The 142,470-nt window shown below is 50.2% G+C and overlaps 2 protein-coding genes and 1 long non-coding RNA gene across 7 annotated transcripts; 2 read left to right on the top strand and 1 right to left on the bottom strand.

Annotated features, from left to right (window-relative positions):
• The first annotated feature begins 36,108 nt into the window (after nt 1-36,108).
• LOC141572081 (uncharacterized) lies at nt 36,109-47,480 on the top strand. Its single transcript, XR_012497191.2, has 3 exons — nt 36,109-36,677; nt 41,518-41,734; nt 45,903-47,480. It is a non-coding gene; the product is annotated as an uncharacterized LOC141572081 (long non-coding RNA).
• An 11,614-nt stretch (nt 47,481-59,094) lies between these two features.
• CITED4 (Cbp/p300 interacting transactivator with ED-rich tail 4) lies at nt 59,095-60,528 on the top strand. 2 transcript variants are annotated; one of them, XM_019737091.3, is made up of 2 exons: nt 59,095-59,251; nt 59,415-60,528. In XM_019737091.3, exon 2 carries the CDS (start codon nt 59,432-59,434, stop codon nt 59,981-59,983), a length of 552 nt encoding a protein of 183 aa, XP_019592650.2. In that variant the 5' UTR covers nt 59,095-59,251; nt 59,415-59,431; the 3' UTR covers nt 59,984-60,528. The 2 variants fall into 2 exon arrangements, with proteins under 2 accessions (XP_019592650.2, XP_019592651.2); XM_019737092.3 differs by having other exon boundaries at nt 59,127-59,251; nt 59,412-60,528.
• A 17,614-nt stretch (nt 60,529-78,142) lies between these two features.
• On the bottom strand, nt 78,143-132,436 carry KCNQ4 (potassium voltage-gated channel subfamily Q member 4). Of its 4 annotated transcripts, none has more exons than XM_074334501.2 (14): nt 131,803-132,436; nt 101,962-102,052; nt 101,323-101,449; nt 100,918-101,093; nt 100,169-100,294; nt 99,685-99,795; nt 99,422-99,517; nt 96,482-96,570; nt 94,567-94,728; nt 87,538-87,758; nt 85,684-85,783; nt 83,294-83,425; nt 80,914-81,043; nt 78,143-80,269 (listed from the first exon to the last, which is right to left on the bottom strand). In XM_074334501.2, the coding sequence occupies exons 1-14, from the start codon at nt 132,114-132,116 to the stop codon at nt 80,057-80,059; spliced, it is 2,088 nt and encodes a 695-aa protein (XP_074190602.1). In that variant the 5' UTR covers nt 132,117-132,436; the 3' UTR covers nt 78,143-80,056. The 4 variants fall into 4 exon arrangements, with proteins under 4 accessions (XP_074190602.1, XP_074190605.1, XP_074190604.1 ...); XM_074334504.2 differs by lacking the exon at nt 94,567-94,728 and adding an exon at nt 94,161-94,205; XM_074334503.2 differs by lacking the exon at nt 94,567-94,728 and adding an exon at nt 92,110-92,166.
• Nucleotides 132,437-142,470: the final 10,034 nt, after the last annotated feature.

Raw genomic sequence — 142,470 nt, 5'->3', positions numbered from 1 at the left:
AAAGTAATATGTGCTCATTGAAAACATTTTAAGTGACAGAGAAATAAAATGTGAATTTCAACATTTTCCTCAATCTAAATCACTGTCAACACTTTGGTGTGTAAATTTCCAACATATGTAATTACATGTAATCATATATATATATATATATATATATATATATATATATATATATATGTGCATTTTATATACAAATAATATGGAGAAAGTGAAAAAGAGATCATTTTAAAAGTATAAAGATATACATATTTAAATATATATCTTATCTATATGATAATACTATTAGGTTGGCGCAAAAGTAATTGCAGTTTTTGCAATTATTATTTTATATTAGTTTCAGGTACACAAAACAATGTAATAAACATTTATCATTTATATCCCTCACACAGTGTCAACCCCCCTACCCCCATCCACTGTCTCTCTGACATCGCACACAGCCATTACATTTCTACTGTCTCTATTCCTAACGCTGTACTCCACTTCTTGTAACTATATATACATATATATATAAAATTGTAGTTGACGTTCATTATTGTTCAGCTTCAGCTTCAGGTATACAGTGCAGTGATCAGGCATCTACATCATCCCTGAGGTGGTCTCCCTAACGAGACAAGTGTCCATCGAATACCCTACAAAATCCTTACAACATTATTGATTACATTGCCCAAATTGCCTTTCGTATCCCCATAGCAATCCTGTGGTTACCGACTGTGCTTTCTAATCCCCTGACCTCCCCCCTCATTCCCACTCTCCTTCCCATCTAGGAACCCTCAGTTTTTCCTCTATGTCTCTGAGACTGTTTCTGATTAGTTCATTCATTTATTCTTTTCTTTAGAGTCCACATATAAGTGAGATCATATGGTATTTGTCTTTCTCTGATTTATTTCACTTAACATAATGTTCTCTAGGTCCATCCATGTTGTTGCAAATGGTAAGATTACTTTCTTCTTTATGGCTGCATAATACTCCATTGTATAAACGTACCACAGTTTCTTAATCTAGTCATCTACCGGTGGGCATTTCGATTGTATCCATGTCTTGGCTATTGTGTATAGTGGTTTTTGCAATTATTTTTAAACTTTTAAACCGCAATTACTTTTGCACCGACCTAATAGAGATAATACCATGTTTCCCCGAAAATAAGACATAGCCGCTAGGTCTTATTTTCGCGAAAACACAGTATATATGCTATTCAACTTGCTTATATTTTTTTCACAATAGAAGACTAAGTGTGGGCATCTTTCCACGTTGGCATGTGTGGCTAGCTCTTTCTCATTCTTTATCCACTCTATAGTATGCGCATACCTTGAATTCCTCCATCGTCTGCTGATACACATGTATTTCCAGTCTTTTGTTATTACCAACAATATTGCAAAGAACTTACTGTATATGTATCTTTGCTCACTCTTGCCAGTGTTTCTATAAAATAAATTCTCAAAGGCAGAATGCACTGGATCAAAGGACACATAAGTATAAAATCTTGACAGAAACTGGTGAACTTCTCTCCGAAACTGATGGACCGATTTGCACTTTCTCAGCAGTGACGAGAGGACCCGTGGACACTCTGCCCCAACACCTTTTAATATTTGCCAATCTGATACATGAGAAATAGTATCACCTTGTATTCATTTGGATTGATTTTCCTGTGGAGTCGAGCATCTCTTCATGTGTTTACTGGCCATTTGAATGCCATCTTCTGTAAAATGCATTTTCCCAGGTTATTTGTCTGTTTTTCTCACTCATCTTTTTCTTACTTATTCCTATTGTACTTTTTTAAAAAGTTGATTTGTACAAGTTCTTTGCATATCAGTTTCTTAGCCCTCATTTGTCATATGGAGAGGAAATCAATATTTTCTTTAGTTTAGTTTGTCATTTGCTTTGTGTGTATGAGATTTTTTTCCCTCCATAGAAGTTTAAAAATAGTTATGTAGTCAGATCTGTTCATCTTTTCCTTGATAACTTCTGGGATTTGTGTTGTGTTTTAGAAAGATTTTCTCCGCTCCATTAAGAAAACAAACATTCTCTGATATTTTAATAGTTTTGTTTTTTTTCATCTATAAATATTTAGTCCATCTGGAATTTATATTAGTGTACAGTATGCAGTGAGTTAGGGGCACAGCTAGATTTTTTTTCCAGATGGCCCATAAATTGTTTTAATATGCATTTTCCCCTCACATACGTGAAATGCCACCCTTATCTATATCAAATTTCCTTATGTGTTTAGGTCTATTTGTGAATTTCATTTTACTCCATTTATCTCTCTATCAGTTTCTAAGCCAGTTACACACTTTAATTATTGTATTTTAACACACTCATAACTTTTGCAAACCTTTCTCTCTGTAAGACTACCACATCTGTTGGTAAGCTGCACACATTTCTCTGGCTGTGTTACGTGTCTTTAGAATAAGGTCAAGCTGTCTCCTTGAGGTGACTCTGCATCTTTCTGACCACATCCATTTATTTATTCAACAAATACTCACTGAGCACCTGCTCTGTGCAAGGGAACATGGTGGAAATAGGAGAGACAGAGGGAAAACAGATATGGGCCCTGCCTCAGGGACTGATTTTGGCAATTAACCCCCAAGGTCAGTACCATTTCCATGATTTTTGAGTTCCAGGGTACTTTACTGTCAGCCCAGGGACACTCCTGGAAGCCACGCCCGGACCTGGTTGCTTTCGGATGCCCCTGAACCACGGCTCAGCCAAGGCCAGTGGTAACAGAGCCAAAAGAAGTTGGATTTTAAATAAGCCTGGCTTCCTCTCCAACATTGTTGAGAGACCCTTATCCGTGTTATTCTTTTCCAATCAGATAAGAAAGAGCCAAAGCAGATGGGGTCATTGGGAACTATGGTGTACCATGAGCTTTCGGAAATGGATTTTTTTTTTCTTTTTTAGAAGAGAGAGGAAGAAAGAAACTGAGAAGACTAACTTATCTAGAAATTATCTTTGAATCCTGGCAGTGGAGAAGGCAGCATGGGGTCAGTCTAGTTGTGTGACCTAAAGCATGTCATTTAACATCTCTGGGCTCCATCTCAGGAACACTCAGGGTCAACAAATAGACACCAAGATCTCTACTCATATTCGGTTTTATCTGATCCCCAGAACACTTTCGTTCAATAGCATCATTACTCCCAGTCTACACACAGAAACCCAAGATTCAAAAGGGAAATTGACATGCCTGAAGCCACTCATTTGGAAGGAGCAGAACTGGGGTTCAATCTGGACTTGATTCTGAGTCCCTCACCCTTTTTGCTTTGCCACAGATGTCTCATTTTTATGTAAGAGATTGTCCAACTCCCCTCTGACCTCTGCTGTGCACCAGGCACTTCTGAGAAGAGCAGGGCCGAGGGCTTTGCCCCACCAGAAATCAGGACTTACTATGAAGCTACCCTATAAACGCCAGGTGGTAGTGACATAAGGACAAACTGACTGACCCATGAGAAGGAATGGAGAGACGGAGAATCAGGCCCACACAGGTATGGAACTTTGGTAACTGGCAGAGGTGACGTACCACGATGAAGAAAGGGAAGATGTCCAAACAATGGGGCTGGAAAACATGACTTCACAACATATACAAAGATCAGATCTACATGGATTAGGGACTTGAAGTTCAAGAGTAAAACATTAAAACTCTTAGTAGAAAATATAGGTAAATATCTTTTGGAGGTTGGAGTAGAGAAAACTTCTTAAATAAGGCCCCAAAGACATGTACTTCAAAATGAAAGATTGATAACATTCACTGTATTAAAATTAAGAATTTTGGCCAACAAAAAACTTCTTGAAGAAAGTGAAAAGGCAAGCAATCAAGTAGGAGAAAATCTCAATACACAGAAGCAACCAAGGATTAATATGAAGAATATATAAAGAACTCCTAGAAATCAATAAGGAAGAAAACTTTAAAAAAAGAGAAAAAATGGACAAAAAAGTAGGAGCACAATATTTCAGAGAGCAAGAAACACATATAGGCAATAAATGTGAAGACATGGTAAACAGTGTCAGTGATCAGAAAAATGCAAATTGAAGTGTCAGTGAAACACCATTTTATATCAATTCAATTTACAATAATTAAAAGTCATACCAAGTGTTGGAAAGGATGTGGATCACCCCTCACCCCCAGGATCTTTTGCACATTGTCAAGGAATGTAAATTGGTGAAACTATTTTCGAAAAGTCTGGCATTAACTTCTGAAGCTGAACATTCACATAGCTTATGAACCAGCAGCTTTACTCGGAGCAGAGCTCTGAGTAGTAAAACCTGGAAACCATCTGGGATCAACTGCGTCGCTTGTTTATAATTATTCATTCCCTGTTCACCTTTGCCAGGCCTCCACGTTGGCAAAGACCCAGCAGATCCTCAGCCTCACAGACTGAGAACTAGAAATCAATATTTGTGCTAAAGCCGTTGAAATATTGGGGTTGTTCGTTCCTGTAGGACAGGATAAAAAACATCCATCCTAAATGCCCATTAACGCGAGAATGATGAATAAACTGTGATATCCTCACACGTGATGTACAACAGGCAGGAGTCAAAATGCATGAGGTACAGGGACCTGCCTGAAATATAAATTCATTTTACCAATCTAACACTAATGAGAAAAGTGCATCTCAAAAAATATATACAATATGATATCCTTTGTAAAAGTAAAAATGACCAACATTAAAAGTGTTCTTTTAAGGAATACGTGTACCGTAGCTACAATCGATTATGATACACAAAGAAAACAAGGAATGATGAACGCGGAGCCAGGGGGTGGGCACCTCACGTGGGGGCTGGCTGAGCCCTTAGATATAGTAGGCTCAGTGCCTAGGGCCCATGAAAACATTGTAATTTCCTTGAAAATCAGAAGCAAAAAAAATAAACCTTTACATCAAAAGAGAATTTTTAATATATAATATTCATATATTCTTCATACCAATGCAGTCATCAAATACATATACATATATATTTGTGTTTGTGTGTGTGTGTGTGCATGTGTTTGTGTGTGTGTCTGCGCGCATGTGTGTGATAAGAGTGATAAGGCCCGCAAAGACAAAAGCTTCCAGGATCCATAAAAGTCCAAATGTGATGCTGAGAGAAGGCAGGGGATGGGAGGGGCAATTTACGGTTATTTGGGTAACACGTTACATTATTATAAATAACTAAACCAAGTATAATATACATGGACCAATGTTAAGTGTGTGTCATAAACCAAGGCTTATGATAATCTAATTCTGTGTACCTGGGATCCCCTTAAAAGACAGCTAGCAAAGATACTACATGTCGAATTTGTAAATACTTACAAAAAAAAATCTTTTCAAAATTTGACCTAGAGATCTGAACTTCCTTCTGTGGACATAGACTTTGTGTTTGCAACAGCTACACACAATTCCTGATCAAAAATTGCAAGTAATCGCCTCTACAAATTACTACCACCACTTTTTTGCAACCATCACCAGGAAAAGGACACGTGCTGGTTAGCATGCGGGTCCCCGGTGGAAGATGGGACCCGTGGGGCAGAGCCATCTTCTGATCCCTGACTCCCAGCTGTGGAAGCCTAAAGCTGCAGTGCCCCAGCTGATTTGCAGACCAATACACATAAATAATTGTGGTCGTAAGCCGCTGAGTTTTGGGGATGGTATGTTACACAGCATTAGGATAGCAATAGCTAACAAATGCAGGTGTAAAAGTGAAGGTTTGTAATGAATGAGAATAAATCACAACGGGTTATTAAATTTTAACAGCTGACAAATACCTCCAAAGTCACAGAATCCAGAAGAGTACATAACATTTTTATGAACTGTGTGTCTCACGTACCTTTACAATTTCTTACATTTTGAGCTGCATTTTCTTTGTTTGCCTCTTCATACATGACAATTTTGTAGTTTTGTGTTTCTATGGAGAGAAGAGAAAGCTGATTCTGCCTTCCCTCCAGCACAACTTATTTTCCAGCATGGAAAAACATTTTTTATTGATAACTTAGAAAATCTTCTTCTAGTTTCACAACTGCTTATTGGTCACATTGAGTAAATCTTTAGGATTGTTGTGAAACTTGGGAAGACCTCTGTCAAGTCTTTCAGGACGCTTTATGTGTTCCTGACTAATCCTAAATCCTCTCTTAACTGATGTGAAATGCATTACCCAGTTTGTCATCAATGTCCTTTTGTAGTGGTTCATTGTACATTTGATGTTCTCTTAGTTCAGTAATTTGTGTCATCTGAAAAGAATTTTAAATATTTTTTCCAATGGGTTCACATGATCCCCTTTTTTATTTATTGGGTTATCAAAGACTCCAGAGCCTCTTCATACCTGCTTTACAAATTTATCTATCCCTCTCAATGAGTTAGTGCTTTTGGAATGACCTAAAATTTTTTTGTTACAATTTTCTTTTATTGATTTTCTATTGATTTCATTGTTCATTTTTATAGCTGTGATTTCATACTCTATTAAGTTATAAACACTTATATCAGTTATTTACTAATCTACATTTAAAGATGACCAAACTATAAAGGTACCCCTATATACGAGTATATTTCCAAATCAGAAATCTGTAATTTCTCAATTGTTTCATTGACACTCCTTCTGAGAGGCTTTGACCATGCGACTCAAAGTGTTCAGGTCCCTTTCCTATTCTTGATTCTCCTTTGTTTTCCTTTATAACAGTTGATCTGATGTTAAATTATATACTGATGTGTTGGTTGTCTGTCTCCTCCCGTAGAAGCTAAGGAATATTTAGATCAGTTGTATCTCCAAACCCTAGAACATTTGCTCAACAATTGGTGTTTGTTGAATGAACAAGTGAGTGAGTATGTCTGCACTGTCAAGATCCTAACCTCAGCCAGTTCCAGGCACTGCCATGAGCCTGCCATGGTCGAAATCCCACCAACACCACCCCCCCCAACATCTCTGTGCGAAAACCATCTCCACTTTAATCTCTTTTCCATAAAAAAGGAACAGCCCCAGTCTTTTTTGATATCACACACAAGTTATCTCTCTCTCAACCCAAAGTCTCTAATCAACCTATAATTACTTCGCCTACTTTTATATTCTTAATATAGTATGATTTGACTTAATGTATTATTTTTACTCCCCTTGAGTTATTAACCCCATTGCAGCCTCACACTCAGCCCCAAACGGGACTCGTCACGTCCCCCTGCACATGAGCAGGTTCATCTTCAGTTTCTCATTTGCTCAGAACATTTGCTCAGACCAGGTGCATCCTCACCACCTCTCTTCCCATTGCAGCCCATTCCGATTAGTCACACCTTCCTGTCAGTTCTTTGATTTCCTAGCCAGTCTCTAATACACGCATCTCCCTCCCCGCAGCCAGCACCCCAGTCTAAGCACCAGCTCCTCTCACCTGGACCAGTCTCCTGCTGGGGTCCTCTACCAGTCTCTGGAATGGTCTGTGAAGATGCAGATATGATCACTACTTCCCAAAGCTCCTGGGATGAAGCCCCAAAGCCCAACATGACCTACCCCACTCTGCAAATTCACCTTCTATCTCTGTTCACTCTTCTCTGAGCTTCCATCATTCTGGCCTTCTCTGAGTTCCCTCAAAATGTCAAGCTCCTCCCTAACTCTGTGTCTCTGCACATGCTGTTCCCTCTGCCTGGAACACCTTTCAATCTCTGCTTGGCCTGGCAACTTCTGTTCATCCTTGGTCATGGCTTCAATGTCATGTCCTCTGAGAAGACTTCCTTGACCCTCTGGATAAGTCCAGGCCCTCTGTTTTATACTCCCATTGTGCACTGTTCTTCTCCTTCTTGATACTTCTCAAAACAGTTACATAGTATTTGTGTAATCAGTTATTCAACATCTGTCTTCCCTATTAAAGAGCAGCTCTGTGAGCCAAAAAGAGAAAACATTTATTACAATAATAATGGCCAACATACATGCAGTCCTCAATATGTGCTGGGTACTATTCTAAGCACTTTACATTTATCATGCCATTTAATCTTCACAGGAACCCTTTAAAATAGATACTTTCCCTGTTTTAGGAATGAGGAAACCGAGACACAGTGAGGTCAAGTAACTTGCCCAGAGATGCACAGCTAGTCAGTGGTGGAATGAGGATTTGAACCTGAGCTGTCTGCTCCAGAGTCTTTGCTTTTTCCCACTTCCATTACTGCTTTCCATGTGTATCTTGTTTCCCTCTGTATCCCCCAGCACTCAGCATAGGATGCTTAATAGGTGCTCAGTAAATATTGGTAGACTGTATGAATAAACATGCATTCACTGAGTACCTACTAAGCGCAAAGCACTGTGAAGAAAGAAAAAATATGGATTCTACTTCACCAAGCTTTTACTCTAACTAGAAAAGCATGAGGAAAAGGGAGATTTTTCTTGATGGGGCATATATTATAGAAAAGGTTCTTAGAGGAGGTACTTTTTGAAGGTCTTCTAATAGAGAATAGATATGACTTACACAGGTTCATGGGAAGGGGGGGCAAAGAGGTGGATCCTGGGGAGGCAGCAGTGGGACCTGGTAGGGGTGCCCAAAGTGCTGGGGTGGCAGAGCGAGGGTGCACAGAGCGTGTACACAGAGCTGAGGACACCCTGAGGGGCTCACTCCACCAGCCCAAGGAGAGGTCTCCGGTCCCGGCCTCTGGATGAGTAAACATGTGCTGGGGAGGAAGGGCCTTGTGGGAAGCACCACTGACCTACGCAAAGCAGGCAGGCAGGAAACTGCCAAGGGTGTTCAGGAAACAAAAGCATGTTCTGTGAGATATTAATAGGGCTCCACGGTCAAACTCGTTTGGAAAATTCTGGATTGAGCAAGGTGAAAGATTTCTTTCCTGCAGGCTTTCTCAGAACCCTTAATATGTTAAAATGCATTGCTCTGCAAGACAAGGATATAATATGCAGCATTTCCAAAAAGGGCTGTAGACTCGTTTATTAACTTGACAGCACATTAGTTATAAAGAGATGGCAGTAAAGCAGGCAGGTGAAATAGCTTGGGCTGCCCTAGATGCCAGGCTAAGGAATTCTGACATTACCTCAGAGGCCATTGGAAGAATAAGATTTTAAAACAGGGTGGTGGCCAGCTGAGGGTTAGAGGCTGCTTTCAATGTCAGTGTGAGGAATAGGAGGAAAGAGGGACACTAACATTTATTGTCAACTTACCATGTGCCAGCCACCGTGCTAGCACTTCACATATACACTCACATCTCATCTTCACAACTCTGCCAAGCGAGGTATTAGTTTTCTTACTTTAACACTGAGGAAACTGAGGCTCAGAGAGGTGTTGAACCCCCTGCCCACACCTAGTGAGTGCAGTGCCAGTTCTCAAATCCAGGTCAGCCAGGGAAGAGCAGGGTGGGCCTGAGCCGGGCAGGAAGCCCTGGGCACTGCCGAGACCTTCAGCAGTCTGGCCTCGCCCAGGACCTAAACCCTGGAGCTATCTGCCCCCACCTTCCTGGGTGACCAGGCCAGCTCACGCCCCCTCCCTGGCCCTTGGTTACCTCATGTGGCCCCAACATGATTGCTTTTGTTCCTCCCAGCTTTGAATGTCCGCCTCAGAATTCCTGTCCACGTGTGTGCCGCCTTGTAGAGTCCCGGATCTGGTCCTCCGTTACAGAGTTTGGGAACTATCGTCTGACCAGCCTCATCTCATCTACCCTCACAACTACTCTGCAGTGCATTCGGTCACTGAGGATTCACCACCAGCCCACCCGTTGCCAGGCACCGTCCTGAGAGCTGCTATCTGTTGTCTGTGAGGCAGAAACTGCTATGTTCCCCCTTTTTCCAATATGGAGCCTTGCCCCACGTCTCGCCTGGGTTAAGATTTGAATCAGATTCGTTTACACAAACATCCTAGCCCTTGCCCACTCTGTTTTGCTGCCACCCATGTAAACCTACAGAGTTCATGCCTCCAGAGCAGGATGGTGAGAGAGGAGGTAGGAGAGGGCGTGACAGTGACGCTACTCAGACCTGGGTGTAATTCCTGGTCCTGCCACCTACCAGCTATGTTACACGATGTCAGTCATTTCACTGCCCTGAGTCTCAGTTCTCTCATCTATAAAATAGCCTGAACAGGACTCACCCCATAGAGTTTTTGGGAGGAGGAAGGCTCCCCAAAGCACCCTCCCCCTTCTCATGCTGGCTACCAAAATCCAGAGACAAATGAATAAATCAAACGATTTCCTAGATTCCTTGAACTCTGGTCCTAGAGGTGCTCTGTTGTGTGCGTCTTTATACGGCCTGCATGATAATGACAATGACTAGTATTTATTGAGCAGATAAGATGCTCTAAGAACCTACCTGTGTGTGTTACAGACCACAGCTGCTATGGGCCAGACCCAGGACTTGAATCCAGGCTGTCTGTCTCCATGGCCCATGCAGTTAGTCACTCCGCTATTTGTCCAGGAGGTCCAGCATAAACCTCTGTGCATTAGACGGTGACATCTCAGGGGTCATGGACCACATCTTCTGCAATATCCAGGAGCCAGCTCACACCTAGCCTGAGCTTCAGTAAATTCATTCACTCATTCATTCATTCATTCATTCATTCATTCATTCATTCATTCAGTAAGTATCTCTCAAGCCCCTATGATATGTCAGGCACTGTTCTAGGAACTGGAGACACAGAAATAAAGAAGGTAGAGAAGACCCCTGTTCCCATGACAACTACATTCTAGTGGGGATCCAGGCACCAAGGACACAAGCAGCAAAACTATCAGCCAGTGATTCATGCAGAGAGTTAAAATAGGATTTTATAGCAGCCAATGACTGGGTGGTTGCCTATAATGGGTGGTCAGGGAAGGATTCTATTAGGAGGTGATGTTTTAGCTAAGATTTGAATCATAAGAGGGAACCAGCCATCTGCAAACCGGGGAAAGAGTGTCCAGACAGCGGGAACAGCCAGTGCAAAGGCCCTGAGATGGGAATAAACTGGGTATGTTTAGGGAACAAAGAAAAGCCCAGAGTGGCTGGAGTACCAGTCAGTGAAGAGAGACAGCAAGGCAGTAGCCACATCCTGGAGGTTTCATCAGCCAGAAGAAGGAATTGCATTATTTATTATTTTTTTAAGGTGTAATGGGAAGCAGTTGGAAGGTTTTAAACAGGGAAATGACATGATGTGATTTTTTAAAATTAATAGGCATTATTTCTTTTTAGAGTAGTTTCAGGTTTACAGAAAAACTGAGTAGAAAGTACAGAGTTCCCATATACCCTCTCACCCTGACACACACACACACACACACACACACAAACACACACACACATACATACACACACACAGTTTTCCCTATTATTAACATCCTGCATTAGTGTGATACATTTGTTACAATTAATGAGTCAATATTGATACATTATTATTAACTGAAGTCCATAATTTACATTAGGGTTCACTCTTTGTGCACATGGGTTTTGACAAATGTGTAATAAATGACACGTGTCCACCATTTCAGTATCATACAGAACAATCTCAGTGCCTGAAAAATCCCATCTTCCACCTCCTCATCCCTCCCTCCCCAAAAAAGCTCTAGCAACAACTGATCGTTTTACTGTCTCCATAGTTTTGCCTTTTCCAGAAAGCCATGTACTTGGAATCATACACCAAGTGCCCTTTTCAGATTGACTTCTTTCACTTGATATGATTTTTAAAAAGATCATGCTGGCTGGTTTGCAGAGAACAGATCGGAAGGGAACAAAATTACAACAGGAAGTTCAGTCAGGAGGTGAAGTAGTTGTCCAGGGGCTCAGACAAGCAGGTGACCGGGCTGGTGGGGAGAAGGGTGTGGACTCACACACACACCTGTGGAGGCCAGGCTCTTGGAAGCTGCTGATAGGCTGACTGCAGAGGGAGGGTCTGGGAGAGAAACGACCTATGATTCCACCACAAGGGTTAAGCCAGGTCCTGGATAGAGTGCTGGTGTAGTTTTCGCAGATATTGCTGTGGTTTTTTTACTTACTTACATACTCTTGATTTTTTCTGAGAATTGAAGAAATGGGTCCAGAAGGATCTCGTGCTGTGTCTAGCATTACACAGCAATGTAGAACCCAGATCCGCCTTGGATGGCAAACGCCAGCCTCTTCATCCTGAGCTCCATCGTTGCTGCCAGCTGCCTGTCCCTCCAGAACTTTTGCTAAGTATTTGCTCTTCTCGGTGGTAGTTTTGTTGCACCATCAATAAACTACTAACAGAAGTAGAAGGCTTCCAGATTTATACGCTGCTGATTCCCTGGCTGGAAAGCCTTCCCTTTTGCCCTCCTTCAAACCCTCCTGGCTTCTCATTGCACCTGAGGGTAATATCCACTTGGAATTGAATCTCAGCAAAACTGCTTGTTAACTTATCCTGACACCTGAATTAGTTTAGCTTATTTTGGTCTCATGTCCCTACCTTAAGTCAAAAAAAAAAAAAAAAATGATGGGGGATTTGATGACTTTCTTGGGAGGTTACCAAGGAAACTCATAGATTGAAGGGCAAGGAGTTGAAGAAACAATGAATTCCAAGGACAGGTCCAGGATCCAATAGAAGCCTGCTGCCTTCAGGGCACAGGGTCACTGCACTCCGTCCATGCTCCCAGAAGACCCCGGATGGTCCAGCTTGGGTCAGGAGTGCTACTTTCCCTTGCTCAGATCAATCACATCTTGGGGTCTGGGGAAGCACCGTGCCACATGGTACAAACAGGGTGGCTCCCCGTGAAGGCAAAATCTTCGTGGGAGATGGAGCCACTAACGCCCCTCCAGGGAGCGTAATCCCATAACTCAATCACAGCACTTCTCAGACTATCTTATAATCATTTCTCGGTATGTGTTTCTCTCTCACTGGACAGTGGGCTCTTCAAGGATTGTGGCCTCAATTTACTTAGTTTGTCATGCTGTAGCAGAGGTCCCCCACTTGTTGTCCTCCCTTCTACATTATCTAGAATTTGTAGCTAGGATCATGACCTCCCAAAGTAATGACATGCCCCAGTCTACCTGGCAGCTAAGGATGACCAGTGCATAAGGATGGAGGTGGTGTAGGTAACTTCCAGTTACACCTCTGCTGAGGAGACATATGCCCGTCCCTTCCTGTCTAATGTTGCTGGCTGCATGTGGACATGGTGGTGTGCCCTACCAGGAAAAGGTAACTTCTTTGGAATGGCAAAGTCACCAGACGGAGAGATCCGGGGTCCCTGACACCCTGAAGCTGCCACCTTGGCTTTGAACTGCTTACTCCCAGAATCTTCTGAGAGGCAATCAAACCTCTTTTCTCTTTAAGCTTTCCTGCAGCCTAATAATATAACCCACAGTAATAACCATGCTTAACACAGTGACTGACACTTAGTAAGTGCTCAATAAATGATGGCTGAATTATTAAATCAATTACAAAAAGAGAAACCCTTAATTCCAGCATTTAACACATCGACTGTTTGCATATTCCCTCTCAGCTCTTCTCTACATGCAGTTGATATTTTTAATAGAGGTATAATTAGAGCAGAAATAGAATGCTATATTCAGCCTTCTCCCTTTAATAATAATTGCATAATACTCGTAAATATTTTCAATAAGTCATATTGTCATCTTTTTAAATGGGTGTGTAATTTTCCACCAAAGAGATCAACCATCATTTACTTAACCACTCCATTACTGCATTACTGTTATATATATATATATATATATATATATATATATATATATATTCATTTTTGTAATTACAGAGAATGCTGCAAAGAAGTCACTTATGACTAGATTTTTTACGCCTTATTTTTGACAATTCCCTCGAGAATGGGATTGTTGCCTTTCCTAATATCTTAGATCACCCTCTACCATCACCAGCCACTCTTAAGCTTTATAATTTCCGGTTAAATTCTGAACCATGGTCATGATGAAAATAAAAATTACGATAGCAACAGGTGCCCATTACTGACCCCTGATGATGTAACTGTGCCATGCTGGGCATTGCCATATATACAGATCTGTGTATCTATATACACTTTATCGAGCACCTGCCACACGCCAGGCAAGGAGCGTGGTACAAAGTGCCAGTCCTAGAGTCAGACTGGATTCAAATCTCAGCCAAACTGCTTCCTAATGGTGAGAACTTAGAAAATTACTTCAGCTCCCTGTGCCTCCATTTCCTCATCAATAAAATGGGGATAAGAACACTTTCCTCGTGGGCTTGGTGTGACGTTGAAGAGAGACAACAATAACTGTTACGAAGCGCCGAGCCCTGTGCAAAGCCTTTGCCTCTGTCCTAGCGAGAGCGCCGGAAGGAAGTGTTTTGACTCCCATTTTGCAGATGAGGCCTCCAAAGCTTGGAGCATAGACACACTGCAGGAGCTGAGCTAGTCTCACATAAGTCGGTTGTTCATCTCATAGCCCACGTTCCTTCCGAAAGGATTCTTCTCTTTCCGGCGCTCTTCAAGCCGGAGCCTCAGAAGGCCACCAACGTCTCCAGCGTTGTCCTCCTTTCACTGCCCCCGCCCCACAGCACACAGCCTATGCAGCCTGCTGAGCCATTTACTCTCCTTCCCACAGTCATCATCGCAGCACGGAAAGCCCCAGAAGCTCAGTGAGGAACAATAACCCTTTATCAAGCACTTCCTCTGGGCAGACCCTGTGCTGGGGGCTTCTGGTCATTATCTCATTTAATCCTCAAAACAGTCCTGGAACGGAAGCACCATTACCCCTCTCTTACAGGTGGGGGAACCCAGGCCCGGAATGGTAAAGCCAATTGCCCAGTGTCACAGCGCTATGGCATTCAAGAGCTGAGAGTCACAGCTCTTGCTGTCCTCACCCACAGCTGCCTGCGACGGTGGTTTCCTGGGGGTAGGGAAGGTTGTGCTGGATGGTCCCAGGTTGCCACTGCCTACCCCAGGGCAGCCACGCAGAGGGCAGCAACACAGCGCCCACCAGGACCACCTGGCCTCTCAAGACCCAAGGCACAAAGGTAAGGCTGGGATCCAAGACAGAGTTGTTAGATGAGCTTTTTGTGCCACCCCTTAAATAGCCCAGCTCCCAGCTCCTGCTCTGGGAGGCGGCAGGCGGATCCCAGAATAGCTCTTTCCGACTGCAAGGTGACCCAGTTAGCAGGTTCCTCTTGTCATATGAGGTTGGCTGAGCAAAACGTTCACCTGCCTCTCTCTACCCAGAGAAAGCCTGACCCAGCGCTATGCTCTCCCTCCTCCCCCAGTGCTGCTCCCAATTTTCCCACCGTTCACTCATCCTGGAAGTCTGGGGAATGGGTAATAATACACGGAGGGTGTATGCAGCATGGCCTCAAAACATGTTCACAAATATCATCCCGCTTCCTTTTCACATCAGCAGAGGAGGGAGGATTTAATGCCATCCTGTTTCTTAGCTGAGGAAATGAAGGCACAGAGAGGGTAAGCAACATGAAGAAGGGCATACAGCTGGGAAGAGACAGAGCCAGGAGGCAGGGCCCTGAGTGTCCCTGGTTGCAGTGTTCCTCTCTGAGGAGCCCCCGTAACTACTCCTTCCTCACCTGTCTACTGCCTGGCATGGGTCTCCTGAGCACCTGGTGGCAGAATTGGGTTGTAGAGGTTGAGATCAAGGACTTTGCGGTCCGTCAGACCCAGGTTGGGGCTGGGGTTTACGTTTCAGCATTTCTCCGCTCTATGACCTCAGGCAAGTTGCTTTCCCTAGCTGAGACTCAGTTTCTGTACCTATAAAATGGGGCTAATAATCACACCTGCATCCTGGATTGTTACACGGATTCAGTGAGGTAGAGTATGTGAAGTGCCCAGCAGGTTCCCTTCACTTTGAGTGTCCTTGCTAAAGTACCTACTGTGGTTATTTATTATTATCATCGACCACCTGAATTTAACCCATAAAGGCAAAGTATAAGATTGGTTAACAAAAATTGGGCCAGTGAAGAGTTATTGTACCAAAGCCCCTTATGGCTCTTCCCACACCATCATGCCACATGCCTGGGAGAAATAGTAGTTGTATTTCTAATAACACAACCCTAAGATATGGCAACTTTTCCAAAGTCTTGGGCCTTGGTTCTGCCGGATGACTGAGAGGCCCTGCGGTGAGGGTGTTGGTAACAGCAAGGTCTTTCCCGGACTCTCTGGCAGGAACTTGCAGGAGGGGAGAGAGGTGAAGGGGCAGTACCCACCCTTGGATGCCCCATGCCAGGCTATCACCTGTGGTGTACTCATTACACTGTAGCATTTCATACGGACAAGGAATGCTGAGGAGGGCAGGGTACCTGGCCCGATGGTCCCTGTGGAAGAGAAGATGAGGGAGATGATCAGAGACACATTGGCAGGCCCCTCAATGCCATAACTAAATTACCTCAAGGAAGAAGTGTCTGTGGGCCCCAAGAATGGAGCTGGCCTCACAGGGTCGGATGCTGTCCATTCAAATCCTGCCTCCACCCTTCCTTAAATGTGAAGCCTCAGATAAGATGCTGAACCTCTCTGAGCCTCAGTTGACCCATCTGTAAAAACTGGGCGTAACATAACCTCCCCTGGGTTGATGAGAAGGGATGCACGAGGCACCCACGTATAGCACAGTGCCAGGCACACAGCAGGTATTGAGTAAATGTTTGAGAATCTGATCTTGAACAGTCTAGGTAGTTAAGCCCAAGACTAGAGGTACCATCTTAGGAATTAAAAGGAAAGATCTAGAGGAAACAAGGAAGGCTTCAGAATGATGGTGATACTGGCATTTAGCCCTGAAATCCAAGTGTGACTGAGAAAGATGTAGAGGCTTGGGGAGGCCATTTCAGGCAAAAGACGTAGCAGGACAAAGCCTGGAGGTAAGACGGAGCATGACACATCAGCAGAGCAGTAGCTGCCCATCACATCCCACAGAAGATGTAAGTTCTTCCTCTGTGACCTCAACTACCACAGCTTCTGTGCCCCCACCCCCACCCCGCCTCAGTCGCTGCCTCCCTGTTACACGTGTACATTCTCATCATCACCTCCACCCCCCTAACTGGCGTGATTTTCTTCAGAGCACTCATTACACTCTTCAATACTATCTTATTTAGTCATTTGTGTACTTGTTTATTGTCTGTCTACCCCAAAGAGATTCTAAGACCCTTGAGGGAGAGGATTATGTCTCATTCACTGGAGAACCCCCAGCTCCTAGAACAATGGCAGCACATAGTATATGCTCAATAAATGGGATAAAGTAGGTGGATGAATGCTGTCCATTCAAATGGACAGTCCTGGAGGAGAGTCCAGGACAGCAGAAGGAGGCATTGGGTAGGTTGATGTCAAACTGGGGAGGGCTGTGAAGCCCAGGCTAAGGAGTTTGGGTGACTTTTCAAGAAGAATCAACAGGACTTGTGAACAACCAAATAACAGGTTGGTCAGGTTTCAGGTCTGGGTGATGAGGAGAGGAGTGGTGCCATTGGCAGAAAGCAGATCATTTGTTCCTCGATACTCTGAGATGTCTCTTCTGGACCATGTTCCAAGTTGGGCATAAGGGTCCAGCCATGTTTCCTCCTCTCATCAAGCCCCTGTTTTCATGGGGATTTGTGGAGCAGCCGTCATTCACGCTTGGACCTTGAAGTGTGGAGAGGATTTTCCCACTGAGAAACCTGGGACTGGGCAATGACACAGTGACCAGGTGATGGGAAGTGGCGGAGAGGAGAGGAGACGAGAGGAGAGGGCAGGACTTGGAGCCTTCTCCGGGAGCTGGGGTGCTATCCTGTCCCGTGCTTCCCTCTGAGGTCCCTGGGGAAGGAGGCATGGCCGGGCTGCTTCCTACCTGACCGCCTCTCCTGTGGGCAAGGACACAGGGAGGAGGAGGGTGACACGCTCAACAAAGGAGCATTCTTCTAGCCCTGACCCAGAATCAATAGAGGCTTGTGTGCCCTACTGCCTGGGCAGCAGCCAGGAGCATTGCCAAGGGGAGCTGGGCCGAAGGGTGGGAACACAGAGTTCTGAGCTGCCTGCTTGGAGCGTTGCTGCGCCCCAGGGTGGCCACACCCATGGCTCACAGCATCTTAAAAGAAAGAAAAAAGAAAAGGTGTGTGGGAGGGGGCATGCTCCAGAGAACATCCAGGTTCATCTCCACCTGCAGGTGGGGCTCTTGGGCTCAGAGACTTTGACTTGGCCGCATGACAAGAGCACTGATTAGATCAGGAACAGAAGACCTGAGCCTGAGTCCCAGCTCTCTGATCTCTCCCAGCCTCAGTTTCCTTATCTGAAAGATGGGCCTAATAATACCCTCATCACAGGTAGGAATTTGTTGGGTGGATCCAAAGAGACAGTGTGCGCAAAGTGCTTTGGAAAGGCACAGTGTCTGCACGTTAGGACGCTGGGAAGATGGTAGTATGCTGCAGACAGGGGAGCGCCTTGGCCAAGGGGCAGAGTAGGGTCCACATGGATCTGACCCATGTTGATGGGCTCGGCTGCTTTGGGGAAAGGCTTCTCATCTTTGCCTGCTCAGCAAGCAGAAAACCACCCCCCAGCCGTCTCCTCTCTCCTTGCTCCACCCACACATAACCCATCTCTGAGCAATGTTCCTTCTTTCCTACACTGGCTGTTTATTTCAGACTGAAGTTTCACAGGGTTTGAAAGAAACAGCACCAGTTACTGCTATCGAGAGCTCACGGTGCCAAGCGCTCGAGGATCATGAGCTCACTCACTGCCTTATGAGCTAGGTCTGGTCACTGTCCCCAACTTACAGGTGAGGAAACTGGGGCTCAGAGTTGTGAATGAACTTGGTTTATGTCATCCAGCCACAATGTGTCTGAGCCTGGAGAGACACACATATCTTCGGACTCCAAGGTCAACTAATATAATTCCTCCCCAATCTAAAATGTGCCCCTCCCCACAAACCCTCTCCGAGCTGCCACCTCCAGGGAGAGGAGGCGGACTACCTCCCAAGGCAGTCTGTTTCACTGTTGGGATGCCAAAATCCAGCCCGAGAGAGCGGGCTAGGGGTGTGATAGAGGCTGGATGAGGGAGCAGGAGATGGGCAGGGAGAGCGTGCAGCACAGGCCAGCAGGGCCCACCGAGAGTGCTGACAGGGTGAGCTGAAGGTGACCAAAGGGACCTTTACTGGACCCCTACCTGCTACAGAGGCACCTGCCCAGGCGGCTTCCTTTCTGCATCCCCAGAGGATGGGACCCCTCTGGGGAGACCTGTGACGCGCCCATGCTGACGGGTCTCACTTTAAGTCACATTTGTTCACACCAAGTGGTCGCTGGTGTGCCTGGCAATGGCCCAGTGTGTCCCTAGATTTGTCACTCTCCCAGCTGATTATTTCCTACCTTCTTCTCCATCCTCAAACCTCAGCCCTTCTCTTCCCCCTCCCTTGCCTCCTAGTTCCTTGTGAACACAGAAGCTAACAGAAGATCTGGCCACACCAGCATCTGTGTCCACGTTCTTGGCCAGCCTTCCTCTTCCTGGGGATGAACTGTCTGAGCTCCCACAAAACCCAGCCCTTCCCCGTGGCGCGTCAGACACCACCCCCTCACCTCTACAGGGATGTCCCTCCAACAAGTCTTCCTCACTCGAGAGTCATCTAACCTTCCCCCTTTGACTGGGTCATTCTCATGAGCTTACGAACAAGTTGTTATTTATCTCATCTTTAAAATGCAAACGAACGAACCACTCTTGTTCTCTCCTCCTTATGGTGTCCCCTTGTTCCTGCTGTCCTCCTGCCCTTTTCTTCCACAGCGTGATCTATCCTGTCTGTCCTTAGTTCCTGCCCTCCCGACAGGCTTCTGCGTCCACCTCGTCTCTGACACTGTCCTTGTCAGGTTATCAGTGACTTCCACGTTGCCAAGCCCACTGGTCAATTCTCAGTCCTCACTGCTTCTCGGATGACCCTCCTGTCTGTCTCCCTTGCTTCTGCTCCTCTCAGTTTCCTGTCGGGTTCTCCTCCTTGCCACGTTGCGGAGAATATGGCCACCAACCATGTGGAGGCTTCCCCTGACCTCACAGTGCCCACCACTGAAGAGCGACTGCCCTCTTCTTTGTGAGGGACTCTGAGTGGTCCCTTCTGGGTGAGAGACCCACCTCTGCACCAATCATTTATGCCAGGGGACGGGGCCACATTAGATGAGATGTGGCAAATGGAGTCACACTGTTAGCCATGTTACCCCAGAAGGAGTGATAGTAGCCAGGAAAATGCCCTGTTTGGTGCTTGCTCCACCATGGCAGTGGGCCCATAGGAGTGGAGCTGGTCTCTGGGCCAGGACTTGGGTGGTGGATGGGAATAGGGAAGAGTAGGCAGGTTCTACAGATATTTAGGAAGTGGACATTACATAATTCAGTGAGGGTTAGAGGAAGGGCGTGAGGTTCAGGGAGGACCACCCCTCCACTTCCTTCCACATGTCTGATCAGACCAGGATGGCTGAGGTAAAGTGGGGACCCAGGAGGAGTTACCAGACAGCTTTGGCCCCACAAGCAGCGATGCGGTATACAGCTATGCGTGCTGGCCTGGGGGCAGCCCCCCTGAGTTCTCATCTGCTACAATCATGGGGACCAGGGGGAACGTGAGACCAAACCCAGCCTCTCTGGAGGCCTCAACTTTGTCCCCCAGGATTAGGTACTGTACTACCTGCCCTCCCAAGACTTGGGGAGAGATGCCGGGTTAACAAATGTTTGTAACAGTGGCAACAATTGTTATTCTTCTTGACAAAGCAATGGCTTTCTCTGATGCCCGCAGGAGACCTGCTCTGGGAAGACTCGGGGGCTCTGCCTTGGTGTGATTTCAGTGAGATCCCCTGCCCACCCTATCTCTTCATAAAGTCCCCAACTCTAGAAATCAGTGTTCTTCCATGTTCCACGAGCACAGAACCTGAGTCAGAATCACCTGGCTCTCTCATACTTCTAGGTAGATTTTGAGGCCTTGACCCAAATCTACAGAACCAAAATTCCAGGGCATGGCCCAGGAACGTGCCATCTGGTGCCCACTGAAGCTTGAGGACCATTACCATAAGGCCTTTCACATCACGGTCAGAGACCAGGGTTAGAGCCTGGGGTTGGTGAGGGAATGTGGGTTGAAACTCACATTCAGGTGAAAATGACTGACAGCTGATCTTTCCCCAGGCAGGGTCCTGATGGGGGGAAGAAGGGGCAGATGGAAAGGAAGCAGCACCTGAGCAAACTAAGAGGAACTGACTCATGAAGGGAAGGAAGAAAAGAGCGCAAGGTGGTAACATCCAAAGGCTAGTTTACTTTCTCCACAATTTTGCCAAAGGCTATAGAGTGCTAAGAGTTCAGGAAAGAATGTTCCTTTATGCTTCCTTGGTGCCTTCTCGTCCATTACCTCATCTGATCCTCACTGCAACCTTGAGACGTGGATAGGAAAGGAGTTATTGCCTCCCTTTTAAAATGAGGATACAGGCAGCAAAAATCGAGGTGGTGTGCCCAGAAGCATTCGTTCACGAAACATTTGTGGACACCTGATCTGATGCCAGTCCTGGGACACAGCTGAACGAGCCCAAGGCGGAACCCAAGTCACCAGACCTGCTGCGTGTCACGTGAGATCTCGTTGGTCCCTGAAAGTCACATCAGGCTGGAGGTTATCAATTAATTCTTCAGCCTTCCTCTTTCCCTATTTTCCTCTGCCTATAAATTCTAGAGACTCCGAGCTCATATTTGACGATTTGGGGAGGAAAGTGATATTTATGTTTATGGATGTCAAAAGGGGGCGGTAGAGAAAAGGCTCCATGAGAAGGAAAAATTATTTCTTTATTTCTCCCACAGCCAAAACCAAGGAAAGTGGATGCTAAGTCAAAGAGGTCTTCTGTTTGGAGGGAAGGATGATATTTGCAAGGCGGGATTAGCCAGGTGGTCTCTACATCGCTCTGCCCAGAAGGAGTGGGTGATGGGAAGAGATGGGCAGGGAGTTGGGTGAAGGCCGTGGCAAGGGGCACTAGGAGACGGGGAGCTGGCAGCCAAGAAGGAAACTCCCAGGCAGGAAGAGAGAACAGAAGAGTCTAAGCAGCTCACTTACTAAGTTTTGCTCTGCAGTGGGCAATGTAACCCTGTCTTTCATCTTCTGATGAAATCTTCAGTAAAATTGGGCTTTACTCCCTAAAGGATCTATGATATACTTGAATCGGCTTTTGGGGTCTTGGCTTAAATACAAGGTCCTCCTTACGGGTGGGTGCAAGTTGCCCACAGAGGCTGTTCCTGGGGCTCTCAAAACTGGTTTCCATCTCCAGGTAATTCAAAAATGGTTCAGCATAAAGCAGAAACAGAAAGATCTTTTGTCTCGGAGCACAATGAATAATGAAAGTCCTGTTGTGTCTCATGAGCGATCATCCAACGTGATACTGCTCTTCCATAAGACGGGAGCTTTTTGGTGGCAGGTTATTTTTCCTCCTACTCCTTCTGTTTTCCCTGGCTCCAGCTTCATCAGTCGAAGTACTTCTTTCTGCGAACTCTGAAGACAGCGCCAGCCCAGGCCCTTCCAACCACCCAAGCTACACAGCTCACTGCACACAAAGGGGCTTTGTGGGTTCCCAGTGAATTAAGCATGGATGGGTGATGGGGAGGAGAAAAACTTTCGTGATCAGGAGTGCTGAGTCTTGCCAAGTCCCCGTTCCAGCAGTCACTGTCCCCTAGGAGGGATGTGGCAGGCGGCTATGGTTATATTTCTGTAACTGGGAAAGAACTCGTGGGGTGTTTTAACATTTTTTTATCCAGATTGAATTTAAACTGTCTTGAACACCCTCTGAAAGGTTAGCAGAAAGTCCAGAATCACCTTTGGGGGAAGGGCAGTGCCTCTCCTTCCCTGCCACTCTGACCACTTTGGGTCATTTAAGAACAGCCGGGGCTTCTAAAATCCAAGAGAAGTGGACCTGCTTGACTTTCACTCCCAAGATGGGGACAAGAGTCCATAGGCCGTCATCTGATGCCATTGTCACTGCCATGCAGCACCGCTCCCCTGTGTGGCACTTGTGCTGCACTCACTCCCGCACTGTAGTGTCTCTCCTGTGCCAGCTCCAAGCAGTGAGTCAGTGGGCATTGCCTCCCCACACACACATCACCCAGGACCTGGTCACTTCTTGGGCTGTGACTCTTAGTGTCCCAGGTCATGTACTGTTTGAGTTAGCTGCTTTCGTTCTCAATCCCTGACCCCAAGATTCAGGCGACTCCTTTTAAATAACAGATCTTGCATTGCCCCTCAGCAGGGCCAAAACTCAGACATTCAACACAGTTCACGGCGGGGGGGTGGGGGGGGAGTGTGGAGGAAGGTGGGGGGTGGAATAAACACCTTCCATCACACCTCACCCTTTGGAGGAGAGACGAAGGAATTTTTAGTACCTTTTATCCTGAAGCACAAAAAAAAAGTTTGCAAAGGGCCACCCCTATTTTTATCTTTTAGAGAAGCCCTGTTTTTCCTTTTTGCATGGGGTGTGTTACCTTCAGAGTTTGGAGAAGTTTTGTGAAATCTAAGAAAGTGGACAACTTGGCATTAATTCTCAAATGGCGATCCTGGGACAGTACTTTCTGGGGAACAAATATCCAATGACTGTTTTCGAACAGTTGCACTCTGCCCGCCAAGTACATTAAGACATTCAGTGTTTGTTTCTAGGTAACTGTGTGAATCCCTGTTTCTTTTTATCTGTCTTCCTCTTGCTATAAAGTTATAAAAGGAAGTACCATACCCTACTGGTGTCAGAAATGTTTCGTAAGAAGCCAAAGGTCCGTCTGGTCTATAGCAAGAGCTCCCAACCTGTGGGCTAAGGAATTCTGGAAGGCTTTAGAGTGATTGCAAAGGATAAGAGGGCACCCACGTGTACGGTCTGTTTGTCATAGACTCATTGATGTCAGGCTTCCTGGATTTGGATCTCAGCTCCATCAATATTCTATCTGTTTGAACTTAAAATGTGTTACTTGAATTCTCTGGGCCTCAATTTCATCATCGGTACACTGGGGGTGATAGTAAAGGCCCCTAAATCATAGAGTTATTGTGGAGACTAAAATTAATAATACATGTAATAATACATGTAATAATACATGTATTGAGCTCTGTGGCTGACATGTAATGTGGCTGGTCAATAAATGTTTATCATTATTGTTAATAGCATTACTATTGATCAAGTACCTATTATTTTCCGGGCAACTGTGCTAAAATCTTCCCCTCCATTATCTCAAATCTTCATAACATCCCTACTTTATATAAAGTGAGGTTCAGTGACTTGCCCAATGCTAGACTGTTCCAGAACTTGTGTTCCATACCAGTTTTCAAAACCAGAGCTTTTTGACTCTAACGCCTGCTTTCTCTGAGCCAAATCAAATTGTCCCTGAACCAAACTGCGGACGGGTTATTTAATGTCTGGTGTATATACACAAACGTGGATACTATTCAAAGTATTTAGCAATTAGCCCCGTGCAGGGCTGACCAACTGAAAGAAAGTGGCCCTACCCCAAGCTGGGTGTGAAGTTCGAGGAAGTCTCCTGTCATGTGCCAAATATTAACTCTTTAGTTGCTGGATCGTGTTAAATAAGCAATTGTCCCAAAACCCATTTCCAAAAGTCATGCTCTCACCTGACTAATAACTAGACAGTGTACCCCCTTTCATGCTAATCTAACAAGAATTATTCTAGACACTCTCCTTTCCCATCAAGTGTTCTTTCCAAGAGAGAATCTGTGAACAGGTCTGCCACACATTCTTACCCCTGTAGCAAGGTTGTAACAAAAATTTGATGTGTGCTCATAACTGAAACGTCTGGAAAGTGTTGTTTCGTTTTTAACTGTGGAGATAGGAGGAAAAGCTTCCAAAGACTTGGGGAGGGGTGGAAGCTGGAGGCAATAATTATTTACCAACAAGGGCAGAAGTATTTCAATAAAAAATCAGAGCCCATGTGGCCACAGCAGTGGGTCCCAGCTCTGAATCAGCCCTGAATACAATAAATTTTAAATCCATCTAGAACATATAGATTTTATTGTGGTTCATACACTACAGGAACTGATTTCACAATAGTTTATTGATAGTATGGATTTTCTTAAACAATGACTACCACAGTCTTTTTTATGTTAAAAAGTGTTCTTCTGTAGCACCTAACAATTGCTTCAAGCAAGATCCACTGATGAATGCTAAGAGTGGGTGGAATTTTAAGGAGAAATAGAATATTTACCTAGCCTCAAAGTATCTTCTTCAAAATATTAATTGCCATTGTGCCTTTAACAAATGTCCACATATTCTTCTACTCCTTGCTCTGGGAAGTGGAGCTTAATTTCCTTCCACTTGGACTGGACTTAGTGACTTGCCTCTAGAGTATGGAAAGAGGAAGAAGAGTAACTTTACAGTAACCGCGTCGACGTTACCGTAACCAAGCGATGAAGGTTCACGTCATCAGGAAGAAGCCATGTTGATGTCAGGTAGCCCCTGATACGATGCAAGGAGAAGGCCGCCTCACCTGGGTGATATTCTGCCCCCACATCCACAACTCCAGTCTAATCAACAGAAACATCAAAGCCTCAGGGACATTCTACAAAATACCTACCCAGTGCTCTTCAAAAGCCAAGGTCATGAAAAAACAAGGAAAGATTGAGAAACCATCACAGAATGAAGGAGACTGAGGAGACATGACGACCACATGGAATGTGACTTTCTAGATGGGATCCTGGAACGGAAAAAGGACATTAGTGGAAAAACTGGGGAAATCCAAATAAAGTCTGTAGTTAATAGTGTTGTGCCAATGTCACTTTCTTAGTTTTGATGAATGTGCCATTGTCATGACACATTACATATCAGTAACATGAAGGAAAGCTGGGTGAACTCTCTGTACCATTTTTCCAACTCTTTTGTAAATCTAACATAGTTTCCAAATAATGCTATAAAAAATAACAAGTAGAAAAAAAATAACAACATGATTAATAATATCATAAAACCTTCAAATTTCTTAATTAAACCAACAAAAGGGACTTGTCGGGGTGAACACTTAAGTTATATAAATGTCTAATCACTATGTTGTACACATGAAACTAACATAACAATGTATGTCAACTGTAATTGAAAAATTAAAAAGAAAATTTTTAAACAAAAGAGTTCTTACAAAGGTTGGGAACTGAAGTTTATACAACACTCAAAGAACTGAATGAAAGAGAACCACAACAATCCTAACAAAAAGCTATAGGCCCTGGAGATGCTTCCAACCCTCCCGATGGGAACACAGACCAGTGCAATGGTGTCCTCTTGTATGTTGGCATGACTCACACTCAGAGCTGTGGCCTAGGGGTGGGTGCAACAGGAACTATGAGGTTACCCAGTGGGGCTGGCTGGGAGGAGGCCGAGTGTCCCACCGTGGATGGAGAGAGATTGTGGGGATTAAAATACTTAACACATCTAATGTGCTTATACCTGTACCTGACATAGTAACAGTGAGTAAATGTTTATTAATTATTATTATTATTAACAGTATCGCCATTTATCAGATGTCTACTGTTTTCCAGGCACTGTGCCAAAAAACTTCCCATCCATTTTCTCAAATCCTTACTACATCCCTACTTTATATAAAGTGAGGTTCAGTGACTTGCCCAGTGCTAGAGTGTTCCAGAACTTGTATTCATTACGGGCTGGCAAAGCCCTCTCTTAGGCCTCAGTTTCCAAAAGGTGGGAGGATAGAATTGGCCCCGGAAGGACAGTGTGGCCTAGCTCAAGCTTTGAAATCACAGAGACCTTTGTACTTTCCTCATAGGGTTGTTGAGAGAACAAATACAAGGTCTGACAATTAAGTTCACAAACTCTTCCTAGAAAAAGTGTTACATACCTCATTGCTGAATATCACTATGGTCACCTTCAAAGTACTCCCCCTTGGGAAGCTATGCACTGACACCAGCGCCTAGTCTACCCTTCAAAGCAATTTTGGAGCTCTTTTTCTGGAATGGCCATCAGAGTTGTCATTCTATTACCCTTGATGTCCTGAATGTCATCAAAACGTCTTCCTTTCAATATTTCCTTAATCTTCAGGTAAAGAAAGAAGTCATTGGGGGTCAGATCAGGTGAGGAGGGAGGGTGTTCCAATACAGGTTTTTTGTTTGTTTGTTTGTTTGTTTGTTTGTTTACTGGCTAAAAACTCCCTCATAGACAGTGCCGTGTGAGCTGGTGCATTGTCATGATGCAAGAGCGCCTTTGGGACCATTTTTGCACAGACCTTTCTCAAGCCAAGATTTTCAGTTAAGATTTTCCTAACTGTTTATCGATGTTTACTTGGTCTGCTATGCGATTTTGACACACAATTCGATGAATTTTTGCAATGTTTTCATCAGTTCTGCTTGTTACAGGCTGCCCTGACCTCTTTTCATCAGTGACACATTCTCTCCTCTCAGAGAAACATTTAATCCACATGTACACTGCCGTTTCCTTCATGGCATTATCCCCATAAACTTGGACTAACACGTCCCTGATTTCACTTCCCCTCTTGCCAAGTTTAACAAGAAATTTAATGTTTGTTCGTTGCTCTAATTCAAGCCCAGACATTCTCACAACAGCACACAAAAACACGCAACGATAATGAATGCCACTCAGGAAGACACCAACACACGTTGACACAAACACAGCTGTGAGACCCTGATATACCAAAGTTATGAAACCTTCCTGAGCTGTTTGTACAGTGCTGCCAATGTAAGTGCACGGTGGCAAGTTCGCGAACTTAATTGACAGACCTCATGTGATGATGGCCTGGTGCCGAGCACATAGCTGCTACTCACTTCATGTTATTGGAGAAGGATAATATTGGGAGTTTTTAAACTGAGGGTTTTTCTTCACCCAAATATTTCTTGCTGCTTCATGGCCCTTCATCCATTGTCTGAGAGGGCGGTGGAACACAGCCTAGGAGAAAGAAGTCATTGTTTAGCACTGAATGTCAAATTGGACTCTTAAAAGAGTCCAAACCAAAATTGTTTTGGAGAGCCAGATATTCAATTGCAAAGAGTCAACGTATAGAGGAGAGAAAAAAGTTTTCCAGAATTCTAAAATTTTCTCTTTAAGTAAACTTTAATATGAAACTTGAAATAAAACTTGGACGACTTAGAGCATGAAAGTTTTTCTAAAGCCGTAGAGTAGGCAGATTCTAGTGTCAGACAAAGAGCTATTCCTGGCTGGGTTAAGAAACAGAAAAGAGCAAGAACATGAGATTCGAGTCTGGGGCCTGCCTCGGAGTCTCCCGCCTGGGTAGGACAGGCAGTGGAGGCTGTTAGAAGCCCGCAGAGCAAAGGAACTATGCCTCGCTTCGCCCAGTACCTGGGAGCCACAGTGGAGGTTCAATGGCAGTGAGGCGGATTTAGGGAGCGCCTCACATTCACTTTGCCCAGCTCCACCCCACTTCCCACCCCTCGCCCAATGCCAGTTATTAAGCTGTTTATTAGCCTGAAACCCACCCATCTATGTCTGTCTTGTGATGCTGGGCACAGGGCCAGCCCCATTTCTGTTTTGTCAGCTGTTTCCATGACCAGTTCTGTCAATAGGGGGCATTAGAGAGTCCAAGACTGGGTGAGGCAGGAAGCCCTTGATGCTCTATTTGCTCTTCTGTCAGCCTCACCTCACAACAACCCTTTACTCTGGCAGTGGCAATTGGTTCCAGTAGAAATAATGTGGTTTTTTCCACATTCCCAGAGCCAGCCTTCTGGGGGCCTCTTGGCTATATCAGCACCAGCCACAGGTGTGCCCTTCAAAGGGATCTGGGTCCCAGTTTCTAGGCTCTAATAACCCCAACTTCTTCCCGCGTCCTCCCATCCCGAGGGGTATCTGTTTCCTGCAATTAATACTTCTGATACTCACTGTTTGCTTTTCCACTTGTCCAATACTGTGTAGCCAATTCCTTATATTAAATTTTCTCTCTCAAAACAATGAGTGTGATTTCAGTTTTCCTAATGGGACTGAGTCATACACGGTTCTGATTCCCCCAAGGCCATCGTAGGTCATGGTAAGCATCAGAAGTGCCCAGGAGGGCCTAGCTAAGCCCTGGTAAGACGCTGATTGTAAGAGGCTTAGGGTCAGGACTGGGACAACTCGAAGAACACAGCCTTGACACCAGAGGCCATGACTACAGAGTCATGCTCAGGAATGACACACGCTCAGGCCCAAAGCCAGGCTGGACCAGTTGTACCGGCAGAGAAGCAATGGGGAGGGAAGCTGACACCAAAGACTCAAGAGGGCAAAGCAGCTCAGAAGTCTAGGCCCAAAGGCCTTGACTGTCACGGAAAGCTCCTTGGCTACCAGATGTTATCATGAGGGGTGGGGAGTGGGCCCCACCAAGAGATACAGCCATCCTAATAGAGAGGTCATGTCCAGATTTGACAGTTTCTCCAAACAACAGTACATTTTCTTATTTAATTTTTTTTTGCTTTTGACATCATTTCAGATTTACAGAAAAGTTACAAAGAATAGTGCAAAGAATTTAAAGATACCCGTCATCCAAATTCTCCAAATGTTAACCTTTTACTACATTTACTTTATTCTTCTGCTTATGCGTTTTTTCTGTGTGTTTATTTCAAAGTTGCAGACAGACGCCTCTTTATACTTAAATATTTCAACATGAATTTCCTAAAAACAACGATATTCTCCTGCATAACCACAGCACAATTAATAAAATTGGGGAATTAACATTATACAGTACTATAATCTAAGCTACAGACTGACTTCAGGTTTTACCAATTGTCCCAAATGTCCTTTATAACAAAAGAAAATACAGGATCATGTACTGAATTCAGCTGTTGTGAAGAGAGTAAACTTTCACCCAGAAATAAAATTGGGGGAAGGGGAGCTGTGATCAAGTTGGGTTTAGTTGTAGAAGAAACAGAGTTTTCTTTCTGCATGTCTGAGCCATACAGTGTAAATGCTGACCTTGCAATGTTAGTGGTTAATAATAATGTTAATGATAATGGTAATAATAGTTCGTAGCCTTTTCTGTTCTGGGTCTTTATGTCTTTGAGACAGATTTGTGGTCATTTGGTATCAGCCAGTTACTCCATGAAAAAAGTTATTACTATTATTATTATTATTATTATTATTATTGAGACAATGTAGCTTAGTGGGAAAGGCAGGAATTCTAGAGTTAGAAAGACGTGGGTTGAAAATTAGCTTTGCCACTTGCTGGTGGTGTGACATTGGGCGCAGCTTGAACCTGTCTGAGTCTCAGCTTCCCTGCCTTTGACATGGAGGAGAGATTAGCACAGTGAGATACGGGGCCCAACAGTTCTAGGTTCATGTATTAGTTCTGTGCTTACAAATGTCTTCACCAACTTGGCTTTTTGGTCTGCTCATCTGTAAAGTGGGGAAAATATCAACAGGGCACCTTGCTGGGCTATTGAAAGGAGGACTGATTCTTCTATGGAATTGCCTGGTTTGTACAGGGTTCTCAGTGAAAGGTTAATTCCTTTCTATCAGCCCTTCTGAGTTTAGGCCTGTGATGCTTCCCCTCAGCGCCTCAATTTCTTCATCTGCAAAACAGAGCAAATGGTACCCATCTCTGGCTTGTGAAGAATGAGGCCTGCACATGGAAGGGCTTGGTGCTCTGAAAAGCCTGGTGCACTGTGGCCTTGCCAGAGCAAGTGATTGGCTGACAATGACAAAAACAGAAAGTGCTTTGGAATCCTGGGGCCCACCAAGAATGTGGGCAAACTTGTTCTTCCACTGCTGCCCTAGGGCTCCAGACCTGCCCAACCTATCACCCCAGCCAGCTTTTTTCTCCTTCCCCTGGGTGTGCCCTGCCTGCCTTCTTCTAGGAAGCCACTCAGTCCTGCCTCCAAGAAGGGGGGAAGGATGTGACCTTGTCCAGGGCAAGTTGTTGGGCAAGAGGGCAGCTCCAGCGCTGACCCACTGCTGGGAAGAAAGGAAGAAACCTGCAGCCCTGGCAGGCCTTCCCCAGGGCTCTCACCGTGGCTCCAGCCCCTCCAATTTCCTCCCTCTCAGGCACTTACTAAGTTCATGGTTATATGAGGCGAAAAGGGCTTACTGGAAAGCGCTCTGGCCTAGGAGAAAGAAAGACCACCATACCATTCTAGGATCAAGAGAGGCCTAGGGCAAGACCTCTTGGGGCAGGAGGCCCTCAGCAAGTGAGGCAAGAGGTGGGTATATTCCCAGAGGGGTGTCAGATGTCCAGCTCTTTCACCTTCTGCCTGGAAGGTCAGAGCACGCTATATGCCAGGACTTGTATCAAGCTCTTGACGTTATATTATCTTATGGAAACCTCATAAGTCCCGAGGAGTTTAGGGGCACCATTCCCCTTTGATAAAGAAGAAAAACAAGGCCCAGAGAATGAAGCTACCTTCTCTAGTTAGTGTCTGCTCAGGGACCTAAACCTAAATCTGCTTAATTCCAAACCCCATGTGGGATGGATCTGGAGCTGGGTCCAGGGCTGCCCTTACCTCCAAGGGCCAACAGCTTTCTGGGGGCAGCCCTGTGACCTTGCAAGTTATTCACGTGTTCCTATCCCTGGATTGACACTTTGGGGATCCTGTGTTTAGCAGGAACTGTCCACCTCACCTAGCACTGATCAGATGTATCTGCAATAACACATTATAATGTACCATGTCCCACACCCTACCTGAGTGTGGGCTATTCCAGGCACAGAGTCCAATTCCTCTATTTATCTGCCCACATGCCAAGCAAATGCCAGGAATGTAGTAGGAGCTTAGTAAATGTTTCTCGGACGAACATACTAGTGATGTGGAACTAAATTCTTTTATTTATCAGAGGAAGCATCAGAAATCCAGTGCAGGAGGGAAGGGACTTGCCCAGGGTCACTTAGGGCTGTTCAGCTACCATCCAGGGTGGTTTCTCCTCTATTACTCAGTCCTGGCTTGGGCCCAGGGTTTTTCCAGGAAGGAGGGCTGCATTTGACAGTTCCCACAGGAAGCCAAAGACCCTGTCTGGTCCTGCAAGACCCTCCCCCTCTGTAAGATTAGGAACAAGGTCCCAAAGGAAACTGGGAAACCAAATCCCACAGCACTCACATTAAAAGGTAGATTCAGTTGCCTCTGAGGGTAGTGTTTGCTGACCTGGAAAATGAGAACAGTATGGTAAACAGTTTTTGATCCACCTAGTGGAAGGCGTAGTTACCTGTGGGGGCTGGGGCTGTGTTTTGTGGGCCATGATGATTGTCTGACTTGGAAAGCAAGGACTGGGACGTAATTCTGAGTCTACAAAAAAATCAAACCCAAAGATTCCACTGTTGCCCATTATTTGTTCATTTCTTCATTCATCCGTTCACTCCCTCCCTCTCCATCAATGTAGTGTTTCCTAAACTTCACTAGTTCCCGTACTACTTTCATCTTTTGCCTTATCCAGTACAACCTGGAAGCTGATTTACTTCATGTTTTTCCTTATTTGACTATTTTACTTCAGTGAATTTAGTCTCAGACTAAGCAGTACTATACTTTAGCTAAAAATGTCTATGACAATGACAGCATGTATAACCACGTACCACTTAAAACTCTTTCCCATCCCACCATTGGGTATCTTTGCGTCCATTCATCTCTCCTCTGTGCATCTCAGGTTCTGCATCTGAGAGGTGGAAGGCCTTTGGACGCAATGATCTTCCAGTTCTGACATTCTAGGAGTCTATGATTCAAAGAGTCATACACACCCAGGGGAGGAAAACCTAGAGACCAGATGAAATCAGTGAGAGAGAGGTAGCTGGTGAAACAACATGTTTATCTGTCATGTTTCTGAGTCTGCCAGTGACTCAGGAGGCAAGACCAGAAATTCCTTGGGATTGGTCTGTAAACCACCCCTCAGGGACTAAGAAAAACAAGTAGTCAAGTCCCAGGAATCCTAAACAGCCCCCAAAACATGAGCTACACACTCTTCACTGGGCTCTCCCAGAATCTTCCAGAGTTTCCAGAGGCACTGGGATCCCAGATGGAGGAATTTTACCCCTGAAGAAGTTTGGCACTGAGAAGTGATGGGGCAGAAGGATGACCTCATCGGCCTCCTGCTGGTCCCCAGAACAAGCAAGTGGGAAGGGGGTTCCTTCTTGGGCACCTGCTCTGCTCACAAGTCCTTGTTTGACTCCAATCCAGAGAGGTCCTGGGCCCATATTTGTTCTATGCAGCCCAGCCCCCTTCTTGTCCAGCTAATGGGCCAGAGTTGGGTACCTGCCTCAGAGGGAACCACTGCAGAGGCCAGGCTGGGACAATCAGATTCCTGAGCTTTGAAATCAGGACGAGGAAAGTCTGACCCTAATTAGGTATAGATACAGGTCGGGTAATGTAATGTAGACTCCCTGAGGAGACCTGCTTGGGACACCCATTTGAGAGAGAGAGAGGAAGGAAACCAGTGCTCTGAGAGAAGCACAGGGGGAAGCTGGGCAAGCCTAGAGACTTCCATCCTGATATCTTGACAGTCCTCGGAGTGAAGCCCTTGTGTGACTTGCCTGCCCTTGAGATCTGTGAGATAGCTTGTAACATCTTCCATTGAATTACACTTTTTGCTTAAACTAGATGGTGTGGGCTTCTCTTTCATGTAACCAAATCAATCACGGATACAGTAAAGCTAGTTCTTCAGTCTCTCAAATTAGACCTGGGAAGCCAGGATAACAATGATAGCAATGACTGCCCTCCCTACCCCCCCAGCCCCACTTACATTTGATGGGCGCTTTATAACTTTAAAAGTCCCTAACATAGGGGTCATCACTTCCAGCCTTAGAGGACTTCCCCCAGACCTACTCATGCTCAAAACTCCTCTCCCAAGAGCATAGGGGGGAATAGGCCAGCTTTGGAGTCAGACAGACCTGGGTCTTGATCCCCACTTGTCCATCACTTACTACCTGTTTGACCTTGGGCAAGTTATTTAACCTCTCAGAGCCTCACTTCCTATTTTACAAACTGGAAAGCATGACAATGGAGACAAGACAGTCTTTTTAACAAATGGTGCTGGGACAATTTGCTCACCCATATGTTAACACACACACCCAAACCCTTTAATCTACTCATTGCATCATAAATAAAAAGTAACTCCAAATGGATTTATAGACCTAAATGTAAAAACAAAATCTGTGAAACTTATATGCAAATGATACATTTGATGAAGGACTTGTATCCAAAATATATAAAGAACTCAAAACTCAATAATTGGAAAACAAGTAACTCAATTAAAAAATGGGAAAAATAGTTGAGCAGACACTTCACCAGAGAAGATATACAGATCACAAATAAGCACATAAAAAGATACTCGATATCATTAGTCACTAGGGAAATGCAAATTAAAGCCACAATGTGATGCCACTACATGCCTATCAGAGTGGCTAAAGCTAGAAAGATTAACCATACCAAATGTTGGTGTGAATGTGGAGAAACTGGAATTCTCATACGCTGCCGGTGGGGATATAAACTGGTACAACCACTTTGGAAAACAGTTTGGCAGTTTCTTAAAAACTTAATATGCACCTACCATATGACCTGGTCATTCCAATCCTAGGGATATACTCACGAGAAATGAAAACATATGTGCATGGAATGACTTGTATGTGAATGTTCACAGCAGCTTTATTTGTAATAACCAAAAGCTGCATACCCAACTGTCCATCAACAGACAAATGGATAAACAAACTGTGGTATATCCTCACAAAGCAGACTACTCAGCAATAAAAAAGAATGAACTATTGAAAAATGAAACCAGTAGGACAAATCTCAATATATTTATGCTATCGAAAGAAGCCAGACAAAAAGAGTACTTATTGCATGATTCTACTTGCATAAAAGTCTCAAAAAGTGTACAGCAGATTGGTGGCTGCCTGGGGACAGGGAAAAAGGGGTGGAGGGAGGGATTACAAAATAGCATGAGGAATCTTTTGGAGGTGATGAATGTTCATTATCTTGATTATGGTATAGTTTCATAGCTATATATATATATATATATATATATATATATATATATATATTCAAAAAATGTATACACATTTTAAGAAAGGAAAAAACTGTTTTAAAATTGTAATAATATATACCGATAACAAAAGATGACTACAGGTCACATTTGACTTCTGCAATTACAAGAGTTGCTCAAAGTGGTTACCATCAGCATAATTTTAACAGTTTTTTCCTTTCTTAAAATATGTATACATTTTTTGGCACCCTGTGTGTGTGTGTGTGTGTGTGTGTGTGTGTGTATCATAACATAAAATTCTACACTTTAAATGCATGCAGTTTATTACATGTGGATATAATACCTCAATAAAGCTCTTTAAAGCAACAACAACACAACAACCATGGGCCTTCCCTGTGAGTCAGCTACCCAGGCCTGCCACAGGTTCCATACAACATGCCCATACACACATCACATTGAGCACGATTGCGCCAACTAGTTCAAAAGGCCCAGCTGACTGAGCAGCCTGCACTGCAGCCTGCACCACCTGGAACCTTCTCTTTCTCTGGGCCCCACTCCAAGTGAAAGGCTTGTGGATAACTTCGTAAATAAGTAGGAATAACACACCCAAATATAGAACACCATGCCTCCAAATTCCATAGGCCCACCAAAGCCATGCTTCTTTTTTAGTGCTGGGGGTTACAGTGCAGCAACTTGCTTTTCACATTGGAGGAGAGAACATGGCATGCCCTAGACTTCTAGAAACATCACTGAAGAGGACAAGGTAGTGGAATGAGGGCAGGAGAGAGAGGAGCTGAAGTGAGGAGGTTATGAGAAAAGGATAGATGAGGGGAGAGGAGGAGAGACAGAGGTGCAAGGGCCAATTTGTGAGCTTCTTCATTGGCTGTGATTAAGAAACCTCCAGTTCCATCTCTCCAACCTGGGAAAAGAGGAGGGGGCACTCTTTGATGAGCCTCTGCCTGAGCTGGCACTGTCCTTAGCACTTTATGGACATTTCATCCCTCACTGCTGCGCTGTGAGGAGCAGGCATTGCTCCCCCATTTTACCTCTGGGGGATCTGAGGCTCAGGAGGGAAGGAGACATGGCTGGTTCCCATAGCCAGGGAGAGTCGGGGTTTCCCAAATTTAAGTCCTGAGCACTTCTACCTGTTTGCTGATTCTGCACTACACTCCCTCCAGAATCTGGAACCTGGGATCCAGGCTTCAGTTCCCAGAGGTGAGCTGTAGTAGTGGCTGTCCCTGGAACACGAGGGCTGGGCACCATTGTAAATCTTCCAACAGAAGGTCCCCCATCCGTTGGAGGAATTTTCCCTGGTATTATATATGTCATATGTCTCCCTTCTTAGATTTGCCAAGTTACTGAGCTTTTGAAAAGCTTTTCTGAATTAAATCTGGTGAACTGAATTTGGGTTCCATATCCAGCAGGACATTGTTCCAAGAGACCGGGCAGAAGCTGCAAGGCTTCGTCTGACCTTGCCTCTGGGGTCAACACAGCGTCACTTTCAATACAGGCTGCAGCGGAGCAGGGAATCGCGTTGAGGCACAGTTCCTTTTTCTGAACTGACATTGATTGAACACCCACCTACGAGGCACCGAGCGCTCCACCTGGGGCTCTCCAAGCCTTGTCTCCTTAGCTCTTTCCAACGGTGCTGTGGTGCCCAGGAAGCAGTAAAAGCCCCAGAACCCGGATGTATAATAAAACTGAGAAGCCACTTCATCAGGGTGAACGTCCCTTTCCTTCTCTCTCCAACCTGGAGCCCTCCCTTTCCTGGATGGAAGGAGTTGGGAAGGAACCGCTAAGAATTCCTTGATGATAATGGATAATGGAATTACAGCAAAGGGAAGGGTCATCTTGAGGGAAATATCCTGGACTCCTCAAAACGCAGGTCCGCTAAACGCGAAGTCCTACAGCCCCAGATGGGTACTTCTCTGCTCTGAGCCACGTGCATCCTCCTTGCCCCTCCCTCTAAAGCTTCTTAGTCATGATTTCACCCTGTTGGGTAAGTATGAAGAAAATATTTTTATAATACATGTGTATATTGTAAAGATGAGGTGACTCCTGTACCCCTCCCCCAGCCCAGCTTCCTTTTTGCCACCTGTGCATCCTTCCTGCTCTAGGGCTTTCCCTCTTTTAGGATAAGAAAGCCACTATCCTGAATTATGTGTCTATCATTCCCTTATTTTAAAAAATTATTTTCCCCTATGTGTTTATATCCCTAAAAATACACCATTTCGTTTTGCACATTTGTGAAGTGTATACAGGAATCATACTAAATGTATTCTGCTGTGACTTGCTTTATTTGTTCAGCATTATTGTCCTGGGGTTCCTGGATGTCATGAGCTATAAGTCATTTGTTTTTCACTGCTGGGTACCACTCCACTGTAAAATACGCCACAATCAATTACAGTCTGCTGGTGACGGATATTTGGGATGTTCCCGTTTTTTGCTATTACAAACAGGCTGCTATGATTATTCTGTACACTCCTCCCAGTGCGAGAGTTTCACTAAAGTAAATATCAAGGGAATTACTGAGTGATGAGGCAGGTGGTCTTCAACTTTACTAATGATGTCAAACTGGTTTCTAAAGTGGATGCACTACACAAAGCCTGAATTGGACCCCGTCCTCAATGAGCACCCAGGGTAGTGGGAAAGACAGGTGATCCTCAGTTCATTGTGATTCAGAACGCAAAGTGACAGCCCTGCTTTGGGGGCAGGGTGGAGAGGAAACAGCCCTGATCCACTTTCCAGCTCTGGACTCAGAATTAATGAGCAAATAAACACATGCCAGCGCTTCACGTGGTCTGCCTCCTTTAATTCTTACAGCAAACCCATATATCAAGTAGACATCTTTAGTCTCATTTTACAGATAAGGAAAACTGAGGCACAGAGAGGTTAAGGAACGAGCCCAAGGTCATACAGTTTGTTAAACCTCAGAGTCTGGATTCCAACTCAGTCTATCTAATTCCAAAGTCCATCATGCTTTCCTGCCTCCTGTTATAAACTGATGCAATTATATTTCTGTTGGAATTATATTTCTGAACCTTGACTAAGGGAGAGGTTGTATAATTTTTACTCTTTCCTTCTCAAGTGCTATTATATTTTTTAAAACCTTCATTTGATATGTTACCACCTTCTACAAAGCCAGCTAAATAAGCACTCCATGCCATCCCCCAGAAAGCCTTCTGATTCCCCGGCCCCCTGGGCCTACCCCAAAACAGCACCAGCCCATTGTCTCTAGTTGCCTATTGACCTGTCTGATTCCCTTTGTAGGGCAAAATCTATGTCAAGGGCATAGTGGGTGCCAGTAAGTGTTTGAGGAAGGAGGAAAAGAGAAGAAAAAATTGGAGGGAAAGATTTCTAAATCCATAATAACAGTAAATACAGTTATTGGATGTTTGTGCTATGCCGGCATTGGCTCTGCATTCTTCTGCGTGCAATCTCTCTTAAGCCTCTCAATCCCGTGAGCTGAATATTTTCATCTTCAGTTTACATTAGAGGAGACAAAAGCCTGGAGAGGGTGTCTACTGCCCAGGGTTGCATAGCAAGTCAATGACTCCACAGCCTGTGTTCTGAACCACATGTGACAACTGTATGGCCACTTCCCCATGCTCTCAGGGGAACAGAGGGATTAACCAATGCAGTTTCGGCAAGAAATTCTAAATTGTGCCACTCCAGGTCCACTCAAGTCCTTGGGGTAAAATGCTTACTCTTTTAGGATTTTTCACTCCCTCCTTTCCTTCTCTTGGGGAACATCTGAAGACAGGGGTGGAGGGGAGGGCTTGGAGAATCTCAGAATGGGGGAACTGCTCCTGGCCACCGCTTCCACACCCTCTCCTCCAACCCCGGTTCCCTCTGGCCCACAGTTTTCCTAAGCATTTCTACACCCCCATCTCCTGGAGTCCTGGAAACCCTCTCTTGCCTTCCCTTCCCCATGCCTCCATCCTGGAGGGGTGTGGGCTCCACATCAGGGCTATTCAAAGTGCAGTCAACATCACCTGGGGATTTGTTAGACATGCAAATTCTCAGGCCTAACCCAGAGCTACTGACTCAGAAACTCTGGGGTTGGGGCCAGCCAGCCATCCAGGTTGGAACAAGCTCTGTAGGCGATTCTGATACACACTCAAATTTCAAGATCACCTACCTACCTCACAGCTTCCCTTCCGAACAGGGCTCCCAGTGAGAAGTCCAACTTAGCCAGACTCCAGGTTGACATGTAAAAGGAAGTTTGGGGTCTCAGAAAAACTCTTTGCCCTTCCCAAGTGTGTAGGTCTTTAAAACAAAATCCTGGATGCTGAAACTGTTATGTCTGCTCCACTACCCATTTAGAAAGTCAAAGCCGGGGATTAGCTTTGACTGAATCAAAGTCAGTGACTGAATCTGCCTCCCTCAGAAGCAATAGATGCCTGGGTGTCAAGGGGGAAGAAGGACAGGAAAATGGCTGGGAATGAAAAATTCGTGGGATAGCTTTTCAAAAATCTTTTTCCACAACACATCCAATGTGTTTTCAATTCCAGACTGATTTAATCTTCATGTCAACCCTGTGAATTTCCACAATGTCAAGTTCACCCCCTGGTGCCACAGTCAGCCCATCGCCTCTGAACCCAGTCAGGGGGGCCTACCTGGACGGCCCTCTTTCACCCATCCCTCTTCGCCACCCTGACTGCTGTCACTGCCCATATCCGGGTCTCATCATCCCAGCCCAACCACTTACTAGTGTGCCATCTTGGGCAAGTTACTTAATCTCTTTTGCCTCAGTTTCCTCATCTGTAAAATGAGGATTTCACATTCAATTTTGAAAGCAATTTATTGGGCACCGACAATATTCTAGGCACCGGGGACATGGCAGTAAAACAAACAAAAGTCCCTGTCCTCATGGAGCTGCCATTGTAGTGCAGTGATGGTAGAGACGACCTGAGTAGGGGAGGAAGGAGGGTTGTTGTTTTAAATAGGGTGGCTAAGGAAGTTCCCACTAATAAGGTGACATTTGAGCAGAAATTTGAAGGAGCAAACTGCATGAACATCTGGGGAGATGGCATTCCAGGTGGAGGGAACCGCAAGTGCAAGAATTCTGCGCCTAATGGGTACTTGGAGTGTTGGAGGACTGGGAAAGAAGTCCCTGCGGCTGGAGTAGAGTGAAGGAGGGTGGAAGTCTGATAAGGAGCTGCAGAGAGAGGGACTAGATCACGGAGGCATCTGTCTGCTGTTCTCAGGATCCCAACTTTGACTCTAGGGAGATGGGGGCAGGTCTGAGCAGAGGAGGGACCCAATCTGACTTTATATGTTAAGGTCACACTGGCTGCTGTATGTGAAGAATAGGGGTCCACAGCAAGGGCAGAGGCAAGGAGAGCAGTCAGAAATGGGGCCACTGCAGTAATCCCGGCAAGAAACAGTGGGGTCTGGCCCAGCTGGCCGCAGTCGGGGAGGTGAGAAGTGGTCAGATTGAGGATACTGCTGAAGTCAGAATCCATAAGATCCACAGATAGCTGGGATGTGGGGAGTGAGAGAAAGGGTGTGGGGTGTGGGGGTAGGTGATGGGGGAGAAGGTAGACAGGTATGATGGCTAAGCTTTTAGCCTGAGCAAGTGCAAGGATGAAATTGTCATTTACTGAGATGGGGAAGGTTTGGGCAGATCATTTTCAAACATGAGAAGGTTAAGATTTCTATTAGACATCCAATGGAGAAGCCAATGGGCTATTGGACATATAGGTCCAGCAGAGGAGAGGTGTGGACTGCGATAGAAACGTGGGAGATGTTAGTGTATAGATGGTATTTCTAGAAGATCAAGAGAACACCTACTTTGATGGATGTTGTGGGGATTCAATTAAAGCACGCTAGCATTTAGAACCACGCCTGGCACATAGTAGGCACTCAATAAAGGTTAGCTAATCACCAACATCATTTTATGTCACTTCCACTCCCCCACTAGCCCCCCAACTGGCCTCCCTGCTTCCTGCCAGGGCCACCTCCATGCCATCCTCCACACTGCTGGTAAGAGTGGTCTTCCTAAAGCCCAGCTCAAACCTGCAATGGCTCCCTATTGCCTATAAGATAAAGTACAACAGCCAAAGGCCCCTTAAGTCCTTTCCTGATTCACCAGCCCAATTTCTGCCACCACTTCCCACCTCCCACTTTGTTTTCCAGCAATAATAGGGAACCCTTTGTTCACAGCTTGGTATCTTTGAACATGCAGCTGCCTCTGCCATGACTTGTCCAGCAGCAAACTCCGACTCATTCTCACATCCTCCATGAGGCCTCCGTCCCCACCCAGGAGTCTGTCCCCCTTTCTTGTGGCCCTGCCTCCTACCTTCACTGGTGTTCCTTGCCCTCAAGAAAGATTGTTCCTTCTACCCCTCTTCCTACAGCACCAAACACTGAGCCTGTCTCAGGCAAGGGGCTGGGGGGAGGGGCTATTCTCCATGATGGCTTTTATTATTGTTACTATATTTTAGATCAGCAAACAGAGCTCAGAGAGGTGAAGTCACTCACCCAGGTCACTGGGCTGGTAAACAGTGGGGGCCTGGAGTGGTCTCTAGGTCAATCAGTCACTTGCCTGATTCAAAGTCCTGGGCTCAAATGTATATGCACACATGTGACCATACACACAGAATTAACAATCTCAGGACATCTGGGACTCCCTTAGTCTTTCAGTTGCTCGCTACTTGGGAAGGAATCCAGGGCTACAGAGAGGATTAAGGATTTAGGCTCAGACTAGGTTTTCACTTGTTTATTCAATAATTCATTCATTCATTCCCTCACTCATTCACTTATTCCCTCATACTCTGACTCACTCACTCATTCACACTCAATTAATTGTTTATACTTCCATTTTCTACTTGCAGCAGATTTGGACCCTACCTTCTAAGAGCTCAGAGTCTGTGGAGAGCCTGGCCAAGGGAATGGAACCCAAAGGGCTTGCCTTGGACCTTGAAAGTGAAAGAAGTTTACCAGAGGATGTTCCTAGGAAAATGATATCACAGCCTGAGACTGCAGCATGTGCAAAGGTCCGGAGGCTTCAAACAGCTGCTGGAGACCTTAAGCAGACATCCCAAAAGGAAGGTACCTGAGGGGGCTGATGGGAGGAGCAGCTGGGGATCCTTGGGGTATAAGGTTGGAAACATGGGCAGAGGGTCAAGGTCAAGATTAATCTGGGAGTTTGTGTGCAGTAGGCTTAAGGTTTGTGTTGGGTTTAGGATTAGAGCTTAAAATCAGATTATTTCTTTTTCACCTGCCTTTTCCAGAAGGATTTTGAGTGAGTTGTATCAGTGGTAAGGACCTGGGGTTATGATTAGGGCTGCCAAGAAACTAAGGGGTCAGGGGTGGGCTTTAGGGTTGCGACTCGAGGTGCTGTAAAATCGAAGACCTCAAGGAAGCAAAAGCAACGTTTGCTGTGCCCGAGGTGTGCCTTTGTCCCCTCTCTGAAGCCTGGGTGTACTGCCTGTGTATTCTTGGGCACACACCTCAACCCCTCTGGGCCTCTCAGCGCCCACCTGTTCAACTGCTGCGGGGATTAGGACGCTGTTCTATTATATATTGTCTGCAACTTCTGTGGTCCAGGTGCTCTCCTCTGCACCGGACACTACTCTGCGTTGAGCGGGAACAGTAGCCAACCACCTGTATAGAGTAGTGATACTTCGTCAAGGCCAGTTCGCTCTCCTTCCTTCATTTCCCCATAAAGCCGACTCCAGGAGCCCCTTCTGGGCTGGGGCGGCCAGGAGTGCTAAGTCACTCCTCCGGAGGAGTGGGGGCCAGCGGCTGGGGCGCCCCCAGGCCGGGCCTCAGCCAGGGCCACTCCTGGCCCAGCGCGGCGCAGCCGGTGTCCTGAGCTGCCGCAGGCGGGGAGCCGCGCAATTACCCTAATTACAGCCCGGCCTCCGCGGCGGTGGCGAGCGCTGCCACGCCGTCCCGAGAACGCCCCCGGCCGGGGCCCAGCGTGGGAACCGCCGTGCCCTCCGCCCGGGGCGGCGGCGGCGGCGGCGGCGTCGGGAGTCCGCCCGGGAGGCCGTGATCGTGGATAAGCCCGCCCCGCCGCTCGCCCGGCTAATTACCAGGCGGCGATCGGCGCGCTCGCGGCGCCATTCATCTATCTTCTCCAAGCGCCCCGCGCCCATGAATTCCAAATCCCACACCTGGTGGGAGCAGCGGCAGGCCCGCAGTCCCATTTGCCAGGGGAAGCCGAGTGGCCCAGCCTGCGGGGAGGTTGCCACGCGCCATCGATTCGTTCTCTTCCTTTCTCAGGGGACAGTTTAGGGAAGATTTGGTGCTGCAGAAAAGGCATGCGATAGGTACAAAGCAATCTGAAGATTTAAACTCTCTGGGCCTCAGTTCTTCGTCTATGAAATGGGGACAGCAGTCCCCATCCTGCGACCCTCCCAGCACTATTGCTCATTTGTTCTTTCTTCATTGGTTGCATTCCTTCACTTAGAACATTTCCTGAGCACCAAGTATGAATGTGGTGCCAGGGCTAGTGTGACCAGCTGTCCGTGTTTGTCCAGGACTGAGGAAGTCCCAGGATGCAGGGTGAGTGGTGCTAAAACTGAGGTAATTCTGGGCAAACCAGGGCAGTTGGTCACCTTGCCTGTGCTGGGTGCTGGGGGTTTGAGTCACATCCCAGCTTGGCCTGTCCCTCTGAGAACTGGAAAGCCTCCTGCCCATGGGGAGGGATGCCCCATGTGAACTGTTGGCACTGGAACAGGGCGAGGGCAAAGCGTCCTGGTGATGCGCTATGCTCAGCTTTTTCCCAGTCCCCTGGCTCCAGGCCCAGACATATATATGTCAAAGCAAGCCTACCCATTGCCTGGCTGGGAAAGCCAAGGCTGAAAGACTGGCAGTGGCTTTCCCACAGCAGCTGCCATGAGTCAGTGCCCAGGGGCAGGTGTGGTCAATACTACCTCTGCCCACTCCCTTGCTCTATGACCTTGAGCAAGCCACCTTGCACTCAGAGCTGCATCCAATCTTTCCCCGGGGGAGATGGGGGTGGAGTACGGTGGTAACTGGGTGATCTCCAAGCTTGGTGGTGTAGTGCCTGCCATTATAGGAGCCCTTTCCAGGAACCCCGCTCTTCACCAGGAACTCCCAATAAAGCAGGCCTCCCCAAAGGTGGAGGTGCCTGCCAAGAACTTGGTCACTTCTGGGTTCTTGGCAGTAGCCAGGTGACAATATGCCAGGAAGAACTCAGAAAGCTCAGCCTTTGGAATCAGACAGAATGGCCTTAAACTTCACAGGTTACTGGACCTGTCTGAGCCTCATTTTCCTCACCTGTAGCATGAGGGCAATACCACCTCCTACTACTGAGGTAGTGAATGAGATGCTAAAGATATGGGATAAGCAGGGCTCAGGACTCACCAGTTCCCTTCCTGCCCTTTATTGGTCCCCATGTTCCCCTGTGCAGCTGACCCAGCCTCATCCTCCGCTTCCCTCTTTCGCTTCCATTCCCTCGGTATCCACCATGTGCTGGTCTTCTTAGGACCTCAGGGGGGCCACACATATCTAAAAAAAAAAAAAGAATTTCCCTTCTTTCATGGGAAGCCATGGTAATTCCTGAGACCCCAGGGTTGGGGGAGGAGAAAGAGTAGCAGCAGCTGTCACCCCTGGGAAAATAGGATGCCAGCTCACTCACAGCTCCCCTCTCTCCAACTATCACCCTCCCTCTGCCTAGACGCCCTTTCCCTTCATCACCCAGCCCCCCTCCATCACCCCACCCCCACTGAGCTGTACTGCTACTCTGGCTCTGTCCAACAGGGAAGCCTTCCCTGGTTGCCCAAGGCAGAGTTAACTGCTCCTTGCTCCTGTCTTTACCTGCAACCGAGCACAGAGTCTAGCTCATTGTAGGCAGCAATATATATGGAAAGAAGAGAGGAGAATCAGAAGGGAAGGGGTGGGCCTGAATCTATGTTCAGGTTTAGGGACTCCTGCCCACCCTGTGCCCAGGCTGTGATGTTCCCTCCGGAAAGGGAGGTGACAGAGGAGAGGATGTGTACTGGAGTAGGGTACATTCTACCTCCTTCCAGTGTCTTCCTGCCTTACCTCTTGCCCCTGTTTTACACCTTGACGTTTGCTGTTAGCAACCCATCTCCCCTTGCAGGGGGCCCCTGGGACAGAGATACCTACCGTGTTTCCCAGAAAATAAGATCTAGCCTGGACAATCAGCTCTAATGCGTCTTTTGGAGCAAAAATTAATGTAAGTCCCAGTCTTATTTTACTATAAGACTGAGTCTTATATAATATAACATAACATAACATAACATAACATAACATAATAATATAATATAATATAATACTGGGTCTGACACTAATTTTTGCTCCAAAAGACACATTAGAGCTGATGGTCCAGCTAGGCCTTATTTTGGGGGAAACACAGTAGGTGTGGACATCAGCTTTGCTACGAACAGTACATCTCCTTTTTTTTTTAAATTAATCTTGAGAGATATTTTATTGAGGCCACCATGTTGATCCTTTTAAGAGCCTCTCAACTGGGTTGGAACTTTATTTTACAGATGTCTTAAATTTTTATATGTAATAGTTTAAACTAATATTTTATATTTAATTCCACTAGATGATATTGTCAACGAAAAACATCTAGCCTAAAAGAAAGCTTATAAGAGTTTATTTAAGCCAAACTGACAATAATTGCCAGGAAACAAAATCTCAATGGATTGAGGAAATGCTCCCAACAGTGGATCTCCTTGAAGAAAGTCATGTCCTTGTGTGCGAGGGGCTTAACCAGATGACCTTGAAGTCCTTCTCAAGTCCTTGCAATCTTAGGATGCAGAAATTCTGAGACTTTTGGGTCTTTGTATCCAGACTCCATGGTGTGAAGCTGCTCTGTCCGATGTGGGAGCCACCAGCCACAGGTGGCTGCTGAGCACTTGATACATGGCTACTCCAAATCGAGCTGTAAGTATAAAATACACACCGATTTCAAAGATTCAGTACAAAAAATGTGAAATGTCTTTAATTTTTATATTGATTATGTACTACAATGATATAATTTTGGATATTTGCAGTTAAATAAAATTTATTAAAATTTCTTTTTTTTTACTTAAAAAAAAACAAAAAACAAAAACAAAAACATGGCTACCAGAATACCTACAATTTCCTATGTGACTCACATTCTGTTTCTATTACAGCACTGGCTAAAGCGCTGGTGGTGATCAGCCAGCTAAGTCAAGACATTCACTGGGCACCAATCAGCTTGGCGGTTGTTGGAATATTATTCTCTTTCCAGGAGGGGAGAACCAGATCCTGATGCCTTATGAGAAATTGCTGCCTCCTCCCCCAAAATGAAGGCACCGCAAGTCCCCTCTTCCATCTTAAGCAGCTGGTTTCTGGGGGAGTGAAGAGCAGAACCCCTCCTCCAATGCTGTGCTCTCTCCACAAGGAAGACACAGTTAAGACGTGACTGGGAAATTCCTTTCCAGGCTGGCTTCCAGCCCAGCAAGAGCCAGGCTGGCCCACCCAGAGGAAACCTCTGGCTGCCTCTTCCTGCCTGGCCCAACCCTGCCCCCTACATCTGAACCAGGCTCAGGGGGCAGCCACACCCCCTAGTCCCCAGCCAGGTCAGCACCAGGCTGGGCATTCAAGGGGGCACATGACTCTCCCCTGAGGGAATTTACACACCAGCCAAGGAAGCAGGTCACACCCACAAGGTAACTGGAGATGATCACACAGCAGCCTCCATCTACTGGGAAACAGCAGATCTTTAATGAGATATGGGCAGATATGGGACCTATTTCTCCATGCCCCACCCCCACCAATCTTCCTCTTCACATTTTGAGAGGTAAATAAAGAACAGGGCACAGTGGTTAATAGCGAAACCTTAGCACTTCTCCAGGCATAAATTTAAACCCCACTTTAGCCAGCTGCTTGCTGTGTGACTGAGCATTAACCTCCCTGGGCCTCAGTCTTCTCATCTTTAAAATGGGAAAAATCAGAGTACACACCTTGCAGGGTTATTGTAAGAATTCGATAATCTGATGCATGCACATTGCTTGACAGAGGAAAGGCTCCCCAAACGTCAGCTACTGTTACTATTATTAATAAGAACAGACTCCTTCCTCATGCATGTACTTCTTTTTTGTGACTAAAACCAGCCAAACCAGGACTGCCACAGGACGCTTCTTCAGGACCCTGAGCACTAGTCATTGGAATGCAATTTGATTAGAGAGGGGTTTTGCAGGGTGTCTGGTCTAGTGGTTCATAAAGACCACCCACATCTCTCTGTGACAGTTTGAAATGGTCTCCTCTGGTAGGTGGCAGGTCCTCAGCAGCATAGACTGGGGTGGGCAGCAGAAAGCGAGGAGGACCCTGACCCTCAGGCAGCCCCTTTCTGTGCTTCCCTTCCCCATACACCAGATAGCTGGGCTGGGAGGGCTGAGGTGAAGGTGAAGGGCAAAGCAGCTAGAGAACCCCGAAGCTGTTTGTTCTTAATTTCCCTCAGTTCATCTGCAAAATGAAATCGCTGGAAGGGTATTGCTTCCATTTCCCTTCATAGTCCCCCCTTGAAACTGGATTTTCAAAAGTAAGTGGAATTTCTTTAATCCCAGAATAAGTCTGTGGTTCCAGCAATTCGAGGTCCTCAAAGGGACAAACTCAAATCAAGAAAATAGTCATAGTCCCATATAATCATGTAAGATGAAGTGTTATGCCCTAATTTTTCTGTCTTCAAATTGGTTTTTATACTATATCTTTTTTGTCATGTTGGTGTACCTTTGTCAACTGATTTACCTTGAGAGAAAACAATAGTTTATTCTGGGATATTTATTGTCTATTTGGATTTTTTGGTATTAAAATGGCCTTCCTTTTATGAAGTGGTGAAGTGTCTGATAATTGCTTTAGGTGGGTTTGAATGGCTGCTTAGGCTGCTTTGTATGCCCTGATTTGGTAAAATAGAAAATTGGACCCCCTTATCAGTTCCTAACGTTTGGAAGGGGACGGTTTACTGATCCAAAGATCTGGGCCCACTGCCCCAGTCCAGCCTCCTACGCACTGAGCTCCTTCCGCTTCTCCTGCACGGGCTGTACCCTCAGCGATGGAGACGGCAGGAATCCTCTCAGACGCACCTCTGGCCCCAGCAAGGGACTTCTCCACCTCCTGGCAATGAAGCACTCACCTTTCCAGAGCCCCCTATACTGTTTTCACACACCTCTGACTCTCAAGAAATTCCTTTCATTGAATTGAAACCCACTTTCAATTATCTCCCCACTACTCTAGTCCTAGATTCGTTTTCAGAGATCTAGTCCTAGATTGAATGAATCTAGTCCTAGCTTCATTTTCAGAGATCATCCAGAACCTTCCACTCTCACTGCTAAGATCTGAAGGCACTGTGATTTAAAGGCCTCTAGGGAAAGGACCTTCCTTTCTCTGGGCTCAGCATTCCAGTTCCTTCCTTGGAGGGCCTCCCCCTTGCCCACCCCTCAATCCTTTAGATCCCCCAGCCCGACCCCAGGAGCTCACTATGAGAAGCACAGTAGTGTGGTTGGTAAGGGTGTGAGCTCCGGAGCCAGTCTTGGTATGAATCCCGGCCACTCTTTTCTGGCTATGTGACCTCGGACAAGTTACTTCAGCTCTCCGTGCCTCAGTTTTCAGTTTCCTCACCTCAAAGCAGAGATAATAACAGCTCTGATAGGATTCTTGTATTATAAAGATGACGTCAGTTAATACACATTAAGCCTTAGAACAGTGTTTGGCATAGCACTGTGCTCAGTGTGTGTCACCTGGGATGTGTTCTGTGATCCTGCCCTCCCTACCCCATCACCGGTTGATTGGGGGAGGGTCTGATGTGAGGGGTGGAGGTGGGGGTGCCTGACTCAAGTTGGGCCAGCAAGTCTTTCCCAGGGGTGTTTAGACCTGGAATGCAGAGAAAGGAGTCCATTTTTTTCCTGTTAGCTAAAGGTGCAAGGTATAAAACTCAGCCATGTTTTCTACACTGCAAAGAAAAGCATTGTGTTGTGAAAGAGAAAGAAAGTATTGCTCCAAAAAAGCAAAGACGAAAGGGAGAGCGAGAGCGAGAGTGAGAGAGAGAGAGTTCTCGTTCCAGTTGCTCCTAAAGACCTCTTCCACTTCATTGTTCCACTTCACTGTTTGTCTCAGTAAGCTTTTGTTGTGTAACAACTACCTCAAAACGTATGAATTAAAGCAGCACTCATTTACTAGCTCCTGATTCTACATGCTACAATTTGGCTGGGCTCTGCTGGTATCCCCTGGGTCCATTCATGCAGTTGCAGTCAGCTGGTAGCTTGACCAGGGCCCCTTGGTCCAGGAAGGCCTGAAGATGACCTAGTATTTACTAAATGTTTGTCATATGCCAGACACTGTGGAAAATACCTCCGTGGAGGAAAATTAATATGTACTGAGTTCCTACTTTGTGTTAGGCCAATGATAGAAATTGTTCGTATATTATCTCACTTAATCCTCCTGATTATGTGGTCAGATAGTTGTTGTCATCACCCCCATTTTACAGATGAGGAAACTGAGGTTCAGAGAGGAGGAATAACATGCCTAAGATTTGAAGACCCAGAGGGGCAGATCTGGAATTCAAACCAAGAACTCCTGAATGTCTGCCGAATCCACACTCTTGCCCTGTCCAACACGGCCCTTCCCCGTCATAGAGTAAAACTTGGCTCTACCCTCCTGCTGCTTTAAGTGTTGTCAGGGGGACTGAGTGGACACAACATCCAACAGTGTAAGACTCAACACCATTCATTCAGCAAATGTGCCCCCATACCTATTTTGTGCTAGGCGTTGTGTTAGGTACCAGGGAGGCGGAAATGACTCAGGCACAGGATGCAGCAGCAGCAGAAACAGAGGAGGAAGTAATTAATCATGCCTGGTTTGGGCTCAGCATGGACTCGTTTATCAGCCCGATTCTTAAGGGATGGGTGATGCTGGTGAGGAAATGCAGTTCAGGCCAAACTCCCCTTCCCACAGATGTGCAGGGTCTCAGTCCCAGTTACACAGCCACCAGAGGTCAAGGTCATCCTCAGGAGAAGGATCAACGGTTCTTGGGCCATCCTTTGAGCCTGGCTGCAAAGCTGGGCACAGGCCAGTTGTTCACAGGATATCTGTGGATTCCAGGTCAGAAGTAGCACCTGCCAGGGTGAAGTGACACCTTTGCCATCTTCTGAGGCAGCTCAGGAATTCCTGAGCCAACGAAAGCAATTTCTGTCAGCCCAGAGTTGGGATGCTCAGACATACAGCACCCACGTGCCCTGAGCCTTGTCCCCAGTGCGCAGGCATGAGCACAGGGAAGGCAGGCTGAACAATGAAAGGAATTTGACCTTGGAATGAGCCAGACCTCGATGTGACATCTAGCTGCATCAAGTTCTGGCGGTGTTCCCATCAGCTGGTGATCTACCCTTCCTGAGCTTATTTCTCATCATCTGTAAAATGGGGACAAAACTCTCCATCTTAACCAATGCCTTTTGTGTCTCTCAAGCTAGCGCAAACAAAATCAGGACTGTGTCAGCTGGAGACCAGGGCACCTCCTGAAACTCCAGGACCACAGGAGCCTGTAAGTCCATCAGAAATTCAGGCAGGACTCCCTCTCCGTCTCCCCTCTCATTGCTTTTCCTCTGCGCTCACTTCATTTTTCTCCCTCTGCAGACAGGCTTCTTCCATTTATCTGGTGCCTGTGGCAAAAGCTGGCTGCACCACAGCTCACACATAGGTGTACGTGTGACAGTCCCAGCCTCATTCAGGCTGGCTGCTATCTTTCAGTCCCAATTCCAAACTGCTGGGAGAAAGAATCTGGCCCAGCTTGGACCTAAGATCCACCACTCTGGTCTATGGCACAGGGGTCTATGTCCAGCAAAGGTGGGTCACATAGCACAACTGGGGACCCCCACGGGTAAAGTGAGCAAGGGGGCACTCCTCGGAGGAGCGTCACCATGAGCAAGGCAGATCCCTGCAAGAGTTACTGTGAGGATTAAATAAGACAGTGAATATCAACCACTTGACACCTAACAGGCATGCCCTTCAAGGTCAGATTCCCTAGAAGCAGAGTTCTCAGGAGAAGAAGACTGAGAGAGTTGGGGGCAGGCAGAGGGATGCAGTCTCAGCCTGGCCCACGGGGAGCTCTGGAGCGCCAGCTGCCCCCACACAGCCAGCTTCACATTGAGGCAAGGGGACTGGTCTATTGTACCCTCACCAGTCTGTCTTGGGATTGGCAGGGGTTGGGCGGGGGTGTCTTCCATCTGGCTGAGGGTAAGTCTCAAGAGAAGGGGGCAGCTGTGATTGTTAGCAGCCACATCGCGGCAGCTCAGAGGTGGGTGCACCAGCCAGGAAAGGGGATCCAGGCGGGGCACCCACAGCATCCATTGTAGGGGCCTCACACAAATATGCCATATGGGCACTCACTGACTCTCAGCTTTATCTCTCCCTTTTATGTGTTTAGAGTAATATTAAGTTGTATATTGGATAGGTGAATTTTTTATATTAGGTATGTTTGTATATACTATATATGGTAAGATGTAAGTGTAATAAGCTCCACAGGGGAGTCTTAAGGACTACATGTGGTTTTTGCCTTACATGCTGATTTTAAAATGTAAATATGACTCCGCTGTAAGTGGTTAAGCCCCTTGGACCCTCCCTAATCTCCCTCTTCCACAGGGTCACAAGGTTCCTGTCCTGATCGGGGTACCAAGGGGGGACTCCTGGCTCCAGTGGTTTCCCATCGTACTTGAAACACATCCAACCCCTTGACTCAGCCCCTCGGTGCCAACACAACCTGCCACTTGCCTACCTGTCTGACCACTAACCCTCAGCTCACCCCCCTCCAGACTCAGGGCCTTCGTTCAGTCCCTCAAGCCCACCAGCCCTTTCCCACCTGAGCCTTTGCACGTGCGGCTTCTTGCCCAGAACATCTTCCCTCTGTTCTTTGCAAGTTGGCTCCTCACCTCCTTCAGGTTCAGTCTAACGTTACCTGTTCGGGAGGCTGGCCCTGACCCCTCTTGCTAAAGGAAGTTCCAATCACCCTGCTTGTTTCCTTCCTAGCTTTGACAGTTTAATCGTTTTGTTTCTTCACTTAGTTCCTGTCTCTGTTGTCACTAAATTATAAGCTCCATGATGTCAGGAAGTGCCTGGCACAGAGTAGGAGCTCAGTAAGTACTTGTTGAATGAATGAATGAATGAATGAATGAATGAATGAATGAATGAATGAATGAATGAGTCTGTTACCAAGCCCCAGCAGTTTACCTCAAATCCATCCTGTCTTTTCCACTGGCAGGAGAGAAAGTTCCAATAGGCGGATTATCACTGTCCTGCTCAGAGACCTTCCATGGCCCTTCCCCACCCAGAGTCACTGACAATCCCTTGCTCCAGCAGGCGATGTAAAGTCAAATGACCCAGCTTCAGAGCGGCTGAGCTCTGAACAACAGGGTTGCCGGTTCAATTCCCTCATGGGATGGTTGTCTGAGCCCACAGCAACCAAGATTGAAAATGGCAACTAGACTTGGAACTGAGCTGTGCCCTCCACAACTAGATTGAAGGACAACAACTTGGAGCTAATGGGCCCTGGAGAAACAGACTGTTCCCCTGCCCCCCCAAAATTTTTTTTTAAAATGATCCAGGTTCAAATCCCATCCTTGCTGCTGGCTAACTACGCAACTATCCACCTGTCTCTATCTCAATTCCTTTCTGTAAAATGGGTGAAATCCTCCGGCTTTTTCTCTTTCTTGGATTATTTGTGAGAAAATGTAGAAACTCTGCACATGGTTTTCAGAATTGTGAGTGCTGACAGTCAAGGGCCTTCCCTGCTCAGGCCAGATTTCTTCCTCTCCAGACACAAATAACCATTATTCTAGGTAGCTCCACCCAGCTACCTGGTACTTGCTAAACTTCACGCTGTACATTCATGCCTTGGTGCTTTCATTTCAGAGCTGTGCTCTTTGTTGAGAAAGCCCATTTCCCTGCCCACGTCAGTCCAGACACTGTCCATCCGAGAAGACTCACTCTTCCTTAACCTCTTCACCTACCTCCAGGCTCACAGCATCTTTGATGTCTGTGTTACTTCTAGGAAAGTCTCCCTCCCTGAACTCAGAGCTCTTTTGCTGGTCCAAACCGCTAATTCCATCAACATACTGCACTGCTTAGTACCAACCAGGTCCTGTATGGGGAACAGGGCTTCGGGGTGGAAGGAGATCCCATCTCTACCCTCAAGAGGACCACCATCCAGTGGGATCAGAGTGACCAAAAAGCACTTGATAACTGATTTGCAGGCTAGGAGAGCACTTGCACTAAAGTCACATCCACCTAACTTTGAATCTCAGGATGCATGGAACAGAAACCTAACTACAGTGGCTTCACTAAATGGGGTATACTTTTTTCAAATAACGTAGTAAGAAGACCAAAGTAGGTCTTCCGGGACTGCTACAGAGACGCCATGGTGCATGGAGGGTCCAGGCTCCTCCTAGATTCTACTCTGCCATCCTTAGCATGTGCCATCATTTTTCTTCTCTGTACCAGTTTTCTCATCTATAAAATGGGAATAACTACCTTCCTTACAGGAAGATAAAATAAATAAAGATCAAGCAACTTGATATGTGTAAAGAGCTTAGAACAGTATCGGCACATGTTAAGTGTTCTATAAATGTTAGCCATTATTATTATTATTATTTTCTTCTCATGCTGAAAGAATGGCTGCTACCTCTCTAGACATCACATCCTTACCCCTGGCAGGAAAGGAGGAAAGGCAAAAAACAAAAAGTGACTGCTGGCTGAATCCACTGGTTGTTTTTTTAATTGAAGTGAAATGCAAATAACATAAAACTAACCATTTTTAAATGAACAATTCAGTGCCATTTAATACATTCCATATTGTGTAACCACCAACTATCTAGTTCCAAACCATTTTTATCACCCTAAGAGGAACCCGGTACCCATTAAGCAGTTGCTCCCCATTCTCTCAGCCCCTGGAAAACACCACCATTTGTTTTGTCTCTGGATTTACCTATTCTCCATAATTCCATCTATTTTTAAACAGTTTTCCAGGAAGCCCCACCCAACCTCTTCTGCTTACGTCTCATTGGCCAGGAATGTGTCTGATTTTTGTCTGGGCATATTGCTGCCCTCAATAAAATCAGCATTCTCTCATTCTATATTCTAATGCTTAGTGAGCTCCTACAACCATATTTTATTGATTCTCAGGCCCATGAATTCTGTTTTACATTTTAACTTTTCCAAAATTAGAATCGCCTTATATTGATAATATCTCATTTTTTAATGAAATAGGGTATTGCCAGGAACTATTCAAGGTGTTAGGGATAAATCAATAATGAAACAGATAAAGTTCCCTGCTGTGGAGCTGACATTCTAGTGGTGGGGAGATAAACAATTAAACATAATAAATAGGTGACTTATTTAATGTATTAGAAGATGATAAATGCTTAGAAAAAATAAAAAGTAGAGCAAAGTGAGGCCCATTTGGGGGATGGAACAGGGGCCGGTTGCTGTATCAATGTATTAGTTATCTATTACTGTATAAAAAATCACCCCAAAACTTAGCAGCTTAAAGCAACAAACATTTATTATCTCAGTTTCTGTGGGTCAAGAATCTAAGAAAGGCTAGGTAGGTCATTTTGGCTCAAGGTCTCTCACAGGATTACAAACAAGATGTTAGCTGGGGCTGCCTGCCATCCTCTGAAAGTTTGTCTGGGGCTTGAGGGTCTGCTTCTGAGACTCACACATACGGCTGTTGGCAAAAGGCCTTAGTTCCTCACTGAGTGATGGCAGGAAGCCGTGGTTGCTTGCTATGTAGGCATCTCCATCGGGCTCCTTGAGTGTGTTCATGACACATCAACTAACATCACCAGAGCAAGTGATTCAAGAGAGAAAGAGCAAGGAGAAATGCACATGTTTTTTATGATCTAGTTTTGGAAACAACTTCTCCTCTGTTCTATTTGTTCGAAGTGAGTCACTATGTCCAGCCCACATTTAGGAGAGGGGGGGTTTAAGGAGGAGTATCAAAGAATGTGTGAACGTTTTTCGAAACCACTTCAATGAAATAGGAGAGTCAGGATAAAAGAAAGGTCGTATTTGAGCAAAGACTTGAAGGAGGTGAGAGAATCAGCCAAGCAGATATGGTGATGAGGGAGGAGAATATTCTGAGCAAGGTAAACAGCTGGATCTGTTGGGGTGAAACTTACCTGGCATGCTGGTAAAGAAGAGAGAGTGAAAATGGGAGACAACTAGTGGGACTGCTACACTCCTTTCCTCCATGACTAGCTGTGTGACCTTGGGTAAGTCACTTCTCTCTCTGAGTCCTGGTTTTCTTCTCTGTGAAATGGGAATGATAGAAGTAGCTACTCACAGGTTTTTCATGAGGGTTAAATAAGATAATATATGTACATCCTCCAACCCATGTCTGGTACATAGTAAATACTCGATAAACATTAATTAATATTAATCTTGTTACAATCAGGCACAGTAGCCTCGTTCTTATCATCTGAGCACCACCTACACTGGTGCAAATCATCAGCTGGGGGCTCTTGGAGGACGTGGCTCTTAAGGGACGTGCTAGAAACTTCTCCTCTCCTATGTAACCTAAAGAAAAAGCTGCAGAAGAGACAAACTTTCCTTGCCAGTCAGAGCCTGGACCTCAAGTCTCAGAGCAGTCTCCAGGTTTAAGTGCCAAGTCTGCCAAGCAGCTGGGGCAGTGGTGGGGGCAGCAGCCAGGGACCGGGCAGCCAGTCCATAAGTTCTCGAGCCAGGTCTTCCCAGGTACCTCTCATGAGCCTCCCAGTCTCAGTCAATCCATGGAGAAGTATTTGTTAAGACTTGTCTGAGCCTTGCTTTGCCTTGGGTAGTGGAAATGGGGTTGTCAGCAAGAGTAAAACCCAAGAGATCCTGACGACCAGGACACGCAGTCTTTGGGGGAGGCAGAAGCCACTTGGGGTGCATCATTCTGTATGTTCTCAAGAAAGGGGACTGGATATAAGGAAGGAGCACGAAGAACTGCATTCTCACTTGGTGGCGCAAGACCATCTAGGACTTACCAGTTCCTTCCATTGGTCAGAGCCAAGAACTACTGGGGCCCTGTCAACTCAAGAGCTTCCCGCTGACCCTCCCCCCAATGGGCTCATAAAGACATCACTCAGGATGTAAGCAGTTTGCATCAGTGGGGAGTGCTGTGCTCCAAGGACTACAAACGTTGCTTCCAACCCTGGCTCCGCCACACACACCTTGTGACCTCAGCCAACTTCCTGAGTTATTTTCTGGGCTCCTCCTTTGTCAAAAAAGATAATAGGCTCTGCTCTGCCTAACTTATTCATTCAAGAGACACTTAAATCCCTACTCTGCGCCCAGCACTCTTCTGATGTCTTAGATATACTGTGCAGAACATTCTGTGCAAGACATTCAAAGCCTCTGCTCTCAGGGAGCCGAGCTGCTAGTGGGGAGACATTACCCGAAATAATGCCAAGTGGTGGGAGGTGCTAAGAAGAAAAACAGAGCAGGGGGAGAGGGTAAAGCTTGGTCAGGGAAGGTCTCTGAGGGGGTGACTTTTAGATGGAGATGAGAACAAAGGGAAGGACTGGATCATGTGGATGTCTGCGAGAAGGGCATTCCAGGCAGAGAGAAGAGCAAGAGCCCCGAAGGCCAAGGCAGAGCAAGGAGGCTGTTCATGGAAACACTAGGCACAAATGGGGTCCAACCAGAGCAAGGCTGTCACAGCATGAGTTAAATCATGTCAGTCCTCTGCCAAAGTCCTTACAGGGCCCTGTAAGGCCCCATATGATCCTCCTCCTCTCTGACAGCCTCCCCCACCCCCAAGCTTCCTCTGCTCCAGCCACACTCCCCCCTGGCTGTTGCTCACACCTGCCTTGAGATGTTACCCTAACTCAGGGGCTTCACCTGCAGAGCTTATTAAAATGCAGATGGCTGAGCCCCAGCCGAGCTACTGATTCAGAAACTGATTCAGTTTGGGATGGGGGCCCAGAATGTGCATTTTTAAAAAGCTCCTTAGTGCTAGAATTTTACAAGGACACTCCAGTTTTTCTCTCTACTGGGATTGCTCTGGCCTCAGACAACACGTGGTTAATGCCCTCTCCTCCTTCAAGTCTTTGCTCAAATCAAATGGTCTCAATGAGGCCTACTCTGACCATCCTATGCAATACTCAGGCTGCCCCCCTGCACCCCCAATCTCCTCCCTACTTTACTTTTCCTTTTTTCCACAGTACCTTCCACTTTCTAACGTGTGGATAATTATTTTACTTAGTTCGTTATTAACTATGTCTTTAAGCACCCCCTTAAGAGGGGTTCTTAACCCAGACTCCATGAACCCCTGAGCACCCCATGGATCTCTCAGAGAGCTGCTAACCTGCCAGATTTATATGCAATAGTTTGTGACCATGACATCTGCAGCTTTCATTACATTCTCAAACAATTACTTGATCCCAAAAGCTTAAAAACCACTAGCAGATTAATGCCTGACATAGAGTAAGTGTTCAAAAAATATTTGTTGACTAAATTAAAGAACTTTTTAGACATTATTCACATACATACACACTTTTTTAAAAAAGGAAAATGGTATAATGGCACACTGGCTGCCAAATGTTGCTGTCCTTAGATTGATTATGTCAGAATGAAGGGTTACTTTTTAAAGATACAAATTCTTATGATTTAAAATACCCTCAAAAAGTCTGAGTCAGGAGGCTTGGGTGGGGCCAGAGTTTTGGTACTTTTCAAGGCCCCCTCCCCTTTAATCCCCACATACACCTCAGGTGAGTCTGAGGTGCAGCCAGGTTTAGGAATTTCTGTGTGAAGCCTTAATTGGAGAGCGATTCAAGAGAATGAATTCCAGTGTGCAGCTTTTACACGTTGCAAAAAATATGATCACACCACGGTCACTTGTGACCTTCCCACAAGCTCTCAGGGTGACAGGGCAAGGATTACAGCCTCCTTTCGCTGAGCAGAAAGCCCAGGCCCTAGAACCAAAGTGACACCTGTCTCCCAATACCCAGCGGTCATACTTCTTCGGGTGGTGGGGATGTGATTAGAAGTAGGGCCTCTGGACTCTCACTCTAGGGCTCTCCTCTCTGCACCAACTGGATAAACCCAAGTACCAGGAAGTCCCAAGGCCACTACCAGCTAGGGGAGCCAGAGAAGGGAGGGGCGGAGTGGCAAACTTGTGAAGACCAAGGTTCAGGGAGGCTGTCTCCTGGCCACAGGGAGAGACTCCAGCTGCTCTGAGGACACAGGCATTGACATGCTAGCTCTGGCTGTGCTTGACCCCAGAAAGGCCACTTTCCCTTAGTGTACCTCAGTCTCATTATCTGCAAAATGGGGCTGATAATCCATGCCCTGCCCCCAATAAGATGCTTGTAGAAGGTAATGCACTCAAAACATCCAAGTTATTATTGTTATCTAGGGAAGGTGCAACATCCCCCACTCAGGTCTCCAGTGACAGACCAGCCTTTCATTCAGTTGAGGTACAATTTTGAACACCTACTACGGTGTTTCCTGGAAAATAAGACCTGGCAGGACCATCAGCTCTAATGCGTCTTTTGGAGCAAAACTTAATATAAGACCCGGTCTTATTTTACTAGAAGACCGGGTCTTATGATATGATATGATATGTGATATGATACTGGGTCTTATATTAAGTTTTGCTCCAAAAGACGCATTAGAGCCGATGGTCCGGCCAGGTGTTATTTTCGCGGAAACACGGTATGTGTCAGGTGCTGTGTTGAGCGCTGTACAGGCGTGATCACGTTGCCTCATTTAACCCTCACAACAGCCCAGTGGGGTGGGTGCTGCTATTGTTACTATTTTACAGACAAAGAAACTAAAACTCAGGAGAATGAGTTGCAATTCATTCCCTCATTTGTTCATTCACCTAACTTTTACTAAAAGCCTGCTCTGGCCCAGGCTCTGGGCCAAGTGCTGAGGTCACAAAGATGAACAAGTCTTCCAGGAGACTTGCCCATAAATTGTTTTAATAACAACTCAGTACATGCTTCCACAGACGAGTGAGTGAGAGCCGGAGAAGGAGCAGCTGGCTCCCCTGGGGTTATGGGGACAAGCAGCTGACCTGTAGGGCCCTGCCCTGCTAAGGTGCCCGTGCCGGTGTAGAAGTGGCCGGGTTTGAATCTCGCTTCTCTCCAGGGTCTGCTTTGCAATCCCACGGAAACCCCTTCTGATACTGAGCCTCGATCCCCATCTGAAACATTAAGAGATTGGGCTTGTGATCCAGCAGCTCTGGGGGCCTAAAACTCTGGCACTCCCACCCCACTTTCTGGTCAGTTCAAACTTGGCCCCAGCCAGCACTGAGACTGAGCCTGGGATAGTCAAACCCAGACCCTTGGAAAAGTAGCGCTCCTAGCCGGCTGCACTGCCGGGAGTCCAAAGGGCGGAGCTTCAACGGGGGCGGGGTTAAGACCTTCTGGTAGCGCTGCGCGGCCCACCCAGGGGTGTCTCATCCAGCCAATGAGCGCTCGGGGACGGGGCAGCCACACCTCTGGGTATAAGAAGTCGCGGAGCCTGGAGCCGCGGCGCGGAGGTCTCAGAGTCGGTTCTGGTGGGTGTGCGTTGTCTTCGCCGCCACGAGTTCCAGCCACTGGGCTCACAGGAGCTCTCAGTTCGGTGGGTCCTGGGCTGGGCTGGGCAGGAGCACGGGTCCGGTTCAGTTTTCCTTTGCCCGGCTGGGCTGCGGGGAGGGCACGGGACCCAGACCCCTCGTCGCAGAGGAAAAGCTGGCGGGGACCGGGGAACGCCCGCGCTGACCATCCGCCCGCCGCCCCAGCAGGCAGCCGGCGCGCCGTCATGGCCGACCACCTGATGCTCGCCGAGGGTTACCGCCTGGTGCAGAGGCAGCCGCCCGCCGCGCCCGCCCATGGTCCTCATGCGCTCCGGACGCTGCAGCCGTACGCGGGCCCGGGTCTGGACAGCGGTTTGCGGCCGCGGGGGGCTCCGCTGGGCCCGCCGCCGCCCCCACCCGGGGCACTGGCGTACGGGGCCTTTGGGCCGCAGCCAGCTTTCCAGCCCTTTGCAGCGGTGCCGCCGCAGGCCGCCGGCTGCGCGCACCTGCAGCCGGTGGCGACGCTGTGCCCAGGCCGTGCGACCGCGACCCCTGGTGCCCCGGGAGGCCCCCCGGGTCTGCAACCGGAGTCCGGCGCCCCGGCCCCGCCGCCGCCTGCGCACGCCCTGGGTGGCATGGACGCCGAACTCATCGACGAAGAGGCGCTGATGTCGCTGGAGGTCGAGCTCGAGCTGCACCGCGTGCGCGAGCTGCCGGTGCTCTTCCTGGGCCAGAGCGAGTTCGACTGCTTCTCAGACTTGGGGTCGGCGCCGCCCGCCGGCTCGGTGAGCTGCTGAGCACGGCCGGGCGCCTGCCTGGAGTGCCCGAGTGTAAACGGGGGTCTGACTGCCCACCGGACTGCGCACCCAGTGCCTGGGTCCAAGCACGCACCCTCCGTGAGGGTGGAGGCAGCGGGCTACGCACCGAGTTAACAGCTAGGACACCTGGCGTCACTCCAGGCCCTGCCTTCTGCTGGATGACAGTTTGGCATCACCTCTCTGACCTGGAGCCTCAGCGGTAAAGTGAAGGGCGCTGGACCCCCTTTCCGACTCCACGTTCTTGGATTCCGTGTCCTCTCTCACACTCTCCCCCACTCTAACCCCCCCCCAATCTGAGCCATTCCAGGCCTCTGCCTGATTCCTCCCTCTCTCCTTGTGCAACCCACTGTGATCACTGGGTCCCTGGAGCTGCCATCCCCTGGGGCCTCCTCTCTGGTTGCCTGGGCCTTGAGGTCTTTGGGCCTTCCGCCCTGGGGAGGGAAAGACCTTACAGCCCTAACTCTTGCAGAGTGGAGCAATGCCCCATTGGCCTCCAAAAACCAAAATAAAACTGGGTCACTTTACAGTCTTGCATTTTCATTTCCTTATCACTCCAACCCTTGACTATATTTGGCTCCTAGAGTCCTGAGGCTGTTGGGGACCCTGGGTGGGATGGCGGCCACAACCCTCTGCCGTGCCCAGGAGAGGAAATTGACAGTTTCTTTCAAAATTATCTGTGAGTTGTGCAACTACTATTATATCATCGTCTGGAAGGCAGAGGCTGCCACCTCTAGGTGGCAGGGTAACCCAAGTGCACCAAGGTTGGACTTCCCAGCTCCTGAGAGGAGTTGGGGGAGCTTGGGGGTGCTCTCCCCACCTGCTGCTGGAAGAAGACAGCACAGAAGGGAACTGGATGGTACATGAGGAATCAGAAAGCCCTGACTTTGAACCATGGTTGTCTCCTTTATCCAAGACACCATCCATTCAGATTTGTGAGGCTATTTCCTCAAAGAGAGATGGTCCCTGTTCCAGGTGGTTGTGAGGATCAAATGCAATGTGAGCCCTTTAGCACAGGGCCGGACACCTTGGCAGCTCTCCATCAGTGATAGCGATGATTATTCTGCAAATGGATGCTAGCTTTATTCCAGTCCCTTTGCCAACTGGTGCATGCCCTCATGGAGTCACAGTCCAGGTGGGAGTAGGAGGGTGACAGACGGAAATCAACTCATGGCACAGGGAAGAATGTGATGAGGACTAGAAAATAGGGTGGCCCAGTAGGCAAACCCAGAGGAGGGAGCAGTTTCTGCTGGGGGTGGAGTCAGTTCAGGTGGCAGGGATGTGGTGACATTTGGTGTGGTGAACAGAGCCTTGAATGGTCAGTATGTCTTTGGGAGTTGGAGAAGGTGACATGCAAGTGAAGAGCCCATTCAAAGACAGGCATACAAGTACAGGGCATGTACGGTGAAGACATCGGGTCTCTAGAAGGGACAAAGAAGGTTTAATGGCTTTACAGCAACATTGTGAAGTAGGCACAGTCCCAATTCTACAGATGAGGGACGTGGAGCTTGCCCAGGCCTGGCAGGATTTGGCCTCAGTCCTGGTGACCAGTGTGAGCTCCTGGCCACTCTGCTCTTAACTCCCTGGAAAGATCCCTAGGGGTGGGAGAAAGGCTAGAAGAGAGACTGAGGCAGGAAGGAGGCGGGGTCAGAGGTGCCGAAGATTGGGCTAGGATGGGGCAGTGGGACTGGAGAGGAGAGAATGAATTCCAAAGACTGGAGAGGAACACAGAACTGAGACCTTCTGTCCCCAGTGGTTGGGCTTCACTCTCCTGCCAAGCTCGTTTGTTGACATGACTCTCCCTCCAGCCTGTGAGTTCACCCAGAGCACACTGTGTCAGCGCCAGCTCTGGAATCACCGGGACAGGCATGGAGTGGATGACAGGTGGTGTTTGGCAAATAAAGGTCTCCCCTAAGATAATGGGGCTTTCTCGGACAGGACAGAAAGGAAGAGCAGAAAGCCTTCTGGAAAGGGACTGACCTGAGCTCTGGGCTCAGACAGGCCAGTGTTTGCCCTGGCTTTGCCCAGGACACCAGACCAGAAATTGAGGGGCTGAACTGGGGTGGGAGGATCTGGTCCTGATCTGGACTCTGGCCTGATTCTCTTCTCTCAGGGCCTTAGTTTCTCCACCAGTAAAATGGGGCTAATATCCCTGCCCTGCTATTTCACAAGTGAGCAGCAAAGTCAGGGATGGGTTGATAAGCAGTTGATAAACTCTGACGTGCTCTCCATTTCATTACAATGAAAACCCAACACCTGCCTCTTTCTAGAGTTAAGGGAGGAGGTGGAAGAGGGAGTCCAGCTGCTGAGTGATTTCCCCCACCCCACCCCCCCATCCCTCCCACAAGGGCTACTGACAAGTCAGACAGCAAACAGGTAGACAAAGGCTGGGGCAGTCCACTACCTGGATCCCAAATTCCTGACACTGGAGGATTCTGACCCTCCCTGCTGGAGGGGAGGATGGAGTGTCATTCCTACCAGCACATAGTTGTAGTCGCTTGTGTTCTGACAGCCTTAGGGTCCAGTTCCAGAAGTGGCTCTTACTAGCTGCCTGCCTTCCAGCAAGTCACCTTACCTTCTGAGTCTTGGTTCTCCTATGATAAAAGCATACCTTGGAAATACTGTGGGCTCAGTTTCAGACCACCACAATAAAGTGAGCCATAATATTTTTGCTTGCCTTCAATTTGTTAAAAAAAAAACAAAACAAAAAAACGCAACATCTGGGAAACACAATAAAGCAAAGTGCAATAAGACGAGGCATGCCTTTAATTACACTAGCTTCCTATAGATCCAACAGGTATCTCTCACCTCTTTCCTGGGGCTACCTCCTACAGCCATCTGTTCCCTCAGCCCTGTCCATTTTACTCTCATACATGGGCTGGGTCTTTGGGTCTGCGAGGCACATCACGGTGTCCAGCACAAGCACGGGGTGGAGACGAGGGTAAGGCGAGTATCAGAAGAGTCGTAACAGCAAGTACCTCCATAAATTGTGCTCTGGGTGCCTCGTTGGCCTCTCCCTGGTACTAGACCTGACTAGCATTCCCTCTATTCGAGGAAAAAACTTTAGGGAGTATCAACTTTGTAAGGTTGATATAATGAGACGCTATATAATAAAGTACCTACTACATGGTTCTTAACAACTGAGAGTGCCGCCATTATCGTTAACCTCATTCCAACTCGGCCAAGTGTTCAACAGTCATTTGTTGAATAAATTAAATGACCAGTATGACCCTAGTCTTTTCCCAGGCAGCCTACGTCATTTAGCTGATTACCAGGTAATCCTCTTGGATTCCTTAATCCATTCTTGCCTAATTTTATGCCACCCAACTGTTAGAAATGTTGGGTCAGAATTACTGCTAACTGCAGGACTAAGTCAGAATTTGTTGAGTGCCTACTGGTGTGTGGCCTGATGGGATCTAACAGCACCCAGTAGTCGCTGTTTCTCTTCCAGCCTCTTCTTTAACTGCCACCCAACCCTGTAAATGAGCACTGCTAGGTAGTTTCATCCCCATTCCAGTGATCAGGAAACTGGGGTTCTGACAGTTAATTATCCCTCCAAGTCATACCCCGGTAAGTGGTGGGGTGAGCATACACATTCTGGTGTACACAGATCCAGGGCCCTTCCCCTCCTCCGGCTGGGTAGAGCAAGAGCAGAGTCCCAGACCTGGTTCTGCCATTTTGTGGCCAGGAATGCTGAGGAAGTCCCTGAGCCTCTTTAGGCCTCAGTTTCTTCTGTACAATGGGGAGAATGATCCCAACCTCAGAGGTGTGTGTGCAAAGATTTACATAAATGAGACATTGTTTCTGAGAGCACATTGCAAACAGAGCAGTGCTGCTTGGCTGGGGTGAGTTGGGGATGAACAGCCATGCCCTTTACCCCTAAGCAGCTGATCTGGAGAGAAGAGACCTGCACACACTTTGGAACTTGATATCTGGGCCAGCCTGGAGCGTGCAATGTAGAGACATGGATGTCAGTGCTTCGGGGCAGGTGCTGCCCAGCAGCTCAGGGTCTGGGAAGCCCTGAGAGCCGGTGGTGATGAAAGGGCAGGGTGTGAGTCAACTTGGGGAGTTCATCCAGGTAAAGGCCCAAGGCCCAAAGTGTGCCCTGGCAGATAAAGGTAATAAAGAAAGCTCCTACCGTGTTTCCCCGAAAATAAGACCTAGCCAGATAATCAGCTCTAATGTGTCTTTTGGAGCAAAAATTAATATAAGAGCCAGTTTTATTTATAATACAATATAATACAAGACTAGGCCTTGTGATAATTTTTGCTCTAAAAGACGCATTAGAGCTGATGGTCCAGCTAGGTCTTACTTTCGGGGAAACACAGTAGGAGCTGATTCTCCTCATCTGTCAAGTGGAGATGCCACAGGCTTCTTGAGAGAATGAACTCAGGTGATGTTAAGTGCCTGCCCCTGTGAGCTGCTCAGATGGAAGCTGTTGGTGGGAAACACGACCACAGAGATGAGGAGAGAGCCTTGTCCCAGCCAGCCTCCAGGTACCTTCCTACCCTGCACTCCAGCCACCCCAGGCTCCGGCTACACAATGCTCCTTATGCCTCTGTACCTGGGCCTCTACTGTTTCCTTGGCCTGAAATGCCCTCCTCAGGGCCTGTTCCCCCTGTGAAAGGCCTATTTCATCACATTTCAGGGTTGATGAGAAGTCTTTCCCCCTGGTCTGTAAGGTTCTGAGGACAGAACCTGATTCCTCATTGTCCCCACCCCACCCCATGTGTGGCTCAGAGTGAGTATTAGAGAGTGTAGGAGTGAGTGGCCGCTTCCCAACCCTGAGCTGGGAGCTGAGACTGAAAGATAGTTTGGGGCTGGAGTCCAAGTTGGAGTTGGGAGCCCTGAGCTCTTGACCCAGCACGACCATGAACTTGTGACCCTAGGCACGTTATTCGAGTTCTCTAAACTCTGTAGAGGAGGACCACATTCCCCTCTCCTCCTACCTCACAGGCACTGGGAGACGGTGAGACTGGACTGAGGAAGGAGGGCAGGGAAATGCAATGCTTCCCTAGCATCGTGTTGAGCCAGCATTCCAGGGACAGTAGGCTTGCCATGTGCTTTCTCCTTCAGTCCTCACAACGACTCTGGGAAGTGGGTGTAGTTCGGGTCCTCATTCTGATCTGCTGGCCTCATTCTAGGCAGCTGAGAGGCTCAGAGAGGTTAGGCAACCTATTCAGCCACACACAGGGCTCTTGGGAAGAAGTTGTCCTTATCTGTAGGATGAGGGGAGGTTGGACATCAATAAGTATGAAGTCCAGACATCCCACATGGGGTGTGGCCAAGATGGGGCAAGGAGTCCTACACAGCTCGTTAGAGGGTGGTCTCCAGAGCGACTTACTCCTTTGCCTCATCCTAGTGAGCAGCTCTGGCTGGGGGCTCTGCCACAAAATTGGCACACCCAGGCAACTGGCACATTCAGGCAGCAGGACCCTCTCCTTGGCAGCCCAGCCTACCCTGGCCAGACAGAAGAGATGAGCCAATCCTTGTTTGTTTTTAAAACAAACACATTGTTTTTGGTTAAAAGTAATATACGCTTGAGGAAATTCAAACACTTTAGAAAGCATAAAGTGAAAAGTCAAAGACCCCACAAGTTTTTCCACACACAGACAGGTAACGTGTACATTATGTTATATACATCATATACATCTCTTTTATACGTAAATGGGATTATACTATTTTATCTAATTGGATTTATTTCACTTAATACAGTTTGGAAATCTTCACGCGTCAGTAAATATGGCTCTACCTTAATCTTTTTAATGACTGCATTGTGCATAATCTACTTAACCAATCTCCTATGGCTGGAAATTTAGCTTGTTTCCTAAATTCCACTGTTCCAGATAATGCTACACAGTGCTTCCTTGTGTATTTATTTACCCTTGAATACCTGTGGGGACATCTTGGGAGAATGGATTCCTAGAAGGGGAATTACTGGGTCAGAAGATGTGAGCAAATAAAATGGTGATAGTTGCTGCCAAATAGTTCTCTGAGTATCTCTTCGTGTCTGATCCATTCACTGTCCTGCCACGTGCAGTGCGAGAGTGCCCAGTGGCCCACACCTTTGACTACACTGGACCTGAGCAATGTCTTTAATTTTTACCTGTCTAAATGAAAAAAAAAAAAAAAAGTGATTTAATTTCTATTTCTTTGATTGTCAGTAAAGACATTATTTCTTCTCCTAAGAATTACTTGTTCATTTCCTTGCCCATGTTTCTACTGGGTTGTCCTTTTGTTAGTGATTTAGGTGTTTAGTATATGTTGTGAATAGTGAACCTTTGTCTTTTGTAAATGTTGCAAATATTCTCTCCCAATCTGTTGCTGGTTATTTGACTTTGTTTGTGCTATCTCATGCCTTTTGGAAGTTAATAATTTCTATGTCAACAAATCTCTCCATTTTTTCCCTCTCTCGCTTCTGGGTTTAAATTACAGACAGGAACATTCTGGCTCTTCTCACAGCTAATCAGAGGCACCTTCGGAGTTGTGCTTATACCCGGGCTCTGCACTCAGAGCGAGGTCAACAACTAGCCACCGGGGCTGAGGGACAAGCCCAGGTTTTGGGGTCATGCAGACCTGGGTTTAAATTCTGGCCTCAAACTACGTAGATGACATCTGTCAAAGCCACTTTACCACTCTGAGCCTGTTTTTGTTTTTCATTATAATCTAAAATATGTACCAATATACACACACCCAACTGATCAGATTAAATGAGCTAAAGGCTGATGTGGGCTCAGCACGGGGCCCGGCAGGCAGTAAGTCCCTAATAAGTGATAGTTGTTTCCAACATTCGTTCAATAGGTGCTGAGTAAGCAGTAGCTGTTAACAGTGTCCAGAAAAGGAGTCCAGAGTGGGGACGGTGACTTCAGAGCATGTCCCACATAAATGGCGGAAGGATAGGGCTCTTCAGCTCACAGAGGGAGACCCAGAGGTGGAAGGGGACATCAGCTATTTATGCCTTCCAGGACCTGGTCACCCTTCTCCTAGTAATAGGAAATTTGGGGAACCACCTACTATAATTTAGTTTTGGTTAGTTCACCTATTCCCCTATATGTGAGTCAAAATAAAATAATACCAAATTATAAAATTAGTGTAAGGAATCCCAAAAAGTTCTTCAATTTCCCATGACTATTTTGAAATAGCAATGCTTTACCTCCTCCTCCTTCTCCTCCTCATCTTCTTCACCTCAAAGTCTTTCAAATCTGCAGCTAGTGCCCTAATCATGTGAGCTGTCTGCTTGTTAGGTCATTAATACTGACTCATAACCTCTCACCTAACTCAGTGATCTGACTAATATATTATTATTCCAGGTTATGTGGAGGCAAGGAAACCAAGGCTCACAGAGGTGAGGTGACTTGCCAACTACCACACAGCTAGTAATTTATTAAGTCAAAATATTTAATGTACTTAGGAAAGTACACATAGCAAGAGATATTTAAGTGTTAGCTCAGCTGCTGCTGTAACAAAGGGAACCAGAAAATTTTAAAAGTGGCTTAAAGAGCAAAAAAGATTTCTTTCTAGTTCCACCCAGTCATGCAGACCTGGATTGTTCTGCCATTACCCTCATGATCCAAGGTGACTGCTCAAAGGCCAACGTGGCTCTGTTTGGGGGCGGGGATTTGTCTGTGGAGTGGAGGCTGGGTCATGGACACCTATACATCCAGCTCTCAGGGAGACGAGAGTAAGGAGGTGAACACACCCAATGTTTTTAGCCCGGATACACACATCACTTCTGTTCAGATTCTCTTGACAAGAATTTCATCACATGACCATGCTTAGCCATAAGGTAGCTGGCAAACATCTGTTCTTCAATAACTCAGTTACTACTGAAGATGGGAAAGCTGGATTTTGGTGGACAACCAGCAGTCTCTACCAGGGAGTGGCAGTAATAAATAATAAGTGGCTAAATTGAGATTAGAACACAAGTTTCCTATGCCCCCAGGGTACTTGCTGGGGAAGATATCAGAGGCCTGAGTCCTACATAAAAAAACTATTGGAACGTAGAAGAGTTGGTATCAGTCAGTCATCACTGCGAATGAGCACCTTGGGTAATTCACTTCCCTTCTTTGAGGCTCAGTTTCCTTATCTGTGAGATAGGGATTATAATGGGACTTACCCATGGGTGGCTGCTGTGAAAGCACTTACCAAAGTTTGTGACACATACGAGGCACTCACATGGTGGAATGGAGGGGGTAGAATTTGGACACGAGCACATGAGAGAAAGAAATTCCAGGGGAGGTGACAGTGTGTGAAATGGCCAAGTGGCATGAATGGATAAGGCTTCATTGGAAAACGCAACAAGTCCCATGTGGTTAGGGTGTCGGGTGGATGCTCAGAGGGGCAAGGGATATATTTGAAGTAGGCAAGGACCAAAGAGGGATGACACTTGAGGAGCGTGAACTCGATGCTGTTGGTAATGGGCAGCCTTGGAACATATGAGCCGGGTGGGAAAAGAGTTATTTGTGTGTTGGAAAGATCGCTCTGACTGCTGTGAGTAGAATGGATTTGAAAGGGGCACATTGGAGACCTGGAGAATGCTGCAAAGGCTTTCACATTGATTCAGGTAGGGACGAGGGCCCTAGGACAAGTGGTGGCAAGGTGAGGTAGATGGGAGAGATGGTAAAGACAGAAGTGATACGTTGGCTCATCTGGCATTGGTGTCCAGGTAAAGGCAGGCCAGGTGAGTGGGCCGAGAGCTCAGCAGGGAGCTCTGGACGGAGAATAACCATGTTTTGGAGCCATTAGTATGTCCATGGTTGCCATAGGAATGGTGACACATAGTAATAAAAGAAAGTGGCCAAGGACAGAACCTTGGGTAACACAGACATTCAAGACAGGGGAGGGACAGAGACTGAGAGGAGCAGCTAGGAGGGCAGCCGAGAACCAGCAAAGAAGATGCCGGAAAAGCCAAGGGAAGTGTTTCCTGAAGGAGGTGTGGTCAGCAGTGTCTAATGCTATAAAGTCAAGTAAAACGAGGGCTGAAAAGAGGCCAGTCAATGTGACCACCAGGAAGTGAAAAACGTCTTTGTCAGGGAAGTTTCAAGGGAGTGGAGGGCCGGAGGCCAGCTGCACTGGGTCAGCAGGAGGTGGGAAAAGAAGAAGAAAATCAGCAAAGGTAAGTGGCTGGTTTAAGTCATCCTTGGGCCCTCCATGTTCTTGTGGGTGGAGTGACCCAGGTCTGGGCTTCTGGGCATTACCTCTGGGTTTGGCCCAGATAGTACCAGCGAGAGAAGGGGTGCAACACCTCTCTTTGCTCAGGTGGTGGCAGCACCACACCAAGTGACACCACCTGGACCAACACATTGCACATAAACGTATTTTCAGGGCAATAAAGCTTAGTTCCTGGAACACCAAAGCTTTGTGTGTGGCGGGGGAGTGGGGGTTACAGTCTTGAATGAGAGCCTTGGGCAGAGGAAACTGAATAGAACTTTGGGTTCAAATTCCGGCTCTGTTGCTTAATGGCTGTGTGACCTTGAGCAAGTCCTGATTTCTGGATGGCAAACTGGGGATGATGGCAAGCCCAAACCTACCTCTCAGGTCACTGTGAGTCTTGGAATGAGAGTGGTCGTGCCTGATGGCTTTATGGGCAGATCTAAGGCAGCAGTGGGCATTGGGGACAGACTCAGAAGTGGAGGCAGTGGATCCAGGCCGGACTAGCCCGGTGGGGGGCCGGTGGTCTCACAAGGACTGGACAGAGCAGTGGTTTTGGAGTCAGGAAAGCCAGGGTTCAGCTTTTGCAGATGAGGGAACCAAGGCTCACGGAGAGGGGAAATAACCTTCCAAGGATCGCACCCTTCAAACAGGCAAAGGCATCAAAACCAAAATTTGGAAAAGAATTTGATGTTTAATATGTGTTTTTTGAAGCTGCATCTTGGGGAAAATCAGAACTCTGTGGGACAGCTTCGCCACTACGGTGTGGGTTGTGTTTTCAGCACTTAGGACTTCTCAAGGTAGCCCTCTCCTCCGGTCCTTGTTTAACCTTCACATTCTGAGGGTGCCCCCACATCTACCCCTTTCCCCCAGAGATGACACAGAGCAAGTTAAGAACCTGAGAAGAGGAAGGCCACCCAAGGACAAGTCTGGGGGTCAAAAGATGTGGGCTCAACTCTGGGGTGTGCCCTGGCTTACTGGGCCTCAGTTTCTCCATCTGCAAAATGTGGCTGTTGGACCAGTCAGCCTCTGGAAGTCTTGGCAGCTCTGACTTGTTATGAAAGCTTTTACTTCCCCTTGAGCTTCCCTGACAACACCCCTAAAGTTGCCTCCCCAACGTTGTCACGATCCCATTTCCATTTTATTCTCTTCACAGCATTTATCATTCCCCGAAATTATCTTGTTTTTTATTTATTTTCTGTCTAGACAGTAACGTACTGTCTGCTCCATGTGAACAGGGACTTGTGAGTTTGAGAGACTCTGTGACCTTGGTGCCTAAAACAGTGCTTGGCACATAATAGAAACGAACAAACAATTGTAGAATAAATGAATGAAGGGCAAAGAACGTGGCCCCTTGCTCTGTGTGGCAAATCCTAGAGTGCCAACTTCTCAGTCTGTGAACCGCTCGGCGCTCTCTCTGTCTCTCTGTCTCTCTGTCTCTGTCTCTGTCTCTGTCTCTCTCTCTCTCTCTCTCTCTCTCTCTCTCTCTCTCTTTCTCTCTCTCTCTCTCTCCACCGCCCCTGGACATACTGGTCTTAACTCATGGGCTTTCATGATGGGGTGTCCTGGCCCTAAAGGTCCAGCCTCCTTCCTGGCTCCAGGCTGACACTGCAACACCAAGCCAAGGTCTTTACTGACGCCTTGTGGCTGTGGGCACACATGACAGGGACCAGGAGGATTCCCAGGTGGGAGAGGATTGATCCCAGGTGGTCCTGCTTCCCTCTTGACCTGCTGACCAGCCTTGATTAATCCCCTATATACCCAGCTTTGGGCAGGGGACGGTGAGGACCACAGACAAGAAGCAGATGTTTTTCATGCCTTCTAGGAGCTGAAGAGACACCTGGAGAAGGGGAGACAAGGGTTGGGGGGGGCGGGTTCATGAAGCCCAGGAGAGAAGCTGAGGGGAGTCTGGTGGGAGTGAGGGTCAGAGGGAAGCTCAGAGCCCACCAGGGCAGCCTGGGTCTCAGGCCTTAGGACCTCTCTCCCCAGGATATCTACTTTCCGGCAATCTCCCCCACCTCCAGGAAATCTTCCATGTCTCCCACCCAATTTAGAGGCTGTGTGGGGGAACAGAGAAAGAAAGAAAGAGGAGGTGTCTGGTGCCCAGAGAAGCCATTTGGGATAAAAACAAAGATGTTTCAGGAGAGTTTAGAGAATGATCTACGTTGTGCCATGCAATGTAAACCTTCAGCTTCACTGCTTCCAGTAAAATCCACCTTACTAGCTATATTAGTCAGGTCTTGCTGTGGTAATGCTGTGAAACAAACAAGCCCCAAATCGCAGCGGCCTACAAAACCATATATTATTTCACACTTCTAAGTCTCTAGGTCAACTACAGTTCAGCGGATGCTGGCCTCTTGACTTTGAGTCTGGTTCAGGTCTGCTCCACATGACTGAGTTCTGGCCCCAGGATGAAGGAACAACAGCTATCTGAGTCTTCTCATGTTGGAGGAAGGAAGCACTGAGAGGTCTTGCCATGCCCCTGTGGCCTTACCTTAGAATAAGCACACTGTTTTTCTCTCTCCATTCCACTGGCCAGAGTAAACCCCATGGTCAAGCCCAAATCAATGAGGTGGTGGAATAAATGTTGTGGTGCTCAGATGCCCCGTTCAGGGTCCGCACACCCACTCCCCAGCTGCTGGGGATCTCAGCTGCTGACTCACAACTGTCACTCACTGGGAATTGCCCTTGAACATAGGGAACTGCCTCACCCAAAGTCAGACCCCTCCCAGGGCCGGTGACTGGCTGATGGATGCATGGAAACAACAGCCTGCCTCCTTCCCTCAATGTAGCACAGCTCTGAAGGGCTGTCTGAGCTCCAGAGCTCCTGAAGATCAGCATATGCTCAGTGTAATCACTTTGCAGATCAGCTTCTCCCTCCATCCAGCCTTCCCTTCCTGGCATCCTTACAGATGAATCTCCTGAGAGCACTGGGCGATAAACCTTCATACCACTGTGTCTGCAAACCTGCAGGTAGGAAACCCAATGTAAGACAGGTAGGGAATTATACTCCGCCCAAATGTAGCCATGGTAACGATGAGGAAGGAAGACTTTCAGACAAATAATTCAATCTAATACCATCATTAAAGACAGTATTGTGAAGACAGATTTGACTTATTTTGGCTGCAACAAAGCGCTAGGCACATATTCAACATGGATGCAGGGTGAGAATTGAGGCCACATCTGAGAGGTCCCATGTTTTGGTTGCCATGATTTTACCTTTTATACTGGGGTTCCAAATAAGTTATAGCGTATCAAAGGTTCTGGAACTAAAAAAAAAAAAAAAAGTTTTCCCAATCATTTGGTTCCATGATATCTAGACATGTGTCTGGATCTGTGCAGCTGAGATGGGGCAAGCCCCAGAAAGAATTCTCAGCCCCGTGTATTTACGGCAGAGAGGGGGACGACGTTGGTGGATAAAAGCCCCACTCCAGGTGTTATGGGGTGAATTGTGATCTCCAAAATTCCTATGTTGAAGCCCTAACCCCCAGTACCTCAAAATGTGAGGGTAGTTAGAGATAGGGCCTTTAAAGAGTTAAAATGGGGTTGTTAGGCGGGGCCCTAATCCAATATCACTGGTGTCCTTATGAGAAGAGGTGATTAGAGGAGAGGGGGAGGGAGAGAGAGAGAAAGAGAGAATGTGTACTCACAGAGAAACAAATGTAGACACCAGGAAAAGACGACCACCTGCCAGCCAAGATAGAGGCCTGAGAATGAAACCAACCCTGCTGACACCTTGATTTTGGACTTCCAGCCTCCAGAACTGTGAGCAAATACATTTCTGTTGTTTAAGGCACCCGGTATGGAGCTTTTATTATAATAGCATTTATTATGATAGCCCCAGCAAATTAATACACAGGGTAGCAGCTTTCGCAGTCCAAGAGGTAGGTAGAAAAGGAAGATGGGCAACGCAGCTTCTCAAAGGGAAAATAAAGCAACTCTCTTACCCATCGGAACTGTCCAAAGTACAAGAAACAAGTTGTCTAAATTGGAAAGCACGCGGCATGGTTTTCTTTGATCCGCAAGAGTGTAAAATGGCAAGATTGCAAGCAGCCCACGTCCGCATGAGCTGACCCCTGCATTACCGCAGTCACAGGCTGCTTCCTACATCTTCTGAACCTGGGCCTCAAGAGGCCATCTAGCTTCTGCTCTTGCCCTCTTGTCATGTGAAGAAGCCCAGTCTAATTTACGGGAGCAAGAGAAGCCACCTGGAGCAGAGACCAGCCATCCCACACCTGGACCAACCAGGGTGCTGACAGCCAACACCAAACACAAGACAGGTGAGTGAGGCCATCTTAGACCCTCCAGCCCCAGTCAAGATGCCAGATGATTGCAACCACATTAGTGATCCCAGGTGACATTAGCAGAACTGCTCAGCTGAGTCCAGCCCAAATCGCTGACCCACGGAATCAAGAGCAAATAAAATGGTTGTTACTTTAAGCTATTAAGTTTTAGGGCGCGTTGTCGCACAGCAATAGATAAATGGTACACTAAAATCACATCTGCTCTTGAGGCCATAATTGTTGACAGTTTGGGGACTCCCATAGCCACCTGTAAACCCTCCTTGCTGAGCCAGACAAATTTAGAAGATAAAGAAATGTATGTGCATTGGTTGGTTAATTGTGCATCTGTTCTGCCCAGTGGCTGGCTGACCTCAGGGCCATACCTGGCTCTCCTGCGTCTGTTCATCCTGTGTATTGTGCTGAGCCAGGGGCTGGCCTACAGCAGGTGTCCACAGACATTTACTCAATTAGTGAAATGCCATGGGGCTTGTCTTAGGTTACCAGCACCTCCTGCTCTCTTAACTCGTCTCCCTGCACCCAGACTTGTACCCACAAATCTATCTCCTAGCATCGGCAGAAAAGTTTCTAAAATGCAAACCTACCCTGGTTTGATCCCTGATCAAAATATTTAATTGTCTCCCCACTGCCCTCACAGTGAAATCCTATCTCTTTGGAATGAAATATGAAATCCTGAAAACCTGACCCCTGTCTAATTCTAAAGTCCCATCTGGCACCACTCTCTCTTCCTTGCCATCTGGACGCAGTCACACGGATATCTTCCTGTTCCTTTCATGTACCACACTCTCTGGTGCCTCTGGACCTTTACACATGCTACGCCCCCTAGCTGGAACATTCACCACCAGCCAGTTCCCATGCCTGACTAAATGTTACACACGTTTCAGTACATTTGGTTGTCCATTTTGGCTGGATTGAGAGGTGACAAGGAGGGATCTACAGTGGTTTCTGGGTAGTGGTTAATGGTTTGGCTGGATGGTCAGGGACTTAGGAAGCACAGAATTAGAGGACTGGTGATAAGAAAGACTTGGGAAGAGTATTTAGATGGATTTTCAGAAGTGGGCAGAGTGTGAAGATACTTCTACCCCAAGTGAAATCTCACCAAAGGGCATCCATGGCTGAGGAGGTTCTTGATAATCAGGTGGCTAAGATGGCACATTCGTGGGTGTTAGCCAGCCCCTTTCTGTAGTCTCTTGTGGGGACGGAGCCTCAGAGAGCAGTTTCCAGGCTCTCGGCCTCATGTGGAGGGGTGCTGGCTTGGGTAGTGGGTGGCTGTCAGCTGTGGCTGGTTGGCTGTCAGCTGTGGCCATTGAGCCATTGGCCACTGATATAACTGCCGCGGCTAGAGGAGAGTCGAGGAGAGTTGAGGAGAATCGGTCGGTTGGCAGCAAAGTGGACAGCAGGTCGCATGTCGTGTGAACCCAGCCTCCCGTGAGACCATAGTGGTATGACTCCCCTACCTATGGCTCCGTGGGTGTTCCTTTTTGGCCTAGCCATATCCTGCGCTCTTATGAGGGGAGTGGGAGCAGAGACCCCGCAGGCCGCCCCACACGACACCTGTGTTCTTGTGCAGAGAGCGGAAGCAGAGACCCCGCATGACATCTCTCCATTGCTTGCTCTGCACACTCTTGTATAACATGTTGATGGTCGCAAAAATGGAGACTATTTATGCGTTCGACAATATGGATTTACCTCACCAAGGCTGATCTGGCTGGGCCACTACTGTACCTACCACCAGCAGAGACAAATGTCGAATATTCAACGTATCATTGTTCAGAAGAGATTCAACTAGCCGCCTGATGCCAGGTTGATTCTACTGGATCATTTCCATTATGGAGAAGGCAGTGATTTATCCTCGTCAACACAGCCAGAATATAAGGCTCTGGGGATCAGTGGGAGGAGAGAGTGGCTCTCTCACTAGCATACCAAATAACCCACAGTGTTAGTTTCCTGTGGGTGCCATAACAAATTACTATAAACTTGGTAACTTAAAACAAAAGAGTTTATTCTCTCACAGTTCTAGAGGCCAGCAGTTCATCAGCTTCCCTGGGCCTAAGTCAAAATATCAGCAGGGCTACACCCCCCTCCAGAGCTCTAGGGGAGAATCAGTTCCCTGACTCTTCCACCTGGTGGCTGCTGGCATTCCTTTGTTGTGACCACATGACTCCAATTTCTGTTTCCATCTTCATATTGTCTCCTCCTCTTCCATGTGTCTAAGATCTCCTTCCATCTCTCTCTGAAAAGGACACTTGAAAACGGATTTAGGGCTCACTGGTTAATCCGGGATAATCTCCCCATGCAAGATCATTAACTTAATCACATTTCCAAAGATCTGTTTTTCCTTATAAGGTAACATTTTACAAATTCCAGAGATTAGGACCTAATATCTTTGGGTGGCCATTATTCAGGCTACTATGCCCACTCACAGAACTTTTGCTTCTTGTCCCCGCAACGTTGGGCTCTGCGAGTTTGGAGGTCTTAATTCTCATGGGAAGGGAAGCAAAAACAGTTTTCATTGAATTGGAAGTTAAAACTTCTAACAGGCCATTTTGGGCTCCTCGTGCCACTAAACCAACAGGCAAAGAAAGAGTTTGCCCGTTGTACTGGCTGCCTGACTGACCCTCATTACCAAGGGGAAACTGGGGTGCTGCTACACAATAAGGGTGAGGAGGGCTATATCTAGAACCCAGGGTATTCTCTAGGGTCCCTCGTAGTCCTTCCATGTGCCATGGTAAACATTAATGAAAAGCTATGGCACCCAAAACTGGGCAGGACTATTGAGGATTCAGCCCCTTCAGGAATGATTACTTGGGTCACTCCACCACGTAAAGAACCAAAACCAGCAGACGCCCTGAGCAAAGGGGACACAGAACGGCAGGAGAGAGAGAGAGAGAGAGAGAGAGAGAGAGAGAGAGAGAGAGGAAGAAGAAGAAAGAGGAGGAGGAGGAGGGGGAGGGAAGGAAGGAAGGAAGGAAGGAAGGAAGGAAGGAAGGAAGGAAGGAAGGAAGGAAGGAAGGGAGGGAGGGAGGGAGGGAGGGAGGGAGGGAGGGAGGGAGGGAGGGATGGAGGGAGGGAGATGATAGACTGATAGAAAGATCAACAGATATATAGTGTAGATCGACTGTGGCACTGTGACCCGTTACCAGAAGGCCTACTGCAACTATGCATATTTTCTTCCTTGCTTGGTGTGTGTGTGTTATACTAAGTAATATGTTTTTTTCCTCCCCTCTCCTTTCTTCCTATTATTTTACTCATATATAGATTGTGCTTGCCACCTTTACAGTTCAGTATTCAGTGGCAGGTGGGATTGTGACTGAATTAGAAGAGCAATTAACATCACCAAAAACGTGGATTCAACAACTCCCAGAGATGGATATATCTATTGGAAGGTGGAACTTAATGTTTTTCCCACTTAGGGGGAGAGAGTTAGAGTGTCTTCATTTGTATGCAAGATAGTTTCATCTTATTAGGTGGAAGCTACTGTTGCTATATGAAGGTTCAAATATGTGTGGATTGATGTGTTTGGATCTGTGTCCAAAGGGGTGGACTGCGCCAGGTATTAGGTTACTGTCTTCTAGTGGCAAACGCAGCCTTCTGTGCTCTGCCCTGGGGTACTGGGACCGGGACTCTGCAAACCATATTACTCCTTTGTTAGCAGGCTTTGACAATAAGGAAGGCAGTAGGAGCTTTGCTTACTAATTTTATCAGCAACAGCCTGGTAGTAAGAGTTGATCACAACTAGGGTTTCCAGGCGGGAATTCCTGCCCGTTCTCAGGAATTTTTTTCATTTTCCCATTCCCGAATCCCGAGACATAAACTGTTATCTGTTCTTCACAATGAATCGTTTCCACAAAGTGACGGCCGGTACTACCAACCACCTGGGTTCAAGGAGCCAATTTTCCCGATTTCCCGACCAACTTTTCTCGGGATTCGGGAACAGAAACGCGAAAAAAAATTCCCGAGAACGGGTGGGAATTCCCGCCTGGAAACCCTAATCACAACCTTGAGCTTTTTTTCTGCACTCCCAGACAAGCTCACTGTATCCCCTAAGAGGTACTAGCACCAGCCAAACAGCACCCCCTCTCAAGACCTCTGAGCCCAGCACTCTAGGGCTCCCCCAATGAAGCTTGTGGGTTCTGCTAAGCCCAACCTCTTCCCTGTATTCCTTCAGCTTTAAGAATGGTAGCTGCTTCCTGCAGTGATTTTTCTCTGGGTTATCTCAGCATTCTCTTTTGTTCTTTCAGCCCGCCAACATCAGTGTAACCCATTCCCTATAGCAAATTCTCTTTGTTGAAAAATTTCTAGTGTAATTTCTGTTTTCCTGACTGGACCCTGACTGGTACAAACTATTAGGAAAGTGGCACTCACTTTTCCCTGGGGCCTTAAGCCAAAAGAAAGTAAATTTGGAAGTGCCGGGGGATCACTAGGAGAGGTCAGCCTGCCTGAGAAGAAGGCTGAGACAGAAGACAGATCACTGACACATTTCAGCACCCAGATCTAGCTGTGCGTGGAGCCAAGCCTAGCCCCTGGACATTTTAGTTACCTGGGCCAATAAGTTTTACTTTTTGCTTAAGCCGTACAGTTGAGATTTTGTTGTTACAACCCAAAGAGTTCTGACTAATCCAAATCTCCTCATCTCACCCCCAGACCAGGTACCCACCCCACAGCCACCAAACATTCAAAGCCAACCACCTCCTACTGAAAACTTTAATGAAACCAATAAGTTAATAAGTTAACAAAGTGAGGTACTTGCATATTCGAGAACCAGGTTGGTGGGGAACCTTGATCGTGGAAGGAGGGAGGGCTTCTTCCCAAGTCTCCTTTGGTCACAGGGTAATCCCATTCTCCTGCCCCTCTCCACAGCTCTGTCTCTGAGGGGCCAAGGGGTGGCTCTCTGGGGACAGTGCAGTGCGGGTGAGGTGAGCCAGGATAGGCTCCATCCAGGGCATGATGTTGACATGCAGAGGGCATGTTGGGGCAGAGGCTGGGCACGGTGGGGCTGAGCAAGATCCAACCCCAGCCCTAGTGCTGGTTCATGCAGGTCCCCATTTATGAGATGCAGGCAGCTGGGCCTGTGCCCCTTGTTCACTGGCACCCCACTACCCATCAATCTGCTATCACCTGCATTGGCTTTGCAGAAGAGGAACAAAGGTATAGGGATACCAAACAGGTGCTGGAGGCCTGGAGTGGATGGGGGCTTATGCCAGTATGGGGGCTGCCAACTAAAGTGAAGAGTGAGGTATGGAAGAAGGAGAAACAGTGCATGTAATGCCAGATGCACGGGTGCCTGAAAAATGGTAGTTGCTAGATGCATTATTCTCTTTGGGAGTTACAGTGACTAGAAAGGTGGCAAGCCTAGACAGAAGCGGGCCTGACAACCACCCTGGGGAAGGGTCTGGGGTCTTTCCAGTGCTATCCAGGCCCCAGAGGCCTAGGCCTGAGTTGTGCTGTGGGGACGTTGGGAAGGGCCCTTGGGGGCAGGCAGAGGCAGCAGTGAGGGCTCCTGGCCCAGTGTGGAGTACATCTTCTTGAGTAAGGAGAACTGGTAAAGCTCTGGAGGGGCCTGGAGAGACCTGGTGTCACTTCAGAGCTCCCTCTCCTACCTGGATGGAGTCGGGGGCTCCTCCTAGTGGACATCACCCCGCAAGGCCAGTTCACTGGCATCAGCTGCAGAGGCCCAGGAAAGGCTGAGTGCTCTGGGCTCACGTCTCCATAGGCGAGCGATTGTGTGTGTCAGTGTGGATGTGAGAGACTTTCTGCATGTCTGGGGAAACTAAAGGGACGTGTTTGTGTAACCATGGGAGCATTGTCTGTGGGAGTTTGGGGAAGAACACAGAAACTTAATTTTGTCAAAGGCATCTGGAAGGCCAAAGAGGGAAGTGGACATCCCACAGGAAGGGGACTCTGCAAAAGGCAAGAAAGGCCCAGGCACTGCCCTTGGGGGAGGCAAGGGAGAAACAGGCCCCATGCTGGGTGGGGGGGGGGGGTGATAAGCCAAAGAATGGAAAGGAGGGTCATGGCCAAGCAGCCTGAGACCAGCTACTGCTGGGGGCCCATCTCCCAATGGGAGAGGGGCAGAGGGACCCCATGGGGGTCCCCAAAGTTGCATATTTAACATAGTTTGCATATATGGTGCCCACCTGCCTCATGGCAGGGTCCTGTGCTTGTGGGTACCTGTGGGCACCCCGGGCCCACCCCCATGGGGGCGGGGACTTGGCGGGAGGGCTTCCCTGCTCTGTCCGAAGGGCGGGGCCAGAGACCTCGCCTTGCATAGCTGGAAGCTGGGTCAGGGCCCAGGGCCCCAGCGCCCTGCTCCCACTCCCGAGGCAGTGCCTCTACCAGACAGGTCGTGTCGGGCCTTGATGGACCGGGCAGGGCACTGGGGGGCCCAGAGGCCAAGGGGCAGCCGCTGCTGCTGCCCTCCGTGTAGCCTGGCATCTCACGCTCCTGAGGTGGGGCGCGTCGCTGGGTGGGGTATCTCGCCCACCCAGGCAGCTCAATACTGCGCGTGGCCTCTCTCCCCGAGAGGGAGTGAGTTCAAGTAAGAGAGGGTCCGGGCGTCAGGCCAAGGCGCTGGCCGAGTGCGGCCCCGCCCCTGAAGAGACCCTCAGTCCATATTGGTGCTGACCGAGCGGGAGGTGCTGAGCGTCTGTGCGGAGACAGAGATGTCCTCGTGGTCCACAGGACTGTGGTAGTCCGAGGTGATGTCGGGGTCGAAGAGCGGTACTTGCACTGTGCCCAAGCTGGCCGAGGTGCCGGAGCGCAGGCAGCGCGAGTAGAAGCCCAACAGCAGGTCCAGCTTGTGCTCGATGGACTGCACCTGGGGGCGGGGAGCGGCTGGAGGCGGGGCTTGGCTGGGACTGGAGGAGGGATTTGGGGCTGGGCAGGGGCAAGGCTGGAGGTGGAGCTTGGGAGGAGCGCGGCCAGGAGGCGGGGTCTGGCCGGGGCTAGAGGCGGGACATGGCTGGGAGGCGGGGCTTGTCCGGGGTGGAGCGCGTCTGGGAAACGCAGCTCCTCCAGGAGGAGGTGCGACAGGAAAGGCGGAGCTTGGCCGGCGGGCAGGACGAAGCTGGGAACCAGGGGGCTTATTCGCCGAACAAAATTTAGTTGTGACTGGTTGGGATAGTCCGGGCGATTGAGAGACAACGGAGGCGGGGTTAAATGAAATAGGTGGGACTTAGACGGGTTTATTTTAGACTATAGCGGGGCTTGGCAGGAGAGGGTGGGTTTTCGCGGGAGTTTAGCAGGAGAAGGCGGGCTTCCTGGGAGGCGGGGCTTGTCTGTGGGGCCGGGGTGGGCCTGGCCGTGGGCGTGTGGGCCATGCTTGGGCCTCCTGCCGGCAGGTGCTCTGGGCTGCGGCTCTGAGAAGCTCACCCTACCCTTGTGCTTGTCCCCGTGGCCTTCCAGAGCTTCTCGGTCGACGACTAGTTCCGACACACCAACGAAATGCCCTCGCACACTCACCTGCTTCTCCACCTTGACCACGCGTCCCATCATACTGATTTCATCCACCGCCTCCGTGTCCGAGGGCCCCTTGTCGCCCTTCTCCCGTGCCTTCCGATCCCCGAGCCCCCGGCCCACAATCTGGTCCACCCTGTGGAGAAAGGGAACCGTCAAAGCCCGGACACACACCATCCATCCACCCCTCCCACAGGAGCTCGAGATTGCCTGTTGAGAGACACAGCTGGCACCAGTGGGAGGGGACAATCTGAGAGAAGGGGGCGTTTTGCCCTGACAAAGTTGGATGCAGGGACCCAGCTACTGCTTTGACGGTTTTCCAACTAGCCAAGCAAAGGCACCACACACAAGCATGACAAGTAAAACAACCGCTTGATGGGAGGACAGGTGGGAAACAGTGGACTGGAAAAAGAGGGAGAGACACAAGCGGGATTGTGAGTTGTAAGGTGGACAAGGCTAGAGCTGGTCCCACCTTATTTTTCTGCTCTCATTTAAAGTAAAATTCTTAAAAGTGTTATTACTACCATCTATGTCAATTTCTCACCTCCCATTCTCTCTAAAACCTACTCCAATCAGGCTTTCATTCCCACCATTTCACCAAAACTACTGTTGTCAAGATTCCAAATGACCTTCATGTCATTGCTAAATTCAGTGATGACCTCTCTGTCCTCATTACACTTGACCTATGAGCAGTGCTGGGCACACCTGAGCACCCCTTCTTCCTGCACTTTCATTTGGATTCCCAAACACCACCCTCTCCCAGTTCTCCTCCTACCTCGCTGACGCTCCTTCTCAGCCTCCTTTGCTGGTTCCTCCTTTATTTCCACAACTTCTTAACATTGCAGGACCCAAGGCTCACTCCTGGGATCTCTTTTCTGTATTTACTCTCACTTGCTAAGTGATGTCTTCATTTCCAGATGTTCATTCCCCTATACACTGTTGACACCAAATCTGAATCTCCAGCCCTGTACCTTTCCTCCGAATGCCACACTCCCCTAACTGCCAGATCAACACTCTACTTACATGTCTGATAGGCATCACAAACCCGACACGTCCCAACTTTCCTGACTGAAACTTGCTCCACTCATTGCCTTCTCGGTGTCAATGAACGGCAACATTTTCCTCTTGCTCAAGCCAAAAAAACTTGGTTTTATCCTTGACTCTCTTTTTACTCTTACATCCCATCACAAAACCCTGTCAGCTCTATCTTCAAAATATATCTAGAATCTGACCATTTCTCCCCGCCTCCACTGCTGCCACACTGGTCCACGTCCCCATCATCTCTTGCCTGGACATCTGAAGGAGCATCGTCACTGGTCTCCCTGCTTCCACCCTAACTCCCTTATAGGCCATTCTCAACACAGCGCTTAGGGTGATCCTTTTAAAGATATCAGTCAGATCTTGTCAGTCATTTGCTCAAAGCCCTCCAATGCTTGCATCTCTCCCTGAATGAATGCCAACATCTTTGCAGTTGCCTACAGGGCTTTATACAGGCTAAGTGTCATTAGCCTCTTAACCTCACCTGCTACTTCTCTCACACCAGAACAGACACACCGAGCTCTTTGCTGTCTCTTAAACCTCCCAGCCACCTATCCATCTCAAAGACTTGGCACTCACTGTTCCCTCTGGAGACTTTTTTATTTAAATAGCCACAGGGCTGCTTGCCTCACCTTCAGTTTTTTTCTCAAATGTCACCTTCTCACCTATTTAAAATCGCAAACCCCAACACTCGAGCCCTTATTTTTCTCCTTAACCTTCATCATCATCTGAGATATTCTAGTTTCACTCACTTATCATCTAGTCTCCTTTCCACGAGAATGAAGGCTCGGTGAGGGCAGAGACTCTGTTTTGACTTCCACCATATGCCCACTGTCTGGCAAGTAACAAATACCCAACGACTATTTCTTGAGACAACAAATGAATGAACAGGCAGTGAAAATTCAGGCCACAGGAAGAGAAGGGCAGGTGTAGGTGATTGGGGTCTTAGTGTGAGAATTCTTCCTATATGCTGGGTGGAGAGAAGTGCCGGATTCCAGAAACAAGAGGTGGGCAGCATTGAGGACAATTTGCCTATCCTCTGGGGAAATAAGAGGCCATTGATTATTTTAGGCTCATTAACTTAGGACCAGGAAACATTCCAAAGACGTCCCCTGAGGCGTACAGGCGTAGAGGGTTCTAGAGGACCCGCCAGCTGGTCGTTCAGGTTCAAGACAAGTGTAGGCTCTGGCCCGAGCCGCGAAAAACTCCAGCTCCCACAGCGGGCCCTAGGGGGCGCTCGGAGCATCGTTCAGGCGGCCGCGGAGGGGCTAGGGCACGCGCGTCTCGCGCGGAATCTGGGGCCACGACTTCCCTGCCCCGCTCCCCCTTCGGGGCCGGGTGCACCCACCGAGCCTGCAGGCTCTTGATCCGGCCCAGCATGTCCAGGTGCCCTGCTGAGTACTGCTCGATGACGTCCTTCACGTCGTACGGTCGCAGCGTCTCCTTGAATTTCCTTTTGGCCACCAGGAACTTCAGGATCCTGTCGGGGAAGGGGGTCTCAGAAGGAAGGGATTCTTTTCTAGCCCCCTCTCTGTGCCTTTGTTACCCCCTTGTCTAGCAGCAGGGCACCTCCTGCTTGGGCCACCACAAACATCCTCTGTTGGGTCTCCCAGCATCCCTACCTGCCCAGCACGCTCCCGCCCCCGGACCCCGTAGGTTTCCTTCGTATTCTTTAATATGTCTGTCTGTATCTGTAGTTGCATTAGCCTGCGAGGGCAGGAACAGGTCCTGGTTGCTCTCTGCTAGGTATGACACAAGGCAGGCATCTGTGAAAACCGTTACTGACGATAGCTTGGAGAAAGAGTTTTGCATTCATTCCACAAATGTTTGTTAGCACCGCTGTACTGGACCCTGGGCACCCTAAAGGGCGTCAGATCCAATACTTGGCCTTAGGTGCCCAGGTCTGAGGCGGGAGACAGAGGACACAGGCAATTATGGGTTGACAGGGGCCATGTTAAAGAACAGAGAAAGAGGCCTGGGGACCAAGAGAAGGGAGACCTCTGCTGGGGAGGTCAGGGAACAAGTCTTGAGAGTGATACTTTCCAGTCCCGGGGCAAAAGGAGGGGGACAAAGGGAGGCTTTCCCAACATAGGCAGGCATGGAGGTGTGTGAATGCGAGCCAGTTCAAAGAAGCTGAACAGGAAGGGAAAGAAAGGGGTTAATTCACAGGGGGTGGGGAGGGCATATGAGAAGACAGGGAAAGAGATTGTCCTTGAGAAGGAGTCTCTGAGGAGGGTACTCTGAAGAGCTCTGAATCCCTGAAAGAGATTGGGCAACGGGAAGTTGGGGAAGGTGCCGTGTGGTTTACTCTGGTTTAGCATGACCATTCTGCCAGCCCTGGAGGGAGGGACGAAGCTGAGAACCTGGGGCATATTCCCTGAAAGAAATTTGGTCAGGAAGACCAGCTCCAGGGATGGGCCTGAGTTGGACGGGGGTAGTGGGGTGGAGATATGGAACAGCTTTGAGCATTTCAGGACTGAAAGGGACTGAAAGGCTTCAGAGTCTGAGTCTAGGATAACTCCCATGGATGGTATTGTCACTGCCTGAAGTGGGGACCCGGGAGAAGGAACAGATTTGGGGCATGCTGGGTGTGAGGGGTCTGTGGGATGGCCAAGGAGTGTTGACCTGGAGGTGGCAGCTCAGGCATTGTGCTCCTGAAGCGAGTCACTTGGAGGGGAGAGACAGGATGTATAAAAAGAGGGTGGGGAGAGGCCTCAGATTCTCGGGGTGGAGGGTGTCCAGTTGACTCTGACTTTAAAAGGATCACAAAGGGAAGAGGCTAGAGGGCAGGTGCATCAGCCAGGGAAGAGAGGAGGTGAGTCTGGAAGGCCTGGCGGTGAAGGGGTCTCTGGAACTAGAGCTGTAAGCTGGAGATGGAAACTAGGCCAGGACTCTATGCCAAGGATCTTGGGGGCCAGATCCACGGCTGGGCCGTGACTAAGTGCTTAGGAGACTCTGGTCCCCCCTTACTTGTCGATGCAGGGAGACAGCCAGTTGAGCCAGTAGGCCAGGGACTTTTGAACTTTTTGCCCAAGACCCACCATAAGAAATATATTTTACATCAGAAACCACTACATATTTACACACATGCACGTAACTGAAACATAAGTCTCATAAACAGTATTTATTCTAATTACTGGATGCACACTGATATTTTCTATTCTATTCTGTTTTTTAGCTGACCATGGCCCACTAAATTGATTTCACTAAGTTGATTTCAAACTGTTGGGACCTGTGGTTTAAAACCCACTGCTCTAGAAGTCATGGGAAGACAGACAGGCTGAGGTCAAGACACCCAGGGAGAGAAAGTCTGAGACACAGAAATGGAGGGCAAGAGCACATCAGACAGAGACACAGGGAGAGGCGGGCAGATGCTGATACACAGCGAGGGAGACAGAAATAAAGAGAAGAGAGCCTGACATAAAGTGAGCGAGAGGCAGGGCAGAGAAGCAGAGAGGACACTGAGGGTTTGAGGAGATGGACCGTGATGGGCAGCTGTGCCCACCATCCCACCCTGCCAGCCTTTGGTATGAGCAAACCCTGCTGGGAGCCATATGCCATGTCCCCCACCCACCCACACTCCAGGGTCCCGCCAGCCAGGCACCGACAAGGGTGCCAGGTGGGCAGCAGCTGGTGTGCCTGGGAGTTAGGCCAGGCCTGTACATGAGGGCAGGCCCCAGGTGCGGAGCAGTAACGGGGGCAGGCGGATGCTGATTGCACCTCAGGCCTCAGGCTCACCTGACAGAGCGGATGACCGTCTTCACAGCAGGCATGACGTCCTCTACTGTGAGCTCACACTGGTAGCTCTTCTCCTCTGCCACTTCCTCCGAGGGGCCCTCTGGAAAGTCAGGGGTCCCAGGTGGTAGTCAGGGGGCCCAGGGACTACTCCCACCTCCTACCATCACAAGCCAAACGACGCTTAGAGCTACCAGTAGGGAGACAGAGGCCCAGAAAGGGCCCAGAACCTTCCTGGGGCACAAGGCAGACCAGGCTCCAGCCCCCCTTGCTGCCCTACCCAGGGCGGCAAACCTCAGCTTGTTGCATGCCCATCTCCCTATGTCCAGTCAGGGTAAACATCTGCCCGCTGGCCAGGTGCTTGGGAGCTGCTTTGGGGCACATCTGGTCTGGCCGGGGGCAAATTGCACAGAGCCCTGGAAGAAGCCCCACGGGTCCCACCACTCAGGACAGTGAGTCGCAGAGAAAAGGAGCACATAATTACACCCACAGTCTTATCCTTCAGCCAAGAGGGAAGGGAGCTCAAGGAGATGGCTCCCGTGCCCAGCTCTGCTGCTGGGGAAGGCCCCTAAATCAAGTCATTCTCCCTTCGGATAAGAGAAATGGCTTCTCTAAGGCTGGCGCCCTACACTGCACAGAGGTGATGCTGTCCTGGCCCCACAGGGGCAGGAGGTAGTGGGAGACCAGGCAGCTTCTTGGGCACGGAAGGGGCCCCAGGCCCCAGGCACCAGCCATGGCCCGGCTAGGGGGTCAGCACCTCCCAAAGACTGGTTTGTGGGGTTCTATACCTTTCTAGGAAAGGGCTCTCCGAGTTGTCAGCCAGCCGTATCTTGGAGACTGTCACAGCACAGACAAAGGCAGCATAGCTGGGTCCCCCCGCCCAAAGGGGCTTCTTGTCCCAATCCTCCATCCTGTGCACCCACCCCTCCTTTTCCCACCCAGCATATCTAAAGCATGTCAACGCTGGGAGAACTTTTCCAGTGGCCTTGGTCCAACCCTCTCGCCCTCTCGCTTTCCAGGAGAGGACACTGAGGTACAGAAAGGGACAGTATCTTGCCTAAGTCACAGTGCAAGTCCGAAGCAGAGCTACAACTAAAAAGGTGACCTCTCTAACTGGTTAAAAAGGGACCCCCTCCAGGTTCACAGCATCATATCTGCAGGCTGGGCTGGGTGAGGGGGGTGTAGGGAGCGTGGGCTATGGGTTAGACAGACCTGGTTGAGGATAGCAGCTCTGCCACTGACTAGCTGAGAGATCTCAGTCTCCACATCTGTGAAATGGGGATAAAAACAGAACCTACTTCCCAGGGTGGTTAGGAGAAATAAACTCGATAATCCAGTGTAGGGCAGTACACAGTTGAGGCTCACGCTTGAGTATGGACTCCTGCTCCTTCCGAAGCACATTTGTAATGCAGCTAGCCTTGGTTGAGCACTTACTATATTCCAAAAACTCTTCTGTTCATCTTCTATGGATAATCTCTTTTAATCCTCACAATAATCTTATGAAGTGGATACTATTCTTGTCCCCATTGTACAGATGAGGAGAATGAGGCCCAGAGAAACATGCCAAGACAAATGGTAAAGCCAGAATTTAAACCTAGACAGCCTGGCTCCAAAGCCTGTGCCCTTAACCACTATCAAATGCCACCCTCTGCATGCTCATTTGATTCTTAAACAGTCTGGAGCCTAGCAAATCAGGTATCATGATGCCCGTTTTACAGACCAGAAGATGGGTACCCCAAAATGGTCAATCAGTTGCAGAGTCAGGACTAGAGCCAAGTCTTTCTACCCCCAGCCTGGACTCTATTCCCACCCTCCCACCCTCAGTAGGTCCTGGGCCCCAGACCCCTAGGGGCTCACCCTCGGCAGAGGCTCGGGGTTTGAGTCTCAGAGAAGCCCGGAAGCGAGTGCGGTCATTGAAGCTCCAGCTCTTCTGCACCTTGGTGGGGCTGGTGGCCTCACACACCTGCTCGCTGCTCGGGGAGGTGGCCACTGACGGTGGTGCCAGGTGCTGCTTGGAGGGGCCCGTCCGCCGCTGGGAGCTGCCTATGCGGATTCGGTCTTTGATGCCCATCCGGCTGCTGGAAGTGCAGGTCGGGTGGGGGAGAGAGCCAAGTTAGCTGGCGGGGCTGGGCCTGATTGGGAACACAGCTGACTCAGGACTTGGGGGTGGCTATTGGTCTTGCTTCTCCACCAAGTGGAACTTCCTGGGATGGGTCAAGGGTGTGGTGAGGGGAGCCCTAACTTCTACAAGAAGCTGATTCAGGGTCAGTCTGAGCAGGTCCTCTCCCCAACCATACCTCCCACCCCTCGTTGCCCAGAAAGATAAGGGGTGCACAGGAGACAGATGTCAGAGTGGAAGGCGTGAGAGAAACCCAAGAAAGGAGTCAAAGACAGACAGGAGGACAGGGGAGCTGGGTTGGCCCAGGTGGATGGGTGGGGTGGAAGTGGTGACCATTCTGGGCACAGATAGGCTGCTGAGGGGTGGAGAAGTTCGCCTGGCCAAGTACACTGAGGTAAGCCCCATGTACACAGGGGCAGGCTCCGTGGAGTTGAGGGTGTATGTATGTGTTCGCAGGCATGCATGTGACTGTGGGTACACAGGTACTGGTGTGTGTACATATGTTGGCATGTGTGTGTACATGTGCCAATTTATGTTTTCCTCCTTCCCCCACTGCTGGAGCTATCTAATTCCACACTGGTCAGGTCGGGGCTTTAGAACCTGGTACGACTGCATAGGTAGCGCACTGGAAAATTCCAAAGGTCTCCATCACACAGACTTCAGTGTAAATGGTGCCCCTGGAAGTGTGCAGTCCACTGGCCTACTGAGTGGCCTTCTCCCTGTGGGGTTAGCTGCTGGGCCCACATGTCTGCTCAGGGAACGCCTGGTGCCCGCGCTCCCAGTGAAGGTCTATAACCTGTTCTGCAGTGGTTTCCCCTCCTGTACTCCGCCCACCTGGGCTGACATCCTGCCCGTGACCATGGATTCCTCCCCCAAAGCTCTCCACACCCCACGTCTGCCTACTGAACCTACACATGTAGGAGCAGGACCTACACATCTGTGCTCATGTGAGTACACAAGCGCATGTCTGCGCGAGCTGACATTGCCCTCCCCACACCCCAGCTCCCCACCACATCCCCCAAACCTCGGAGGAAGACAGGTGGGGGGAAGCCTCAGGTTCCCCAGGATAGGCCCTGGTTAACCAGTACCTGGTAGAGTAACTCTGTGTCCAAGAGGTTCAAGGACCATGTTATCGCTGTCGGTGTAGGACCTATGCAAACGTCCCCCATCCCACGCCCTGTGGGTGTCACTGCTGCCTGCCTGCTGTGGCTTGCCACTGGTACGGACCCCTAAAGACAGGTTCTGGCCCGTTCCATCCCAAATGTCTGGGGCCCTGACTCAGCAGAGCACGAGCCAGTGTCAGAGGAAGCCTGAGGTAGGGCAGGAACTGGGGGAGAAGAATGTGTCACATACTCTCAGGGACTTTCGTATCAAGGGTGGAGCAGAGGTCAGATTCTGGTTTCAGGGGTGGGTGGTAGCCGGGGTCCCCCATGTCCAAGGCATGGGGTACAGGGAAGGTATAGAGCCAAGGTACTGAGGTAAGGGAGATCTTGAAACCAGGGGCACCTTCGGAAAGGCAGCCAGGATGGAGGGCCATCCTCAAAGGCAGGGGCCTCTGCCCAGAGGGGAGAAGTTATAGGTCAAGGGTTGGGGCCTCGAAATCAGAAGGGAAGGACGGGGTGGCCCCTGCAATCTAGCATGCTGTTTGCTGGCCCAGTATCCCCTCAACACATCCCAAAGATTCCAACCAAAGTTTGAGGTTGGCTCTCCCAAACTTTCTTAGCAGAGCCACTCCTTCGAGCTCTCCTCATGCTAGCAAGCACCCCACACCCGCCCGGCCGTGCAACCCCTCCTCTGTCCTCCACTCCTCCAAGGGGGAGAGGAAGAGAGGGAGGTGGAGAAGGCCCTGGCACTCAGCCAAGAGGCCAGAACTCCGGATCTCTGCACCCAGCACATCACTCCAGTGGTATTCTGGGGGTAGGGGGTAACCTCCCTGTCACAAGAAGTGTGCAAGCAAGACTGAGCTTGCACTCAGCAGGATTTATGGAGGAAAGGGTCTGGGGGCTTGTACTAGAGGCCTTGAAAGGTCCCTTTCCAGCTCTGATTCTGTGATGGTTGAGGGAGCTTCCAGTCTGGGTTGTGGGGGTTCTGTAACTTTCCAGCCAGCCAGAGGCCTGGGCTCCTCTCTAATGTAAGTAGGCACTGTTTTCCCAGGGGTGGCCCTGAATTCCAGCGACTTGGGCAGGACCCAGAAAATGGCTCACATCAGCCTCTTTGGAGCCTAAAAGCTCAAAGAAAATGGAAAGAAACCTGGCACAGGTTGGACATCGAAAAAGCGCCCTCCCTCCCCAGGCTCCTTCAAACACGCAAGGTCCTATCTGACTGCCTCAGTTCCTCAGCCATTTTGTGTGGTTCCATATTTTCCATCCCTATTTTATAGATGTGGAGGGAGGTGAAATGACTTGCCCAAGGTCACAGAGCTCCTGTGGAAGGAGTCAAGATTAGAACAGAAATCAGGACAGGGTCTAGGGCAGTGGTTCTCAACTGGGGGTGATTTTGTTCACTGGGGGACATTTGGAAATGTCTGGAGACAATTTTTGTTGTCACACTGGGACGTGCTCCTGGCACCTAGTGGGTAGAGACCAGGGATGCTGTTAAATATCCTACAATGCATGTGACAACTCCCAACATCAAGGAATTATCAAATCCAAAATGTCAATGGTGCTGAGGTAAAGAAACTGATCGAAGGGTTCTGTTGGTGCCTGGGAGATGGATGAGGGGTGCTTGACTGGGGCTGTCCTGTGGGGGAGGGCAAACTGGGCACGGACTGCCCTCTGATTACCCTGTTGGACCCAAGCCCTGTACTCACTTCCACAGGGAATTTCTTTAAGGACTCACCATCTGCCTGCCAAAGGTCAAGCTCACGGGGGGAAGAGAGGCAGCCTACGTCTTCTGATGCTGCATACAGCCCTCTCTTTAGGACTGTGGAAACAGCCTCATGGCTGGCCCCTCTGACTTGGTCTTGCCCTTCCTGCCCACCATGCCCCCACAGCCAAAGTCATCTTGTAAAGGGGCAGATCTGACCCAGAGACTCCTCAGCTTAACCCTTCAGTGTATTCCCGTTTCCTACAGCCAAGGTTTCCAAGCTCATTTTTAAAATAAGAAAGCTCTTAACTGCTCAATATGCCAAATCAAATGCGGCTAACATTTATATAGTACTTTGTATGAGTCAGGCACAGTTTGAAAGGAAGCAGATCCTATTATCATCCACATTTTACGTTGAGGAAACTGAGGCACAGAGCACTGGTGCCCAAGGACCCCTAGCTAGTGAGTGGTGGCCAGGTCTGGACCCAGAACCCACACTTCTAAGAAACACTGTCTCTGGGTGTTTCACACAGAGCACAGCCAGGATCTCGGTCACTCATCTTCTACTCCTGGGACAAGCCTCCAGAGGTACTTTTGGGAAACCCAGGACTCCATGGGCCCAAGCTGCCGGGCAGTGACAGCAGGATGAAGCTCACACGGGGCTTCTGGGTTCTTCATGAAACAGCTCTGCTCCCAACCTCAGCTCCTGACCTCCCACTCTCAGGTCTGAGCACGATGGGCTGCCCGGTCCTTTGCCACAGCTGTGCTCTCTCTCACCTCTTCACCTTGCCACTTCCTGGGCCTAGAATGGCCCTCCTTCGCGCCCACTCCTTTTTGGGCCTCCTGGGGGGGAGGAGGGGAGGAAATGTCTGACCCTGTCTCCATAGCTCCTCTGCTTCCTCCTTTTGTTGCACTCATCATACTGAATAGCAATCACTCTTTGCAATTCTCCAGGTACCATATTTTATTCATCACTGTGTCCCTAGTGCTGGGCCTGGCACAGGACAGGTAAATACGAATGCAGTGGTGATGCAGCTAAAAGAGCTGGGCTCTGGAGTTAGGGAGGGAGGTGCCAATCCCAGTTCCTTCAGGCATCTGCTAGGTCCCTAGGTGGGCAGTGGGGAAGCTAAACTCAAGGCCCAGCAAAAGCCAGAGTGGGAGGGACCCTCAGAGAGCCTCTAGTTCAATCTGCCCATTCCACAGATGGGAAACTGAGGTCCAGAGAAGAGAAGCAATTTGGCCAAGATCACACAAGGAGTCAGCAGCAGAGCCAGAACTCATCCCAAGGCTTCTATAAGTTCCCTCCTTGCAGACTGGGCACCAAGCCCATGCCCCCAGACTTGGCAGAGGCGTCCCCTGGAAGGCAAGGGGCTTGTCAGGGCCCCAAGCAGATGGCAGGCGGCAGGCACATGCACCTTGTCCTTGGCGCATCCTGTCCCCTCTCCAGCCCCTGAACTGGCTTGGGCGAGGAGGAATGGGGACAGGAGGAGCAGGCGAGGGGGTACCTCGGTCTCCAGCTGGCGTGGATCCGAAAGAAACTCCGTTTATTACTAAACATCTGGCTGGAAAGTTGAGAACAAGACACAAACAGAGGTTAGTGGGAAAAAAGACAGGTGGACAGAGCATGGGGAGTTGCCAAAATGGGGCCGGCCTCCTGTTGTTGGTGGGAGAGAAGTCCCCCCACACAAATCATCCACCAGCCACATTCTTAGATTGCAAAGGTTCTCAGGCTTTGCATGAGGATCTCCTGGGGAGCAAGTGAAATATGCAGGATTCTGTGCCTCTTCTCCAGAGATTCTCCTCCTGAGGGCTTGGGGAGAAGTCCAGCTATCAGCATTCTTCAACAAACACCCCACAGGATGCTGATACAAGAGATCAGTGGACCATGCTTTGAGAAATACTGCTTTAGTGTCTCATGGCAAAACCCCAAAGACAGGCGGCGCTGACCTGACAATGCCATTCCCCAGGAAGTCCTGCTCCTGGAGTCCTGGACACGTGCTCAGCCTGGGTCCATCCACAAGCACCAGTGAGGGGGTGACAACTAGCTGTGTGTGTGTATGTGTGTCAGGTCCCATCTGGGAGACCCACCCCATAAGGCCCAGATAGCCAAGATTAAGGATATGGCCATTTGTCCTGAGCCTGGCGCCTGATCTCCCAGAAGTCACAGCTCAGCCCCCTGGGATCCCTCAGTAGAAGGAACACTCCACTACCATGACCACAAGCCCCAGCCATACAGACACTTCAGAACAGACAAGACATAAGGTTGGGAGTTAGTAATGGCCAAGCACTCAGCAGTAATCTGTTCCTAGGCCTTCGGGGGCCCAGAGACCCCGAGCTGCTGTGCAGGGCGGTACAGATGCTGAGCTCCAGGCTAAGCTCCATCCCCAGATCCTTCCTATGCAGGCGAGGTGGGACCAGAGTGAACTGGCAGCTACAGAGCACCCTGGATCAGCCAGACAGCGTTGCACAAACACCAAAACCTTTGCGTTTCTACTTGGAGGCCTAGGTTGGATGGGGATGGGGATGGCAGTGACAGCCTTCAGGCAGTGACAGAAAATCTGAGTGGGGTTGCACCATGAATGCTCTTCCAGGGAGCTCCCGGCCTGGCCTGGGCAGTCTTGTTTCCCCTCCCTCCAGCCCCCTGGAGGGCTCCGCCTCTCAACTTCCTGTTCAGCACCCTCGGCCAGAGAACAGGAAAGGAATGCTGTTACCCGGGACCCCTGCATCAAAACCACCTCCTCCGCTTTCCCCAGGCTTTTCAGCCCAGAAACCCAGAGAACCAAGAGCTCCTGATCAGCTTAGACATCGCTGGTTTTCTGCCCAGGACCCAGAGGCTGGGAGTGACTTGATGACTTTCTCAGGGACACCCAGCATCAGGTGGCAGAGGCAAGATTCGCCGCACCTCCTCCTCCTGACCTCTGAGCGGCTCACCTCGTCTCCCCTCCCCGGGGCTCAGCATCACACCTGAGGCTCAAGGCCCAGATGTCCGACAGGCTGATGCAGGGATGATGTGTGAAGATGAGACAAAACAAAGAGATGGGTAGGGGACAGGGGAGAAATGAGGGGAGATTGAATCCTTCACCTCAAAGCTACACACCTCCATGGCAGCAGCCACTTTCCTATACTGTGAGTTATAGAGCATCCCTTATCCAAATAGGCCTGAAATTCCACTATTATGAACACTGATGTGGGGGTAAGCATTGTTCTTTCTTTGTTCTTTTTTCAAGACGCAAAATCTCCAGGAGAGTCAGGTCAAGGGGAAAAAGACTGTTGGGAGCAGCAAAATGTCCCTCAGTACGGAAGAAAGGCATTGTGGGAGAATCCCAGGAGGATCGTCTGGGATTAGCAAAGCTGTGGACAAGGGTTACACAAGACAAGAGCATTAGTCATTGGTTGAGTTTACGTAGGTCCTACAGCGGGTCTTAGCCACAGAGCTCTCTTTCCAGCTGGCTTCTCGTTCCCAAGAGGCAAGTCAGTGTCAAGCCCCTTCTTCTAAGAGAACATGCTGGGGGAGGGGGTCCCTGCCCTCACACCCCAGGATGGTGCCCACGATTACCTGAGCCGTAAGCACCTGTGGCCAGCGGCCTCCTCCTCTCTCCAGCTTCCCGGGAGGGAATGGGGGTGCAGGGACGGAAGAGTGAGGGGTATGTGGAAACAGAGAAAGAAAGAGGACAACGGAATGAATGGAGGAGGTGACAGGACAGGATGGTATGGACGGATCTCCCACTCTCCCAGGTGACAAAAAGGTTACTTCAGCCTGGCCTCTCCAGAGAGGTTCTCAGTCTGTACCTGTCAGGCTGTCTGACGACAACTGACCAAGCCTCATGACAAGGCCTGGGAGTCCCCAGAACAGGCCCAGACACCCATGTAGTGGCTGGAGGCAGGTCTGAGAGAGGATGAGACAGAAAATGGAAAAGAAGGAGGAAAAGCAAGAGGAGGTGGCGGCCCCAAAGGGCCCCTACCTTTCCCCAGGGCAGAAGAAGGCGCTGCCCGGCCGGTGGCAGGTGGCAACGGGCGGGTAACGGGAGGGCGCTCCGTCAGGTACCGGCGCCCGTCGCACCTCCAGGGGCCGTAGGCCCCCATTGCGGGCCCGTTGCACGTGCTCAAACAAGAGGGCCAGCTCTCTGCAGGAGAGGGCTCCATCAGCAGCAGGCAGGGCCGTGGCACCACCCCCTCACTTGGTAGGCACCGAGCTCCTGAGCTCAGGTCCTGCCAGGCCCTGCCTCTCTAGAGGTGCTCAGCAAATACCCCAGGCCAGAGCAGGCAGGGGTGCAAGCTGGGAGAGACTAGCATTTCCTCCCTCCCTTTCTACACTCAGTTCCTGGGAAATCCTCAGGGATGCCAAGTATGGTTGTGCAAGCTAAGCACAACTCCAGGGCACCATCGCAAGGGGGCAAATGGGAGCTCAAATCCAGCTTACTCTGCCCATCAAGCTGAGTGCCTGTATATAGAGGTGTGCCTGACTGTCCAGAGGCCAGCGGCAGCCCTAAAATCCTTACCCTCCAGATCTCACTCTGGATTATAGGGCACAAACTCAGGCTGAGGAGGGAGATTTAATAGGGTGGCTAGCCCAGCTTCCTTTCCCTGCAGCTCTGGGTTCTTAGAAACTAGATTGGGGGCTCAGCTTCTTCCTAATTCTCCAGGCTACTTACTGTTTACATAACCCAAGGAGGATATCTCCCTTTTCTGCCTTCCTATTGTACAGATGAGGAAACTGAGGTCCAAGGAGCAAGAGGCCCAGTGGACCCAGAATCTCCAAACCAAGTTCTGTCTCTCTTAGCAAAGAACCCAAGGCTACCCCACCCCCAAATCTTCCCTCCCCCTCATACCCATCATATTTCTAACAAACCAGCCCTTGCCCCACACCCCAAGGCCTGGCTTTGAGTCATTTTAAGGCTCCTCCTGGGAAGGGTGGCTTCTCTAATCCAATCACCCTCCCTTGTCTCTGAGGTGGGAGCTTGTCTCTGCCAGGTGGAGAGATGGGGGGGAACCAGTGTGATTCTGGGAGCCCCCTTTCCTAGCCCCTTCTCGCCTGCTCCTCCCCTGGGAAGCCCCTGAGGCAGGGAGGGGGGCAGCCAGGTGTAGGAATGAGTGGGATCACGCAACAGCTGCTCTTGGAGAACTAATGAGGCAAAAAAAGGCACCGCAGAAGTGCTGAGCACAGCAGCCTGGCCCACCTTGACGCTCACTTGATGCCCGCCTGCCCACGGGACTGAGCTGTGCTCCATGGTCTTCATTCCTACCTGAGGGCCTGGCCAGACACCTGGCCACGTGAACCTTGATGAGACTATTCATAATCCTGTGTGGAGCCACCCCTGTGCAGGCTTACCCTGGCCTGGGCCACAGGGGCGAACCCACTTCTGGGTCCTAAGGCCACTGCCTAGCACAGTGAAAACAGGCACATATTCATGCGCAGGGGGGCTGTGTGGGCCCTTGCACCACCCAACTTTGGTACACCTGTTCTTGCCCATCCCACACTTTCTCCCCCCAGCTGCAACACAGCAGGCTGGCAAGGGCTAACGCTGCCCTCAACTCAGACTGAGGGGAAACGAGCTGGCTATGCCACTACGCTGAGTGGCATCAACTCTGGGTGAGCATAGGACTGCCAGAACCATAGGACACAGGCTCAGTGAGAGGGGCAGCGTCCACCCAACGCCTTGTGTGTCCAGTGTCGCTGCCTTTCCTGGATGTAGAGAGTGGGACAGAGGACATTCCAGGCTCTGAGTTAGTAGAATCTGCAGAACCAGCCTCGGATACTTCCTTGGGAGCCATCATCTTTCCCACCCTCCAGGGCTGAGTCCCAGCCACTCGTCCTTAAGGGGCCTTACCGTCAGCCTTCCCTCCCTCCCCACCCCCTCCCCCTGCAGCTGGGCCTACCTGAAGGACGGGAGGATACTGTCGTAGTAGTACCAGGTGGCTGTCAGGTAGGCCCGGCTTGTGTCAGTAGAGTACAGGCGCCATGCAGCCTGGTGGTACGGGGGAAAGCAAAAGGGGGAGACAGGCATCAGAGAGGCCTCTCAGTCCCCCACCCTCTGCCCCTGAGAGAACCCAGGCATTGGGCCAGCTGAAGGGTACGCAGAGCCAGACGCCAATTCCAATTCCAATTCCAAAGCCAGCAGAAGGACTAGCCAAAGAATTGGCAGCCTAGAGAGAAATTACTTCCGTAAGGTGATGAGCAGATCAGCCTCAGAGCCAGGGGTCTTAGAGTGCAGGAGTTAAGAACTGGGGTTTTGTCGTCAGGCAGATAGAGGTTTCCAGTCCCAGCTGTGCCCCTTACAAGTAGGGGCAAATTTAGTAAAGCTGCAGGGCCTCAGTTACCTCATCTGCAAAATGGATGTAATACTACTTACCTAACTGGGTAGTGTGAGGATTAAATGGGCGAATGGATGTGAAATGCCAAATGTAGTGCTTGGCATATAGTTGGCACTTAATGCCAAGTTCCCCTGTTAAACCCTCCTGTAATCTCCCTTATCAGAGCTGACAGATAATTCACTGTGTATTTGATTAATGTATTTTTCTCCTTCTAGACTGTAAGCTGTGTCTTGGTCACCAGTGTATCCTCTAGCACATGGTAGGTGTTCTGCAAGTGTTTGGGGGAATGAATGCTGAGTGAGTCATTACTACTAATAAGCCACCCCATCTTTCCCAGCTGCCTGTCACTGCCCATGGGGTGCAGGAGTAGAGAGCATCACCTACCATCCCCTCAGCATCCATGGACCTGCAGGGTTTCCTCAGCTGTAGGAGGGATGAGGGTCAGACGAGAGGAAGGAATGTCTCCCTCCCTCCAGGAAAGAAGAGCCAGGGAGTACTGTGAGTGGGTGACCAGTGAGGGCAGGGAGGCTTGGAAGCTGCCAGGCGGGACAAAGCAGAACTGGCCCTGGATGCCCCCCTTCTTTGGGTGCCTCTTGTCCTTAAGGGACTGCCCACTGCTGACCTCACCAGCCAGGCACACTCCCAGGACAGGAATATTTTTACTTCCTGCTTGCCTAGGCCCCTGGCTTGGGCTGGGGAGCAGCTGCCAGACTGTCTCATTAATTATGGGCGCCACAATACCAGCTGTCTCTCGGCATGGACAGTGCCAGCCGCCTGCCCCTACAATGCCCCTCGGAAGGCCAGCTCCCAGGGGACAGTGACCATTGTGTCCCAGGGGATGCTGAGAAGGAAAGGCTGGCCTGGTGGCTGGAGATAGCAGGGATCGGGAACAGGGTTCCACCCTGGGGAGGAGAGATAAGGAGGGGAATCAGTCAGACTTGGGATGTGGGGGGCCAGTCAGAGTGTGGCATGCTGGGGAGCAGGCTGACATGGGCTGTGCCAGCATTCCCTGAACTGTGTCCCAAAGGGGTTCTCTCGTACACACCCTAGGCCAGGGAGAAGCCAAGGCTGAGTCACAAAGCCACACAAATCAGAGCCCTTGCCTCGGCCCATGCCCCATCAGAATGCCTGAGCACAGTGGGGAAAGTGGAGGCCACACACGCCTGGTTTCTACCCACCTGTCTGACTACTGCTTCTCTCGCTCCTTGGCCAGCTCAACTTTCACTGCCCAGCCACGAAAATTTGAGGTTCCTAAAAGTCCAGTTCTGGGCCATCTTCTCGTCTCTCTCTTTTCTTTCCCCTCTGGGTGAGCTCACCCAGAGCTTCATTACTGTGTACACGCAATGGCTCTGTACCTTCTCTGCCCAGCTCATTGCTCTCCTCTCAGCTACATACCTGTACACATCCAGTTCCAGCTCAGCATCGCCACTCAGGGGCTCCGAGGTCCTTCAGACTCCACATGCTCCAGCCAAACTCACATGCTTCAGTCCCCTAATCTGGTCCCACTCCAGTGAGCAGGGCCATCAATCATCAGGCTGGCAAGCCAGAAACCTGGAAGTCACCCCGCCACCTCCTTCTCCCTCACTCCTGATGTCACTGATCTCACTTCCTCAATATGCAGAATCTGCCCATTTCTTTCCATCTCACCTGTTACAACCCTAGTCCATATCACCCAGCACTCTGCCTCACGCAGTCTCTTATCTGGTCTCCCCCACACACTTGGGTCACCCTCCAATCCATTCACTACTTTTCAAAACACAAATCTGATCATATCACCCATTCCCCTGCCAGGGGTTCCATGTTGCTTTTAGGAAAAAGTTAAACTCTTCCCTATGGCCTCGAGGTCTGGGCCCAGCCCATCTCCCCACTATCCATTCCTCCTGCAGCTTTCTGTTCCAGCCCTGCTAGCTTCTTTCAAGTTAATCAAACACACCACGGCCTTTGCACATGCTGTTCCCTTACCCTGAATGCTTTCCCCTTCACCTCTTCACCTTGTTAATGCCTACCCATCATCCAGCTCTCAGCTCAAGTGTCATTTTCCCAAGGTAGTCTTCCCTGAAACCCCCTTCAAGGCCAGGTCCCTTGTTAAATGCCCTTCAAAGAACCATTTCTTTCTTTCAAGGCATTTATCTCAGTTTGTAGTCACAACATTCATTTGCGTGAGTGCTTGAGGAATGAATTAAGGTGTTGGGAGTGGAGCAGGTTTACTGATAGCTGCACAGTTAATGGGTATCTCTACCGGGGCCTAGGGCCTCTCATCCAGGCATGTAGAGCTGGGACTGGAGTGGGCAGATGGGGCTGCTCTAGCTAACCCTCAACTGGGCATTTGGTACAGGGAGGAGTTTCCGACAATCTGCGTCAGCATCCCAGCTCTCATCCCAGCATGTGACCCCAGAAAAATCACATCTCCTCGCTGAGCGTCAAAGTGGAGTCACAGTTGTGAAGCTGTACACGAGGGTCAGCACACAGTGTTGACACACCAGGGGCTTCCTGAGCATCTTGTACCTGGATAAGGTTGGCCGCTGGCATCCTCCGCTTCTCGAAGTGCTTCTGCCGGTGCTGCTCCTGCACCTTCAGGGCAAAGCCAGAGCCGAGGATGCCCTAGGGGGATAAGCATGGTTGGGGGAATGTGCTGGTGGGGACAACAAAAGGCAATCTCTGCCCATCTGAGGTGCCGCCCACCGCTAATGAAGGACAGGGGCTTAGCAGGCTCTGCCCCCAGGGCCCCTCTCCCCCAGGTGGGGCGACCCTAGGTGGAGGGGACTTACCGCAGGCAAGGCAAAGAAGGAGACGCCTAGTAAGGCGAAGCCGGCAGCCAGGACCCTGCCCAGCCACGTGTGAGGCGTCTTGTCACCATAGCCAATGGTCGTCAGTGTAATCTGGGGACACACACAGGTGACCCACAGGGCTGGTCACAGGGGCCTCCCAAAAGGAGCTTGGTGGGGGCACAGGCAGATAGAAGCCTGATCATGAGGGAAGGGGCCCCCGTGGTTGACCGCAAGAGGTTGGTCACAAGGACTTGTAAAGGGGACTGGTTAGGGGCACAGACAGTTACCCCGTCCTCGATGTTGGTCAGGGGGAAGGTATCACATGGGGGACTTGATGCAGGCGCAAGCAGGGCCACTGGGGCAAATATCGGCTGGTCATAGGGGTCCCAGCCCTAGCCAAGAGGCCCTCAGCCCAGAATCGGAGGTCACAACTGTCATGGACGGTCCTAGGGAGAAGGGGTGTCCTGCACAGACCCTCACGCACCGTTCCCCACCAGAGCGAGTCGGCGTAGGAGGAGAAGTCGGAGTTGGCATCCTTCTCGGCCAGATAGACCAGGAAGGAGGCAAAGATGAGCACCAGGAACCCGATGTACCAGGCGGTGATCAGCTCCTGCGGGGGCAGAAGCAGGTGAGACCATAGGGAAGGCTGCAGTGGAAGGGCATGAGGAGTGGGGACGCTGTGCCCACCCGGGGGAGGCGGGAAGGTGGAAGGCTCTCAGAATGGCCTAAGGGAGATGTTCTGGAAGGGGCTAAAAATACCCCACCTCTCGGAGTTCCCTGGCTGCGGCTCTGCCAACCTTTCTTTCTCAGCATCTCCCTTCAAGGAGACCCTGCCCCGCCTTCCCCACACGGCTAGGACCCCTCCAAACCGCAGGACACACCCCCGGCCCTGCCCTTAACCGTTCAGGTTTCAAACTCAGGCCTCCGCCCACAAGCCCCATTTTCAGGCTTTGATCTGGCCCCACATCTAGCCCTGACCCCATCCCCACCCTGAGACCCGCCCCAGCTCCCCACTTTGTTGTCCATTTAGACCCCAATCCAGAAGCTTCTGAGTGAGATCCTCAAGCCCTACCCCTCTGGCCTCGGCCCGGCCCAGCTTCTGCCCTCACCTTGTTCCGCCCCTTAACCCCCCGGCCCTGCCCCCTCCGGGTCTCCCTCCCAGGCTCCACGGCGGCCGGGCGCTCCGCACTCCGAGGCGGCCCGGGCACGCCCCCTCCCGCCCCGCCGTCTCACCTTGCTGTGCGCGTAGACCACCGAGCCCAGCAGCTTCCAGGTCCCGCCGCGGCGGTCCATGCGCACCATGCGCAGGATCTGCAGGAAGCGCATGCTGCGCAACGCAGACGTGGCAAAGATGTTGCCCTGCGTGCCCGCGGCGATGACGGCCACCGAGGCCACGAAGACGATGAAGTCTGCAGGGGCAGGGATGGCGAGGTCACGGCTAGCACCCGGGAACCAACCCACCCCACGTCAGGAACCCAAGGTCGGGAGTTCCTGGGATCGTGGTGCCGTGGTGAGGATTGGGAGGGTCCATTGAGTCTGTGTCAGCGGCCAGGGTCTGGGTCAGGGGTGAGGTCAGGGGGTCAACCCTGGGCTGGGGGTCAAGGGTCAGGCGAGGGGTGGGGCGGCAATCCTTCTTACCGATGACACAGAAGGGTTTTCTGGCAAAGCGGAAGCGGCCCTGCCATCCTCGGTAGCGGCAGCAACATCCAGCAGACCAGACACGGATGATGTACTCCAGGCCAAACACCACAATCATGACGAATTCCTGTGGGGCCAGGGGCCTGAGTTCTCTCCAATCTCTAGGACGGGGGCTCAGCTCACACAGCCCAGAAACAGCCCGGAGTCCCTGGTTACTCGGATTTCCTCAGACCACCTCCCCCCTTCCAGTCATCCCAGACTTTCTAACCCTGACTGGGTGACATAAAGGGTGGCTATCTGTTAGCTGTCCCCCTCCAAGATGCTTCTGTTTAGGGGGAAAGAATTCCAAAAACAAACATCTCGCTAGGGGTGGAATTAGCAGTTGGGATCCTAAGAAGGAGTGGGACCTACTCACCTCATCTATAGGCCCATCATAAGCCCTGGCATAGAAGCAGGAGGTCCCCCGACACCTGCTGTAAAGCAGGAGATAAAGCCCAGAGAGGGATGGCCACTAGCTCAGGAACACAGCACAGCAAGCCACTCTCTGAGCCATGGTATGAGAAGTCTCTCTCCACCCTCACTACGAACCCAGAGATGCTACTTCAACAGCCTCCCTCAGGCAGGGACCCCGGCACTCACTAAGATGAGGAGACACTCGTTGGCAAGTTCCTGGTGCTCCTGGATAGTGGACAGCACGGACAGCACCAGGCAGCTGAACACCAGCAAAAATCTGCAATTGCAACATGAAGGGGAGGGGTTAGACTGCTAGATGGATAACACAACGGGGGAGACTAGGCAGCAAGCTGTGTAGCTGGAGGAGGAGGGAAGCATTATTTGGGAAGAATTATCTGGAAAGCAGATAAAAGAATCAGAGTTCCTTGGAGTTGTGGCTCTGTGCTGGACACCAAATGGAGAAGCCCCCGAGCTCCAGGCTACCAAGCTCACAGACATTTTACAACCTTCTCAACTGCCTTTGATGCAGGGCTGCACCTCAGAGAAGTGGTCATTCAGCTGTGAGCGGTAGGTTGGTCTGGGCTGGCAGTAGGAACAGGCTGGACCAGGGTCCCACAGTCAGGAAACGCCTCCAGGCTCAGACACTCATGAGTGGTGGCCTCAGTCCCTGGCTTAGTTTTAAGGCTGTCTTGAGAGACGTGCCCCAGAGGTCAGCCAGGGGGCCAGGGAAGGTCAGCGGCTGAGGGAGGGATCCCCCTTCCCTATGATCCCAAAGGTGGCAGAAGCATGGCGTCATCTACAGAATTGGGACAATTGCCCCCAGCTTCATGAGCTCTTAAGGAATTAAATAATGAGACAGCTATGGAAGGAAAGGGGATCAGAGAGGACAGATAGGGAGAGAAGGGTGCAGAGAGGGAGAGGGTGTAGGGAGGAGAATCAGGCAGCATGGACCCATGCCATGGAGGCCTGGAACTCCCCTGAGTGCAGTGGGAAGCTGCTGAGTAGCCCAGAACCAGATGTTTAGACATAGAAGGAACATTAGAACCGAATTCCTCTACCACTTCCCTCAACCCCAATTGCACACATGAGGAAACTGAGGCCCAGAGAGGGAAAGGCATTGCCCAAGGTCAGCCAGTATGTCCAGGACAGGTGAGATTAGAGCCAGGGCTCCTAACTTCCCAGTGGATGGGCAGAAGAGAAAGGGTATGAGGAGAGATGCTGGTGGCCTTGGGAGGATGTGAATAGGTGAGGGATGCAGGATGAGAGCTACAGCTGCAGATGCAGCAAAAGGGAATGTGGCTGGACTCCCAGAAGTGCTCCTCTTTGGGGTGGGGGCATGCCCTGAAAGAGATGCCCGAGGGAATGGACTTCTCTGGAAACACTTCCCTTGTGGACTGACCTATAGCTTTCCCCAAATGTCCGCAGACTCTCCCGCCCTGGGACTGCTGATGCTGCATTCTGCCTAAAACACCTCACCGACTTGTACCCTGCGGAGACTGCTCACCCTGCCCCCACACAATGCTCCTGCTCAGAGGATCCCTCTGGGATGCCCATCCCCCACACTCTACTATCCCCTCCCAATGCTGGCCTTTCTGTATGTGGCCCAGGTCGCTTTCTACATGGCTTTATTTGTGTTCATGTGTTGTAGTGGCAGGGGCCTCGGCTGGGAGTCAGAGAGACCTGGGTTTGAATACCAGTCCTGTTGTATGTGTGGCCCTGGGAAAGTCACCTATCTTCTCTGAGCCAGTCTCATCTATAGAGCAGGGGCTGACAGGAGGAAGGACATGGAAAGGGCATGGCTCCACTCTGGCCCACTTACACCTCCTTAAACAGGGGCTCTTGGCCTGCTTGGAGGGCAGGTATAGGGCTGCATCCCAGTACATGCCCCTGGGTAGCGGAGCTAGCTGCCAGATGTCAGTAAAGGGTTTTGAATGAAGGAAGGAGGAGGAGGCCCCCTTGGCCAGTTCCAGTCAAGAGCTAAGTCAGCAAAGACATAAGGTGTGGAGGAGAGTACCAACTTCTCCTGTTCAGTAATTAACCACAGAAAACACAGCAGCCACATCCACTGGGGGACAGGGACTGCCGCTGACACAGGGCTTAGGGGAAGACGGGCCCTCCCTGAGGTCATCTCATCCAGCCCCATCCTCTGGGAAAGGCTGCAGACAATTCCTAATGGGCCTTCACGACAACCCTACACAGAAATCCTTCAGTCCCATTGCCCAGCTGACTTCAGATCCTCAAGTAACTGAGCCACACTAGGGCCTGTCTACTGGGTGTGTCAAAACATTTTATCTCCATATTTTTCTTTCCATGCCAATAATTATTCATCTGCAAATGTCCAGTTCGCAATAGGTTAAGTGAAAAAAGCAGATTATAAAATTTTAATGGCATCGTGATTTCAATTTTTTGTAGATGTTTTTTATATACTACATACCAAGAGTCAGCAGGACTTATCTCTCTCTGGGTGGCAAAGTTAAGACTGATTTGGCTTTTGTTTTTCTGCATTTTCTAGTATTTTTTAGAATAACAAACTAATATAAATTTTAAAATGAATTTCCTTAAAAACACAAACGGGCGATGAAAACACTTTTAATGCTGCTCCCACCCCTTTGCCACAATAGCCTTTGCCGTTTAGCAGGTGTGAGAATGTGACAGCCTCTCCCCGGAGTCTAGCCACATGTCCAACTGCCTACTCAACGTCTCTCCTTGGATGGCTAATGGCTTCTCAAACCAAACGTGTCCAAAACCAAACTCTCAGTTTGTCCTCAAATCTCGCTCCTCTTCAGTCTCCCCTTCTTGGCAATGGCACCACCTTCCATCCCGGAGCTCCGCCGGATAGGGGTACCCTTGACTCTCTTTTTCCGTTAGCTGCCACATCCCACCCCTTAGAAATTCCTATTGGCTCTACCTTCAGAATACATCTCTGAACAGGTCGCAGCTCACCATCCTGACTAAGCCACCACTTTCTTGTCCCTGACTGGTCTCTCTGTCTCCACTCTGGCTCTACTATACACCATTCTCTTGAAAGCAGCCAGAGAGGTCCTCCTATAATGCAAAGCCAGAAACCATCACTTTCCTCAAAACTCTCTATTGACTTCCCATCATGCTTAGAGAGCAAAAGTCTAACCCCTCGGGGTAGCCAGCAAGGCCCTGTGAGATCTGCCCCCCCCTTGAACTTGATGATTTCCCCTCTCACCCCTCCATCACTAGGCTCCAGCATTCTGATGTCCTTGCCATTCCTGGAACACACCAGATGTATTTCCGTCTCCAGGCTTTGCACTTTGCTGTTTTCTCTGCTTATTTATTGCTCCTTGACTCATCCAGCACTCTGTTCAAACATCGCTTCTTTGGAGAGGCTTTCCCCAACCATCCTCTCTCCAAAATAACGGCCCCTCCCCACCCTCTCTCCCCTTACCCTGCTTTATTTATTTATTTTGTCATAGCATGGTTGAAAGACTGAGTAAATAAATAGCAGAAATTCACGTTAAACAAATATCAGGACACCGTGTCACCAAAGCCCCCAGTTTGTATCCACTGAAGAGACTCCCAAAGCTCTCAGCACATCCATCCCTAACCCATCAGTTTCCCCAGCATCCTTCCTGAGAAGGCAGCTCTCCAACCTTCACCAGCTCCATTTGCTATATGCTGTTTAAAAAGCCCCCGAACTTCACCTCCTCCTGCCTTTATGCACTGGCTGGGAGTTTCCTTCCCCTAGATGCTCAATACAGCTGAACAGATATACTTAGTTTATAGAGAACATCTTGTGTTCCAGGCACCTGAATAATTGTCCCCGTCTTCCAAATGAGAAAATGGGGCTTAGGGAGGGACACACTTGCTCAAGATCACACAGTGAATCAATGACAGAGCTGGGGCTGGAAGCACAGCTCAGGTTGACCCCCAAGCTGCCTTGCACTTCCTGAAGGGTCCTCACACTGACACTACTACAGCAGATGTCTGGAACTCAGGGAGGGAGAAGACAGGAAGAAGGAGACCCGAGCTAGGGCCTGGCTGTATCTGCCAGAACCAGATTGTGACTTCATTCATGCAATGAATAAGGACTGTAAGGATTGTCTCTGGCCCTCTCTGGGACCTCAGTTTCTCCCTCTGTACAAGAATAGATGTCTCACAGGAGATTGTTGACTCGGGCCTCTATAATTTCCCCAGTAGAGAGGCCAAACTGGCAACCACTTCCTGGAGCATCTTGGCCTATCATGTCTGGTTGCAATTTGGGGCCCTTGCCCAGCCCAGAAGACAGAGCTGGGACAGATGAGCACTGCCTGGCAGGCTCTCCCTGGCTGGGGCTTATTGTGAGATTTATCACAACCCTTCCTCCCCACCCCCCACCATTCTGTGACTATCCCACTCATTCAGAAAGGCAGCAAGGAATAGGTGAACGGTTTGCTTAGAACTGCGGTCCTCAAACTACAGCGGCATCAGAATCACCTGGAGGGCTTATTAAAATACTGATTTCTGGACCCCACATCGAGAGTGTCTGATTCAGTAAGTGTGAAGTGGGGCCTGAGAACTTGCATTTCTACAGAGTTCCCCTGTGATACTGATGCTGCTTCCCTGGGACCACACTTTGAGAATCACTGGCTTAGCTAATGAGAGGGGTTATGACTGACTCAATTATTAGCTACCACAAGGCTTTTTAAACAACTGTAATCATTGCCTTCCCAGCCCCCATCACCACCACGATGGCCTAGCTCAAATCACTGCTCAGAAGTCACCACCAAACAGGACCCAGGAAAGCCCCCCTGGGGAGGCAGGTCTCATGCCAACATTGGCTTTACCCGATTTGCTCTGTAACCCCATAACTGCCCCTGCTGGCCAAGGATTCCTGTTGGCCAGGTGCTGGGCCAAGCCCTCTACATGCATATTTTTCATCACTTCTCACAATCACCCCATGAGAGCAGTACCGTAATCACCCAAGGTTGACCAATGAGGAAACGGAGGCTCAGAAAGGTATACTATGATGGCTGCACAACTCTGTGAATATACTGAAAACCACTGAACTGTACACTTTAAAAGGGGGGTTGTTTATGGTATGTGAATATCTTCTTAAAGCTGTTATTTAAAAGGAAAAAAAGATAGGAAGAAAGGTATACAAGGTTGTCCAAAGTCATAAGACCGGGACCTGAACCCAGGTCCACCTGGACCACCAAGCTATACTACCTCTCTGGGCCTCAGTTTCCCTGTCTGCAACATGAGGTAGGGGACATCAGTGTTATGACTCTCAAGCAGTGGGGTAGAAGGGAGCGGGTCATCCATGAGCTCAATTCCAGATTCTCTGGGCTATTCCTGGAGGGACACGTGCTTAGAGGCTAGAGAGACGGGGTTATGGTACAGGGGTGAGGGTGTTACAGAGCAGAAAAGAGGTTATTACTTAACCTCTCTGAGCCACATTCACTTAAGAAACATTAATTGCCACCTACACTCAGCCAGGTTTATTGTAAAGCCAGAAATGAATAATCCAGGCCCCCCAAGAAATTAACAAGCATAGCACAGCAGTTGCCTGATGACAAGGGGATGACAATGTGCCCAGGGGCTTGGGGGCAGCCCTAAGATGGCTTTAGCTGAGCCCAAGTGGGGGAATCAATGAAGACTTGTTGAAGGAGGTAACGAGGACAGGGTGGGGGTGCCCCAAGCAGAGAAAGCACGTTGTGCAAGCAACAGAGACACCGGAACCTGCAGACAGCCCAGGGCAGGCAGCAGTTCTGGATGGTGGGGGTTGGAAGGGAAGGGGCAGTGGGGACACCAGAGAGGGCCAGATCCAGGGCCCTGGAGTGGCGCCCTCAGGCCTAATGAACGTTGTCCTAAAAGCAATGGGGAGCCATCGTAGAGTTTTAAGAGAGGGAATGACATGGTCTGATTTGTGCTTCAGACAGTGTCGAGTGTGGCTTAGAGGAGGTGAGACTGATGAGGAAAAGCAAGTAGACGACTCCACAATAATTCAGAGTATAGAGAGATGACGGTGGTGGCACTAAAGAGAAGTGGATGGCCTGGAGAAAGTTCCAGGAAGTAGGACTCCATGATTAATTGGAAATGGGGACAATGCAGGAGAATGGCTCATATTTCTGGTGCGGGCACTGGATGGATGAAGTTGCGATGAGTAAGCTGTGATAGGAGACCCCAGTGGAGGAGCAAATGTGCGGGGTGATGAGTTCCATTTTGGACATGTTGAGATAGAGAGGGCTGAGGAACACGGGGCATGAAGAGAGACCTGAGCTGGAAATGCAGATTTGGAGGGCATCAGGATAGAAGTGGTGACTGAGGCCATGGGAGAAGCTGAAACCATCCAGAAAACATGTGGCAAATTTAGAGGAAGGCTCAATGGAACCCCAGAGGAGCAGAGGGAGGACAGAGCCTCCACTCAGGCTGGGAAGGAGCAGCCAGCGACATGGGAGGGAAATCAGAAGAGAGAGGCGCCAGGCCAAGCGAAGAAAGTGTTTCTAGAAGGAGGGAGTGGACAACAGTGTCAAATGCTGCCAAGAGGTCAAGTGAGATAAGGCCTGAAAAATGTTCGTTGGATTTGGTGACAAGTTGGTCACTGGGTACCTTGGCAAGGGCAGCCTTGGAGGGAGGGAAGGAGTGGAGCAGGCCCAATGGGATGAGGAAGGGAGAGAGGTGGTGAGGAAGTAGAGACAGTGAGTGCAGGTAGAACTATTTTAAGAAGTTTGACGCAAAGAGTAGAGGCTGAGATCAGTAGCTGGAGAAGAATACAGAGCGTGGGGAATTTTTTTTTTTTTTTAAAAAAGACGAGAGAAGGGGAGTGGAAGAAGTCAGGTGAGAGGGAGCAGTTGAAGATGTCGGAGAGAGAGGGAGCGATCAATGAATGAAGTACCCAGGGGCAGCAGGGAGGCTGGGATCCAGAGCAGGAGCAGGGCTGGTGCTGAGCAGAAAAGACCTGGCCGGCTTCCATGGTGACAGGTGGGAAGGGGAGAGACTAGGTGGGAGAGGAAGGTGGGGGATGGGGGAAGCCCAGAGAGCTCCCACGGGGGTTTGACTTCCTCTATGAAGAAGAGGCCAGGTCCACCTCTCAGAGGTGGGGAGCATGATTGGGGGAAGGGAGTGTGAAGAGATGGAGGAGGTTTGAAATAGCTGGAGTGAAGGATTGGAGAGGATGCTGACCAGGCCCTTGGGGACACAGGCCCATTATCCCCAACAGTGAAAATGGGAGAAAAGATCCAGAACACCACAGGTGCTTGAAACATGCTCTTCTTGTTCGGTTTGGTTTGGGATTTGATGTTTTTGTTTTTAAGCACTGATGATCCTGAGGGCGGAAGCAGCCTGTGTGGGATAAGGGGACACCCCCCACCACACCAGGGCAAAGTAAATACAGATCTAGGCCCTGCCCCTTCCTTCCTCCGGAGCCTCCTTTCTTCCTTCCCTCTCTCCAGTGTCCCTCCTTCCAGACAGTCCTGCCAGTGTCTGCTGCCTGCTTGGCCACCAGCGGGCTCCCTCATTTCTTTTTCTGGCCTTGGTTATATGTGACCCCTCAGACCAGGACCAATCTGTCCCCATTCAGCCAAGTTTCCTGGAGGGCAGAGGGCAGAGGCCATGACCCTCACCACCTTTCAGCGGAAAAAGGTCTCTTAAGCCACAAACAAGAGCTGATACTGCAGAAGGGACTTCAGCTAGACCCAAGAGGCAGGGGGGTACAGTGTGGCCTGGGGGTGCCCAGGATCCCCTGGGAAGAACAGGCTCTTACTTTCTCTTGCAGGGGGATAAAGGGGAGGGGCAGTCAGCCAACCCTCAGAGCGAGGCTCTTTCCAAGAATCCTCAGGGGCTGGGACGAGAAGTTTCCCCTGATCCAGCGATTCTAAATATGGCAAAGGGAGCAAAAGCACGTGACCCAGGGCCCCACACCAGGGCTGCTGCGCAGCCGCTGCTTCTCTGGGCCAGAGGCTGGTGCTGGGGCTCAGGGTAAGAGATGAGGTGTCAATGGAGCCTCAGTTTCCCTGTCTGAAACATGCAGGTGGGGGACAATTCAATAAGGGCTGAAGTCCCTTCAGCCCTATCACTCTCCTGCAGTGGAGTGGCAGGGAGAGGGCTGGCCCTCAGCTCAGTCCCAGATTCTTTGAGGATGTCCCTGGAGGGACAACAGCCGCCAGCACATAGTACAAACTATGAAAAAAATGCCCCCTCTTGGAGGACCAATTAGAAAACGGCATTCTCGTTAGCCTGAAAAATTATAAAAAGCTGACCCCTCTAGATGGCCCCAGTAGAAACAGGCCTCCCGTACTCTGGGCTGACCCAGCCCTGAGCACAAGCTGGATTTCAGTGCCACCGGCATCGTCTCAGCTAGGCCCCTCTGCAGTGCAAAAGATGCACAAGGACATGGGGAGCCCGGGGATCACCCTGACAGCCACTGCAGCTCTGGAAGGGCCAACTCTATGTGGTACCACATGGTTCCATGCCCTTCTCCCGGCCGCCACTGATTGCTCTGCAGCTAGAGACGGACCCAAGAAAGGTCCCGCACTGTTGGGCTGAGCCAGTCGGAATGTCTTTCTCAGGAATGGAACTAAGAGCCACAGAGGAAAGTTGGCGGAGGTGCAGAGAAGTGGAGATGAGACTGCTGCTCCAGAATCTCATCCCCCCTCTAGGCCATGAAGCCCAGATGTCCAGGCCATGATGCTACACAAGTCTTCCCTTTCCTTTCAGTACGTGTCCTTCACCTCCACATGACAATTTGTCTTGACCTAGTGTGAATGGTCTTGGTCCCACTAGGCTATGGTAGGTGGTGTCTTCTGGACAAGGTGTTTAATGAGTCATAGCCTGGTTCTCGCCCACCTAGACCTGCTCTGATACCTCCTACTTGTTCACACTGCTTCCCTCTGACCTGCCCGCCATGGTGCACCAGGTAAGTGGGCTGAGCAGGACAGCAACAGGAGCCAAGGGTGGGAACCAAGCGGAGCAAGGACCAGCCGTCTGCTCGGGGCTGGCCAGGCAGCGCTGACGCCTCAAATAAACAGAACATGGGCCTCCCAAGCAGCAAAATAAGAGCAACCTAAAGAATGGAATACACTCAGCCTGAGTTTTAGAAACTTAAACAAGATAGCCAATGGAAACTGTCCCCCGGTTCCATCTGAGCAGCTCCATGTGGGTTTGGGTGACTCAGTTTTACATGCTGAGTGTGGCATAAGATTTCATTTGAACAAAGAGCTTTGTTGCTTTTTAAAAAAGGGCAAAATCCACCAACTTGCAGGATCCAGCCCAACCAAGCTCCTTAGCATGGTTGCAAGGAAGATCCTTACCCACCCTGCCACCTCACTCTGCCCCACTCAGTGCCCAACCTGGCACTCGGTACTCCATTGTTATAGCGCGGTTCCCCCACAACAGCAAGCAGGGCCTTTTCTCCCTTCCCCACCTTTGCTCATGCTGCCCTTCCCCCAGCCCCACTGGGACAGGTAGGAGCCTCCACCTGGCATTCGTTCATGTCCCCTTCCCATCTCTATGCTCACCTCTATTATGGCATTTGCCTGCCTCCTCCTACAGACCAAGAGCTGGTTGAGGCCTTGTCCCTTTCACCTTGAATACCCTGTGCCCCACTCAGAATGGGTGCTGGGTAACAGTTTGCTGAGAGAGGGGACGACCTCAGCACTGGATCTCTCTGACTGGCACGACCCACCTTCCCCAGTGTATGTCACCCTGCTGGCGGGATTATGAGGGAACCCAGGCATCACCCAGCCCAGAGACACAGAGCATTCACTCAGTGACTCACTCATTCATTTATTCCGGAAGCATTTGCTGAATGCTCACCATGGGCCGGGCACAAAGACAGACAGCGTCCCTCCCTTCATGGAGCTTCCATCTCGTGGGGGGAGATGGGTAATAAGCAAACAAAGGTTCAGAATGTGAACGAAAAAGAGTCTATGCAATAAACCTCACAAGCTCAGGGTGGCCACATGGCAGGCGTGATAAACTCAGTGACCAAAAGTAACCACACAGGATTTTCTGATCACAAATTCCTAACTGGGCAGGTCATAGCGGGTAGTCACATCCCAGGCCTATAGCTTTCTGAGCAAAGGTCATTATTTACCTTATGAGCTCTGCCTGTTACTCTTATGCATCTAGGATAACATACCTTTGCAATGTCAGAGTAATTTTCTTTATCTCAAAGGCACAACCACCAGCACCAGAGCACAAGACCACAAGAGCACGAGACCACAGAACCCCTCATTGTTATGTTGTTGCCCACATACCATCTCTATTTACTGTAAATTATTAACAATCCTGTACCTACCATTGTAAAAGAAGTCTGTTTCTTCATTTTGCCTTTTATCCATTCCTAGAGATTTCCCGGCTTTGCTTTCTCTTGCCTCATTAATCTACCACCAATGGATTTCATGCACCTTCCTTAGGTCTTCTCCTTTCATTCTAACATATAAAATAAGCTGCAAAACCATTATTCTCTGGAGCATTTGAGATCTTGCTCCCCGGCATGTCATCAGTTTGGCTCAAATAAACTCATAAAAATTCTCTACAGGTTTGGACATTTCTTACGTTGACAACAATGTCAGATGATGATGGAGAAAAATGAAGTGGGGAAAGGGGACAAGGAACATTGGTATGGAAGTTGGACGTAGGCTATTTTATAGAGAGTGGTCAGGGCAAGAGGACAAGCAGCTTTGAGAAGGTGACATTTGAGCAGAGATCTGAAGAAAATGAGGGAGTGAGCTATGCGGACATCTGGGAGAAGAGGGAAAAGCAAGTGCAAGAGATCTGAGGCAGAGGGTGCCTGGTATGTTCCAGAACCATCAAGAAAGAAGTGCTCCCAGAGCGAGTGAGCTAGGGAAGAATGAGAGGCTGTGAGGGCGGAGAGGCAGTGGAAGTGGGAAGCAGACAATCTACTGGCTATTGCGAGAATTTGGGCTTTTACTACAAGTGAAGTTTTGAGCAAGGAGTAACATGATCTGGCATGCTTGCAAAAGATCATATAGGCTATTGAGCGAAGAATAAACCATGGTGCAGAGAGGAGCTGGGGGTGGGGGGCAATGGCCTTTGCCCTATGTGAGCAGGGAAGCTAATGGTATAATCCAAGCAAGAGATGATGGGGATTTGTAAGAGGGGAAAGTGGAGGTGGCAAGAGGTAATCAGATACTGATTATATTTTGGCACTGAAAGATCCCTTAGGGTCAATCAATCCTCTTATAGATGGGAAACTGAGTTCCAGAGAGGAGCATGACCTACCTGTGATCAGAGGCAGAGCAGGGCCTAGCACCAAGATTTCCCAGTTCCTACGATGAAATGTTCTTTTGATTTCTCTTCCTTCTGTAGAAGGACCCAGGCACCTGGCCCTCACCCCCACCTCGACAATTCCCTCATTCTGGCATCACGCTGGGCCAGCCCTCGCCCTTCCTGCTGTATGTGACAGAGTGGCACTGGGTTCAAGGAATGCCCAGGCCTCCAGCTAATTGAGCCTGGCAGAGGTCAGGGTCACCTCTAAGGAACCTTCTGTCCTCTGAATCAGCAGAACCTGTGCAAAGTGGGGAGGGAGGAGGGAGAGAAAAGTCCAAAACAGGGAAAGAGCTTAGTCCCTGCCACTTGGTTCTCAGCACTCCCAGAGCAGAGAGGGCACCAAGAGCTGACACGGTGGAACCGGAGCTTGTGGGAGGCCAGGCCCCCTGGGGAGTATAGGCCCCAAGACTGAGCTCAGCCTGCGAGTCCTGCAGACTCAGCCATTGAGGATCCCACTCAGTGGGAAGTTTAGGGGCCATGATAAGGGAGGGGTGTTTCAGTGCCTTTGCAGCATGCAAACTCGCAGGCCACACCTGGCGCAGTTGGTTACAGCTGCCCTGAGAACCTTGCGTCCCATGGGAAACCCAAGTCCAGGACCAGCCAGACTGAATCCAGCAGCACTAACTCCAATAAGCCCTTTCAGCTGGGAAAGGCTTACTGTGTGAACTTGGGCCAGGAGTGCAACTTCTCTGGGCCTGTTCCACAGCCAAGGTGGAAGGAAGCTGAAAGCTGGAAGCATATTCGCAGACCCTCTCAGTTTCTTCAGCCTTTAAGAGGAGAGGCTGCCCAGCCTGAGGTTCCAGCTGATTCAGAGTCCTCTAAAGGCAGCAGTCTGCTCGGTGACTCTGAGAGAGGTGTCAGGGTTGGGGGCAGCCCAAGGGGAGGTAAGGAATGTGGACAAAGCTAGGAACCTGCACCAGCGGGCTACGTATCTAGCCTGACTCTGCCACCACTCAGCTGAGCTGGGAAACTATCTCTGAGTCTCAGTTTACTCCTCAGTGAGAGAAAGGGGTTAGTAAGGAGGGCCCTACTTGTCCCTGATCCCTCTGGGACTGGTGATTTCAGCTTCCCAAATGGGAAGTGAGGCCCCAGGAAGCTCCTGAAACTGCCAGTCCTGAGGGACTTCTAGAGGAGGGTCTTTTACATTTCATTTGCGTGGTCCTTGTGGGTATAGAAAGTCTAGAGGGACCTCCTTCTACCTCCAAAGCTTCCCTAGAATTGAATATATAAACAATAGCAAGGTGGAGTCAGGGTAGACCAGAGAAGAACTCCCAATAGCTCATTAACCACAGAAAGGTGCTGGAGGTCGGGGAAGGGGAAAAATCGCATCTCTGGTCCTGATGCCCTGCAGAGCCCTGCATGTTTCAGAGCCAAAAGAACGAACGGGCTTGAATTCAGTTCTGACCCTGACCCCTGTCAGGCTCAATAATTCAGCCTTGGCTGTGTGACCTTGAGCAAGTGAACTGTCCCTCTCTGGGACTCAGTTGCTCCATCTATGGAATGGTGCCAACGATCCCTGGAAGCAGGGGTCTGGCTGGGGGAGGGGGGAACGCCCCGCTGAGGGGTTAGGGCAAGGCTTGGGTTCACTTGGGGACACACAGGAGGTTGACACCAGGCGGGGCTCCTCAGAGAGGGAGGGGTTCCTGGGGAGGAGGGCTCCTGGAGGACTCCTGCCCCCACCCCCCGCAGGGCCCTCTGCCCGCTTCCCTACAGCGGCCCCTTCCTCTCCCGCAGAGGCGCTGCGGCTCGGCCCTGCGGGGTCCGCCGGGCTAGCCCCGCTGTCTTGGCACGGGGAGGAGCAAACTGCAAGGGAGGGGCACGACTGGCAGCAGGACATAGTGGTGGGCAGGGCTCCGAGCCTGGGAAGGGCGGGGATTAGGCGACACTGGGCACCGCACGCCGGAGGGGCCGGGGCGGTGCTGCGGCTCCAGTTACCTCCCTGAGGCCTCCCCCGCCCGGCCGGCTTCTTTTTCCGTTTCCAAATTAACAATTGAAAACGCGGCGGCCTGAAAGGCGAGCAGCGGGCCAAGCGGAAAGTGTGAAGGTGCCGCCGCGTACCCGTGGACGTGGGAGGAGAAGGGGGTTAGACACCCTAACTGCCCCGGGCTCCCAACCCACCAATGCCGGGTGCGAGGACTGAGCACCCCAGGACCCTGGGGTGCCAAGCCCCCTAACTCGGATCCTGGCCTGATCCGGCCCCCGATACTGCCCTGGCCAGTGTCGCGGGACCCAGTGCCGAGGCTCGGGGTGGTGCCAGCCCCCAAGGGGGTTGGGAGGGCACTAAGACTGGGTTACAACTACTCTCGAGGCTGAGTGCCCAGGAGAGGCAGGTGCCAGGCAGCACCCTCATAGCACCCTCCTTAAGGGCTTCAGAGTCGGGTAGGTTCGTGTGTGACCTCAAGCCAGTCATTTCACCTTACTGAGACTCAATTTCCTCATCTGGAAAATGGGGAGGGAAGATAATCCACTATACAGAGCTGCTTGTGGGGAATAAATTAAATGAGAAGAGGCATGAGGTTGACCCACAGTGAACACAATGGATAGCAGCTATTATTATCTTATGTTGATGATGATGATACTGTGTCCCTGGCACCCCTCCACCTCCAGCCACAGTCCAAGGAACTGTCCATCAATGGGCAATAATGGAGCTGCCTGGTCTTTCCCCTCACTGCCTCAGGACCTCCCCAAAACACCACTTGATAGACAAAGAAACTGAAGCCAGGAAGGTCCTTGTAAGGGGCTCCAGATCACGTGAGTGAAAAGAACTAGGGCCTGAGCCCAGGTGCTGACCCACAGGCCTCTTGTTATGGAGACAGTTGTTCCCTGGAGTTGGAGCGCTGGGCATTGGAACCCCCTCCTCGGGGTCCTAAGAGATGGGTGCCAATACCAGGGCAGCTGGAACAAGTGCGTGGGTAATGGGGAACAGTCCCCACTCCCAGGCATTCAGGGGCACGGACCAGAGAGCCAAAGAGTGGACACCACCTGGCCCCGGCCCCCCATAATGTAAATTCCATAAATGCAGCAACTTTATCTTGCTCACCACTGTCTCTCCCACACCTGGAGCAGCACTTGGTGCATTGTAGGTTTTCAATAGATATTTGTTCGGTGGATGGATGAATCAATGAATGAGCAGGTCCCCTTTATACAATTGTGACCTCCCAATCCACCACCTATGTGGACTGCTTCGGGATGCTGTGCCTCTCTCCCCAGCCTGGAGACCCAGGGCAGTGGGAAGGCGGGAGAAGGAAACAAGGACCAAGAAAGAGTGAAGGAGAAGGAAGCAGAACAGGTTCCAGAAGACAGAGTTGAGATCACCTCTTTCTTCCTAGCCCCTATTTCCCACTCCTGTCTGGCAAAGGACTCATTCCACTCCCCTTCCCTCCAACCACCTTTTCACTGACCACCACATTCCAGTTCCACTCCCATCCCCACCTCCACTCCACTTTCCTTGCATTCTGAGTGCCCCACCCCCTTTACAATCTGACAATGGCTTCTCATGGTTTACAATCTAAAGCCCAAGCTCTTCAGCCCAGAGCATGAGGCTGCACCCACAGTAAGCATCAGCCACGCCGCACCCCTTCATACCCTGTACATTTCCACTCTGGTGACTTTTGCACTCTCTCCTGTCCTTGCACTTTCCCTCTTCTCCTCCAGAATCCCTGATCTGCTTTGGGGAAAGTGTGTCCCCAGCCCCTGGCTGAGATTCCTGGGCCTCTCTGGGCATCCAGGCCCCCCTTGTGGTGAGGCTGTTCCTATCTCTGTCCACCCCCAGCCCCACCTTATTAGGATCCATCCACCAAGGGCAAGGTCAGTTCTGACTCCCCCACACTCCCCAGGCTGGCTCAATAGATGCTCAGACGGTATCTGGGAGGGAACAGGAAGACCCAGGCTGCCAGGGCCTTGAGCATCAGTGAGTCAGGATTTTCCCACTGTCCTGTGAACCTCAAGAGTTCTGAGAAAGGGCATCTTGGGTGGGTAGAGGGATAGCCGATGCAAGCCCACCCCAAATACTGGCAGGGCTGAGAAAGAGTACAAATGGAGACCCATATATCATAAGTCTAAATATTTAAAAGTTTAAATCAAGCTAACAAGCTGTTAAATAAAATATGTTCTATCCTTCCTGACACATATACCTTCGTAAGGATCTAGAAGACCAGGTTTGAATTTAAAACCCTGGATTCTTTGGAGCCCCATGCTGGAATTTGGTAGGGAGGGATAGCTAGTTCCTGTTACCCTCCAGTCTGCAGCCCATGGTATGTCCTCTTCTCTTCCCACACGGGGCTCGTCCGTCACGAAGAGAGGCCTTAGGTACACTCCTGTGGCTGCCCTGGCCTGCTTTTCCAGGCTCCATCTACACTGGCTGCAAACAGCTGCCCGTGGGCCTTTGAGTGCTCATACAACAGTGACTCTTGGGATGGCGAATCAGGAAAGGGGCCTGTGCAAGCCCTGGAAGCAGGGATGGGAATTTGGCCAGGGAACTCCAGGGTTACCTGGAATGTGTGCTTGAATAAGGAGGGCTGTGTGCAGGCTCTGGGGTATGTGGTATTGGGGGGCACATACAGGCTGAGCAGGCAGATTTCTGGGCCCTCATCCGGGACTCCACCCAGAACGGCCCTGCTTTAATCTGTTTTATATACTGTGCTCCTGTGTTACGTTTCATTTAAAGAACCAGATATTCTGCTTAAAACAGTTTGCAAAGCGTTAATCTAGACCCTTCCCCTCCTACTGAACACAGGGGAAGCTGAGGTTACGGGGTGCCAGGGACCACAGTCACTAAGCACATGACAGCAAATCCAGGGCTCAGGCTGGGGCTCCTGCCCAGGCCGTGGCCTCCACGCACACATTTCTGATCAGGAGGCCAGTGGCTCCAATGCACAGGACACTGGGAGGTAGTGAGTGCTCAGTCCGGAGCAGGCCTGCTGCCGGAGCCTCCTACCTTGACAGGGGGCTGGACCCTCAACTCAGGTTGTTGAGGACCCAGCTCAGGAGTGGACTGAGAGGCCAGAGCAGGCCCGAGAAGGAGAGGGAGTCCTGGTATAAATAACTGTGGGGGGCCGGGATGTTTGGGCCGTCTCCTGGGCTACGGCTGTGTTTACTGCCTAGAGAGGAGGGGCAGGGCCCACACATTTGCCTCCCTGACTTGTAGCCAAATTTCTCCTGGAAGGGGTGGCCCAAGATTAGCCCCAAACACTCCAACTCTGCACCCTATCAGATCTGCCCCCTAACCCTGCCCCAACATGGCCCCTAAACCTCCCTGACATTGCCCCCATCTTTCAGCCCCAAATGCTGCATAGCATTGCATCCCATCAGCTCCAAATGGCCCAGTATTCACCCCCATTAAGTCCCTCTGCTCAAATCGTGGGAGGGTGGGGAGTATGAGGAGGGCAGGGGAAGGTCCTAAGCAGGGGAGCTGGGTGTGTGCCAGGGATCTGAGCTGGGGCCACTGGGCACAGGGGCAGGAACAAACCTCTCCCACGGCCCTGGCCAAGACAGAGGAAGGCCGCAGCCCCCGGATTAGGAAAGTGCAAATCCCTCTCCTAGCCTGGTGTCCACCCCATGCCTGTCATGTGCAGGGTGTTAGATGACCAGACCCCATCCTTGGTCATACCACAGCCAGCTCCTCTCCCCAGCCAGCCAAGCCAAGAGAGAAAAAAACCCTCCATGCAGGAGGGCAAGTGGAAAGGTCCTTTTCCCCACGGGGCAGCAGCTGCAGCCTGGCATGAGTACTGAGACAGGGGTTGATGTAAGTTCAGTTCCAGTCTGCAGGCCAAGTTGCACACATACATGCACGCATGCACACACACACATGAACACACTGCTCAGCTGACTGATGGGTCTTGCTTGGGACTTCAGCTGATTTTCACTGAGAGCAAAGGCTCAAAATTGAGGCTTTGTCCATCAAGGGTCCTAGACAGGTGCCTGGATACCTGGGCTCCAGCCCCATATCAGCTACATCTTAGCTGAATGAACTTAGGCAAGTCTTTTCTCCTTTCTGAGCCTCAGTGTAAAATAGTGTCATAATATCTTTCTCCAGGGTTATGAGAATTCAGTGGGATTTACTGAGCAAACATTAATTAAACCCCACACTGGGCCAGGTATGCCTGAAAGTGCTTTGCGGACTATCAAATGGGAAGTGGATGCCCTTCCCAGTAGGAGGTAGCATTTTGGACCCAGAGGCTGAGGCTTAGAGATGTGAAGACACCTGCCCAAAACCACCCAGAGGGGACCAGAGCCACCAGCCACCAGATTTTACTGTTGTTTATTGTTGGGGACAAATGAGACTCTTGTTCAGAGCCCGGGCTCCATGCCCTGTTCTGGGCCTCAGTTTCCCCATCAGTTGGATGAAAGTGAGAACAGTGATTTCCACAACCTATTGAGCTGTGAGAAAGGGAGGGGGAGGGGAGCTGGAGCAGGCTGTCACCTGGGCTCTGCCTCTTTCTCCAAGACACCCCACCATTAGCTAGGCCAAATCCCTGGGCGCTCTCATGAGGTGGTTCTAAGGCCACTCTTCTGGGACCGTCATAGACCCCAAACCCATATGCCTAGAGCCCCTTTGCCGGCAGCCTCGGGGCCTGCACCTACCCCCTCTGCTTCCAAGGCCTCCTTTAGCTCAGCCACACACACCTTCCTCCAGGCCAAGCTTTGCATAAGCAGCTGTACTTTCCCTACAGGCAAAGTCCTAGGGCTCCAGGCCAGGTCCAGCCAGGCCCTGGCAGGGTTAGCGGGCAGCTCCAGAGGAGCCGCTCAGGGGGCTAGGCATGAAGGGAAGGCAGAGGTAAGAAAAGACCAAGTGAATGGCATCCCCAGGGCTTCCTGCCAGAATCTCCCCCTACCATCCTCCTTGCCAGACCCAGACCCAGAAGGTGTTTGTAAAATACCAATCTGCCTATGGCTGTCCCATGTTCAGTTCCTTCTTCTGATCTTGGTCTCCTCCAGGAGTCGCTGCTCCTCAGCCTGGCATTCTCAGCCTGGCCTTGCCCATGTCCCAGCCTCTTCTCTGCACACCTCCTGCCCTCTCTAGGCTCCCACTCTCCTGACTTCTCGCAGTTCTTTGCAAACGCCATGTTCAGCTTCACCTCTGGGCTAGCTCAGGCTGGTCCCTCTGCCTGGAATGCTGTTCCCTGCTCATTTTTGCCTTGTCAACTTCTACTTCTACTTATCTCTCAGGTCTCAACTTAAACTTTTCTCCAGGAAGCCTTCCTGGCGATGCCCAGTTTGGGGCTGGGTTTGGCCCCTCTATGCTGGGCTCCCACAGGACTCCATGGTGCCTAAACAACTGCCGAATTCCTGGCCCATCTCCACCAGGGAGCAGGGGAGGGTCTGATTCACTCCTCTGTCCCTAGTATCTGGAATAGGGCCTGGTCCCAAGGGACTACAAGCAAAGGCTTCCCAAATGAGAGCGAGAAAGGAGTGAGTCCTCAGTGTTAAACTGGGGTGCAGGACAGGACCTTGAACTTAGAGCCTCAACTGGTTCTCATAGCCTCCCAGCAGGCAGTCTCAGCAGGGCGAGTTAGGCATAGTGTTAATATGTCAGGGAAGGCCACAACCCCAGAGCTGGATTTCTGGGCTATGAATCCCAGCCCTACTACCTAAACCCAGGCAAGTTACTCAACCTGTCTGTGCCTTGGCCCCCTCATCTGAAAATGGGCATATGATAGTATCTCATTGGGTTGATGAGAGGAAAAAGTGAGAGAAGTCATGGCAAGTTCTTGGAGTAGTGTCTAGCACAGTGTAAGGGCTTAATAAGTATTTGCTATCATTATCTTTATTATTATTGAGTCACAGAAGGAGGGGGAGGCTGAGACTCAGAGAGGGAGGTAACTGCTGGAAGCCACCCAGCAGGAAAGTATCTCTTGACTTCTACCCCACCCACACCCCCACATACACCATGAGTACTCCCACCCTCCCTGCCACTGCAACTCTGCAAATCTGCTCCGGCCCTCTCACACCAGATTCCTTGCACACTCAGGCCCTCTCACACCAGATTCCTTGCACACTCAGGCCCTCTCACACCAGATTCCTTGCACACTCAGGCCCTCTCACACCAGATTCCTTGCACACTCAGGCCCTCTCACACCAGATTCCTTGCACACTCAGGCCCTCTCACACCAGATTCCTTGCACACTCAGGCCCTCTCACACCAGATTCCTTGCACACTCAGGCCCTCTCACACCACGGATTCCTTGCACACTCAGGCTGAAATTCCCTTTCTGCTGGGCATTCACCACGTACTGGCTGTATGAAAGCTTCTGTGTCCTCTTTGATACAATGGTATAATGATAGTGCCTACCTCCTAAGGTCCTTGGAAGGATTAAATGAGGTAGCATGTGGAGAACACTTGGCACAATACCTGTATAGATTAGGCCATGAATCTTATTACTATATGAGAACTCTGTTAGAACGCAGAGCCTGGCTCCCGTAAGTGCATGGTTGTCATAGAGTTCCCCAGGCCTCCAGCCTGTCTGGGGCTCCTGAGGAAAGAACTGCCCGTCTGGTCGATTTGCTCTTACAGGGCCCACATACCACCCCTCCACCCCTGCAATGTGCCTTCCTCAGGGCTCAAATCAGTGCAGGCTAGGATGAGATGAGGGGCCCAGGATCCAAGAGTAGAGGGAGATAAGAATAGTAAAAGCACAACAAGCCCGCTGGTCTTCACAGCACTTTGTAGTTTAGGAAGCACTTGATGCGGGAGGCAGCAGGGTGAGGTGGGTGGGTAGAAATGATAATGCTCATTCTACATAGACAGAAGTTAGAGCCTCAGAGAGGTCAAGTCACCTGCCTGGGGTCACACAGCCTTTAGGAAGCAGAGGAGGGAACCAAACCCCAGCCTTCTAACTCCTGGTCCAGTGCTCCTTTAACTGAGGGGTGAGCACTGATTCTGGCTGACCCTACTGCCCCACACTCCAATCTTGGCAAGAGTCCTGGGCTGACCCTCACTGCACTCCAGGTCAGGCAGGCCCTGAGGCCCAGGACGAGTAGACAGTGGACACTGACCGCTCCTCCATCCCGCTGATCCTTCTAATCCTACCCAGACTCCCCCCACTCTCGCCCGAGAGCTCAGGAGGGAGGAGGCAGGATGGCGCCCAGACTCAGGGATTTCACGCACCGATAATATTTTAAAAAACACTTTGGGACAGCGTAAGGTTGTCAACTTTTAATTTTGCCAAGTAAGGGCATTTAAGAAAAAATTCCCAGCCCCATCATTTTGGAAAAGAAAGGACATAATCTCAGACTAAAAGACAGTCTTTTAAATGGAATAAATTTAGCTTTATGAAAAAGTCATCATGCTGTCCTTATTTCCCTCGGTTTTGCCTTAGGCCACTGAAAACCGTCATGGGTCTGCTGAGGTGTCTGAGAACCGTTTGGAGCTAGGGCTTGGGAGCCAGACGGACATGGATTCGAATCCTGACTCCACCACGGACAAGCTGTGTCATTTCATGCACATTATTTCCCCTCTCTGAGCCTCAGTTTCCTATCTGTGAAATGAGAACAATAATAGTGCCTGCCCCTGCCATACTGGGAGAACTAAATGTCTGCAGAGGGCAAGCTCATGGGAAAAGATCAGACAAACTCTGCTTCCCAGCCTGGTGTCTCCCTGTCCTGCAATTGCCTATGGCTCCCCATTGCCCACAGGGAAGCCTGAGGGTCAAGGACCTGTCCTCAGGGTCCTGGACACACCAGACTCTGCAGACCCTGGGGCGAAGAGTCCCACCTGAAAGCCTTTGCTCTAGCTGCTGCCTGGAGTGCACCCAGGACAAAAACCATGAGAACTGCCAGCTCAGTGCCTGCACACAGAGGACCTAGGGGCCCTTTCTCCAATTTCTCTCTAGTTGGCAAACATTCTCATCCTTCAACCCACCCTCAGCACCACTTAATTTCCTGGCCCAGCAAACATTCTCTAATTACCAGCCAAGTGCCAAGCACTGTGCTCGCCCCCCACCACCCAGACCTCACAGTCTGATGAGGAAGAGTGCAGAAGAACACCAGTGCTGGGTGACCAGAGCCTGGAGGACTCTGAAGGGCTCCACGTCGAACCTGGGATGGGAGTGGGCAGGGAGTGATTCCAAGAAGAGGTGATGCTCAAACTGGGATTTGAAGGATGAACAGGAGTTCGTTAGATGACAGGGTGGGTGGGAGAGGCAGGAGTTTGAGGCAAAAGGAAAAGCACTCAGAGCATTAAACAGCACATTTGGGGACACCACAAGTTGTTTCTTAGATGAGGAGCAAAAGACAAGCTTGAGGGAAAGGGGTTCCTGACTTGGGCACTGGGGGTCGGGGAGTCACTATGGAAGGGGAAGAAGGGAGGGCTGGAGGGAGATACTGAGTTTGAGGAAGTGAGTGCAGAGGCGCAGCAGCTACACAGGAAGCTCGGGGAGAAAACTGCAGAGGGGAGGCTGTCATCACAAAGGAGACCCCCAATGTCACAGCAGTGTCTGAGACACCCCCCCATGGAAACTGTGCACAGAGAGGAAGAACCAGGACACAGCCCTGAGGAGTCCCAACATTCAAGTGGCAGAAAGAGGAAGCTGAGCTGCTCACAACCAAAACAGAAAAACCAAAGAGGCAGCTGACAGGAGTCAAGGGAAGGGAATGTTTGAGAAGACGGAGCCCAACAGGCAGTGCCTTGGCAGCCTCCCAGGGAGCCACATTCTGGGTTTGAGTCCCACCTCTATAACTTATTAGCTGTGTTGACCTTGGTCCTTAATTCCCCTATCTGTAAAATAGGGCTAATTTATTTTTTAACAAAAAAGGAGGCTGAAGGACACACGGGGAGGGGCTGACACACTCTTTAGGCCTTCATGGCATCCCCAGACTGCGCCTCCCTCCCACTGCTGGGCCATGGGCCACACTCTCCTCCCCCATCCTCGGTCTCTCCCAGCAGACTGCCACCAATCCGCAGAGGTCAGAGAACTGGATGAGTGAATGACATCAGGGGCTGCTCTTTCCTTTTGAGATCAGGATGGGAGGCAGCTTTCCTGGGTTCTCAGCTACTCCAACACCACTCCCATCTATTGAGGAGGGGAGATGGAGAAGCCCACTGTGTGCTGTCCTTGGGCAACCAGGTCCTTTTTCCTGGCCTCAGTTTTCCAATCTGTGAAATGAAGCCATGGATCTGCTTCAGCTCTGAGGCCCTTTTGGCTCTGATGCTCTGTGGCAAGACGAATCGAAAAAGGGTGAGGGTAGAGAGGCCTATTGCGGACCTGCTGGGGCTGCCCCAGGGGAGGAGGTCCTACAGGGGTCTGGGTCCCCATTGTGCCCAGGGACTGGTCCCTCTGAAAGAGGGTGGCAGCCAGGCCAAGGAAGGCAGGAGCAGAGGCACCCGGGATTGTGCTGACAAAGCTGTTCCTTCTCCCCTCCTTTTCTCCCTACCCCCTCCCCTCCCAGGGGACAGCCGAGCCCAGCAAAAAATAAACCCAAAGACGGTGACCTGGACAGGCCTAAGGCTCCCAGGGAGGAGCGGCACGAAGGAAGTGTGGAGGAAAGGCAGCCAGTGTCCACCCCCACCTCCCAAAAGCCAAGTGCACCTGATTTGATCACTCTCCCTCCCAGGCTCGATCTACTCTCCATCCTTCATATTGTGAGGGAAGGGTGCCACTTGCTTGATAGGGACAATGATTGGAGTAAATCTTATCCAGCCCAGCTAGACGTGGGTCCCCAAGGTTTGGAAAGAGTACCCCAGGGAATCTCACTCTATCTCCTGGCTATTGGGCAGTCCTTCCTGCTGTCTGACCTCCATCCCTTTTGCTTCAATTATGGTCCATTTATTTCCAACAAGCTTTCCCCTTGTCCCACCAGCCTGGCCTAGATGTCTGAGGAGTCACAGAAGAAAGTATCCCCAGATTTCCCTGCAGAGATTAGGGTTGGCCCAAGGACCCCATTCCATCCACTGTTGCTTAAATCTCCAAGAGGAAGGGAAGAGGGAAGGAATCGCTGCGCTCCAGGCTCCCTTTGCCTCCCTCCCTCCCTCAGGCGCTGCCCACGGATTACCAGCCCAATTAGTCTGCTGCCTGGGGCTGCCCCTCCTTCCTCACCCCCCAGGTGCCAATCCTCAGGGCACTCAGATCCTGCCCTAGGGACAGAGTTGCCCAAAAAGCCTGGAGTCTTAGGGGGCTTTGTGGAGGCCCCAGAGATCTGACCAGCACCCTCTCCCAGCCCCTCAGAGCTGGGGAACGGGGGCAGGCAGACCCCTGGGTGCCCTTCTAAATATTGCCCGCTCTTCTGAGGGACCCACAGAGAAGGTGCTGGAAGAAAAACTCCCCAGCCCCCAACCCTACAAAAGTCAAGGCCCTGAGATAGTATCTCCTCCCATTCATGCAGAGCACTTCTGTGCCAAGCAGCCCTGAGTGGCCCAACCGCTTCTCTAGCCCCATTTTACAGAGGGAGATATTGAGGCTGGGGACTAGGGTGGAGTGGGGGTAGGCACTTTTTCAGTAAGTGTTGGGATTGCGATCTCTAAATCTCCTTTGGGATTCCCTGTCCCCATTCCCCAGGATGATACGCTCAGGAGAGAGTAGACGATCGCCCTCCTCTCCCAGGGGTTCTTGGCTTGCCTCTGAGCACCATGGCTCCACTTCTATCTCCCTGGAGCCAGGCTAGCTGCACACAGTTTGACAAGGAGGCCCACACCTCGGCCATACAGTGACACTCGCACATACACCCTCCTCGCCGTAAACACACAGACATGCTGACACCTACACCCAGACCTCTCTTCAAGTCCTTGACAGAGGAGGCAGGAAAGGCCAGTGGTCCTGGCAGGCTCAGCAGCAGCCTCGCCTGCCCTCCCATCCCTCTCCAGTGCAGGCTGCAGGCACGGTCCACCTCCCTCTGCCTCCCCAGGCAAAGCACACAGTTGACGCTCTTTAACTTATTTGTCACATGAAAGAAGGAATTAATAAGGTCCTAGGGCCCCAGGAGTCCTGGGGCCACCATTCATTGGCTGTGTGACCTTGGGCAAGTGAGTGACAACCCTTCACTGGCCTCACTTTCCTCAAGTGTGAAATGAGGGTAATAATGGTGCCCGGCTGATATAATGGCTGTGAGGGTTAAACAAGAGCCTGAAAGTAAGAGGCTCGGCATAGGCATGGCACAGCCTAGATGCTCCTCAGAAATCCACACAGACACATCCTTGGGCTCCCCGGGACAGCCGCTCACCCCATAACACAGGGAAGCTCCTGCTTTCTCCTGGCATGCCCAGACACACTCACTCACTGCGCTGAGCCAAGGACACCAGTCAAACCTCTCCCCGGTGAGGAGAATGGCAATAATCACAACACTATGATAACAGTGGTGATGACGATGATGGTGAACGTTTGTGCCCTGCATGGTGTCAGATGTTGCAACTCATTCAGCCCTGACAATCCTAGAAGCAGCTATGATTATTATGAGAAAACTGAAGCTCAGAGAGATTAAATAATTTGCCCAAGGACACATAACTGCTAAGGGTAGAACCAGAAATGAACTCCAATCTGTCAGACTTGGACCCCATGCTCTTACCCCCCAGTGGGACAGCCTCTGGAGAAATAACAAATCTCCCTCTTCCTCCAGCCCCAGCGCCACAGCTCCTCCGGTTAATGAGGGCTGCCCAGGGCAGACATGCAGAATTCCCTGCTGGGCCAAAGACCCACATCAGTGCAGGGAAGGAAGAGGGGTGAGAAAACCTCCAGCCAGGGATGTTCCCTGCAGGGCCTCCCTCTGGGGGTGGGGACTGAGGCAGGGGCTGGGCCTTGGGGGCTTGCGGAGCCTTTCTCTTTCCCTGCTTCCCAAGCAGTTTCAGTTCCCTTGACTGGTTCAAAGAACCTTAAATTAAATCATCCACTCAAAGTGCTGCCATAAGCCTGAGAATAATCACCTCTTGAAACAATTCTGGCTCCAACATTCTGAGAATAGAGCCTTCTGCAGCAATGGGGATTGAAGTCAGACATTCAGCAGCACTTCCTCAATGGAAGGAATAAATGTACTATGGAGTTGGGGTACGGTAACTGACAATGAGAGATCTAACCTGCTCCTGTGACCCCAAAGGAGAACTCAGAAAGAGGGAGCAAAGGAGCATCAGGGGGAGGGAGAGGGCTAGAACGCTGGCAGGATGGTCTCTCCACTTGCCCCCTTCTTATGTAAGACCAAACAAAAGGATGGGGTTTGGGTCACACTCCAAGATTTTCCCCATCACAAAGCCAAGTTCTTGGAGCATCAGTCTTCTCTATTGGCTGGGGTGAGGAAAAATATTATCTAAACATTTAGATATGATCTTGGAGGCAGAAGGCCTGGGTTCCTGGCAGTTCTACCACTGACTTGCCAGGTGTGACCTTAGCCGAGTATCTGCCCCTTTCTGTGCCTTGGTGTACCCACCAGTCCACCACAGGGCTGGACAGAAAGACCTCAGAGGGCCCTTCAGGAGGAGCGAAGGCAAGCAAAGTTCTCGGAAGCCTGCTACGCCACTCCTACATGGTCTGAGGCCGCCCTCCAAGGTGGATGCACAACACACAGACCCATAAGGGCAGCCCTGCTGTATGGACAGGTGAGCGAACACTCAAGGAAGGGGACGACTGTATGCTGTTGTCCTGCCCCAGGCCCAGGTGTGTGTCTGTGAAGTCAATGAGAGCAGTTGCGCATTTGATTTCTTTTCGTTGGATGTATGTCACCTGTGCCTTTGTGACACCCACGGGCATGTGTGTCCAGGTTGCAGTGAGTATGTGCATGAGACACACAGACGGGCGTGTAGCAGGGATATGCGTGTGTGCAAAGCCATGTACAGCAACGATGTGACTGCATTGGGTGAGACTGGGCAGTTTCCATTCAGTTCCACAAAATCCGGCCACGGCCCACCTCCTGCTGCCTGTATGCTGGGTGCTGGGAACAGAGACAAATGACACAGGAGTACTGTTCCTGAGGAGCTTGGGGATAGGGTGCTGCTGAAGCTGAGGTGCAAGAGAAAGACAGCGCCGAGTCAGACCCAGCTCCCAGCTGTGGCTCCTCCACGCTCACTGGGTGACCTCTCTTGAGCCTCAGTTTCCTCACCAGCAAATGAGGAGGATGACAGCACTGCCTCACCTGCTCGCTGTTGAAGGACACATGAGAGTGGTTTACAGAGAACTTAGCACGGTGCCCGGCACAGAGCTGATACTCCACACGTGATCAGAAATTTCAGTTCAAACTCCAAGAGTCAACCCAAGCAGCTGCAGGGAGCAGGAGGAGGTCCTAGATGGGGCGTTAGGAGTCTTCGGGTCTGGTCCTGCATCTGCCACTGATTTATTATGTGATAGCCTCAGCTTTCTCATAAGCAAAATGGGGCTGTCAAATATGAGGACCCACCTGGCAGGGATGCCTGAGAGCTGTGCGTACCTTTTGCTGGGATTATTTCCAACCCAGGCAACTGTCCTTCTCAGATGGTCACGGGGGAAGTTAGGGGGCCTCTGGGGTTAGGAGTCTGAGGGCTCCAGGAATGGCCACCACCTCCTCTCTTCCCCATTCCCACAGCTTCTGACCCCAGGGACAAGGCTGACAGAGGATGTTTACAGAGCGTAAACCTTCACATAGAGAAAGTCTGCTGGACCGCTGGGGGCTGGGAGCAGCAGAGTCTCACAGGGGCGCAGGGAAGATAGGGGGAAACGGAGCTTTGCTCTGTCCCAGCCCCTTTCAGCCCTCTGACTTCCAAAGGGAGGCTGGGGTGGGCTTTGACAGGGTGCAGGGAGGTGAGCATTCCTCCAAAAGCTCCAAAAGCATGATAGGCAGTGATGTGCTGTTTCTCAAAATTCAGAGAGCAGGGCCTGTGAAGGATTGAGGGCTTAAATCAGGGGCCAGGGCACAGGGAGAGGTCAGGGGCTTGGTGACAGGACCAAGGACCTCAAGAGAGGAGGGAGAGCTCAGAGAGGGGCCAGCAATCCCTCCTTCTAGATCTCAATAAGGAGAAGAAAGGAGTCAGCGGTTCCCGCTTCCCAGAGGACGCAGCTGCTGGCAGAAGAGATGGAATCGGGGCTTGTCCTCTGGGCAATCTCCACACCTCAGTGCCAGAAAAGGTGCAGGTTCTGTGTGGGGTCCAGTGGGACTTGGCTGGCAGGTGTGAGGGAGGTGTCTCCTAGGGTGAATGGACCCGGCTCACCCCAGTTCCCTTCTTCCTGAGCCCTTCTCTTCTAGGCTTTTCTGCTGGGGCCCCTCCTACCAGGGCCTGAGACTCTGAGAAGGAAGTCAGCTAACTGTGCACATTGGACTCCCCTTACTAGGGCTGCCTCTGAGGGTCACTGGGGAGGGGGGAAAATATTTCACTAAAAGTGCCCCGTAGGGCGAAAAGTCCAACAGCAGGACTTTTGTGACTCGCCCAAGACCCTGCCATAAGTGACTGAGAAAACCCACATCCGAGCTCTTCGAGAGCAGAAGCCTCCTGTGCGCCCCCCTCCCCCAGTCCCAATAATAACATCCATCCCTCACATACTGACAAGCCCTCGCAGCTCACCAAGCTCTTTCCCACCCATTACCACATCCAAGAGGGAGGCCACAAGGTTGGGGTTTCTATGCACTTTGATGGCCTAGAGATCGAAAACTCAGAGAGGCCCAGTCGTCAACCCAAGATTACACAGCACAGGAGAGGTAGCGCTCCTGACCCCTCAGCTTCCTTTGATCTCTAAGGTGGAGACCAGTTCCCTGAGATCACAGTGCATTTCCTCCCTTAGGGCTCCTGAGATGCCTCGGCTCTGGACTCCTGGGGCCAAGCGGTCAGAATAAGCATGCCCCTGGCCAGGGCATTCCTGGCATCCTGAAAGGCAGGATGTGGGGCAAAGGTACCAGCGGATTTAGCTCCTACAGAGGAAGGAGAGGCCCTACCAGAGGAGGTGAAGACAGTGGCTGGCCAGGGGACACAAGATGGGTCCTTCACCTTTAGTGACCCTTGTGGGGGCCGAGAGGCCAGGCCTAGGGAGTAAGGACCTCTACCTTAGAGCCCTATTTGCTTTCGCAGGCCCAGACAGGGCTTGAAAAAGTCACCTCCCAAGAGAAACCCAAGGAGGCAGCAACTGCTCCCTGTGGGGTGTCTCTCCCTCCTTGAGCACCAGCGGCTGCAGTGTGGGCAAAGGCGCCACAATGCAACCACTCTTATTAGCAGTCCCCTGCCCCTTACCCCCAACCCCACTGTCCCTTGTACCCCAACATAGGACCTCCATCACTCCAACAGCTCTCTTTGCAGCAAAAACATTCATTCCAGGCCTCCCAATGGGCACTGGGGGTCAGGCTACTCCTAACCACTGACCCTGACCCTAAGTCTCACCTCATGTCTTCAGCAGTCTTAACTCTGCCCCTGGCCTAGCCCAGCGGGGATCTCTGCAGAAAGTCAGAGCTGCCACCCCAGGAGCTTACGAGCTGAGAGTAAGCTTCCTCTACGCTCCCTATGGCCAGGGGGCCCCTTTGCCAGCGTTTTTCTCCCCTTTACGTTTGAAATTCTGTGAGCCCAGGTAGGATGAGGCAGAGGCAGACAAGCAGGGACAGGCAGAAAGACAGACCAAAAGACAGTGGAAAGAGATAAGTAGAAGAGTGGGACAGGCGGACAGGCGGACACACAGCCACACAGATAACGTGGACATGTCAACAAAGAGATGGAAAGAGACAAGCAGAGAAGCTGCTGGACAGTTAGGCAGAGATGAATGAACAGGCCCACTTGCATACAGGTGGAAACTCACTCCGGCAGAGGGACAGTCAGGCTGGCAGAAGGACTGTCAGACGGTCAAGTGGACAGACAAAAAGACCACTCAGGAGACCCAAGATAAAAGGGTCCTCTCTGGGGGAAGCAAGAAGGGATTAACAGCGGTACATTTTCCAGGAACCAGAGGTCTCTCTCCCTCAGGCACTTCAGAGCGTCCCAGCCCCAGGCCTGGCCCTTCAACTGATATCCGCGGGCCTCTCAAGTTCCAGGCTGGGCCAGGCCGTCCCCCAAGACTGAGTTCTGAGCTGCCAAAATTCACTCTTTACATCCAAGAGCGGTCAGTGTTTTTGAAAGTTGTAGGAGCCTGGTGAGGGGGAGGAGGGGGACCACAGCGTCAGTGTTTCCAAACCTACCCCTCTCCTCTTTCTTTTTCCCTCGGTTGCCAAGAGCCAGGCCTGGTGCAGCGGCCAGCGAGCTGTGCAGGCTAGCCAGCCAGGCAGCAGAGCAGGCAGGGCGGCCCGCTGTTGCCGCTGGGAGGTTGAGGGTGGAGGGGAGACTGAAGACTCAGTTAACTCAGAAAGCACACTAGTGTCAGGGTTCCGGTGGCTCACTGCGACCCCTAAATACCTACAATTGGAGGCCTGCCCTAGGCTGGGGTGGAGACTGTCCCTGGAGAGGGACGTCTCCAAGGGGAGCCCGGGGGGGGGGGGGGGGGCACAGTAGTAAGAGCTGGCGAGAAGGTGACAGAAAGTGTATGGGGCCCAAAGGGTCCCCTTTGTGTCTGGGACACAGGGCGAGAGGTGAGGAAGAGGCAAATAGCACCCCACTGTAGTGGCTCCAGATTGCAGAGAGGATGGGGGACAAGAAGCTGGTTGTGGGGAGTACCTGGGACAGAGGTGCAGGGGTTGGAGGTCAGGATGGAAATAAGGAGTTGAAATGGCAGAGATCAGAAGAGAGTTAAAGCCAGGGTCAAGGTTTGGAGATTGGGGGTTAGGGTCATGTTGGGGGGATCATTAATAGGGCTCAGGCCTAGGGGGAGAGGCATGAGGGTCGGCCATGGGGATGGGGGACAGGAGGCGGAGTCAGGGCGGAGCAGCCATCCCCCGGGAGCCCAGGCCCGGGCAGGCGCTGCGCGGGGGAACACGGGGTCGCAAACTCACATGAAGACGTGGTAGACGAAGGCCCAGCCGCGGGGTCGTTCCAGCACGTTGTAGACCCAGTTCTGCAGGCGGCGGTAGCGCTTGTGCGCAGCCGAGGAGCGCTGGCCGCAGGCGGAGCTGGAGCCGGAGCCCGGCCCTGGGAGGGGCGCGCCCGGCGGCAGGGGGCTGCCCAGGAGGCCGACGCGGCGCGGGGAGCCGCCCCCGCCTGCCTCGCCCTGCTCGCTCTGCACAGCGGTGAGCGCCACCAGCTCGGCGCGGGGGGCGTCCCCGGGCGGGGGGGCCAGGCCGAGGCGGCGCGGGGGGGCCTCGGCCATGGGCGGCGCCAGGCGGGGGGCCCGGGGCCCGGGGACGGTCCGGGACGGGGGTGCGCGCGGGGCGCTCAGCGGCGCATGGCTCGGACCCGGGGCCAGACGGGCGGCCCGGGGCGGACGCCGGCGGCGGGGGCTAGGGGCCGGACTGGGGCCGCGCCGGGGTCGGGGGCGGGCGCTCGGAGCCTGGGGGCCGCCGGAGCCCGCACTGACCGCCCGCTTCCCCGGCGACTGGGGCGGCTCTTTCCGACTCCAACTCTCTTATTACGCGCTCCATGCCGCTCGCCTTTCCACCTGCCGCCGGCGCGCCGCTCACATGTCACCCTCCCCGCCCCGCCCCTCCCCCGCCCGCCCCCGCCCGCCCCGCAGCCGCCTTCCCAAATCGGGAGGGAGCGAGAGAGCGAGCGGGGCGGAGGGAGGGGACGCGCGGCAAAGGCGGCGGGCCAGGGCGCACCGGCCGCGCGGGCCGCCCAGTCCCTGCCGCCGGGACCTGATCGCTTGGCGGCGGGCCCAGGGGCAGCGCGCGGGGCCGGGAGGTTGGCGGTCGGCAAGGGGTGTGCACCGCTGCAAGGGGCTGTATGGACCCTCTGTGGCTGTGGCTGGGACCCCTCCTGTGTGGTGGTGGAAAGTGGGGCGTGGAGTGTGGAGTTGTGGCCGCAGTCGCGGTTGGGACACGCGTCCTGTGGAGTTTGGGTGGGAGTGGATGCATAATTGTCTGCTGTGTGTGCAGAGTGGGTGGCTGTGGGCTTCCAGGTAATGAGATTGAGTCAGTGGAGGTGTGGGTCCTGGGTCCGATGGGATAGGTGTGAAGACGGGTGTGCAGAATCCAACCCGCTGGATGTCGGTGGTGTAAGCGATGAGGTGTGCCTTTGCGCTTTGTGCGGGGTGCGAAATTGTGCCGGTGAGCACCCCTACCTGCAAGGCCTACTGCCCAGCGCTGACGAGCGGTGTCAGTGTGTGTAGCACAGTGTATCTCAGGTGTGTCTGTTTTTCCTCTCATCCACCCCACCTCTGAGCTTCTTCATGACGGGGGTAGGCCACCCAGCCCCAAATAAGCGTCTCCTCTGCTCAAGGCTCAGTCTGAAGTGTTCCCTTGCCTTGACCCCAGGTCAGGGAACTAGTTGCAGGGCACGTGGGTGCTGGGAGGTGAGCTCTGAGCCAGCGTGGGGGTGGACAACCCCCTCCCCAGAGGCCCACAGAATCCCGCCCAGAAAGGGGGAGACTCTCTCCCACCTCATTCCCTCTCCAGCTGGAAAGTTCTTGGTGCCTGGCCATCTCTCTCTAACTGCAGGGGGCGGCCCTTTCGTTCCCTTTGGCCCTCTCCGCCCTGCACAGAGAGGTAATTTGGCTTTTACGATCCTCCTTCCCTCTTCCCCTGCCGAAAGCTTGGGCCACAGCAGCCGTTCCCTCCGCAGGCCCTGCCCCAGGGTGAAGCGCTTCCGCAGCAAACTCTTCTCGTTCCTCCGGGAGGATCTCGGGGGACGGAGCCGAGCGGGAGGGGCGGAGGAGGGGGCGGGAAGGCGAACTCGATTCTCAGCTGTCAGCAAACGCAGCATTGATCTGCTGAGCGCTGGTGAGGGAGGAAGGCAGGCAAAGCTGCGGGCGGACAGGGAGGGGGCTGCAGGGACCTGGGGGGTCCCCAAGCTGGGCTTGGCAGTCAGCGCACACCCCTACTCCCACAGTAACCCTTTTCCTTCTGCATAACAGGGGATGCCTTATGGGGTCTGACTTGAATCTCTCCCGCTGCTCCTAGCTCCAGGTGCGACCAGGGCCAGAGCCTGGCGCCCCTGGGCAGTTTATGCCCCATCCTCACTGGTAACTGGGGAGGGTTTCTGGACCCCAGAGACCAGCTATAGACGCAGTGCTTGAGCTAGGTTAACCCATCCTCTCCCTATGGTCTGAAGCTAGCACCCCCTGGATATGTGGCATTGCCCTCCCAGACTCTATGGGACTGCCTCTCTGAGCCTTGTCAATCAACGTCCTGGGGGTGGGACTAAGAACTGGGGACCTGAATGGTAGGAAGGAAAGCAGTTGCAAGAGGCCTACCGGTGTTTCTTGGGATCTTTTTGAGGCTCTTCTCCTATGGTAGAAATGGCACCTGAGACCACGATGCCCTTGTCCACACCCAGAATATCTGAAATTGGGTCTGTTCTGGCAAGTCTGATCTTCCAGTTTAGCACCATCTCTGCCCCGCCCTCCACCTCCCTTCCGATTTGGGGGGACAGAAAAAGTTCCTTCTTCTCCTTATGAGTAGCCCTCACTGCAGGGAGAGAATCTCTCGTCATCTTTCCCTGCTCCAGATTACCCCCTCAAAGGCAGCAGGAAGAGGAAAGAAACTGTGGTTGCAGCTAGAGGGATGGAAGTTAGATATCAGGAAGGACTGTCATGGGGGCACAGAGGCCTGTTTCTCCTGCAGGTGTATGTGTAATGGAGGAGCCCACTGCTTTTTAAAGTGGAAAGACATGGAATTCTTCCTAAAGAGTGAGGGGGATCAGGAAGCTGGTTCTAGGAGGCCCTAAGCAAAGTTTAGTGTGTGTGTGTGTGTGTGTGTGTGTGTGTGTGTGTGTGAGCAGAGAAGAAAGTCTGGTTCAGAGAGGACAGGTGGCCACTGAGGATCACTTGGCTGCCTTCCTGCCCCCATCCGGATTCTCAGGACATGACTGAGAGGATGAACTTTCCTCACTGCAGCCTTGAGTGACTAAGACACTTTTCTGAGCAAACAGCTGTCTCAAGTTCTCTCAGTCGGCCTCTCTGCTGGAGGGGGTGGAGGTGCTGTGGTTTCCCACCCTCCTCCCTCCCTCTCTCCCACCTGTTCCCTTCTCACCCCACCCTCAGTAGCTTCCTTCCCACTCCCAGTCTCCACTTCTTTCCCTGGAAGCACTGCCAAAACTTCCCTGCCCTGCCCAGACTCACTCACTGTCCCACCTGGGCAAGTCCCTTCCCAGCTCTGGGCTTCACTTTCCCCATCTGTACAACAAGAAGGGGGCCAGGCTCCAGGATCTTCTGTAATTCATCACTGTCACCATCATCCATCAATGGAAGAAGTATTGATTGAGAAGGGTAGGGAGGGAGAGAGCTCTCATTTGTGGAGCACCAACTATGTACCAGGCCCTGCCTCTTCTGGGACTGACAGCAGCCCTTTGCACACAAGAAAGCTGAGGCTCAGAGGTTCAGGGACTTACCTAAAGATACACAACCAAGGGGTGACCCGAGAACTGTCTACGACCTGTCCGCTCCCCTGACTGGCACCTAGCTACTGTGCATAGGGTCCTGGGATCAGTGCTGTGGGCTGAGAGGAACCATCGATGGGCCAATCCTTGTTGTCTAGGACTCACTCCTGCCAGGGGCAGGGACTCCAGGTCTGAGGGAGTTGAGGTCTGCAAGGACTGGGACTAGAGGCTAGGTTCAAGCCTGTCATTGACTCCCAGTGTGACCTCAGGTCAACCAAGGGCTCAGATTCCTGTCTTGGAGTGGGAGGGGGTGGTTTAAGTCAGTGGTTTTTAGACTTTATTAGCAAAGGAATCCTTTTTACAGAGTGGTAAGGTAGCACCCCAACATGTAAAAAGCATTCAATCAGAGGTGCTCTGATTGAATTGGGGTGAGCAGGTCAGGGTTCCACCCACCAGACCTCCTCCTCCCTCCCCTAACCCCTGAAACCCCCTAGGTTTTCTTACAGCTCTTAGGGTTGCTAGCTATCAGACAAGGGAGACATCTCCACAAGCAACGGCAGAGGGAACCTTTCTGGGGACAGGTGAGGAGAACTTGCAGAGGTACAGAGAAGTACAGCCAATACTGCCTGCCGCTACCATTAACGAGGCCCATGCTAAATGCTAAGCCTCATGCAGGGTGCTTTCTCTGCATTGTCTGTTTCAGCATCCCAACAACCCTGTGAGCTAATACTGTTCACACCCCCATTTTGTAGACAAGAGGACCAAGGCTCAATGAGGAGACTTAGCTAGTATAGCTCTCTACCCCTGTGCTGTAGTGTGTGTGTGGGCAGGTGGGGTGTGGGCATGGGATATTACAGAGCACGGGGGAGGAAGAGCAAGCTTGGCAAGGGGAACACAGGAGGCCTTGAATGCTAGGCTGAAGCGTCCAATTTGGCCTGATAGGAACCAGGGAGCCTGGGCAGGCTGCAGAGGCTGGGGCTCTAGGAGAGAGCTCAGCTGGGTAGAGTGGAAAGTGGGCAGTGCCAGGGGCAGAAAGAGCACTGAACTTCAAGTATTGGCTGGGCTTCCTGGCTCTGCCTTTGGACGAGCTGGTTACCTTGGGTAATTCACTCCACCTCTGCCAGACCTTACCCGGCTGCCAGGAAGGATGCACGGAAAAGTCATGCTCGTGCAGGGAGCTGTACAAATGTGAAGCATTGATCTTACTGCTCTTCAGGTGTGTGTTTGGGTGGAGAAGGAGAATGCTGTGCCTAAGTCACCCAGCTCTTAATCTGGAAGGAGGGGATTAGAGCAGACGGTACTCATGCAGTGATGGCATCACATACGTTATTTACCTCTAGGGATTCACTTCCATTGACAGCAGGAGGACGAAGTATGAGAGAAAGATCAGGCCTGCTTCCCTTTCCCAATGAAGCCAGAGAGGACAAGAGAATTAAGCAACCCAGAAGGCAAGAGGTCCTGGAGGGGAACCCGAGGAATTTCTTTCCCCCTATATCTGGACATGCCACTGAGCTCTCCCCAGCCCAGACCATGCAGGCCTGCCTGGCCAGTCAGCTCTGAGCCACAGGAAATGGGGAGGGAGCCGTGTCGCTGAGCTCAGCGAAAGTGAACCCCCATTGATCCTTAGGGCTGGAGGGGGGCCCACAAGGAGGAGACACTAAAGGAGAAGGGGATGTGGAAATGAAGGTCAAAGCGATCTCTTCTTGCGCTGCTCCTCCTCTGCGTTCGGGATCCTTCCTCCTCGATCGCAACTTCTGGAAGACCCTGCAGAAGGCAGCACTACCGTGGTCCTGCTGGTAGGCTCTACGTTCTCAATGAGAGCCACTGCCATAATGGCGTTGTTTGGAAAAGGAGGAGGAAGAACTTTTCGGAGTCGCTGAGTGTGCAATGGAAAAAATCTTCCCACTCCCCACTCCCCTGGGCGGAGAAACCTGGATGAGGGCTCAGGGAGGGAGGTGAAGTGAATGGGAGGAACTGCACATTGAGTGGCAGGGAAGAAGGCTCAGAAAAGGGGTGCGACTTGGTAAAGGAGGTCGGGGTTCAAGGAAGAGAATGGGGGCTCAGAGGGGAGGCTAGGGGCTCAGTGACAAGGCGGGGAGGCTCAGAAAGTGGGACTTTCAGGTCAAACTTGATCAAATACTTATAGAAGTTCCTTTTCCTCAAAATAGTAGATGTGCAAGATAAATGCTGCATAATTCAACAACAACAACATAGCCAAGCTCAAAAGCAAGGATGAGAAACCTCTAAGGGCCAGAAATGAAAGGAAATTCCAGTGGTGAGCAGGAGTTGAAGCTGTACCTCTGAGGAGGGGTTTAGCATCCCAGTAGGATGTGGACTATATTTACAGACCCCACTCGTGGCAAGGGCTATAGTAGACTCCCTGCTTAGAGCTGAGTCTGGGAAAGTGCTGTCTTCCATAAACAAGACTAAAATATCTCTGCCTGCTAGCTACCTGGCCTTGGCTTTGGGTGGAAAGAGTACCCATATGAGTACGATACCTCGAGCCAGTCCACACGAGGTGTGGGCTCAGGACTTGATATTCACACCATGTAAACGTCCCAAGCCAAGACAGTAATATAAGAGTGAGTTTGGGGCTGGTGCACTTCCTCCTGGCGTGGGCAGATACAACAGAGAAATTATCACTTAGGGCAGCCTCCGTATCCCAGAGCACAGGCAGGAAAACATGCTAAAAATAACTATCTCAAGAATAAACTTCACAATATACAAGAAGTACAGTATCTTGAGAGACATATCTCTGATGGGAGAGTTCATACTTAAAGACCTAGAGGTAATAGAGAAATCTGAAAGGAAGTTTAATACAGTGAAAATCTTCAAGAAGATGAAGGAATAGCACCTATAAAACCAGAACAAAAGGGTATCAAAGAGAAACATGTAGCAGACATGGAAAGAATTATCTAGAAATTTTAGAAATAAAAGCAAAAATCACTGACATTAGACAAAATCAGATGGGTTAGTAAATACAGCGAAAGAGAGAATTAGTGAATTAGAAGCTAAACCTGAAGAAATCCTCCAGAATGAATGAAACACAGAACAACAAGGAGATTAAATTTATGAAAGAAAAAAGACATAGAAGATTGAATGAGAAACTCCAGTATATGTATTATTAGCTCCAGGAAAAGATACTGGAAAGAGTGACTGAGGTCTTTCCAGAAATAATACATGAATTTCTAGATTTAAAAGGCCCAAAGACTGCCTAGTAAGATATCTTTAAAAACAAAACAAAAATACATCTACACACCTTGTAGCCAAAGAGTAGGATAAAATGGAAATTCTAAAAGCCACCAGAGAGAAAAGGCAGCTTATCTACAAAGGTCCAATAATTGAATTGACAGTAAGCTTTGCATCGGCAACAACAGATGCCAAAAGACAATGGAATAATATCTTCACAGTGCTGAGGGCAAATAATTGTGAATCTAGAATTTCATACATTGCCAAGCCACTATTTAAATAAAAAGCAAAATAAAGACATTTTGGCATATGCAAAATCTTAGAAAGCTTCTGTCACACAGACCTTCGCTGAAAGAAAGAGGCACAGAGGCTTGGGGGAAGGGCTGGGAGGTGGAGAGCTGACGGGGCCCAGGGCTGCAGGGAGAGGCTGGGTTCTGTTTCGGACCTCTTCTCAGCACCAGCAAGTCAGAGGAGCCCAGCCCAGCCTGGCTCAGCTGGAGCCCAGCTCAGGTTCTACCCTCCTGAGTGCCAGCCTTGCTGTCCTCCTATCGCCTCTTCCTGGGCTGTGGGAGTGGCTCAGCCCAGAAGCTAGGGGGTAATGCTGCCAGCCCAGCCCAGGGAGCTTTGAGGAGGCCACACCCAAGGTGCTTATGTGACCAGGCACTTAACCTCCACCCTAGAGTCCTCTCCTCCCGGGAGGTCAGATGTCACCTTACAGAGGCCCATGGATGGCTGGAGAGGTGGGACAAAGGCTAAGTCCCTACCCAGGAGTTGGGGGTTGAAGGCTCTCATTTTCTGTAGGAAACAAAATATCATGAACAGTGGGAACGAGACCAATGGGGCTGAGCCAGTGGGGACAGAAGGCTTCATGGAGCATCGGCTGTACTCAATCAGGTGGTGCCCTCGAGTAATTTCTTAACCTCTTTGACGCTCAGTTTCTCACTTATAAAATGGGGAGAATACCTACTTAATGAGGATGTGAAGATGAAGTGAGATAATCCATTTAGGCACTAAGCTTTAGATGTCTTTTCCTACACAGAAATTTTTTAAAAGAATACTCGCCATCTAATACCCCTCCCTAGCATATTATCAGTGCTTAACAAAAAATTGTTAACAAGAAAAAAAGCAATAGTGAGAGCAGAGGTTGGATTGTGTGCAGTGTTGGAGGTCCTGTCTGCGGGGAAGGGTTCATGTTCATTCCCTTATTCATCAGTTACTGATATTCTCTTGGTGCCAGGCCTGTGCAGGGCTCAGGAGGTGCAGAGATGACCCAGAACTGGAGGAGGATCATCTGTAAGGATGGTCAACCAGAAAATTCTAACAATGATAGGGAGTCCCTTCAGGGCCTAACTTGTCTTGTGTTTATTGCATGTCTCTCCCATCCCCTCTCCCATCCCTTTCCCCAACCCAATATAAGCTTCATGATAGCATGAACCTTGCCTGGCTAGTTTTCAGCTGTCTTCACAATGTCCAAAATAATGTCTGACACACAGAAAGTGCCAAATAAATATTTGCTGAATGACAGCATATTTGAGCACTAATAATAGAGGCTGTATAAGTTGCTATGGGACCATCAAAGAGGTCTTCGCTAACTCTGCTCCAGAAATTAGAGGTTTCTCAGCGAGGGCCATTAAATTGGGCCTTGATGGATGTATAGGAGATCAATAGTGGAAAAGGAAATAAAAGGACATTCCAGGCATTGGGGCCAGTACATTCTGAAAACATGGGAGTAAGTTCAGGGACGACTGAGTAATTGAGTGTGGCAGGAGCATAGAGTGCAGGAGAGGAGAGTGGAAAGACACAAAGCTGGGGGAGATAGGGCCTTGAGTGAACTTGGGCTATCAGAAAGTCCTTATTAAGATCTAACCACCTACACTCATCTACTCTGGAGAGGGTATTAGATCAGTCCTCACTGTTGCCCTAGGGAGGCCCCTCCCTTCAACAGTTAAGGGTCTTATCAGGCAGGGGCCAAGGATCTAGTACCCACTGAGAAAGGGGACAGTAATATCCCTGTAGTTCCTAGAATTTTCTCAGGTTGGATGAGGGTGGGACAGAGCATCTCCCAGAAACTTGGGTAGGTGCTACATGCTGCCCCCTTGTGGCCTCAGCAGAATTGAGCGCAAAGGAGGCCAACCAGGTGGTCTGTTAGTAATCCCAGGGGCCTCTAGAATCCTGCATCAGCCTCCAGGAAAGTTATCTCAACCACCAGCTGTCCACAGACTAGATCCAATTGCTTTATTTATTCCAAATATATTCAAGGCTGAGCCAATGAGTTTGAGAAGGTAGAGCAAAGAGTTCACATTTAGTAAAGTCTTGTTCTTTCTCACACACGCACACATTGTGTATTCACAGGGGGTCAGGAGACCAGCGTTTTGGTTTCTCCACGCCTATTCACGGAGTGACCTTGGGAAAGTCACTGCTTTTCGCTGGGCCTCCTAAATCTCCATCTGTGACACAGGGATCACAATCCCTCTTCCTGTGTCTCCTGCAGGGTCACTGTGAAGATCATCAGGAGGACGAATGCCGCAAGTGCTAGGAAAAATGTTTAAAGAGTGCTCCGGATGTAAGGGGATCGTGCTGGGTATTAGATAGGGGCTCTCTTGGGCTGCACCGAAGTGTTTGTTTACACCCAGATGGGCCCTGCTGGCGGGGAAATTTAAAGGGAACGTGCTCAGCAAGGAAGCTGCTTGCCAATCACAACTGATCGAAACATCCCCAACTAAGAATGGAGGTCTATGGGAAAATGGGGACCCATTGACTGGCCCGTTTCCAATTATGCTTAGATTTTTCAGGAAAATCAAAGAGCAGCAAGGTGGGACTAGTGCAGTGGCCTCCACGTTGGGGGGGGTTAGCCAGGAAACGAAATAGCAGAGCTTCTTTCTGCCTTGTCTCTGAGGCCAGTGACCCTTCTGTTCACTCTTCCTTTCTTGCATTCTTTCCACCTGGGGCTGGGCACACCCCTACCGTGTTTCCCCACAAATAAGACCTACCCGGAAAATAAGCCCTAGCATGATTTTTCAAGATGACGTCCCCTGAACATAAGTCCTAATGCGTCTTTTGGAGCAAAAATTAATATGACCCGTCTTATTTTGGGGGAAACACGGCTATCAGTGAATGTTTGTATGTTTCACTGAACGTGTCTGGGTACAGGACAGATAACCTCCTTCAGAGAGAAGTCCAGAGCTAGAATGAAGATACCTGGATAGAGGACGGGGGGCACTGAACTTGGGAGACAGATGCCTGTGGCGCTGCTGCAGCTTGTGGGGGCAGACCTACCGACTACTCATGGTGACAGTTTGTTTCACCTACCCTGATGACACCGGAGGGGTACCATGTGTCCCAAACCTTAAAACTAGTAAAATGTTTGCTTTTGCAAAAGAATGTTATTTTTCTTCCTTTTATAGTGTGAATCTCTTACCTGGTCCCAGCTGTTTTTTTTTGTTTGTTTGGAGGCCAGGAAGCCCAGGATGAAATGTGAAACCTAATTCAAACTACTATACGGGTCTTTACAGCCAGAATACTTATTTTCTATGAGCCTGACTTCTTACTCAATTATATTATTCCTAATTCTGATTGATCATATTTTATTTCATTGCATATGTTTTCAATGCAAATCATCTTAAACTTTCTTGTGGAGTAAGGTGAAGTACACTTGGGTAAATGATTGAAAATGAAATAGATGACACAGATGCCCAACTACGTACCACAGCTGACAGAAGGGACTATTTGGTGAGGGAATTGTAAGGGCATCAAGGTCAGACTGGAAATCATCTAATATTAAAGCCTCTTTCCATCACCACCCCATACCTTGAGACAGTCCCAAAGAAAAGGGAGTTGCCCAAGATTTTATGGCATATTACTGTCAGAGAAGAAATTCCTCCTTTTCTGTGCTCTTTCCATGACAACAGCCCTCACTCCAGTTGGAAGGACGGCATGGTGAAGGTAAGGAAGATGGCTCACCAAACGGCCTGTGTGGCCGATGCAGGGGAATGCGCTGTTCT

The sequence above is a fragment of the Rhinolophus sinicus genome, chromosome 14 (genome assembly GCF_057876585.1).
Source record: "Rhinolophus sinicus isolate RSI-liver-muscle chromosome 14, RSI-T2T, whole genome shotgun sequence".
Taxonomy (NCBI): Eukaryota; Metazoa; Chordata; class Mammalia; order Chiroptera; family Rhinolophidae; genus Rhinolophus; species Rhinolophus sinicus.
This window is presented reverse-complemented; position numbering and strand designations above follow the sequence as displayed.

Coding starts and splice junctions, on each gene's coding strand:
- CITED4 (XM_019737091.3), top strand. CDS start 59,432: ATGGCCGACCACCTGATGCTCGCCGAGGGTTACCGCCTGGTGCAGAGG.
- KCNQ4 (XM_074334501.2), bottom strand. CDS start 132,116: ATGGCCGAGGCCCCCCCGCGCCGCCTCGGCCTGGCCCCCCCGCCCGGG. Junction 96,571..99,421: donor CAGCGGCCAACCTTATCCAG/GTACAAGATGCT, acceptor CCGTACCACCAG/GCTGCATGGCGCCTGTACTC. Junction 87,759..94,566: donor TTCTTCTGCCCTGGGGAAAG/GTAGGGGCCCTT, acceptor CTGCACTTCCAG/CAGCCGGATGGGCATCAAAG.